General features: G+C 40.8%; 1 pseudogene; it reads right to left on the bottom strand.

Moving 5' to 3' along the window:
- Positions 1–116,601: 116,601 nt before the first annotated feature.
- On the bottom strand, positions 116,602–116,719 carry LOC126261165 (5S ribosomal RNA; annotated as a pseudogene).
- Between the last annotated feature and the right edge of the window lie 27,460 nt (positions 116,720–144,179).

The raw sequence follows: 144,179 nt of genomic DNA on the forward strand, positions 1-144,179 counted from the left end.
GGAAGGAGTAGGACACTGCATTGTTTCAGACTGTAACTGAGGCACAAAGACGAAGGGGAGAACTCTGCTCCCTCTGCACACACAGGCAGCTCAGAAGGAGCCACTTCGCGAGCGGGAGGGATGCTGGAGATAACTTTTTCACCTCACCGTACCACGGACGGGAGGTATCCTGTCGCCAAGAGGAGCAGGGTCACAATCGATGCGGAGGAGGTTGGGGCAGTCAAATACTCACCATCACCATCTTGAGTGCGACGTCGTTTGTTCGTTACTGTTACAGGTTCTATCCTCGGAGCAATAGGATTGTGAACCTGTGGCGGAGGTAAAGGCGGAAATTCATTAACACGATTATCGGAATTGACTTTTTGTCCGTTATGGTCCAAAGCAGAAGTTGGTCCGACGACGCGAGTGGAAGGAACAAGATCAGCAACCGTCAACTTACGCCGCTGCACCAATGACGGCTGTAATACAAAAACCCTCCGCAGGCAATTAGACTGAACTTGTCCACCGTCATTACATAGGAAGCAGGTTCCCTCTCGACGAGTATACATGACACGAACGTGATAACCACACATTAGTAAATGTGATGTAATATTGCGTTTGACATGCATTTCCAAGGAACGAATCCCACTGTAATACTGTATTCTGTGTTGAGTAGACCAGCATTCATGACGGATGTTTTTCACGCTACCACAAGGAGTTAGTATGTCCTTTAGAAAGTTACCATCAATCACCGATGGGAGGTTGTACACTCGAACAATGGTGTAGTCAATTTCAGCAACTGCAAATGACCGGTACTAATGGAATTACCGTGATGCTAGAACGGGACTTAAGAACCATGTCGCGACAACAATCTTTAGCGTGAAGGGGATCCCTAAATTTCACGTAAAACACATACTCATTTGCATCAAAATAGCGGTGTGGACCTGATCACACACGAATTTTATCGACAAGACAATCGTGAATTTTTAGAGACGTGGATCGTGGAATACACGTGGAAACAACGGAAGCCATAGCGGAGCAGCCGGCTCCGCTGCAAGTAGACGAACACAGACAGACACTAAGGCGGAGCAGAGGCACTACCACTCACTCGGCAGACAGAACAACACTAACGAGGAAAACTTCACACAAGCGACGCTGCGGCAAGTGAAATAAACAAGAAACTTCCCGCTCGGCGCTCGAAGCGGAACTGCTCCTCCGGGACACAAAGTTATAGCAACTACCAATCGCGTACGATACGATTGCGGAATGATGCGAGATACTGTGTGACGTCACACCTTTTCTATGACACAGAAATAGTATACAACGGGACAAAGATGGGCAGTGCGTCCTTGATGGAAATACAGACAGTTCATCTGACTTTGAATTCCAAGAACGCAGTTACGAAGAGCATAAGCTAACTGAAAGTGACAGAGTAGGTATTCTGCTAGGTTTTATTAGATCTGCTTGTTCTGTAGTTGCCGTGGCTGACAGAGTGTGGGAACGTATTAGCTGCTAACGCAAGTGTCATAAAATTTCAACACAGTGATGGCCAAGTTACTCATGTGGTAACAGGTCGTGTAGAAAATGTCTTGAGAAGCTTTGAAGCAGAAGCTCTAGCCCGTGATTGAAATGTATCATAAGATGTGCTTGAATGATACACTTATCATGTCTATTTTACGACGAAAGTTATGTAATGAAGGAAAATTGTTTCAGTCACAGTTCCGAAGTGCGTCAAGTGTAATCAGAATTTATATTTACTAGGAAAATGTATCTCTTCAAAGAAAATATGAAAAAGCGTAGAATTCTGCTAATGAATAAGTTTTGCACCTCCATATTTACCGCAGTAGGTTCATTGCTTCCTTAACATTTGCCTCGGGTGATGTATCCACAAAAGGACAAACAACCCACGAATTACTGTCATTAATGGTATCTTTTCTCAGCTTTTCTTGTGAAGCAATTCAGTATTTCCGAAACAAACTCTTCTGGTTACCCCTGCAATGTGTTGAATGGAAGTTATGAGGAGGCTTATGATGCACAGCTTATCTTATGGTTTGATCACAGATTTTGTTCTGGCTGTTTGAGGAGAGAATAAAGGAACGACAAAAAGACTTAAAAATCGCAGGTTTTCTCCGGGTAGATCCAAACTGCCTTGCATACCAACCAGTGCACAGGGTAAATCGAGCTTGCTACCGCTAAGCCAACATGACACTGCTGCAGTACACCTTTTTCCAATACGACCATATTTCCTAATGTGTATTGGAGTGCAATCATACCTTAGCCGCCAAGCGTCAAATCTGGGTTCAAACAACAAATTTTACTTACTCAGTGTCACGTCTTAAAAGGAAGTTATTCAAAATATTACATGGAGATGACAGGGACGTGTTGTATTAGACATAAAACCCGGCTGCCAGCCACGCGTCACAGAGACGAAGTCCGTAGCATTCCTTAAGGTGGCCAATGTTCCTAGCTGCCCCTCAGAATTCGAAGTCGGCAATATGCTCGATCGGCAACGCTGTGGAATGTGGAAGTGTATGGAGGAAGATTTGTTAGTGTTCTCGAGTTGTTATGGTTAAGTATCTGCTTGTGATCTACTGATAATTTTCGTTCTGTGCAAAAGTCTTGTGTTCGAGTCCACTCCAGATATCAGCTAAAATTACTAGTCTTATGGAACCTCAAACATAATTCGTTTCATTTTCACATCCAACTACAGACAGAAACATGTAAGCCACGTGCGGTCTGAGGCGTCCTGTCACTGTTCGCGCAGTTCCCCTCGTCGGAGCTTCGAGTCCTCCCTTGGGCAGGGGTGTGTATGTTGTTCTTGGCGTAAGTTAGTTTAAGTTAGAGTAAGTAGTGTGTAAGCTTAGGGATCGATGACCTCAGTAGTTTGGTCCCATAAGATCTTACCACAAATTTTACAAATTGAAGCCAAACAGCTCATGGTTGCATGAGGAACAGAACAATTTACCCATGGGAATTTACTCCCCGCACAGCAGCGACCGGCTGTTGGCCGTATGCAGCCCTCCACCAACGACAGATACCATCGACCAGGTGAACCTTTGGATCAGCGCTATGAGTGTATTTATCACGGTTATTTTCTTACTTGAAGTTCTCGTATTTATCATGTAGTTAGGATTTGGATTTTGCAAGTTGAAATTTATGAGCGTTGTTCAAGTCAGAGAAAAGTGTGAAAAGAACTGAAAATTAGCGACGTATTGTTCACTTTGAATTTAGTAGAAGGATGAAGACCGCAGAGCTAGCTCTGAGCCTTTGTATTTTGTGTGAGGCGATCGCTTTTGGGTAAAGGACGTAAGAAAAAGATTTCTTTACTTCAAGAATGATCATTCTGGCACAAATGATTTTTCATAGTCAGGAAGCCTCGATTACAGACATACGAGGTGTGGCTAGAAAAAAACCGGACTAGCACTGGTGAAACAATAAAACGAATGCAATAAGGCTGAAAGTCGCGTGGCCTGTCACGTGACTCTCGCTCCGCCTACTGCTCGAGTTTCATCTGCCTCCTGCACTCAGTCTGCCCGTGGCGTCTGTTTTAAGTAGTTGACGTTTTGTCTGTGCGTCGGAAAATGTTGAGTGTACTGAAAGAACAGCGTGTTAACATCAAATTTTGTTTCAAACTAGGAAAATCTGCAAGTGAAACATTTGTAATGTTACAACAAGTGTACGGCGATGATTGTTTATCGCGAACACAAGTGTTTGAGTGGTTTAAACGATTTAAAGATGGCCGCGAAGACACCAGTGATGACACTCGCACTGGCAGACCATTGTCAGCAAAAACTGATGCAAACATTGAAAAGATCGGTAAACTTGTTCGACAAGATCGCCGTTTAACAATCAGAGCAGTGTCTGAGTTAACAGGAGTTGACAAGGAAAGTGTTAGGCAGATTCTTCATGAAAGTTTCAACATGAACAAAGTGTGTTCAAAAATGGTTCCAAAGTGTCTCACAACTGAACAGAAGGAACGCCGAAGAATGATTTGTTCTGACATACTGGAAAACATTGAAAGTGATCCCACCTTCTTACAAAATGTTATTACTTGCGATGAATCGTGGTTTTTTACTTACGATCCCGAAACTAAACGCCAATCGATGCATTGGAAAACTCCTGGTTCTCCACGACAAAAAAAAAGCACGAATGTCAAAATCGAAATTCAAGGCAATGATGACTGTTTTTTTTTTAACATCAAAGGGATTGTGCACATTGATTGGGTACCAGAGGGACAAACAGTGAATCAGCATTACTACATTAGCGTCCTGGCTACACGTGAGCGAGTACGGAGAAAACGGAACGATTTGTGGAGAAAAAAGTCATGGATCCTTCACCAAGACAATGCCCCAGCTCACAGTGCGTTGTCAGTGAAGACGTTTTTGGCAAAACACAACATTCCCATCTTAGATCATCCACCCTACTCACCTGATTTGGCCCCCTGTGACTTTTTTCTTTTCACTTCAGCTTTTCAAGTCAGCTTTTAATGGAACTAGATTTGAGACTGTTGAAGCAGTAAAAGAAAAAGCGACGGAAGTAATGTATGGACTTACCGAAAATTATCTGCAGCATTGCTATGAGCAGTGGAAAATTCGTATGGAGCGGTGTAGAGACCGAGGAGGAGAGTACATTGAAGGAGATAACATGAAATTGTAAATAATTGTAAATAAATGTTTTTTCCAGCATCAGTCCGGTTTTTTTCTAGCCGCACCTCGTATGTGATGAAGTGCTACCATTTATACTGTATGCTCTCATATGGAAACAAAGGGGTTACTATTAACGCTTTTTTTTTATTGCATGATCTCATCAGCTGGTTTCTGGAGAATTCCAGTGCAATATTCCTACTAGTGATTAGTTACGTTATCTTTATGTTAGCTTCTTAAGAAGAAGTAATGGGTGAGGCCTTACAAAAAAACGTATATGCAAGCAAAGGGCAGTGTGAATATAATATTTTGCCCCAGGAGAGAATATACCGCAGTTGGCATTTTTTGTACAGTGTAAGGAAAACGACATACAAATCTTTTTCACCGAAAAGACTATCCAGGAATGAGAAAAGTCTTCCGTCACAGACCTATTCCTCTGATCTTATACCCACAGATGTTTGCCTTCCAAGCTACTTATCGAAAAAGACTTCAAAAAATTCCTCTCTGCACGAAATTAACTTCAAACTAGGTTTGAAAACATCTTTACTCAGATCCAGTAGATTTCCATATACGTGGAACCGGTTAACTAGCTGACCGTTGTCAGACTGCATTAGATAACGAGAGAGGATATACTGGTGATGATTAATTTCTCTTTGATGTTTAATGTTGTGTTCAATAAAATAATGGGCAACGCTTTTAAAATATGCACTCTACTAATTCGAATGAAATTCAAAATACCGAGATATACATACAGCTAAATTCTATTGTAATGAAACAAAAGGTATCTGGAACAGGGGGATGTCTATGTCAGCACGAATTAGTAAGATATAACTGAAAATGGTCCAAGGCCGAAATCGTACAATGGTACAGGAAATAAAGAGAATGGCAGCTGAAGGCTTCAAGAAATCTTTCAAAAAATTCATCTCAGTTGCGGACCCTATCGCAATGAAAATTATAGGATATTACTCATTATGGACTTCGAATCGGTCTGTGTCTGTGTTTACTTGCTGCATTGAAGTAGTATATAAATGCAGTTTTTTCAAAATTTCATGATTCATTTTGGATCTGACTGCTTGTTGCTCTTTCATAAAAAAGCTGAAACAGCTAAAACTGTATCCTTCAGCGAGAACAAATGCAGCCCCCACTTTACAGGTGACCACGTTCCGTTACAGCTAGCAGAATATTGCAGCAATGGGCTTTCTCTTATCCCTGCATCACTCGCTAGGACAGATAATCTTACGTGAAAGACGAGATTAATTGGAGTTTCCAATTCGAATGATTTTCTTGGGCACAAAACTATAAACTGATTCCTTTATTTCACGCCTTATGTGAAAATCATTCAGATTATTTAATGGAAATGATATGAATATTCCAAGTGAACTTTGTAGGCTAATTCTGTGTCATCCAGGAAGTAGCTCTTCGTTCACAGGGTTGTCAAAAGTAACCTGCGGTGTCGTCTTGATTCAGCTATAATTCTACCAAGAAGTATACAAGTGTTGGCCGGTCCAGGAAGTGACTACAGTTCGTGTGTCAAAGACATGGCGGCCGAGCGCCAAAATACCCAAAGTATATACCAGTGAGTCTTATTTGCATATCTGTAACTGGGTTTAGGAACTACAGCGTCGTCCTAATAATACTCAGATGCACCGACTGCTAACAAAACAACACATATCTTTAACTTTCACATCTATTTCTGTTTTTCTGACTTACCCATACTGAAACTAAAAAGATCATCGTCAATCACGTTTCAAATTTTTAGAACACCTCCAGTAGTTATTCTGCAAGCGTTATGAGTGGGCAACACATCTTTTTCAGTCTGACACACTTGGAAAATATTTTTCTTGGGATCGATGTCAGTGGCACTGTGCATGAAAGACGGGTACACAAATGAAGAGGCAACAACACAGCATCGACTGCAAAAGTAAAATCCGCAGAAAGACTTTGTAAGCTACGAATAACATTAAGTTCCAAATCAAGAAAAGCTAATATACAGAAAACCATAAGAAATGACAGAAAACGCAGTCTGAAAATTCTGTTGAAAATCAAACTAGCCAATGTATGCAGCCAACTTTGATTCCAGCTTCTGCTATCGCGAAAGGAGGTGCAGTTGTTGTCAAAAATAGGAATAAGCAACATAAAACGCTGACTGTAATGTCTAGAATAAGCCTTCCTTGAGTAAAACTGTCATTCAGTTCCTAAATACTAAAATAAAGAATCGTATCATCACTTCGTGATGATCAAAATATGTCGGTTCTACATCTACATCTACGTTCATACTCCGCAAGCCACCCAACGGTGTGTGGCGGAGGGCACTTTACGTGCCACTGTCATTACCTCCCTTTCCTGTTCCAGTCGCGTATGGTTCGCGGGAAGAACGACTGTCTGAAAGCCTCCGTGCGCGCTCTAATCTCTCTAATTTTACATTCGTGATCTCCTCGGGAGGTATAAGTAGGGGGAAACAATATACTCGATACCTCATCCAGAAACGCACCCTCTCGAAACCTGGCGAGCAAGCTACACCACGATGCAGAGCGCCTCTCTTGCAGAGTCTGCCACTTGAGTTTATTAAATATCTCCGTAACGCTATCACGGTTACCAAATAACCCTGCGACGAAACGCGCAGCTCTTCTTTGGATCTTCTCTATCTCCTCCGTCAACCCGATCTGGTTACTGATTCTTTGCTATTAAACGCAGAAAGCGCATATGTTGGAGATCTTATCAACGTGCAGTGTGCTGAAGAGAGAGTGATACCACGAAATAACAACAGGTTCACTAGTCTAAGCATGGTGCTAAGATTCCATACATCGCTTGCGCAGAGTTTTATTCATTTAGCCCCTATCGTTTTAATGTGAACGTCGACTATATATTGCCACGCTAGTCGTATGAGAATTATCGAGTTCTATTGTGGATGGCACAGATGGGCACAGACTATCCATATGCTGCTGAATTATAACGTGAAACTAGCACTACATCAGACTATAGGCCGTAGTTAATTTCTACCTGTCAAGGAATTGCTCAGTAGTGCTGAATGGCATGAACACCATTTACCCTTCATTCTACTCACAACACGATCCCAGAATATGCCAGTTAATGGCTGCAAAGTGCTTTACGCTCACATCTTTCTGCCAACGACTTAATTTCCATATCAACACTGTCACCAGGTTACTGTGGCGATAAATAAACATTATAGTCTACCACACTCTCTTTCACACCCACTCCCTCCCCTCACCTGCCACACCAACTGTGGATGTCTCATAAATTATGACACCAAACGCCAATTTATGCCTAAGCTGATGTGCGTCTTTCCAACTTATCCGACTGGGTATTCTAGCATTGCTCCGACGAAAAATTTTTAAGGTAAGTGTGAGTATTCTGTATGACGATTTTCCAATGTTTCAGTTTTTCATGTCGTTCTTCAATGGCGTGATGGCCCATTATCATTCTTCTCACAGTCCTTTCACTGCCAGGAAACTGAGAAATCTGTCAAAAATAGTTCAAATGGCTCTGAGCACTATGGGACTTAACATCTGAGGTCATCAGTCCCTTAGAACTTAGAATTACTTAAACCTAACTAACCTAAGGACATCACACACATCCATGCCCGAGGCAGGATTCGAACCTGCGACCGTAGCGGTCTCGCGGTTCCAGACTGAAGCGCCTAGAACCGCTCGCCCACTACGGCCGGCTAGAAATCTCTCCCACTTGACAACTGAGGAATGGACTGGCACGTATTTTGTGGACCACACATCGGTCCTCTCTCTCATTGGACATACACGGTCGTCCACTGCCTGTCTTCCGACCGATACGGCCTGTTTCAACATACTCTCACCACGAACGCCTCACCATTTACGGTACGCTGCACCTCTCATCAGCCTAGGTTGGACAAAAAGTCGCACCTTCGATGAGTGCGATAATACGAACTCTAGTCTCTTGATTCCACAGAGCTGTCATTGTGACAGAAGCATTCGTGATGTAATGAACCCTTTATATAGTGTGTGTTAGGGGCGCTCAACGGCGAGGGTATTAACGCCCTGTCTGATAGAGAAGATCTTTCATTGCTGAACGGAGGAATAAAAACGTATTGAATGAAAAACGAAAAGTTTATCGGGTACTTAATGACAGGGAAAAACAAAATTTGTTACATTATTACATAAATCAATAAAATGAAGAGGTAAAACAAATGAAACAATACAAACGACATTATACATCAGTGTGAAGTATATTAGTTTGACTGCAAGTTTTGAAATTAATTCTTTCTTATGACCTTCCTAGCACGTTATGTTAACTGACTTCTTGCGGGATGTATTACATATATAGGGTGACAATTATTTAACTATGTGAATTAAAAGCATCATAACTTCTGAACGGTTTTCTTTATGATCTTCAAACTGCACGGTTGGCCGCGGAGCACGATGGGAATTAGTACGCGCGTACACAGGCGCCTTCCTGTTGTAGTCCATTTGCACGTGAAAATTTCGTCAATAAGCAAAATTGGCGCATGTAGGGGATTGAGAATACAAATTTCGCGATCGAGAAGTCTCTTCATCCTCAACGGCTGACTGTGTGGTATGCAATGTCCAGTCAGGGAATAATCGGTGCTAAATTTCTTGATGGTATGGTGACTACAGGACGGTACGTGGAGGTTTCAGAAAATGATTTCATCCCCAGTATCCAAAGTGACCCTGATTTCGGCAAGATGTGGTTCATGTAAGACGGAAGTCGACCCCGTCGAAGCACGAGTGTTTGATGTTCTAGAAGAGCACTTTGGGGACCGCAATCTGGCTCTGGGGTAAACAGAGGCCACTGGGATGGGCCTCGATTGGCCGCCATATTCTCCGGATCTGAACTATGCGACTCCTTTTTGTCTCTAGACAAGGTGTGCAGAAATAACCCCAAAACCATTGCTGAGCTGAAACAGCCATTCAAGATCATCGACAGCATCGATGTTGTGACACTTCAAAGAGTCATGAAGAATTTCGTTATTCGTCTGCTCCACATCATCACCAATGATGGCAGCCATATCGACCACGTCATAACCTAAATTCTAATATCTGTAGTGATGTCTACATGTTGAATAAAGTGTGTTTCTTGTATATTTAACATACACTTTGCGCTCTTGAAGCCGCGACTCGCGACAACTGCACTGGTAAACAATGCCCAATGTGTTTATGTTGGCTGACTGACGTTCACAGCTGTATGATACTAAGACGTAGGCAGAAAGACATCATCATGGCTCTGAAGGTAGTGTGCTTAAATCACTAACTGCACGTTCTTCGAGCAGCCAAAGCGAAACTCTGTTCGCATACCTGACGGAGCAAGTGAAGCCAGTATCACGTTAGTAGTCATCAGAAAATTAACCATTGATTGTATTGTACTGTACTGTATTGAACTGGGGACCTAGAAACGACGGAGAGGCTTCGTCCCCACCGTAGCCTCAGTGGTACACAACCCCACCACAGGCTACAGTAGTCCACGCACCCCACCGCCGCCCCACACCGAACCCAGGGTTATTGTGCAGTTCGGCCCCCAGTGAACATCCCGGGGAACGTCTCATACCAGACAAGTGTAACCCCAAATGTCTGCGTGGTAGGGTGATGGTGTGTGTGTGTGTGTGTGTGTGTGTGTGTGTGTGTGTGTGTGTGTGTGTATGTGTCCACTCTCTTTTGACCCCAAGGAAAAGAGAACCTTCACACAAAGTAAGATGAGGGTGACACCAAAGTTTACGAAAAACAGGAAAAGAACTAAGTAGCTTTTTTGCACGCGATAGTAGTACACAAGGAAATACTTTTTCTGAGAAGCATTTAATCCGTTTCTTCCTCTCATATTAAAGCAACTGTTTTAATATGAAGTGATAAAATAAACCTTTTAGGGTTCTGAATCGTAATATGACATCAGATACTTATAAAAAGTCCTGATCGTGAGTTTCACAAAAATCAACAGTCTCTTTCCTTTCATGTACTACTGTCGCTCGCTGATTCTTATAGACGGACTTGCGCACGCTAAGTTTTTCAGCAGAATCGGCCTTGTGCTATGTTAGTAATTACGGTATGGGAAACACGTAGGAAAGGAGAGTAGCCCCTGCAGCAGTGAACATATTTGTGTATGTCTGCACTCAGCACTAACTGACAGCTGCCACAAATCTTTACAGACCTGACAGGTATCTTTCAGTAAGTCGCCAGGAGATAGACTGAAAGTCTAATTAACGGTTCTAGGCGCTTCAGTCCGGAACCGGGCGATTGCTACGGTCGCGCTTTCGAATCCTGACTCGGACATGGATGTGTGTGATGTCCTTAGGTTAGTTATATTTAAGTAGTTCTAAGTTCTCGGCGACTGATGACCTCAGATGTTAAGTCCCATAGTGCTCGGAGCCATTAATTAACGCCGCTTTTCCGAGTTATATTCAACAAATAATGGAGTATTACTTAAGGTAGTCGTATGTTCCAGCAATAATTAATTCCCCCATGAAAATTCTGATGGTCAAAAGGACCGGTTAGTGTTTAAACCACCAGGGACCAGTTAAGATCCAACTGTAAGAACTCAAGGAGTACTGAAAATGGAAATTCTCTTTAAAAAGGCGGTTATTATTGAAATGATATGGGCGCTCAAAGAATGTGTTGTTGATACGCGATCACCTGTTCTGATTTATACTAGTAGTTGTGCACGTAATCTAACGCTGCCTACTTAAGTAAATTCCTATTATTAACAGCTCTGGTTAAGCTGTACCTGCCGGCCGCGGTGGTCTCGCGGTTCTAGGCGCGCAGTCCGGAACCGTGCGACTGCTACGGTCGCAGGTTCGAATCCTGCCTCGGGCATGGATGTGTGTGATGTCCTTAGGTTAGTTAGGTTTAAGTAGTTCTAAGTTCTAGGGGACTGATGACCACCGCAGTTGAGTCCCATAGTGCTCAGAGCCATTTTTTAAGCTGTACCTATACTATCGCGCTCTGCAAGCTAGTACACACTGTGCACTGATGTGTGACTACGAACATCTGCCTTGATATGCCACCTCACGTCACCCTCAAGAACAGGCAGTTAATGAAATCAAAAACTCCTAACATTAGAAGGGAAACACCCGACAATCCACTCACTCTAATATACCGGTATGTGACAGCTACCTCATTAGCGCCAAGCAGGCACAGAGTTCACTTGTTGGTAAATACGCAAATTCTGCCGATGTTTTCTTAACAAATAACCGTCTGCTATCCAACTGAAACGACAGCCACTACACAGGTTCTATATGTTAAGTAATCAGCCTGCTGCAATGTCGCTTCTACAGCTCAGCGCAGATGGAAACGTGGGTTACGAGGTGGAGAACACTTCCTTCGCCTCAGAAGTAAAATTCATTCCCGATTGCATGCCTTGGAAAAAGTTTTCAATATCAGTTCTCTGTGAATATTGTTTAGAGTATCGTACAAATGTATTTTGTGTGCAAACATCATACGTAGCAATAATTACGACGCCCTTTTCAGAGATTAATGGTAAATTTTTTATTCGCGTGATAATGCAGGACATGTTGCTCCGGTTACCGCACTTTAGTTAACTGTGTTACCTCACATATTACACTACAAAAATCTGTTACCGTGGTTCATACAAGGGGTAGGTTGGTGTAGTAAAGTCGGCGAGTTTGTTATCACTTGTAATCGGGTTCGAAACCTGCCGTTTCTGCAAATTTTCCTTCGTTGTAAACAAAGAATTGTTAGTTTAGGAAGACAGTGTCAATTGTAACGCTCAAAGCACGCGTAGTATTGTAAGCGTTCGTGTGTATGACTTCCGATACTCGGCGGAGGAAGGCAAGGACAAAAAATCTCCTATGGTTTCTTCGTTTATAAATCCACCTCAGTTTGAGGATGAAGTCAGCCTTCGGTTGTTAATCGTTTTCTGCTTTTAGCAGTACGACACACTTAGATGTTAAACTATTTTTCAACTGATGATTTCCACAGCTGGAGGAACACAACGCGTGATAACTCTGAGGCAAACTATAATGAGTCCTATCAGGCGAAAAACGCGACCTAGCCCCTATTGTGCAGAATTGGTATTTAAACCTTTTCCTACGTGGACAATAATCTTTTCCTATTCAGATAATTTGGGAACGTTGCTGCTTATGATGTTTCTCGATTACGCTAAACTTCTTCATCTACGACAACAGCACTAAACAGCGATTTGTGAAGCTATTACTGGCCGAATTTTGCCATATTACACTGGTTAGAAGGAAAAAGCTTGCTCACCAGAAAAGTTATCTCCCAGAGGCAAAGGAAAAAGCAAAATGAAACGTCTCATGTAGGGAGGTCATGTGGCTTTTTGTTTCAGACATCTGAAATTATGCAGAGCCAGTTCAGGTCAGGAACACAAAGATCTGGAATCCACCGCATTAATAAATTTTTCAGTTATTATGCGTTGTTTGCACACGAAATTACTGTTGCAGTACAGTTGTGCAGCCAATAACTCACCTGCGTATTGTCCGGTGAGAAATATCAGTGGTAAACAGTTACCGCTACATCAGCTTACTGAAACTGGTGATCCATACAGTTATAATTTTCGCTTGGCGAATAAGTGTAAAGCCTGTGAGTCGGATACGAGTTTTTGAACTCTGAGATGTTTTTCTACAGTGTAAAAGTAGATACTTCAGCTAGAGTTGCTTGGCTAAAATGTGAACTTGCAGTACGTAGAATGGGTTTATTGCAACGGCAAACAGTTAATCTTTATCAATATTTTCTTCCGTGTACTACATGGAATAGGTTAAGTCGCCCAAGTCATCTGGAGAGAATGACCGTAAAATATAAAGAAACACATTAACAACCTTTGCCTCTGAAAGCGGCGTTTCCCACTTCTTTTAGCATTTTACAATCTTGGTTGCTAAGCACATGTAAACGAGGTAATAGAACGCAATTTCTGTTATGAAGTACTGTCTTTATTAGTTAATTTAGTTTCAATGTAATCTACGAATAATTGGAAATGTCCGATATTAACTTGAAAAGTATTGCCTTGATTTAGAAAGAATAAATTCTACTCTTAACGTTCCACTTGCCACAGAACGCCACAACCATTTGCTGCGAACAAAATATTTACCCGTTTTGGGCAGCTGCTTCTAATAATGACCAAGAAGCTTTAAATACTTCCTCCAAGCACGTGTGTAGCAGCAGCAGAATGAACAAGTTAATAGCCATGGAACCGCGCGACCGCTACGGTCGCAGGTTCGAATCCTGCCTCGGGAATGGGTGTGTGTGATGTCCTTGGTTAGTTAGGTTTCAGTAGTTCTAAGTTCTAGGGGACTGATGACCTCAGAAGTCTCATAGTGCTCAGAGCCATTTGAACCATTTTGAATAGCCATGATGGCAGTAGTAATCGAAGTATTTTGTAACTTCAAACTCTGCAATGGTATTTTTCGACCTAAAAAATTTCTTGAAAAAGTGAAAATCTCAAAATGGCCTCGGCTTCAGGCTATGACGTCTGAAAGAGTCTTTACGTCCCCTTGACACGAGACTTGCACAATTTACGCGTCAGAAGCCTGCTGATACTTAACCAATTAACAGAGAATTAAATATTTTTCACCGTGTCTAATTTGTAAGATAAACACATTATACTTTGCGACGCAGTCATGGCGGGGCCCCTCCCACCGGAGGTTTGAGTCCTCCCTCGGGCATGGGTGTCAGTGTTGTCCTTAGCGTAAGTTAGTTTAAGTAGTGCGTAAGTCTAGGGACCGATGACCTCAGCAGTTTCGTCCCTTGGGAATTAACACACAGTTGAACAGTTGACGCAGTCATGAACGTAGCAAACAAGAGCATCTGTGGTTTGGTGAACCGATCCTAGTATCTTATTTACGAGGCATGCGTTTGATTCCCTTTAACGGAATGTATCAGATCTCCTTTACCAAGCGAAGGGCGTCAGGTTGCAGTAGTTCAGAATCTGCATTATATCCCTTCGCTACCAACTGAGGCAGAGCTGGGTTAGGTTGGGCCATAGAAGAGGAGGAAATCGCGGCGAACAGAAACTCGGCCACCAGTGAGCTACGTTACAGTAGAAACTGTGTTTTATTCAATGAGGCAATGGTCATTTGGGGTCCGAGGGCTCTTATTTTATTTGAAGTTGAGGTGTCGAAAAATTTTGTTCTGAACTGGTTTTCGAATCTGGATCTCATTTTTCGTTGTATATGAACCACATGGAACAATATAGTACGATCATTACGTAGCCTTCAAACGACTGCAAACTTTTCTAGGCCTCAATGAAAGACACGTATGTGGTTTCGATTCCTGATCGGGTACAAAAATATTCATGGTTTCATTCCAAGCCCTAGCGTATGCACTCAAAATTACTAGTGACAAATAATTTTCGTTTTTTACGTCTCTTCATGTGTTGCCAACAGTAGCGGTAGGTGCCGTTATTTCTAGTCAAACATACACATATCCAACTACAGGCGAACAAACAGTTCGTGTGTAGAAAACAACGACGATAAGTACCGTGTTCGATTCGCTTTCAGACAGAAAGGCCACAAAACTGAATACTCATTTCAAATAAATTCAAACATTACGGTATGCTGACAATTTTTATTCTGGACCGTCTGACTACAATGAAAGAAACACAATTTTCGTGCCATACGCGTTTCACCTTTATTCTCTGCAAGGCATCTTCAGGGGCAGGTTGCATGGATGAATTACTACACATTACGCTTCTGTTCCTCTTCTTATAAATGCCACTTGCGGTTTTTTCCCACATTCCACAGCACTAGGAACTGAACACTTGTTTTGATGCTAACCAAAACATTGCATCAAAATAACTGCTCAGTTCCTAGTGCTGTGGAATGTAAGAAAAAACCACAAGTTGCATTTATAAGAAGAGGAACGGCACCAAAAACGAAACACACGCGTAATATGTAGAAAATCGTCCACGCAACCTGCCACTGAAGATGCGTTGCAGAGAATAAAGGCGAAACGCGAATGGCACGAAAACTGCGTTTCGTTCAGTTTTAGTCAGACACTCCAAAAAATAAAAATTATCAATGTACAATAATATTACAGGCAAGTGAGGAAGACAGGACAACAAAAGTTGAAAAAAAAACTCAAACATCTTTCTGGTGGTGAAAAAATTCGATATCTAACATCTAATTCTACTTACACTACTAGCCGTTAAAATTGCTACACCACGAAGGTGCCTTACTAGAGACGCGAAATTTAACCGACAAGAGGAAGATGCTGTGATACGCAAATGATTAGCTTTCCAGAGCATTCACACAAGGATGGAGCCGGTGGCGACAACTACAACGTGTTGGCATGAGGAAAGTTTCCAACAGATTTCTCATACACAAACAGCGGTTGACCGGCGTTGCTTGGTGAAACGTTGTTGTGATGCCTCGTGTAAGGAGGATAAATGAGTACCATCATGTTTCCGACTTTGATACAGGTTGGATTGTAGCCTATCGCCATTGCGGTTCATCGTATAGCGACATTGCTGTTCGCGTTGGTCGAGATCGAATGACTGTTAGCAGAGTATGGACTCGATGGGTTCAGGAGGGTAATACGGAGCGCCGTGTTCGATCCCAAAGGACTCGTATCGCAAGCAGTCGAGATGACAGGCATCTTATCCGCATGGCTGTAACGGATCGTGCAGCCACGTTCGACGACGTTTGCAGCAGCATGGACTATCAGCTCGGAGACCATGACTGCGGTTACCCTCGACGCTGCATCACAGACAGGAGCTCCAGCGATGGTGTTCTCAACGACGAACCTGGGTGCACGAATGGCAAAACGTCATTTTTTCAGATGAATCCTGGTTCTGTTTACAGCATCATGATGGCCGCATCCGTGTTTGATGACATCGCGGTGAACTCACATTGGAAGCGTGTATTCGTCATCGCCATACTGGCGTATCATCCGGCGTGATCGTATGGGGTGCCATTGGTTACACGTCTCGGTCACCTCTTGTTCGCATTGACGGCACTTTGAACAGTGGACGTTACATTTTAGATGTGTTACGATCCATAGCTCTACCCTTCAGCCGGCCGGAGTGGCCAAGTGGTTCTAGGCGCTACAGGTTCGTATCCTGCCTCGGGCGTGGATGTGTGTGATGTCCTTAGGTTGGTTGGGTTTAAGTAATTCTAAGTTTTAGGGGACTGATGACCTCAGTCCCATAGTGCTCAGAGCCATTTGAACCATTTTTTTTTCCCACCCTTCATACGATCCCTGCGAAACCTTACATTTCAGCAGAATAATGCACGACCGCATGTAGCAGGTCCTGTACGGTCCTTTTTGGATACAGAAAATGTTCGACTGCTGCCCTGACCAGCACATTTTCCAGATCGCTCAACAACTGAAAACGTCTGGTCAATGGTGGCCGAGCAACTGGCTCGTCACAATGATGAACTGTGGTATCGTGTTGAAGCTGCATGGGCAGCTGTACATGTACACGCCATCCAAGCTCTGTTTGACTCAATGCCCAAGCGTATCAAGGCCGTTATTACGGCCAGAGGTTGTTGTTCTGGGTACTGATTTCTCAGGATCTATGCACCCAAATTCGGTGAAAATGTAATCACATGTCAGTTCTAGTATAATATATTTGTCCAATGAATACCCGTTTATCATCCGCATTTCTTCTTGGTGTAGCAATTTTAATGGCCAGTAGTGTAGTTGCCGCGCGGGATTAGCCGAGCGGTCTTGGGCGCTGGAGTCATGGACTGTGCGTCTGGTCCCGTCGGAGGTTCAAGTCCTCCCTCGGGCATGGGTGTTTGTGTTTGTCCTTAGGATAATTTAGGTTAAGTAGTGTGTAAGCTTAGGGACTGTTGACCTTAGCAGTTAAGTCCCATAAGATTTGACGCACATTTGAATAGCAGTGTAGTTAATAATCTGATTACGTGCTGAGTTTTAGTCCCTGTCTCAAAACTTTAAATCACTGCACTTCGTTTTAAACAAATGCAAATTTAGTTATTTGGAATTATAATAAACATGGTTACTTAGTATGGAGATAAGGTTCTGAACAGGATTCCAGGCACAGCAAAAAAATTTTCAATTTCCCAATTGCTAACTGATACTCATGAAAGCTTCAGTATCTCAAGACTCTTTATGCGTACTCACCAACGGCAAAAGTGGCTGTGACTGAGTCTCGCTGAGGCACGAAAGATTTGCTTAATTACAATAGCTATAGGTACTCGGTTTAATCCAGATCAAAAACAAAAATATTTCATCTTGTCGTTTAAACCTCAAACGGGTGCACAAATAATTGCTCTGTCATGACTAAAGAGAAGTTACTGTTGATACTACGTTAACTTTGAGGATTCCATAGAGCACTTGCCGCTGTTAATTGACTTGCTTTTAACTGGTTATTTTAACATCCATTTTATAACAAGCCACTCGTATCGGAAACGATGTTTCACAATTGTCGGTGAACCTTTTAAAGAGAAGAAATACTTCGAATTGTCATAGAGCTTTAGGAGTCCTGATATTGTATCAAAATCTCGTGTTCATAAAAATATTTAATTTTGCCTAACGGTTGCTGATATGTGATGTAGGTAGTTAACTCAAATTCTAATTCTAGTGATTTTAAAATGTCACATACTGAAATAAATTTGAGTTTACAAGCGTTAAGGACTGCCTCATTTCCATTGACTCGAGTCCCTGTATTTTCAGTATCTTCGTGTTGATTTATATCTCCACTGATTACCTTAGAGAACAGTGTTGTCTAGTGACCTGTTGTGGTATCCATTTTATATAGTCAAACGACTGTACTGCAAAGAGATTAGAGGACCTGCAAAACAGATACGTTATGTGGACTGCATGTAGATCAGTCGAAACGCAGTTCAGGTCGTTCGGATACTTTTGGGTACGATAGCACATACAATGAATTTGTTATGGATGCCTCAAGACAGTGTAACACATTCTAAAATGCAACAATATCCCGTTTCATAAACGTTTCGTTAGCAAAATTTTGACAGCACCACAACTACAGTGTGTAGCTGCACATTGACCAGAGTATAACTTTCCTGTAATATCTTCATGTGATGGTGAACCTGCATCGGCTTGACAATTAATTAATGGTACAAGACATCGTGTCAAAATTCAAACATGCAAGTGGTTCCATATTATACTCGAGTGAATCTCCAATGTAATTTTAAATACTGAAACATTCTCTAGAAATAAGGGTATCTAACTGATTACTTGTCATCATCAAAACAATTACACATTACGCTCAGCTGACTCTACATGTCATGAATCTCAATTGTATATGGCTTATAAAGTCACAAGCGTTCACATTTAAAATTGGCATTACATTTATAGTTTCTTTTCCATTTTCTTGTTCATACCTGGGTCATGATGACCAATTTTCTTGTGAGGAATTTGCTATATGACATAGTTGTCTTGATTGTTAGTATCTAATTTTTTTTCTTTTTTTAGTAGATCAAAACAGGCTGCTGTCATTCGGAAGTCATTGTCTATTTCTTTGAATTATGTTTCAGTTTTAAATACAGAATATTTCATTTAAGACTACTTTTTTTTTTTGTAAGGGGATGTAGTGATACAACGTCCGCCCTTACAACGTAGTCTTAGTGGTCTCGTACCACCTCTGTGGTGAAAAGTGTGTCACGAGTTCTGTGTTGGTTCAAATGGTTCAAATGGCTCTGAGAACTATGGGACTTAACATCTGAGGTCATCAGTCCCCTGGAGCTTAGAACTACTTAAACCCCTAACCTAAGGACATCACACACATCCATGCCCGAGGCAGGATTCGAAACTGCGACCGTAGCGGTCGCGCGGTTCCAGACTGAAGCGCCTAGAACTGCTCGGCCACACCGGCCGGCTGTTCTGTGTTGTCCTGTCGCAGTTTTTTCACAGAAGAAAGAAAGCTGCTGTTTGCATATTTCGTGCTATAGTCCACGGAAGTGAAGGTATGAAGTATTTTGCGTCGCCGTGCGTCTCGTTGCAGATGCATACTGACAACTTAGACGGTACCATCAGCCAGTTTATGAATTATTCGTACGAGTTTAAAAAGACAATTATTTACTGCCTTATTATCTCTATGAGCTGATGGAATGTGGGACGGAAGTCCTACACGAACGCCCCCGATGATTTCAGTGGACAATCTTACACGCCAGACTCTTTTATAAGGATTCTGAGGTACTTGAAAGGAGACCACTGTTAACAGTCACAGTTTATTGTATTTCCCCTATGCGTTTCATAGGTTTAGAATTCCACCGTCATGTGGTTTCATATGAATTAATAAGATATGTATGTGTTCTGTACATGACTTATAAGTAACACGTGGAACCGTCTGGTAGCACAGTATAAGAAACAAAACACTAATTTAGCACACGGTTAAAAATTTTGTGGAAGTAATTATCTCATAGTCCCAGTTGACAGCAGGAACAGTCACGCTAAAGCCTAACCTATGTTACTCTCATTTAAAATTAACGCATTCTGATGGATGAATCACCACATTTAGATGGTTTATTTACTTTACAGACGGGAAAACTACCACAGTGTCCGCGACAACTGTATTAGAGATGTTTCGCGCTAGAAAATTACGCTGTTATTTCCTATAAAATCTGAGCTTTTCAGTGGTTTATAATGCGATATGTTCTCTACGTCTAAACAAATCACAAGTTCAGAAAGTTTTCGTAGCTCAGGGACAGCGAATTTCGAGAGATACTGAGGCTGTTTTAGTGTTCTAACACACATTAAATGATAAAACGTATGAAAAATCTTTCGATTAATTGTAATCAAAACTAACGCGCCGGTCAGCTCTGCCACTGAGACGCGCAGTTTCCACTCAGTGTCTCCAGGTCGTTGCTTCGAACGAAGGCTGGCTGACCTTTCAGTGTTTACCGATACTCTGCACTCATCCCGCCATCAATGGCCATTTAATTCGACCTTAATGCACTGATCTTCCGGCTTTCAGCGTGAAGCTTAAAAAGTAAATAAACATGGCAACTCCGCAGCTGTATCCGCAAATGAAAGAACCAATATTTTTCTTTCACATAGTCGCTAATAAAACACACACACACACATACACATAAATTCTTGATACTGAAATTCATGTCGTTACCTTCTACCAATAGCCATCTATTAAGTCTGTATGCTGCAGTCATAAACAGAGAACTTTGAAATTACGGCACATGAATGGTCCGACGCAGAACTTACAATAAATGTAAAATTTATTATCATTGATATTAGTACCGTGTTGCTCACTGACCGTTTGACGTATCAGAAGCCACATCATGGCAAGTGTGCTAAAATCACTGCTCATTTATTAAAGTGGCTTATCGGCTTGAAGAGACTGAGTGGAAATCGTTCCCGGCTTTTCCAGCACAGTATATCAAAGATGATTGCCTGGAGTCGGGAGCGCTTTCGACTCTGTAATCTGCCTGGGTAGCTGCTTGTGTAGGGAGGACGTTATACTAATGATTATTTTTCCACTCCTGAAGATAGAGTGAGGTGATTGCCGCTGATTCCTTTTCACTGCATCCCCTACTTATGTAACAGGTCCCCTGCACACTACACTGACGTAAAAATTATCCATTCACGTTCCATGATTTGAATAAACAAGACCGCTGCGACTGTTGGAATTCTTTATTAGAGAACACGACCTGTTTCACAAATGAAATTTGCATCTTCAGGTGCTTCAAGTCGAAAGATTAAAGGTTCTGTTTAAACCGAATAAAGCCATGCCCAACATTTATATCCAGGTATTTAAAACTTCTGAGTCACCAACGTGCGAGCGTCTATGATAAAATGTATTGCAGGCTAATGCCATACCCAGCCTCCATTGAAAACAGCCTGGGGGGAAGCGCTGCTGTAACCGGTGCCAACAAACCGCAAAAGACATTTTCGGCTGTAGTTGCTCTGCATATAAAGCAATGTGAACTCATATTCATTTCGATCCCGTGAGAGGGATTTAAAAGTAACGATTGAAAAAGCATAATATCATCTGATATCCAGAATTATAACCTGCCCGTCAATATTCTTGAAACACTGCGTTCTGCGATGTCAGCGACTGTTATGATAAAGTTCAATAAAACAGATTTTAGTATTTCAGCCATTTTAATATTATTAGAATATTGCATTTAGGATGTATTCCGCTTTCCTCAGATGACTTACTACTGCATCACATTAACGCTCCAAAACATCACACTCTTCGTCGTGTATATGTAAGGTATACTATGCGGCTGCATGAGATGTATCAAATATTGAACAATGACGTATAAGTTATAAGGGTGTCTGTATTTGCCACTTATCTTGACTACGATAATTCGCCCAGAAGTATCTGTGTAGTAGCGAGGGAAATAGTGAATTAGATAACGCTAAACACGATCACGCTACAGGTTAGTATTTTCTGTCAAATGTAGGCAACTGAAAAGAATCTTTATTCTAATGCAAAAATCATGCACAGTCCTTACTACTCGCAAACGTTACAGAACTTGATTTTCGTAAAATTGTGCGTCAAAGCTTGCGCGAAAGACATTTTTGTGTAAAAGTAAACACATAAAGTTGTTCTATTGTTTTTACATTATTGGCCATTAAAATTGCTACACCACGAAGATGACGTGTTACAGACGCGATATTTAACCGACAGAAAGAAGATGCTGTGATAGAAAAAACTGGAAAAGGAAATAAAGTTCAGGGATAATAAATAAAACCTTCGAAGTTATCCGACGATATTGTAAGTCAAAGACGGCAACGGACTTGGAAGAGCAGTTGAACGAAGTGTACAGTGTCCTTAAAGAAGAATAAAAGGTGAAAATTAACGAAGGCAAAACATGGGTAAATGAGTGTTGTGTAATTATATCAGGCGATGCTGAGGGAAGTAGAAAAGGAAACGAGGCACGAAAAGTGGCAAATGAGTTTCACTATTTGGGCAGGGAATAATTTTTGATGTATGACGTGGAGAGAATACAAAATGCGGACTGGAAATGGGAAGAAAGGAGTTTCTAAAGAAGAGACGTTTGTTAACACATAGATTTATGTGGTAGTAAGTCTTTTATCAAGGTATTTGGCTAGAATTTAGCCTTCTACGAAAGTGAAAAGTAGACGACAAACAGTACCGACAAGGAAGGAATAGAAGCTTTTGAAATGTCATGCTACAGAAAAATGCTGAGGATCAGAAGGATAAATCGAGTAACCAATAATGGGATACTGAATTTAATTAGCGAGAAAAGAAATTTATGGCAATGGATTAACAGAAGTTATCCGTTGATAGACGTATAGAGACCAAGAGGGATTACCAATTTGCTGTCGGAGGGAAGTGTAGGAGGTAAAACTGTAGAATGAGGTCAAGACATGAGTACAGAAAGCGGGTTCAAAAGAATGTAGCTTGCAGTAGTTATTCAGAGATAAAGAGGCTTACACAGGTTAGATTAGCGTGGGGTGCTTCATCACCCCAGTTTTCTGACTGAAGATTACAACAACTTGTATGCGATACGTAAACAACAGCATACAATTTTTTACTAGGATGCAAATGGAAAGACATATAATGCAATGTGATAGTCACTAAACCATGAAGCACTTATCTTAAAATTTTATTTACTTTTTATGATACATAGCATACGTCTCCCTCAAAAATCAAATGGCTCTGAGCACTATGGGACTTAACATCTGTGGTTATCAGTCCCCTAGAACTTAGAACTAGTTAAACCTAACTAACCTAAGGACGTCACACACATCCACGCCCGAGGCAGGATTCGAACCTGCGACCGTAGCAGTCGCGCGGTTCCGGACTGAGCGCCTAGAACCGCTAGACCACCGCGGCCAGCCATACGTCTCCCTCCCCTCCCCCGCCCAGGAACCATGGACTTTGCCGAGGTGAGGCGGCTTGCGTGCCTCAATGAAACAGATAGTCGAACTGCAAGTGGAATCACAACGGAGTTTTATCTGTATAGAGGGCAGACTAGTTCGTCGGTCCCTGAAGAGAGGCAGCAGCCATTTGACTTGTTGTAGCGGCCACAGATTGGATGACTGACTGATGTCGCCTTTTAAAATTACCCAAATGGCCCTGATACCATGGTATTGTGAACTTTGGAAGGTAACTGCAGCTTTAATGACTCACATATTGCACGATGTCTCTTCTCTTGTCTGTTACTGAGATACGCGCCGTATTCAGGTTGTGCCAGAAAATGACTGGCCATCTCGAAAATAATCGCAGAGTAGTAAAACAAAAACTTTTGAAAGCATGTTGTACCTATTTTACAATAAAATTAAAGAATTAGTTTTTGTATATATTCTTTGTGCACTATTTATTTTAAAATTGGGAAACCACTAACTTACCTTCAAAATTCTTAGAGATATCTTATTCTGACAAACCCTTATCTGAGGACCTGATCAACGACACACTTAAACTGAAGCATGGTTGACGACATATGTAAGTTTTGGGTGTGGCTCTGAGTTCTGCACCGATAGCCAAATGGTAAGGTGACCGCTCGCCATAAGCGGAAAATCCGGGTTTGAGTCCCTGTCCACACAAATTTTCATTGATGATCGTCTCTATTCGCAATTACGAATTCATTTCCATTTTTTATTCTGTATGACTCTTTCACAATATAATGATTAGTCAACACATTAGAGTATAAAACACATTCTCTGAAGATCGACAAGAGGTTGCCACTACAGCTCCAGGGAAAGCTTGGGAAAAGAATTAATTCACAAGCCTTTAAGAAATGACTCTCGAAAACTATTCTAATAAAGAGAACACTCTGACTTCATAATATGCGAACACAATCTCACACAGGACGCATATTTACTGATATCAAGTAAGTATCACTTATTTATTTATTTGTCATTTACATAATTTTTTTTTGAGAATACACTTTGTTAAAATCATCGCTACTGAAAAATTAATTTTGAAATCTTTCGTCGTCTATCAGTTTCAAATTTTGCACTGTGTTTGACACATAGTGTTACAACATAATATATGTTACGATTTTCTTGCCTAAGAACTAAGGAATTGTTTTCTACCAATCTGTATTTATCCCATCATAATTTGATTTCTTAGTGATCGCTTACACGAGACTACGACAGCAACAGTGTTTCACTCCACAACGTAATGGCACTGAGATGGAGGATACACTGAAAAAATGTTCTTGCAAAAAAAGATGTCCATTTATACTGCAATATAATTCTTATTTTTACAGCAGTGATTTATTACGGAACGGACTATGTTTCTTCACGCTATATTTCCATTTCAGAAACGATGTACATAGGGAAATTTTATTAGACCAATATTTGTTTATCAGTATATTTATTCCTCCTGTAAAGATTAGAACCCTGAGACCCCCTCTTACATCTAACCAGATGTCCTTAGTGAATCAAAGTAAAATCATCAACACTGCAGAATAAATACGTCGTGATATGAATAATAATAATAATAATAATAAAGATAAATTGATATGAGGATGTTAGAAATCTTTATGTTATTAACATTTTGTTAAGAGATGTCTTCGTTACGTTCTTGCCGAATGTAACTATCGGTTTCTTTGGCAGCAGTACAACAGGCGTTTTGTCTGTGGAAGTGCGAGAAACGAAGGAACAAGAGTGGACATGGATGGGAGAAGCATGGTGCTGGAGGTAATGGATTCACTGTCGGACCAAACGATAACGGCTGGGAATTGCCGAGGGGGAAACCACGTCCATGGCAATGGACAGAGCTTTAACCTCCCCGTTGGTATCATCCTTAACCGCTCTCTACCTCGACTACTCACCCATTTACCTTTCTACACCGTCGTAATCAAAAAGTGGTTCAAATGGCTCTGAGGACTATGGGACTTAACTTCAAAGGTCATCAGTACCCTAGAACTTAGAACTACTTAAACCTAACTAACCTAAGGACATCACACACATCAATGCCCGAGGCAGGATTCGAACCTATGACCGTAGCGGTCGCGCGGTTCCAGACTGTAGCGCTTAGAACCGCTCGGCCAGCCCAGCCGGCCGTCGCAATAGAATGCGCGCTTATAAATAAATATTTTCCCAGCACATATTTTATAAATTACAGACAATGATTTTTGGGACATTGTTTAAGTATACTGCACATAATCAGTCAGCGTCACTTTCTATGAAACATTAATTATAAGACAAGAACTGATGAGATGAGTTTCAGGAGCTAGATGAGTCGGGTATAATAAAGTACTTCCGCGAAGTTCAGTGCGTTTACTCAGTAATTAATCAATTGTATTGGGTGAGAAGTGTGCATTTTATTAACAGCGATAAGCGGCGTAAAACGTGCAGTTAGTGCATTCTGATTAGTGACACTGTATTCTTTAAGCAAAAGACAGCGCTGACCCTTTGGAAAGCATCAGAAACAGCAGAGCACAGTGAAGTAGCTCCTAGCGGCCCGTGGCAGTGTTAGGGACTGTTCTGAATCTCCCGGAGGCTGGAATAGGAATTCTGTGAACGGTGAGGGACCTTCCAACAGTGCCCGCCCGAACACGATTCCCCACATACTGCACCTTGTGTGGCCATTTCGCTGCTAAATTCTACCTTCATTACCAGTTATATGACAGTGCAACTTCAGTCGGCTAATTCACGCTTAATGAGAACCACAGAGCAGTTGGTAGTTTCATCGACCACCGGGAACCCCTCCGGCTTCCCACCCTGTTCTGCTGCCGTGACTACATTTCACCGAATAACTGCCATAGAGTTGGCCTCTGAACAGTAACTACTCATGAACAATTTCTATAGGTTTATTGTCCTACGAATTGTAATGTGGAATGAAAAGATTTGAAGGGTGCTACTATAGCTCACATTTATGCACAGTGACATAACACAAGTCATTGGATAGCGATGTGCACATTCACAGATGACGGAAGTACCGCGTACGCAAGATACACTACTGGCCATTAAAATTGCTACACCACAAAGATCATGTGCTACAGACGCGAAATTTAACCGACAGGAAGAAGATGCTGCGATATGCAAATGATTAGCGTTAGAGCATTCACACAAGCCTTGCGCCGGTGGTGACACGTATAACGTGTTGACATGAGGATAGTTTCCAACTGATTTCTCATACACAAACAGCAGTTGACCGGCGTTGCCTGGTGAAACGTTGTTGTGATGCCTCGTGTAAGGAGGAGAAATGCGGACCATCGCGTTTCCGACTTTGATAAAGGTCGGATTGTAGCCTATCGCGAATGCGGGTTATCGTATCGCGACATTGCTGCTCGCTTTGGTCTAGATTAAAAGACTGTTAGCAGAATATGGAATCGGTGGGTTCAGGGGGGTAATACGGAACGCCGTGCTGGATCCCAACGGCCTCGTATCACTAGCAGTCGAGATGACAGGCATCTTATCCGCATGACTGTAACGGATCGTGCAGCCACGTCTCGATCCCTGAGTCAACAGATGGGGACGTTTGCAAGACAATAACCATCTACACGAACAGTTCGACGACGTTTGCAGCAGCATGGGCTATCAGCTCGGAGACCATGGCTGCGGTTACCCTTTACGCTGCATCACAGAGCGCCTGCGATGGTGTGCTCAACGACGAACCTGGGTGAACGAATGGCAAAACGTCATTTTTTCGAATGAATCCAGGTTGTGTTTACAGCATCACGATGGTCGCATCCGTGTTTAGCGACATCGCGGTGAACGCGCATTGGAAGCGTGTGTTCGTCATCGCCATACTGGCGTAACACCCGGCGTGATGGTTTGGGACGCCATTGGTTACACGTCTCGGTCACCTCTTGTTCGCATTGACGGCACTCTGAACAGTGGACGTTACATTTCAGATGTGTTACGACCCGTGGCTCTACCCTTCATTCTATCCCTGCGAAACCCTACATTTCAGCAGGATAATGCACGACCGCATGTTGCAGGTCCTGTACTGGCCTTTCTGGATACAGAAAATGTTCGTTTGCTGCCCTGGCCAGCACATTCTTCCGATCGCTCACCAACTGAAAACGTCTGGTCAAAGGTGGCCGAGCAACTGGCTCGTCACAATACACCAGTCACTACTCTTGATGAACTGTGGTATCGTGTTGAAGCTGAATGGTCAGCTGTACCAGTACACGCCATCCAAGCTCTGTTTGACTCAATGCCCAGGCGTATCAAGGTCGTTATTAGGGCCAGAGGTGGTTGTTCTGGGTACTGATTTCTCAGGATCTATGCACCCAAATTGCGTGAAAATGTTATCACATGTCAGTCCTGGTATAATATATTTGTACAATGAATAACCTTTTATCATCTGCATTTCTTATTGGTGTAGCAATTTTAATGGCCAGTAGTGTATGTAAACGGCGAAAGGACTACATGGTATTCAGTCACCGATAATGCCGCAGATAACCCACTGTGATCGTAATTATACGTTATATGATCGGAAAGGCATGTATAAAGGATAGACCTCATTTCTCAGAAAATATCTGTTGGTGTAAAATACATGCAATAATGAAAGAAATTTCAATATTTAAGCTCCTAGGCGAACTAAACAAATCTGAAATATGTAAATAAAGATCTTACGGAGTATTTAAAATATTTAATTTTGGGAAAACATTGTAACGAAGGTGACTGAAATGACAAAGTATTGGCAGATGTGTTAGATGAAGATAGTGTAAGTTGGTAGCACCTATTCTAATCCGTGCAGAATCAATAATTTGGTAAATCGCAAAATGCTGATAAAAACCTTTGACTGTGCCCTTTCATTTATCATAGTAATGGATTAATATGGAAGCGACCTGTTAAAAACAATTGCGTATGACGGTGTTTCCGGAATTACAGAAATTATTGGAAAACATAAACATTAGTAGAGGCGAAGAGATCAGTATAAAAAGGAAAGAAGTGAAGAACAACATTAGATGGGTCAAAAGACTAGAAAGAGGAACTCATCGAAAGAAGATTAACGACGACTCTTCTCTGAATTAACATTTACATGTTGCTATATAGTAAATTTGGGTAATTTTAAGCAGATTTCATGGGCGACTGATATATTTATTGACTTTTTTCTTTTTTTTTGCTTAATTAACAAACTTTTACGGTAATGTAGAACCAACATTACTTTGATTTCTTTTCTACTTCTTGTATAAAAAAGTCTACGTTATCCACATTTCCGTTGATATTAGTATCGAAAAGTCATGTCAGTAGTCGTCTAGAAGCTGATGAAAGCGATCTGTGCATTTTACATGAATATTTATACTTCTTAATTTGCATATATCGATCACATCGAAGCTCCGTTCGCTACTAAGTGTAGCCCGAATGCCGGCATTGCGTCGAGTCAGAAATTTCAAAGAAAACTCACAGCTAGTCATCATACTCAATGGTAACCCCTGGGTATGCAGTATCCAAATGTTTACAGGACTAATGCTGTAAATGAATTCTTATTTCATATAGACTATAATCTTACTAATTACGTCAAACTCGAAGTTTATTTAGCAGGTGATAAATTCAGTACGTTCTCTTAAAATTATTTGTAGCGCGAAGGCTGCCCATGTTAATTCAATTTAAATTTTCTCTCAACTTAGTTATTATTCGTGGAAACGTAGATAAGATCTAAGAGATATCAATGAATGTGTTGTATGTACTTTTCTTCAGTACACATGTTATTCTCAGCTTCACTGTACACACAATCTACATTGTATTCTCAAACTAACAGTTCCATTGCGTAAAAAATCATGGATTAAGATATTACGCTACTTCGCTAAACAAACATACTGCCGCGAAATTTTCTCGTACCTGGCTGTTATTGTAGTTGCCAGGTCTTTGGTAGGATAGAGATTTCCTGCCCTATCTCCTGAACAGACACACTGAGAACGTGCTGTCCGAAATAGAGTTATTTACAGCCAGGTATCGAGTCATTGTAACGGTTTAGCCGGTCACTTCCCCTCTTTTAAACAAAAGTGTCAGCGATGCTGTCAGCACCATGGTGTCCCAAGTACTTCTTTTACCGTCTGTGTCGTGCAATCGATTCGAAAATTTACTAGTGCACCCGAAACAGGATTGCTGTGCAACACTACCAAGAAATTTAGACCATTAGTGAAATAAAAGTAAATTTTCTCGTTCTGTCTCTTAGTATTTAGTACATACCAACATACTTATATGTTGCTATGTCGCTCCATCTGATCATCTCTTATATATTTGCTTTCGAGTATATTTGCTCTTTCTGCATAATCCTTTATTGCATAGTTATTAGATTGAGTTGTGGTAGAACGCAAGCTGTGCTATATCGAATATGTTCTTGTTTCGAATTAAATGCTGAAAACTTTTAAATCAACAGCTCCGATGGCATTTATTTTAACATATTTCATCTCATGGGTGTTAAGTAACAATTAACACAAAGAACACCGCAATTCTGTAGCGTAACTAGTTCCAAATTAATAATTACATTCAGATGTATGCTGATGTACTAATTAAACTCAGCCTAACAAGCTGAATTACTGTGTTGCCTTATGAATAACGACTTTACAGATATATGTTTTTGCATCGGTCATGTTTCCCGTCGTTCTGTCCGGTATGTATCCAAGCACTTAATTTCGATTTGTCGTGTTTATCTTCCACAGAAATAAATGACAACGCTTTAAAATGTGAACAAACTGCATATAATTCACAGTCTTTCTACTTTCCCTTCAAAAGCAGTAATTTCAAAACAAAACAAAACAAAACCGTTTTATTTACAGTAACCGACTATTGCATTTCGTTCAGTTACTAAAAGGTGTAACACCCATTTCGATTCTTGTTTGTTAAATATTCTCAGAAATAGTTTTGCGTTATCCGCGGAGGTCGTAAATTCGTTCCTGGCTCCTGTGCTTTGCTCTGGAAGTTACTAGATTTGCAAATAGCTGCCGCAGAGTTTATCGGGTTGACACGTTATTAGCCGGTCAAACAGAACTGCAGTATCAATCAAGTCGGAAACGAATGTCGTTTGCCAACAACAAACTGGAATTATTGGTGCGGACTACACACGCCTAAATACAAACGGAATGCGTTCCAACACTAAACTGGGCGCAGTACATTCGATTCGTCAATACTGACGTCGTTAATAACCGATGTATTTGGCTATTTGACATTCCGAGAGTGAAATTCAAAGGGCAGTGCTTCTATAAACGCTCAGCCAAAACAGAATAATTTATTGTTTCCTCCGACGCAACTAACAGCGTAAATCGTTAGAAAGGTAAAATAATTTGACAAAAGTCTGTCTTCGAGGAGATAATGTTATGATACATATTTCACGATTTGCAAGTCAAATAGTTTATTTCTCAGATTGTTTGGATTTCCCTATTTACTATTGTTCGCTACATTTTTCTTTCAATTTCTGTCAAGAGACCAACTTATTCACCTTTTCATTTATAAATAGTTATTGATCACTTCTTTAACAAGTCAATCAGCTTAAGTTGTGTGGCTTTCTTTACATTTTCCTGATATCTCTCGTCGAACCGTGAGATTACTTGTTATATATACCTATCTGCACCCGGCTAACTAGAAATATTATACACTAAGTCCGTAAAGTCGTGGTACAGTTTTAAACCCATCACCGAAAAGCACTGAAAGAAGACAGAGATATGAAACAAGAAGGGCGTGAAAGAGAGACTCTCCAAGTGTGGATACCTGTTCAGCGCAGTTCGATGTGGCTTCCATTTGTTGCCCAAGACACATCTGAAAGATAAAGTGCTTCCCACACACGTGTAAGGACATCTGGTGTAACAGAGCAGAAAAGCGTGTGTTCCTCTTGTTTTAAATTATTAATGTCGTTGATACGTTCACTGTACACACACTGCTTCACATAACCCCAAAAGTAAAAGTCTAATGGCGTTAAGTCCGCGGATCGTGGTGGTCCTGAGTTAACACCACCACTACCTATTCATTGCTGGGGAAATTTCTTATCTAAAAACCTAAAAAGGCTGGAGGATGTAACAACATTGAAGACCAATGGGAAAAGATAAAAAAGACATCGCAGACGACAGCAAGCGGGATACTTGGGAACGGCGTAAGGCAAACAAGAGCCTTGTGGTTCGGTAGAGAACGTGAAACAGTAATAAATGAAAAAAATTGAAGCACGCAGAAGGACATGGTACCAGGAGCACAATGGAAGAACATAAAAAAAAGCAAGGTTGGAAAAAAGGGCCCCTCAAAGGAAAAAGAGGGAATGGGTGAAGGAAAATATTGAAGAAATGGAGCTTCTGAGAAGTGCAAACAAGGCAAGGAAATTTTATAGGGAGGTGGATAACGCACGGAATCCATTCAGGGACAGAACAAGTTCAACAAAATATCAGAACAGCAAAGTTATAAGCGAAGAGAAGGAAATATGTGAGAGGTCATCGGAAATTGTATTGAATGCTTCCTCAGAAAATTATTTTGAACAATTGGTTCATGAGCCTGCTCTAAGCGAAAATGGTTGCGAAAGCATACTTGACCTCTTAGAAACAAATAATCCTGGACAAATAGGGAGTACCATGACGAATACAGGGATTAGCGACCACAAGGCAGTTGCTGCTAGGCTGAATACCGTAACACCCACAACCATAAAAAAATAAACGAAAGGTATATCTATCTAAAAAAAAAGCTGATAAAATTGCTCTTAACGCCTTTCTAAGGGACAGTCTCCACTTCTTCTGATCTGATCACGTAAGCATAAAAAAGATGTGGAATGATTTCAAAGAGATAGTATCGACACATTGCTCTGAGCACTATGGGACTCAACTGCTGTGGTCATCAGTCCCCTAGAACTTAGAGCTACTTAAACCTAACTAACCTAAGGACATCACACACATCCATGCCCGAGGCAGGATTCGAACCTGCGACCGTAGCAGTCGCACGGTTCCGGACTGCGCGCCTAGAACCGCGAGACCAAGTATCGACACAATTGGGAGATGTATACGACATAAATTAATAAGTGATGGTACTGATCCCCCATGGTACACAAAAGGCGTCAGATCGCTGTTGCAGAAGCAACGAAAAAAGCATGCCAAATTTAAAAGAACGCAAAATCCCCAAGATTGGCAAAGCTTTGCAGAAGTTCTAAATATAGCGCGTGCTTCAATGCGAGATGCTGTTAATAATTTCCACAACGAAACTCTGTCTCGGAATCCGGCAGAAAACCCAAATACATTCTGGTCGTATATAAAGGACACCAGTGGCAAGACGCAATCAATACCTCCACTGCGCTGTAACAATGGTGCAGTCAGTGCCACCAAAGCAGAGTTATTAAACACGGTTTTCCGAAACTCCTTCACCAAAGAAAACGAAGTAAATATTCCCGAATTGCAATCAAGAAGAACTGGGATGATGAGAAACAAAGAAGTAGACATCCTCGGTGTAGCAAAGCAGCTTAAATCACTTAACAAAGGCAAGGCTCCCGGTCCAGATGGTATACTAGCGAGGTCCCTTTCAGAGTATGCATATGCAATAGCTCCATACTTAGCAATTATATACAACCATTCGCTCACAGAAAGTTTCGTACCTAAAGACTGGAAAGTTGCTCAAGTCACACCAATACTCAAAAAGGGAAATAAGAGAAATCCGCTGAATTACAGGCCCATATCACTAACGTCGATTTGCAGTAATGTTTTGGAACATATTCTGTATTCGAACATTATGAAGTATCTCGAAGAAAACGATTTACTGACATAGTCAGCACGGATTCAGAAAGTATCGTTCTTGCGGAACACAACTAGATCTTCATACCCATGAAATGATGAGCGCTATCGACAGGGGATGTCAAATTGACTCCATATTTTTAAATATTCAGAAGGCTTTCGACACCGTTCCTCACAAGCGTCTTCTAACCAAACTGTGTGCCTAAAGAATATCGCCTCAGTTTATGGAAATAGATTTATAGGCCGTCTATTGTTCCTGATCTATATTAACGACATGGGAGACAATATGAGTAGCCCTCTTAGATTATTTGCAGATGATGCTGTCATTTACCGTCTTGTATAAAGTCATCAGATGACCAAAACGAATTGCAAAATGATTTATATAAGACATTTGTGTGGTGCGAAAAGTGGCAATTGACCCAGAATAAAGAAAAGTGAGAATAACTTCACATGAGTACTAAAAGAAATCCGCCAAATTTCAATTACGCGATAAGTCACACAAATTCGAAGGCTGTAAATTCAACTAAATACCTATACATTACAATTATAAATAACCTAAATTGGAAGTATCACATAGAAAATGTTGTGGGTAGAACAAACCAAAGGCTGCGCTTCAATGACAGAACACTTGGAAGATGCAACAGGTCTACTAAAGAGATTGCTTACACTACACTTGTCCACCATATCCTGGAGTATTGCTGTGTGGTGTGGGATCCGTAGCAGGTGGGGCTGACGGGTGATATTGAGAAAGTTCAAACGAGGACTGCTCGTTTCGTATTATCGCGAAATAGGGGAGATAGTTCCACAGACATGATACGTGAATTGGAGTGGCAATCATTTCGTTGCGACGGGATCTTTTCATGAAATTTCAATCACCAGTTTTCTCCTCCGATTGCAAAAACATTCTGTGGGCACCCACCTACATAGGGAGAAATGCTCATCACGATAAAATAAGAGAAATCAGGACTCACACAGAAAAATTTAAGTGCTCATTTTTCCCGCGCGCCGTTCTAGAATGGAACGGTAGAGAGACAGCTTGAAGGTAGTTCATTGAGGTGGCGTTGCTACTTTAATAAACTGCTTAATCCAAGACCAGTTGTACAGTGAACCCAACAGAAATACGGAAGGAAGAGGACCCAGATATAAATGAGGACCCAGCTAAATTACAAGAGGTGAGAACTGCAGTGAGGAAATTAAAGAACAATAATGCGACAGGAACGGATGGCATTCCAGCAGAACATTTCAAACAAGGAAGCTCTGCATTGGAAATGAACTACCTGAAACTGGCTAATTTAATATGAGTAGAGGAGGAAATGCCTCAAACATGGAAAGAGATGGAAGGCGGTAACTACAGAGGTATCACACTGCTTAATCTGGGATATAAGATCATCTCTAACATATTGTACCACCGTCTCCTTCCAGCAATACAGAGGGAAACGGCGTCGTTTCCCGGGCAAGTCAACTATCGACCAGATATTTACACTAAGAGAAATTCTGGAAACAAAAAACAAAGGAATATGGGGTCGAAACTAAGATCTGTTTATTGATTTTAAAACAGCGTATGAAAGTATATACAACGAGCTGCTATATCAATATCTAGATGAATTTGGTGTAAAGAAATGAGGATAGTAAGAATTACAATGAGAGGAACGAGGAACGCAAGGTAGCATAAATACTGGATGTTGTCCAGTACAGTGCAAATTAAAAATGGAATATGGCAAGGCGATGCGCTGGCATGCCTCCTGTTCGATGCCACCTTGGAGAAGGTGATGAGAGAAGCATGTATCTTGAATAGGGGAAAGATTTTTCATAAACCTGTACAGACAGTGGCCTCTGCGGACAAAGTCGACATTGTAGCAAGAACTCTGACGGCAATGAAAGAGACATTCACTGCACTTGAACAGGCCGGCAGGAATATACGACTAAATATCAAAGGGCAGAAAACAAAATACGTAGCTGCTGGGAAAGTGCACAGGAAGAAATACGATGGGTAGTTATACCTTTGAAAGAGTCGGTCATTTCAAATACCTGGGTTCGATTGTAACCAGCCTAAACGATACCTCCTATTAAAAAAAGCAGAGACTAATTGCAGTCAGTAAAGCTTATTTCGCCTTAACGAAGCTTCTATCTTCAAGGCTCCTGACTAGAACCACAAAACTAACCATCTACAAAACACTGATCAGACCAGTGTTTACATACGCCCCAGCAACTTGGGCTTTAGCAACAAAGGATGCTGAATCGCAGGATGTATTCGAGAAAGGATACTCACTCAAATCATTGTTCCAACGAGATACAACCATCAGTTGTACGCCAACTACAAAGATCAGACTATGAGAAAAAGTGTGAAGTCATCTAGGTTGAGGTGACCTGGACACGTGGCACGGATGAATGATACAGAAGCTCCAGAAAATATTTGAGAAGGAAAGTCAGGTGGACAGAGAGAACGTAGTCGACCGAAAACTAGGTGGGAGGACGGAGTCATAGAAGACCTTCGGAAGATCGGCTACAGGAATTGGAAAATGCTACCAAGGGACCAGGTTAAATGGAAGGAGATAGCTAGAGGGGCCAAGTGTCGTGAGTTCTAGAGCCACAGAAGAAGAACAAGAAGAAGAAAAATAAGAAGAAACTCTGGAACGTTGGCAGCGTAATGTTGAGGAGTGCCGTCTTGATCAAAGATGACACCTTTTGAAAACTGTGGTCCTGTATACAGTTGCAGCATGCCAAGGTAATTGTCTGACGTCACAAGCTGCTCCGCAAAGAAAAATGGGCCTATAACTCTGTCATTGATCAGGGCACACCACATGCCAACCTTTACGGGAGTTACGTTTTTAATCAACGTAGGGACGAGGACTTTCAGAAGACCATTTCTGACGTTATAGTGACGAATGTAACCAGAGACAAGCAAAGTGGCCTAATCGATAAACACAGTCTTTCTCATTAATCGCTCCGTGTAGTCGATCTCATTAAGCATATCTGCAACAATCTCTTATCCTTTGGGTCTATCAGTCGGTTTAACAGTATACAAGTAAAACAAAGCCATTTCCTTAAAACCTTATGAACTGTAGTCTTGTTTAGTACAAGTGGGCACCGACTTTTTGGTGCTCCATAGGAAGCTACCCTGTATGATTTCTACTGACTCGTTACTTAACAAAAGCCTACAAGGGTGTGTACAACAACCAGGTGGTGTCTTTCAACGGCTTACCCCACTGATTAATGTTATTTCTATGTGGAGGTTCTTCGTTGTACATGCGACGATACTCGCACTGAAAACTGGTCATGGATTCGAATTTACCAACTAACGAAACACACTGAACCTTCCTCTGTGTCGTCCACGTTTCGACTGACATTGCCCAATTCGCTTCTGCTACACGATTCGTTGTGTTGTGTCATCATATAAGAACGCACACCATTGAACATCATATGACCGTGACTCATTTAGACAATGTGCAATATAGCGTTACTTTCAACCGTTCGTTTAGTTACTCTTAGCCACAAGAAGCGTTTATAACTGCACAGTGTCTTTGCGGCCGGATTGTGTATTAAAGGTTACGAAATATCAAAATCCATAAATGTAACGCAAAAACATTTTCCTTACAGTTTACTAGTGCAGCATAGACCATATTCACACAAATGATTATTTAGTAGAATGTCTCAAATGAAAATAAACTCTAGAGGTAACGAAAATAATGTTTATACGATCGTATCTTTACATGCTGACAATTTACAAGTTTGTAATCGATCAATTATTTCTATTTACGAATTCCTCTGCGGTACTGAAGCAGTTGCTTAGGCACAACAATATGTAATAGTGATAATGGGAAAATCTGTGATCTACATAGAAAGTGATTGCCAAAGATAAGCTATTTTCTGTGTGACTTATGTCTCGGGAGGGCTACGGACAGTAAAAAGCTTCTAGTGAGCATCCAAAACGTTCACTGCACCGTTTGGTGTAGAACACAGTCATCTACTAGACCACCCCTTTTTGATCGAATACATTCTGCTCCTACAAAGTCATCACCATTTGCAATATTTAACGAACTTACATCAGAATCTACGATATACCATACATGAGCGCACAAATACACGCACACGCACACGCACGCACGCACACACACACACACACACACACACACACAAACAAACAATGAGAGAACGAGAGGGAGAGAGACAAAGAGAGAGAGAGAGAGAGAGAGAGAGAGAGAGAGATAGAGATGGGGTGCATTGCAGAGAGAGATCGCTGTTGACCAGTTTGTCAGAAATTTGGTTGAACACAACTGTTTCTCACATCTCTTTTTCGCAAATTTATTCGGGCTCTACTTTTGACAGTAATGTGTTCGTTTAGAAGGTTGTTTTCCTTTGCAGTACGGCTCGGGATTAGAAATGATTTTCTTAAGGATACGCATAGTAATTTTTTAGGTCATGACCGCTTAAATTATGTAGTGTTCACATTACCGGTTCTGGTGCTAGATTGGTTTCTTCAGGTGTGACACATCCGATAAAAAGCATCGTCACGGTAGGAAACAACTGCAGTTAGGCAATGTGAACGTCACGAATTCTAAAATACTCGTATATCAGTGAATGTATATCATATCGTCACATAGACCGGTGATGCGAATATTACCTATTTTAAGCGATCGTGATGTAAATTCGGAGTGGCCACGCGGATAGAGGCGTCCTGTTACTGACTGCACGGCGCCCCCCCCAGAGGTTCGAGTGCTCCTTCGGGCATGGGTGTGTGTGGTGTTCTCAGCATAAGTTAGCGTAGGTTAGTTTAAGTAGTGTTTAAGTCTAGGGACCGACGACCTCAGCAGTTTGATCGCTTAACAGTTCGCACACATTTGAACTTTAATTTTCAGTTCGTGAAACCGAAATTTCATCGAAAACACACATGGCTGCTCATTATGAGAAAAATTAACTCTCGTCCTTTATTCATACGACGCCATTTTAAGATAGCGTTTAGACTGAAGGGCGTGTATTTTTTATATTTTCGCTTCACTTCCTTGTCTTGATAATCCAAATGATCTTGACTATGTTCTTGTGTCCCACGTCTATTTCAACTATTACACTATCAGTTTTGGCGGATTTTTGTATAATTACAAAGGAGAAACACAAAAATGTGGATGCTATACAGCATACAACATTATTGCGGAACACTAATATATTAGGACTTTACATTTATTAGCTCTATCAAGCTACTACAGATGACTCAGTTCTTACTTCTTTATAGTTACGAATTATGTTGGAGTTGGTAATTTTGTGAAAGTCTCTGCCTTCGATGAGGTGTGTGATCGACGTCGTGGCTCACTGTGTATCACCTGTCTTTACAGGAATGTCTCATTGTAACGTTTTTCATTGTACAAAAATGGTTCAAATGGCTCTGAGCACTATGGGACTTAACATCTATGGTCATCAGTCCCCTAGAACTTAGAACTACTTAAACCTAACTAACCTAAGGACATCACACAACACCCAGGCATCACGAGGCAGAGAAAATCCCTGACCCCGCCAGGAATCGAACCCGGGAACCCGGGCGCGGGAAGCGAGAACGCTACCGCACGACCACGAGCTGCGTCCCATTGTACAAAAACTCACTCTGTCATGCGGGAGGTTTTTGCAATTTTCAGGGCTTCCCACCAGGAAACTTGTGTTCATGAATAATTTTCTTTTATGCAGGAAGAGGTATTCTTTAAATTTGGTCAATGCAGTCAGCAGAGATAGCTGGTATCTTTTACTACCTACAATACTGATCATTAGTGAGTGTAATTTGTAGATATTAGCTCGAAGCCTGTTTCCAACACTCAAGATCTCCAAGTGTCTCAGAGACCACGACTTAACCATTCCGTAGGCAGCTTATGCAACAAACGCACACAGTCGCGTGTAAGTTCAAGAGTAGTGTCGATAATTAAAAAGTATAGGCAGTTGGGTTTGTTGACAAGGACTGTTTATGTTATAGGTTAGTGATGCGTCAGGTCCAGGCTTTTTCCCAACTGATACATTAAAATCTAAATTGCTACTCATTCCTTAAGAGTTGTCTCTTCGCAACAGTATGGAGCCTTCAGCGACCAATACTTGGTAACATCACTTGTGATGGATGGGAGACGAAAAAGCCACAAGTGGATTCGGCCTAGTTCATATAGTCTAGTGTGCTAGTAACAAGCATCCACCACTTGCACATTCGAAGCACATGGATGATTTTGGCTGGACCTTGTGGATGACGGAACTGTTATTGGCGTATCACCACTAGTCAGCTGTTGCTGATCACTGCCTGGTGACCGTATAACTGCCGCAGACTGTAACAAGCAGTCGCTTCAAAATTACAGCACCCCGACCAGTCCCAGTGCATAGGTATGGCCACTGTGTAGTAAAAAGCAGTGTTATCAAAATTCAGGACTCCATTTCAGCATCACAACAGAGTGGCTACGTTACACTTTGGTCGTTTGTATTACAGCAGTATGCAATTTAATTGGGACAAGCTCATATTTTACAAGGAATCGGAGTTGGTTCGTTGCAACCAATTTTATCTACCACATTGTTGGTCTCTTGGAGGAGTATGTTGCCTTCACTTTGAGCAACGATCCTACGTCGCCTCCAGTTCAGCTGACTGCGTGTATGTGTGCCAACAGCGTCTATTACTTCTGTGCTCTCGACATGAAAACTGTCACCTAAGAGGCGAGTGAAAATAGTTGCTCTTCATGAACACGAATCTATGGCTGTAAGATAAATTGCCTTTGTTGCTGGTGGCGGAAAAATCAAGTATTTCAAAATTTATTATGGCATCTAATGATAAGCCCCATTGTCTCCAAAAAGAAATGGCGTATATGGACGAAAACGAAAAACCACCCCTGGAACTGAGTTGGGTGGGGTTGTTGGGGGAGGAGACCAGACAGCGCGGGCATCGGTCCCATCCGGTTAGGGAAGGACGCGGAAGGAAGTCGGCCGTGCCCTTTCAAAGGAACCATCGCTGCATTTGCTTGGAGTGATTTAGGAAAATTACGGAAAATATAAATCAGGATGGCCAGACGCGGGATTGAACCGTCGTCCTCTTGAATGCGCCTAGAACTGAAAAAAACTTTATCTACAAACAGTAGACCTCATCCTCACAAGGCAAATAAGGACCTTCAGAGAGATTAATTGGCTACTAGGATTGAAAATGACTGTTCAACGGTAACGTGTATGCTTGTTGATTGTGTGGAGAAGGCACGAAAGGCAATAAAAAAGCAATTGTTAACACCTGCCATAAAGAGAAAACTGTTGGAATTGCCCAAAATAAATAAATCTTGAACCTCCAATGATTGGGAACTTGTAGTTTTCAGTGGAGAGTCACATTTTGTTGTTTAAGGGTAGAGAACAAGTCTTGTCAGCGGAAGCACCCACGAGGCAGTGAGAGCTGAGCGTCTTGAACAGACTGTAGCCGGCCGAGGTGGCCGAGCGGTTAAAGGCGCTACAATCTGGAACAGCACGACCGCTACGGTCGCAGGTTCGAATCCTGCCTCGGGCATGGCTGTGTGTGCTGTCCTTAGGTTAGTTAGGTTTAAGTAGTTCTAAGTTCTAGGGGACTTATGACCACAGCAGTTGAGTCCCATAGTGCTCAGAGACATTTGAACCATTTTTTTGAACAGACTGTAAAAAATCCTTAGGTGCAGGATGTCCCATTCTTACAAACAAATGGTAAAAGAAGATTTCAAGATGCTCTTGCCCCGTGTTCACTTTTAAAGCAGTCAAGACGCCCATGGACGAAAACAACATTAATGTGCTTCCGTGGCCTGGCAATTCAAAGAATTTTAATCTCATCACGAATTTGTGAAATACAGCGTGTTTATAAATGAATATCGGGATTTTAACGCTTTATAATATTTATTACATTCAGCTCACTGTTATAAATGATATGTCAAATGAAAGAGCAGCTCAAACAGTTGTGTTTGGCACCAGTGCGCCACCTCACTGGCATAGCGAAGTACGCGATTGGTTGAACTTCACTGTACCCAAGCGCTGGATAGGCCGCAAGGGGCCCAATGACAGCGTTTGCTTTGCATGGCCTCCACGTTCACCCGACCTAAGGCCATGCGATTTTTTCCTTTGGGGCTTCATCAAGGATCGTGTGTACGTGCCTCCGCTACCAGCAGACCTCCCTGAATTAAGAAACCGGATTGAAGCAGCTGTCGCTATAATCACTGACGACACACTTATCAACGTTTGGGAAGAACTCGGCTATAGACCTGATGTGTGCCGTGTGGCAAATGGTGCTCACATTGAACATTTATAAGGTTCTTGGTAAAACTGTTAGAGTTGCTCTTTCATTTGACATTCATTTATAACTGTAAGTTTAATATAATAAATAATATAAAGCGTTAAAACCCCGATATTCATTTATAAAGACCCTCTATCGTGAGAAGGCGTCTTCAGCGAAAGAATGCATGTTAGCAAATGTAGTAAAATATGATATCGTAACTTCGAGCTACGAAACATATGCTCTAATCTGGTCGAATGAATGCCACAACGTGTTCAGAAGCTCAGAGAAGGAAAAGGAGGACACATTAGTTATTGGTATTCAATAAGCTACCAAATACATTACACATACAATATTAAATGCCCACAGTTAAAGTTCAGTTGTCTTATTGCAATTAATGTGCACGCTACGGTACAATACACTGGTTCAAATGGCTCTGAGCGCTATGGGACTTAACACCTGTGGTCATCAGTCCCCTAGAACTTAGAACTACTTAAACCTAACTAACCTAATGACATCACACACATCCATGCCCGAGGCAGGATTCGAACCTGCGACCGTAGCGGTCACGCGGTTTCAGACTGAAGCACCTAGAACCGCACGGCCACACCAGCCGGCTACAATACAGACAGCATACGAACAGAGCCTGAAATGCCAACAAAGAAAATAAAGACACTGACAGCTGTAGAATGGGCTATGATCGTAAAGTCTGGAGAAGCATCGTCGCTCAGTCAGCGTCCGCTGGTGCAGCATCGTTAGTCATCATCATTCAACGGGATCGCATTTCGTATGGCCCTGCATCCAGTGCAGATGGGATAGGGGCTCCGAACTAGAACCCTACGAGCCGTTGACGCCTCCACTGCGTGGCTGCGAGATACAGCTGCGTCGGCGGCTTTGACTCAGTGTCAGCTGTTGACTCAACGTCCACAGCACGGTTAGTACGCTGTGCTGTCCACTGCTGCTGCCACGATCTTCCCTGCTGGACGTAGGCCTGGAGCATGATTGTACTCAGCACCAGACACCTGTACCAGATAACTAAATGAATCTGGCTGCAACGCAAGCATATCTGAAATTGTTCCTCCTGCCCACCAGCGAAGCCATATACTCCGGTGAGGATATTGTAACGCCCACTTTGACAAGTCTATACCTACCCTCTCCTCCACCCTCAAACTCATTCGACACCGCATAATGCTGCCGACACTACTACAGTTTGGTGGCAGAAGAGATTGTGGTGGCTACAATTATTCCTTCTGGAAGCCTACGTCATGTCACTGGAAATGAATTACTGTGCTGATAAACCCCTTACATTATTTGATTTTCAAACAGCTGAGCAGAACTGAACGTACTCAGACATTTCGCTCTTTACTTATTCTGATCAACACTAAACTGACACACAATATTTTTAGCGCAACGCAATCTGACTTTCAAAAATCCCTACAAAGATTCGCCCTGACTAACGACAACCTACACCTTTCATGAATCACTTACTACACAAAAATCTTCGTTACTCGAACTACTGCAGTATAGCGAGCTCCACTACTGCCAGCTAAATAAAAGATTCTAACTACTGAAGGCACTAACTACTGATAGGCATAGTTAGCAAATGAAATATTTTGATAGAGAACAAGCAATGTATTTACCTTAATAGTGTTCAAAAGTAATTATATATATATATATACCGACATCCAGTCTTACAAGTTTACTCTTTCTGGCGGACACACGTCCAGATCATCCGCTCTCAAAACTCCGCCATCTCACTCCCCACATCCAACACTGCTAGCGGCTCACCTCCAACTGTGCAACGCTACGCGCTGTTCACATCTAACTGCCCAACACTACAATAGCAAATATTCCAACAACGCAAACCAGCCACAAACTACACGCAGTACAGCCAGTGATTTTCATACAGAGCGCTAGGTGAAGTTACCAACATAAAAACCTATACAGCCTACTTACATAGCCCCCGTGCTCCCCACAAAAAATTTTACAAATTGTTTTGGGCAGTGGCCAACAAAGATTTGAAAAAAAATTTTCATAGTTACAATAACAAAGAAATTAAATGCACACACTTATTGATACAATGTTGGTCAAAAGCAAAAATAGTTCTCATAAAGACAGTCCTGATCATTCATCACAGTAGTAATTGCATTGCGCAAAGTCTGATCAGAAAAAGAAAATGCACATGGAAGTAGTGAATTTCCATGCAGTCTTGAATAAGTAGTGTTGTCCTTCCAACGGAAAGACAGTGCTGACTCTTGACATGCAGGCAGGTAATGGGCCAGAACAGAGCAAACCCACAGCAGAGTCAGTCGAAGGTTTGAAGAATATCGGTAGGTAGGTCACCACAGAGCAGACCCACTGTAGTCCTGGTAGAGAGTATGGTACTGGTGGGCCATCAAAGGTGCAGACCCACTGCTGTCCTTGTAGAAATAATGGTATTGGTGAGTCATCAAAGGTGTAGACCCACTGTAGTCCTTGTAGAGATGGCCAGCAGCCATCTGTTGCGACTGTGCGGGTGTACAATCACCATTAAAAAGTCTTTCAGACAATATAGTAAGTCCATAAGCCACCACTTGTGCACTCACAAACGTTTTTGGGATTGTCCTTAGAACCAGCAATGCTGTTAACCAGTCCCTTGCTGAATTATTAACACATGCGCAAACACCAGCAGTCCCAACTTCTCATCTATTGTGCATATACTATGACCAACATGAAAGAGTGCAGTGAAATGTAACTTAATTTGAAGAACTGGTGTCTATACAATTATAAATTTAAAACATAAGAATACAATTACAAAGCTACAAAATACATCATTAAAGAACATAATAGTACAGATAACATTTGTAGTAACACAGGCTTTACAAAAGAATAGAAATAAACATATACATCAGTGTTACAGGAATTATGAGATAAGTAAATAAATAAAATAATGTGAGTAGTTTTCGAAACATTAATTTCACACATGAGCATTGAAACAGAACAGAATTAATAGTGTCTACATATTTACAAAGTAAATAACACAGTATTAGGAAAAATTCTACAACATATCTCTTATCAGATAAACACATAAAGACAGGAAGAACACAAATACACAAGGGTACACAAACACATAGCGGAATAACACAAAAGGAAAGTACAGGGTTTGTTTTCAGTGTAACATTTGGTACTGCAGTCCAACCCAAAACTTCATTCCATTGACCTTTCCTCTTATTTCAACATTTGTTTCCACCAAGAAAATACTATACAAGCACGATTTCTGTATTTATATTTTCACTTATTTCTTACATCATTAATTATTTTCCATTCTCTTACCTCATCATTTATTTCCACTCTCTTAAGCTAACTCAAATATACTGATCTCCGATACATAAACTAAAGGACGAGGCAATGCAGCTGTACAAAACAATTAACACAAACAGCAATGACAAAAAGATGCAGATTGGCAAAGCAAGCAGCAGTATATCTAAATTAACAAAGCAAATGCAACATTAAAACTAATATAAGGCAATGTGCAGCAAACAATAAAAATAAATCAGTAGTAAAACTGGCTTAACAGAGTAATACAAAGTGATATTCAGTAGCACTATGCCTGGCAAACAGCAGCAGCAAATGCAATAACTTATATCTAATCATGACAAACCCACAAGTAGAAAAAATAGTACACTAAAGACAACAATGCAGATAATGGAAATGTCTATTCACATCTTAATGTCTATGTCATTAAAGTGGTGCACCACAACAACTTATTCTACCAAAAAATTACCAAGTAGTTGAAAAGAAAATTATGTATGCAGTAACTGTTATTAGTCCCTTCTTACTGTTCTTTCCTTTCCAAGTGCTCCTTTTTCGAAGAATGTGGATCATAAAATTATTATTTAATAGATGTGTTGACAGAAAGTGTTCACATTAGTAGATGCATTTAATTTTATTTTATAAAACCAATGCTGCAACACAGCTGGAAACCAGATATCAAATAATATAAGCAACTATGTACAAAGTAAAGCATAAAGATATCATTCAAGAGTCATGTGGCATTTCATAAGTTAGTAGAAATTCTCTCAACTCTCGTAGAAAGACATTTATCATAACCAGGGGTGCAGTTGGAAGAATATTTCCCATCAGTTTATAAGCCTTTCAGTAAGTAGCACAAAGTACGATATGTTTCCAAGTAATGAGCGTATCGTATTTGCGATGCTTTCTACAAAGGAATGTCACTAGCGAGGTTAATGGCCTCTTTTTTCTCTACCTAATGGCTTTTTCTCCAGGCAGCTGGCACAGCTGGGCGCCCACAATGCATTACGTCAAGGTCATTTAGCGTCCTTACCGAAATATTTACGACAGCAGTTTGCACTAGAGTGACAGTCTCATATAAAAAAAATTCACAGATCGAAAAATTACAGTAGAAATGCGTAGAAACGAAATCTCGTGAATAGCAGTGTTGTGATACATTCACGCATGCACACAAGTCATAACTCTTAAAGTACGATTCTTGGTTTCCAACAGTCTTTTTCACAAACCAGACTCCATTACTTCTATTCATTATTCATGTACATATAAACACGTAATCTCATTCCTCATACATGGTAGCATCGTCTTATTGATCATAAACATACCTCAACACCATAATACATATCGTCATCATAATAATAACATCATAAAATCTCAGCGAAATCTGAAAAACGTCGTAGCTTTCTGCAATAATTTCAAAATCTAAAAAAATTCTCTGCTCATATCAATTTTGTTATCTACCTAAACGTACTTTAAAAATCATGATCCCATACCAAATACATCATTCAAAGCTCTCATAGTATCACAATGGTTCTGAAAAAATATGAACGGTTCACAAAGTACAGACAAAATACAATTTCATAAGTGTGAAGTGGTCCAGCTGTGTAATTACGTAAACATCTGTCACTGATGTAGTAAAAAATGTTTGTTTCTCTGTTAAATAATCAGATCGCTGTGTACTTCTGTGTTAGAGAAATATGGTACCGATGTGTAATGTTGTATAAGCAAATACCGTATTAGCTAGGGATCCTAGCGCTCGCTACACACTTAGTACACAAAGTAGGCGTGTACCCCCCTGAGGATTAATGTAATAATACCCTCAGGTGTTACAGATTACAGCAATGGAATGAAATGTATCACGGAAAACCTTTGTATCATTGTAATTCAAAAATCTTTAAAAATAAATGTTTTAAGTACAAAATTAATCACTGAAATGCGTATCCTGTAGCGCTAAATGTGCATATGTTGTAAGATAATTGTGTGGAAGTGTCGTAGTTATCGTCCTCCTAAGGCAAAGTTCTGCAGAAGTCAATGTACTCACCTCATCATAAACAAAAGTGAAATTCTTTGCGTATAGATATCGTAGTTATTACGCTTATTGCCGTGTGAAAAAAGCACTGTACTGTAACGTATTGTTGTGCTACGGAAAAGGCTGTCTCATTGTAGCTATACCACAAACGTTACTACTACAACATGTTTTACTTTCCAGAATAATACAGAAAAACTGTGCAGATATAAAACAGATACACAGTAAAAGCAACAATGTACATTGTGTCACGCATTAGTAGCGTCATGATATAGTCGTGTAGCTGTCAAATTAACTAACCACTGTGTCATCTGGTATCTCTCAGAAAGTACTTTAAATCCAGAATGTATTTTCAAGTAAACCAAAATGTTGCATTAAAATAGTAGCGGTAAATGTTCTAAGTATGTGAGCCTTATAGTCGTTACGTAATCATGCAACTAACAAGCAGGAATGCCCACACACAATAACACTGTGTCGTCTGTTCACTATAACAATGCATTCGTTATTACTGTCTAAATAAGTTCCCTAGGTTCTTGACTGGATAGTTAACTTTAAAACATAGTTTTATTTTAACAGTTTCTAAGTGTGACAAAGAGTAATAGTAACGTGAAATGAAAAATTTTATAGCAAAGACTAAGTTAAAAAGCAGATTGTCTCTCAATAAACGGTTTTATATGTGAAATGTGGTACAATCCTTTACTCTTCCTAGTACGCAGAGTTTCAACTTCAACGCAATTATCATCTGGTATAAGTCGGTAAGGAATGCTAAAATTTTTCTCAAGGTTAACGTCTATGTTATTTTTCTCTCATCCAGCCGGCGCACGTGGCTGCCTGCGGTGCGAGTCATTGTCTGTCTCTTTGTTGGCGCGCGTCATTATTAGGATTAGGAGACCTAACTTCTACAAATTCACCTTGTCGAGAGGGTCTTGCCCTGTTTGAATCCCGCCGGTTCTGATGAAATTCAGGTCTGTCGTTATGTCGATAGTTTCCATAGTTTCTTATTTGTCGGTCATGTGGTGGAGAATGTCTCCCGGAATCGTAACTGTGCGCTGAACTGTTGCGCCTGAAGTTGTTCTGTCTCCCTTGATAATAATTATTTTGGTTCCCATATTGTCTGTTTCTCTGGTTATCACTGTCATATTCATCACTTAGGAAATGCGAGCTTTCTCCGTAACTATTATTCTGCAAACGGTTGTCATGCGGGTGGTGTCTGTTTTGGTCACAATTTGCGTTGTAAGAATAACCTTGCCATGTCCAGTGGTTATTTCTTTCATCGTGGAATTGTGACGGATGTGACCTGTAATTCTTGTGTTCCTGTTTTCGCGTCCTGCGATTGTCAGTGTCAATTTCCAATTGTTGTAACAGTCCCTGAAAAGCTTCGATGTCGTCGTTGCAACGTCCTGCCAATGCCGTAAATGTTCAGGCAATTTGATTAAGCAAATGCGGATGAGTTCTGAGGGGCTGTATGGGTTTGACAGGCACTGATTCTTGTGCAACATGTCTTCAAAATATTTCACAAGACTGGAAAATTCAGATTGTTCGAAATGTTTCATCATTATGATGCTATGTTTTACTCGGTCTTGTGTAGCTTGAGACCAACATGCTGAGAGGAAGGCATGATAAAATTCTCCTTCACTGTGACAATCGTGAATGACCGATCGCATTCTTACAGCTGGTTCATTCTCTAAATAGCCACACATAAATTATAACCTGCGCTCCAATGACCAGTTGGGAGGAAAACCATGAGAGAATTGATGAAGCCATGCTAGTGGATGAATGTCGTTTCCAGAATTCTTAAATGTTTTCAATTTACGTGTAGTAATGAACAGCTTATACTCAAAATCATCATGTCGGCAAGTCGCAAATCCGTCATTGTTACTTCTTTTCGGCGGTTCCATCTCAAAATTCGGTGTACCTTGCCAATTTCTTTCATAATTTCCGAAGTGGCCTGTGTTATTATTTTGTGGCTGTTCCGTATTTCTATGTCTCTCTTCCCGTATTGGAGCGCGAGTGTGCTCTGAAATATGTAATTCTTGTATTACTTGTGCCAACTGATCTTGTACTTCCCGGATCTCTTTTTTGTACTGTGTATTGATTTGATTTTGTTTGAATTTTCTAATTTTTTCATACTCTTCTGTTACTGTGAAGGCTACGGGTCTTGTGTCATTCATATCATCATCTACCTTTGTAGATAAGTTACTGAACTGGTCCGAAAGTTTGGCTACTTTCTCCGATAGTGAACTTATTTCCTCAGTGTATTTTTATGAACCAAGTTTCAGAGCGTCCATTTAGGTTGAAAACGTATCTACTATATCCTTTAAGTTTCCTTGAGTTTTTGCAAGTTGCGTAAACTAATCGGTAGATCCAATTGAGTCAATTTAAGCTTGCAAGGTGTCGTGATTTTCTTGAACAATAGTTTGCAGTTCCTTTATGGCTGCTTCGTGATTCTGTAATGCATTTTCATGACGCGGAAAAATAGGTTGGAAATGCTCACAAATTTTTTTTACGTCATTACAGACTTTTTGACATTTCGATTCGATTTTAAGTAACTCAGCAGTTATACCTTCACGTGTTTGTTCAAGCGTGGTGTCTAACTTTTGAAGCTGTTGCTGTGACTGTTTTTGATTTTCTTCCATTGCGTCTAACTGTTGCTGTGTTTGTCTCTGGTGTTGTTCCATTGTGTCTAACTGTAGCTGTGTCTCCGATTTTGTTTCATTTGTTGGATTAATTGCAATAATAATGTATTAGTGTCTGGAATCCGTTCCTCTATGCTTTTCGGCAGTGCATTTGCACCGGCAACATTCACATTTTGACAAGCAGAAAATGGGTCTTGGCTTATTTGAGAAAACGGTGATGACCCAAAACCTGAGCCTACAGTATTTGCAAGATTGTGTCCTGTCAGTTCGGATTTCTGAGACGAGCTGTTGCCGACCGATCGATCCATAATGCTTCCCTGTTCACTAATTGTTTCACTGTCTACACCGTTATTTGCCGCCCGCTCCATTTTTCTATGCACAATTACCAAATTACTACGTTGAATGTCTGTTAATTCATAACACAGTGATGCTGATAAGCTACAATCGTCGTCACTATCATTTCTCAATTTACTTTGGAGCCTAGTGTTACGTTTTTCCCACGCCATAATTATCACGTATTTCACACGATAACAAGAAAAGCACAATTTGAAGAGAAAAAACAAGAAAACACATTAGCATAGCACTGAAAATAATATCTCGTTAATTGCAAGCGTAGTTGCGAAATACTTGGTGCAAATCTACATGCATGCCACAACTGTTTTACTGTACAACAATGAAAAACTACAACTACAAAGGAAATTCTCTCTATAATTACGCGCTACCAATAAACAATAGCTACACTAATTTCACAATCTATAAGAAAAAAATCAGAAGATTCCAGTGTGTTATCCTCGGCTAAGGGTCGACATATGAAACGTCCCCTTAGAAAAATTTATGAATTACTGTGCTGATAAACCCCTTACGTTATTTGATTTTCAAACAGCTGAGCAAAACTGAACGTACTCAGACATTACTCTCTTTACTTATTCTGATCAACACTAAACTGACACACAATATTTTTAGCGCAACGCAATCTGACTTTCAAAAATCCCTACAAAGATTGGCCCTGACTAACAATAACCTATATTCATGAATCACTTACCTCACAAAAATCTTCGTTACTCGAACTACTGCAGTATAGCGAGATCCACTACTGCCAGCTAAATAAAAGATTCTAATTACTGAAGGCACTAACTACTGATAGGCATAGTTAGCAAATGAAAGATTTTGATAGAGAACAAACAATGTATTTACCTTAATAGTGTTCAAAAGTAATATATATATATATATATATATATATATATATATATATATATATATATATATATATATATATATATATAAAACAGTTCATGACATCCAGTCTTACAAATTTATTCTGGCGGATACACGTCCACAACATCCGTTCTCAAAACTCCGCCATCTCACTCCCAACATCCACCACTGCTGGCGGCTCACCTCCAACTGTGCAACGCTACGCGCTGTTCACATCTAACTGCCCAACACTACAATAGCAAATATTCCAACAACGCAAACCAGCCAGAAACTGCACACGGTAGAGCCAATGATTTTCATACAGAGCGCTAGATGTAGTTACTAACATAAAAACCTATACGGCCTACTTACAATCTGATTGCTGGAAAGATTCACAACTTACTCCTAATCTAGAGAAATGAAAAGCTGTACACTTCACTGAACGAAGAAAGAAGGTATATTTAGGAATAACAGTGTGAAAAGATATGAAATCTATCAAATAGGCTCACAAGGGAACCATCAGACCTGTTCATTAAGGATTTTTATGAATCTAAGCTACGTTGTAGAGGGACCTGTCCTGAGTATGCTTTCGATGTGACGGGCCCTAGTTTCCGAGAAAATCGGTGCTAATGTCTCATATGTACCTCCTACACCCGTAACGATGGTTATGTTTCGATCAAGCAAGAGTGCAACGGCTGACGTTCATGGTTGTCGCGCTGGCGGTAAAGGTCCAAATCTTGCCCGTGTACGTTTCTTTACATTACTTTTCTTGAGGGCGGGAGGGTGAGGGAGGACGATTTGTACTCCACCTTTCCATCTATGTAATAATTGTTTTTACGAGAAAGTTAAAAGTGTCAAGACAAAATATCGTAATACTCCCGCTGGAGTAATACAGAAATCGCTTCGAAGCAGGATTCCATAAAAGTACATTATTTAATTCCGTATCAGTTTAGTGCACTTCCTTTCACAGGAATAATCAAATACGCATGATTCGCATGAAAGTTGATCTGAGAAAGAATCTTTGTGAATCCAAACGAACTGTATTCTCCGAAATTTCTTCTAAAAACTTCGTGTGTCTGCTACGCGGTAGCTTTCATTAAATGTACGTGGAGCTCTACGAAATCCTGTTTCGGTTGCTTCTAGAACGAATGCCATGCGGAATACTGTTCTAGGAAAGAAAGCGATGCAAGTGGTAGCCAGTAAGCCGATTACGTAATTTATTTTGTAACAAACAGAACACCCATTTGGAGGAGGTTGGCTACAATCATTGATTTATAAGTAAAATTACAACGTCAAAAATTTGAACGGGTGCCACTACAGTGGTAGCCATGAACCCTACACGCTGCGCTACCCTCGTTTGGTCGAAACTTGATGATGTTCCGGGAAAAGACGGTACGCATAAAATTTCGTTTTTCATTTTCTCGGAAAATGGCCGACAAGTGAAAATCAGGTAGCCAGGCACTCAGCACAGATCCTCCTACAACATAACTAAGACTAATGGAAATCTCCGCTTAAGAGGTCAGATAGTCACCTTCTCAGTTGTACGTGAAGAAAACTGCTGCTTCGTTGATTTAATACAGGGAGGATAGAGGTAGGTACAAATGATCACAGGCTTTTGAGATTGCAGAGAGAATGCAACAGAAATATTGAAACATCTTAAGCTGCCAAAGTTTGAAAAACGAAACTGTACATCTTCCAAGAACCATCTTATAATATTCAAGGCACGTCTTTAAAGGAAAAAACTACATATGTTATTCAGACCTCTCCCTTGCGTCCTCTACACAAAGTGCAGATGAAATTAGGCAAAATCAGCTTGCACAAAAGTTTGAAGGCAGTCATTCTTCCCAACTTCTTCCCGTGAACTGGACAGGAAAACAGTATGTAGTGCAGTGGACCGTACACACCATTGCGCACTTCTCAGTACTTCTCTAGTGTAGTTCTGGATTTAGACATCCCAGAATATTTAATTTACGATTTTTTGTATGACAAGAATGTTTATCTGATGCAGTATTAGCTTCCGTTACCCGTCGGGTATAGACGCCGGCACGTAAAATTAAGTGTTTCGGAAACGCGGATGAGCGTGTGACAGGAATGTATGCAGTCGACTTTGTAGAAATCAATAAACAGAATCTTTACACGCAGTGTTGATGACAGGAGGAGGAAAGCGCTTCGACTTCACTCGTGGGGCATACACAAACATATGGAGTAACACACATTGCGTGGCACTCTGCCTTCTGAGCAAAAGCTCTGAATAGTGTAAGACAGAGGGGTAGAGATTAATGCGGTTTACACCGACGTGTCTGAGGATATGCTGACTGAAATATGCGACGGGATCGCAGAATTGATGGCTGCTCGCTCGGATGGCGTCTCGCAATTTACTCGCGTCCCTCGTGGCAGATACAGAGTGAGAACCTCTCGCTTTACTTTTCTCCCGCACCCTTTACGTCATCAACGTGGTCGACTATATTCCTATCTTTAGAGAGAAGAGCTTTGCTGCAGCAAAATATTATTAACAAGTTCCTATCCTCTTGCCCTATTCTTATTTTTCATTTTCACTGTTTATCGAATTGTTCTTCGACCCTCACTGAATAAGTACGTATTTCTTGTTATATTAGTTTGAGGAACAGTCTTTCCCACTTTTCTTATGTAAATACACTCCTGGAAATTGAAATAAGAACACCGTGAATTCATTGTCCCAGGAAGGGGAAACTTTATTGACACATTCCTGGGGTCAGATACATCACATGATCACACTGACAGAACCACAGGCACATAGACACAGGCAACAGAGCATGCACAATGTCGGCACTAGTACAGTGTATATCCACCTTTCGCAGCAATGCAGGCTGCTATTCTCCCATGGAGACGATCGTAGAGATGCTGGATGTAGTCCTGTGGAACGGCTTGCCATGCCATTTCCACCTGGCGCCTCAGTTGGACCAGCGTTCGTGCTGGACGTGCAGACCGCGTGAGACGACGCTTCATCCAGTCCCAAACATGCTCAATGGGGGACAGATCCGGAGATCTTACTGGCCAGGGTAGTTGACTTACACCTTCTAGAGCACGTTGGGTGGCACGGGATACATGCGGACGTGCATTGTCCTGTTGGAACAGCAAGTTCCCTTGCCGGTCTAGGAATGGTAGAACGATGGGTTCGATGACGGTTTGGATGTACCGTGCCCTATTCAGTGTCTCCTCGACGATCACCAGTGGTGTACGGCCAGTGTAGGAGATCGCTCCCCACACCATGATGCCGGGTGTTGGCCCTGTGTGCCTCGGTCGTATGCAGTCCTGATTGTGGCGCTCACCTGCACGGCGCCAAACACGCATACGACCATCATTGGCACCAAGGCAGAGGCGACTCTCATCGCTGAAGACGACACGTCTCCATTCGTCCCTCTATTCACGGCTGTCACGACACCACTGGAGGCGGGCTGCACGATGTTGGGGCGTGAGCGGAAGACGGCCTAACGGTGTGCGGGACCGTAGCCCAGCTTCATGGAGACGGTTGCGAATGGTCCTCGCCGATACCCCAGGAGCAACAGTGTCCCTAATTTGCTGGGAAGTGGCGGTGCGGTCCCCTACGGCACTGCGTAGGATCCTACGGTCTTGGCGTGCATCCGTGCGTCGCTGCGGTCCGGTCCCAGGTCGACGGGCACGTGCACCTTCCGCCGACCACTGGCGACAACATCGATGTACTGTGGAGACCTCCCGCCCCACGTGTTGAGCAATTCGGTGGTACGTCCACCCGGCCTCCCGCATGCCCACTATACGCCCTCGCTCAAAGTCCGTCACCTGCACATACGGTTCACGTCCACGCTGTCGCGGCATGCTACCAGTGTTAAAGACTGCGATTGAGCTCCGTATGCCACGGCAAACTGGCTGACACTGACGGTGGCGGTGCACAAATGCTGCGCAGCTAGCGCCATTCGACGGCCAACACCGCGGGTCCTGGTGTGTCCGCTGTGCCGTGCGTGTGATCATTGCTTGTACAGCCCTCTCGCAGTGTCCGGAGCAAGTATGGTGGGTCTGACACACCGGTGTCAATGTGTTCTTTTTTCCATTTCCAGGAGTGTAGATGGTTATGGAAAGCGCTACAGACAACAGAGGCACCAAAATGTCACCATAATGCCTTACTGTGAACTGCAAGCTATAATTATTCTTTTCGCTGTTAACTACTAAATGTAGATACAGTTTCTGAGTTCTCTCATTGCTGATGTGTGCTTCTGAGAACAACTCGTGTATCCACATTTGTACTTCACTCCGCAAGCCATCTTAGATGTGTGACGGTGGGTACTTCTGTCGTCAATATCATTCTCCCTTCCCTGTTCCATTTGCGAAGGCTGCGTGGAAAGAATGAATATTAATGAACCTCCGTATGAGACGTAATTTCTCTTCTCTCAATTTCCCGTCACTAATTCAAGTGACAACCTCCTCACCTTAGAGCAGCACTTGTAAAATATGTCCCCAATTATTTGCTTGGCGTATTCAAATCTCTGTCTCCCGCTACAGTTTCTTCCCTCTACAACTCGTCTAGTATCATGAAAGTTATTTTGTGATTTCTTAAAAAATGTCCTACCATCCTGTCCCTCCTTCTTGTCTGCGTATTCCATATATTCCGTTCCTCACCGATTGTCCGGAGGAAGTCCTCATTCCTTACCTTATCAATTCATCTAATTTTCAACATTCTTCTGTAGCACCACATCTCAAGTTCTTCGATTATCGTCTTTTCCTGTTCTTGCACAGTCATTGTTTCAAAAATGTTCAAATGTGTGTGAATTCCTAAGGGACCAAACTGCTGAGGTCTTCGGTCCCTAGACTTACACACTACTGAAACTAAATTGTGCTAAGAACAACACACACGCCCATGCCAGAGGGAGCACTCGAACCTCCGGGGAGGGGCCGCGCAATCCGTGACATGGCGCCGCAAACCCCGCGCCCACTCCGCGCGGCCCTATGTTTCAGTACCATACAGTGCTGTGCTCCAAACGTAAATTCTCAGGAGGTTATTCCTCAAATTAAGTTCTATGTTCGATACCAGTAGACTTCTATTGGCCAGGCATGACCTTTTTTGCCCCTGCTAGTCTGCTTTTTCTGTCCTTGCTCCGTCCGACAGAGGTTATTTTTCTGCCTAGATGATAAAATACCTTAACTTCCTCTAATTCGTGATCACAAATGGTGATTTTAAGTTTCTCGCTATTCTGATTTCTGTTGCTTTTCATTATATACGTCTTTCTTCAGTTTCCTGAGATTCGATTATAACACGTCGTAACTAAAACAACGCGTTTTCGTGAGATCCTCATTGTGCTGATGTTTTGAAATAGCACATATTCATGTCAGGAACTGTGTAACAAAAGTAAAACATGAAATGCGGATACAATGGGAATCGTACAGCTAACCAGCTGCACGTCTAAAGTTTATTGGAACCTGTCTGATGCAGTCTACCTTTGCCGAGGACGGTTTCTTGGCCCAAAATGAGGTGTGCAAGATTAGTGTCATGTGATCCCGCAGCGCGTGTGAACTCAAGAATGCTTACTAAATGACAGCGTTCGTAGCAGTACAGCAGTGTACTCGAACTATCTGGCGCACTTTTCGGTGTGTAGATACGTACCGTACACGTACACATTCCATGCGCATGACTTCAACATCATTCCTCTCCCAAATCCAATGCCACGTACGTTTCTTAGAAATGACCAGTCAGAGAGCTTTTAATCCAACAAAAATTTAGATCTCCTAATCACAACTCTGTACCTTAGCGACCACTTATTATTTTTTCGACTTCTTAATCCCCTCCCCTTTCACCAACCAGAAAGCGTCTAAAGGCATATAATGAGTTCCTGATCACAGACCATTATTCTAGAGAACAGTCGCTGCACATGGCCAATCACAGTTCTCCTAGGGGGAGACACACATCTTTTGCACTCTTTCAATCACAGCTCATTACCTGTCAGTTGCCGGCCGGAGTGACCGAGCGGTTCTAGACGCTACAGTCTGGAACCGCGAGACCGCTACGATCGCAGGTTCGAATCCTGCCTCGGGCATGGATGTGTGTGATGTCCTTAGGTTAGTTAGGTTTAAGTAGTTCTAAGTTTTAGGGGACTGTTGACCTCAGATGTTAAGTCCCATAGTGCTCAGAGCCATTTGAAACCGTCAGTTATCAGAATGAGTCAGAGAGCTTCCTACATCAAAGATGATGTGATTCTCGACGGATACTGCGTAACGTCTGCTCGTAATTGTAGAAAGCAGACTGAGGCAGGTAGAGACGAGGAGAGCAGTGGCATATTTTTTCCCACACAGATTTGTCAACTCTGGACTGGTATGGCTTCACTTAAGCTGGTCACACATACATTGCGCAACGTCTGTACGATATTATTTGCGGTTTCCTTTGAAAAAAAGAATTCTGCCTCCTCAGTAAATTTAATCACGCCTTCTTTCTCTTTCACACGCACACGTACACGCACTCGCATACGACACGCACACGCATCATGCTCAACCATGTATTTTAGCAATCGTTAAAACAGCAATATAAGTTTCCTCGCCTGAACAATATGTAACACATTGACATTACTAGCGTAACTTATGGTGTTTTAATGTGTAAAATGTCTGCCGAAATACCCGTGACACTACTCATGTAACTAACGGGTTTAGCTGTACTGGACGTCTAGCAAACTTCGGTCTCTGTACCACGCTTGCTGCAAGGCACGAAGTATCTAAAAATTAAATATTTCCACATCTGAAATGTTTGTACAGTTGTCAGTAACATAAACGTATACCAATGGCGAAGTGTCAGCTATTACTGCATTTCGTGCTTAAAGTGCAATTTTTACCCATATGTTTTTGGTACTGTTATAGAACAACAGAAAAACAAGCAGTTAGCAATGTGGCACCTAATTTGAGAGTCCAAATTCAAATTTCAACTATATATGTTTCTAACACTTTAGTTGAACAATTATTTCACCCTTCTAGTAGCTGACACATTATACTAGCTAACGTGTGTTTTGTGCACTTGTAAAAAATAGTATAAATAATTTCGATATTGAAAATTTTGATTTGAAGCCTCCCTTTTCCTTGCCCCAAGTATGGTACAAAGGCCGAAGTTTGCTCGTTATCCGGTACAGCTCAACCTGTAAGTTAGACAAGTAATATGGCAAGTATTTTGATAGACATTTTAGACTTAGAATTAATGTATGTTACATCAGTGTTGTTAACATCCTTGCATATTTTTGGGTTGGTGTTGAAATAACACTTCTGATAAGTGATGCAGACATTTTATACGTGGACATTTTGATTATACAGTCGTTTGTGGGCCGTAACGTGGATAAATTTCGCCACACTATACATGGCAAGGTGGTGTTCATAAATTTTATTATATTAATGGAAGTTATATATGTTTCAGGATGAATATGTGATACTTTAAAAAAGTGTTTTATTTCTTATGTTTCATGTCCCTCATACGTGTCTTTTGGAGGCGGAACGATCAATCTTCATGTGCAGACGTAAAGACCGTAACAGGATCCCACTGACAACCGAGTCGACAACCGTCTGCCACGGAAGACACACTGAAGGAACACTACAGCCCCTGCGTTAGCAAGTAAATAAAATGTACTAAGAACTCTAAAATTATGAAAAATGCTCAGTTCATGTTCATCCTTAGTCACGCTTGGATGAAAACCATTGAGAAACTGGAGTAATGCTTTACATGGAGCAATCTTATCAGTGTGTCGAAAAGAGTCTGTGCAGCAAATATTTTAAAAAATTGAAAAATTATTCAGGTGATTTTACTTTCTGCTTGAGGACCATTTTCCGAATAATTGTATTAAATTACCTACTCTCAAATGAAATTAAAAATACTGCACGACAGGGCCCTGTCTTCAGAATAGTATCTCTAAAATTACACGGAAACAACTATACATAATTATGTCTGATATTATTCCTTACATTTTGATCAAAACGTTTATTGAGGTGATTTTCCATACTAGATGTTGATTTTCTATTGCTTTTGCACTAAGTGATGTTTCATTAACTGTGGAAAGAGTAATGAAGTAGCAGTTACGATTTAAAAGAAAAGAGATTATCACTGTCGTGCAGAGCTGAGATCAAGTCAGCAAGGATAACAATATTGCTATATGTTGCATGTTTCAGTAAATGAGTTTTTAATGTTGAATGTTATAGAGCATACGGAAGAACGGTGATATAGCAGTTTGCACCTGACATTCTAGTTAGTTATTACAATTATCAAAAAGCGAAAGCTCGTCAACGTCAGTCTATCACATTCCAGAGCGGTGATTTACATATATACACTATTTACACTATGGTAATGGGTCATTCTTTCGACTCATCAGTCTTTTGACTGCTTTGTTGCAGCCTACCCCGCAGTCCTCTCCTACGCCATTCTCTACCTCTCAGAATACCACCTGCAACCTACGTGCTGCGTTATTTGCTGAATGTATCCAAATCTCTGTCTTCCACTACAGTTTTACCCTCTACAGCTCCCTCTAGCACCATGGAAGTTATTGCCTGATGTCTTAACAGACGTCCTATCATCCTTACACACTTTCTTGTCAGTGTTTTCCATATATTCCTGTCCTCTAAGATTCTGCGCGGAACCTCCTCATTCCTTGTTTTACCAGTCCACCTACTTTCCAACATTCTTCAGTAGCACCATTTCTCAATTGCTTCGATTCAGTTTTGTTCCGGTTCTCCCACAGTCCATGTTTCCCTACAATACAATGCTGTGCTCAAAACGTATATTCTCACAAACCTCATCCTCAAATTAAGGCCTGTGTTAGATACTAGTAGACTTCTCTTAGCCAGGATTGTCCTTTTTCCAATGGTATTCTGCTTTTGATGTCCTTTCCGCTCCGTCCGTCATTAGTTGTTTTGCTTACTAGGTACCAGAATTTCATAACTTCATCTATTTCGTGATCACCAATCTAGACGTTAAACTTCTCGCTATTCACATTTCTGCTCCTTCCCATTACTATCGTTTTTCTTCGATTTGCTCTCAATCCCTATTCTGTACTCATGAGACCGTTCATTCCAATCTGCCTCTGCGTAGAGCTTACCCAACTTTACCACAGAATTTCGAACATTTTGCACCATTTGATAATGTCGGACGCCTTTTCCAGGTCGACAGAACCTAAGAACGTGTGTTGATTTCTCATTAGTCATGTTTCCATTATCAACGGCAACGTCAGAACGGCCTCTCGGGTGCCTTTACCTTTCCGAAAGCCAAACTGACGATCATCCAACACATCTCCAACTTTCTTATCCATTCTTCTATGTATAATTCCTGCCAACAACTTGGATGCATGAGCTGTTAAGCTGATTATGCGGTAGTTCTCGCCCTTGTCGGCTATCAGTCTTCGGAATTGTGTGGATGACATTTTTCCGAAAGTCAGATGGTGTATCGGTTGCATAGAATCTATAAACTAACATGAATAATCGTTTTGTTGCCACTTCTCCCAATGATTTTAGGAATTTCCATGGAATATTACCTATCCCTTCCGCCTTATTTGATCTTAAGCTCTTTTTAATTCTGATTCTAGTACAGGATCCCGTATTTTTTCAATATCCATTCCTTTGTCTTCTTCTATCATAACAGAAAAATCTTCACTGCATGCTGGATTGCAGTGTACTTTTTTCACGTATCCGCTCTCTCCTCTGTAGTTAACAGTGGAATTCCCACTGCACTTTTAATGTAACCACCCTTGTTTTAATTTCACCGATGGTTGTTTTTACTTTTCTGTGTGTTGAGTGAGTCCTTCCGACAATCGTTTCCAATCGTTTCTTTTTGGATTTCCTTACATTTCGTCTTAGCTTTCCTTTGCTTTCTATTTATTTATCCCTCAACGACTTCTATTTCTGGGTCCCCGAATTTCCCTTTTGTTTTGTTCTTCCTTCTTTCATTTCTCCTGTTACCAATGGTTTCTTCGCACTTATTTTCTTTGTACCTATAGTTTTCTTTCCAACTTCCGTGACTGCCCTTTTTAGAGATGTCCATTTTTCTCGAACCGCACTGCCTACTGAGCTAGTCTTTATCGAAGTATCTATAGCCTCAGATAACTTCAAGTATCTCTCTTCACAACTTAGTACTTGTGATCTGAGTCTATATATGCTCCTGGGTAAGCTTTACAGTTCGGTATCTGATTTCGGAATCTCTGCCTGAGCCTGAAGTAATCCGAAACCTTGCCATTTCACCCAGCCTCTTCCAAGTGTATCTCTTCCTCTTGTGAATTAATTTTTCACTTCTCTTATTCCTAGCATCAACCCCATATTCTCCCGTAATTCTTTCTTCTATTCCTTCCCCTACAATAGCATTCAAGACCCAAATGGCCATTAGATTTTCATCTCCCTTTGCATCTGAATGTGGGATAAAATGCTGGTAGTACTTCAAGTGCCCCAACACCGACTTCAATTGAGGTATTTTTGAGGTGGTAACAATTTTTGGATCGCTCCCATGTCTTGAGGAATAGGATGAATGCCTGAAGCACTGATAAAATGTACCATACGTGAATTACCCACTTTTGTATCTTGTTATCTTCAACTTGCGACGTCAGCATGTATGCCTGGTCGTTATAGATGTGGATTTGTTGTCGATTCTGATGAGAACAACCTCATCACTGAACTGTTCACAGCAACACACTCTCTGTCCTACCTTCCAACTCATAAGAAATCCTATCTACTCCCATTATACTAGTAGCTGCTGCTGCAGTTGATATTACCCTGTACTCATCTAAATAGACATCTTTGTCTTCTTTCCTTTTCATAACACTGATCCTCACATTACCCAGATTAAGCCTTAGGATTTCCCTCCTTAGATTTTCTAGCTTCCCTACCACCATCAAACTTCTGACTTCCCACGTTCCGACTTTTTTAACGTTATTCGTTTGTTGGTTATTCACCCTTTTTTCCTATGGTCATCCCCCACTTGGCATTCCCCTCCCGGACATCCACATGGCGGACTAGTCCAGAATCTTTTGCCAATGCAAATATCGTCACAACTCTTTTCAATTACAGGACACATGTCCTATGTGTCTTTAATGCAGTGGTTTCCATTGTCTTGTATATTCTCATGCCATTGATCACTGATTTTTCCGCTTTTCTACATTAAGGGTCAGTTTCCCTCCTCAAGGGCAACAGAGTGCCCTGAACCTCTGTCTGCTGTTCCGCCATCTTTGACAAAGCAGTTGGCTGAATGAGGGTACCTTCTTATGCCGGAAGTCTTCGGGCGCCATAGCTGATGATTTTTATTGAAAATTTATGCAGTTTACTACCAACCAAAGAAGCTATCCCTAGACCACGGGTTCATACAACGTTTTATTTTCCCATGACCAACTCCCAGATCACGGAGTCATACAATATTTTGTTTTCCTATGAGATGCCATAGGAATGTCAGTGTGGTAAATCGAGTCAACTTCCCTGGAAAGGTGTTCTATGTTCAGTAACCAGCCATGTCGGAGGATTTTCCTAGACGTACAATCCAAGTGATTGGAAGCAATACGAACACGTAACCTGATAATTTGCCACGTTTGGTACACGTTCTTTGAGGCTGATATGGGAAGCAGTGGGATCACTCTCACAGGGCGCAAGAGATGCGAGGATGTACTTGAAGTTGGCATATACATCAAGTGGTAAGCAACCCTGGCGGGGAAGTTTCTAAAATTTTAAGATAACATGCACCTTGGTAGACATTTTTACATGTACCAGGTCCTGTGTAGAGAAGTACAGCAGATGCTCTGATAACAACTTGTCCATATTAAATGAGTTCAGGCATCTGGGACAATTATGCCATGCATGATCTTAATTTAATTGGAGCTAAAAAAGGTGAGATCTCTTCTTGATCCAGCAGTGGAGTTGTTGTACAATAATTTCTCTCGCAAGCCAAAAGTGACCATATTAAGCAGAAGTTGTTGCATCGGACATTAATAATACCCTTCATAGCAACTACGCTATATGATTAAAAGTATCCGGACACCGCCAAAAACGAACTTTTTCATATTAGGCGCATTGTGCTGCTACCTACTGCAGGTACCCCATAACAGCGACTTCAGTAGTCATTAGACATCGTGAGATAGCAGAATGGGGAGCTCCGTTGAACTCACGAACTTCGAACATGGTCAGGTGCTTAAGAGTCACTTGTGTCATACGTCTGTACGCGAGATTTCCACACTTCTAAACATCCCTCGAGCCACTGTTTCCGATGTGATAGTGAAGTGGAAACGTGAAGGGACACCTACAGCACGAAAGTATACAGACTGACCTCGTCTGTTGACTTATAGAGACCGCCGACAGTTGAACAAGATCGTAATGTGTTATAGGCAGACATCTATCCAGACCATCACACAGGAATTCCAAACTGCATCAGGATCCACTGTAAGTACTATGACAGTTAGGCGGGAGGTGAGAAAACTGGGATCTCATGATCGAGCGGCTGCTAATAGGCCACCCATCACGCTGGTAAATGCCAAACGACGCCTCGCTTGGTGTAAGGAGCGTTAACATTGGGCGATTGAACCGTGGAGAAACCTTGTGTGGAGTGAGAAATCACTGTACACAACGTCGCGATCCGATGGCAGGATGGGGGTATGGCGAATGCCCGGTGAACGTCATCTGCCAGCGTCTGTAGTGCCAACAGTAAAATTCGCAGGCCGTGGTGTTACGATGTGGTCGTGTTTTTCATGGACGGGGCTTGCACTCCTTGTTGTTTTGCTTGGCATTTTTGCAACACCGACGTACATTGATGTTTTAAGCACCTTCTTACTTCGCGCTCTTGAAGAGCAATTCGGGGATGGCGATTGCATCTTTCAACACGATCGAACACCTGTTCATTATGCACTGCCTGTAGCGGAATGGTTATACAATAACATCCCAGTAATGGACTGGCCTGCACAGAGTCCTGACCTGAATCCTACAGAACACTTTTGGGATGTTTTGGAATGCCGCCTTCGTGTTAGGCGTTACCGACCGACGTCAATACCTCTCCTCAGAGCAGCACTCCGTGAAGAATGGGCTGCCATTCCCGAAAAAAAAATTCCACCACTTCATTGAACATAAGCCTGCGAGAGTGAAAGCAGTCATCAAGGCTAAGGATGGGCCAACACCATATTGAATTCCAGCATTATCGACGGAGGGCGCCACGACCTTGTAAGTTACTTTCAGTTTGATGCCCGGATACTTTTGGTCACATAGTGTACGTCCCCTAGAAGAGGGGTATTACAAGGACCCATTTAATGGAGCAAACATACTTGAATTAAAGTCCAAATATAGCACTCTGATGTTTCTCCAAATTCTCTTTCTAGCATTTCAGAGGAGTGGGCCAGTATGACATTCAGACCACTTAGAAATTGTGATGTCCCTTGATATCTCGCCATATTCACCCCCTATATATCAAGAGGCATCACAATTTCTAAGTGGTCTGAGTGTCATACTGGCCCACTCCTATGAAATGCTAGAAAGAAAATTTGGGAAAACTCACATCAGAGTGCTGTATTTGGACTTTAATTCAAATGTGTTTGCTCCATTAAATGGGGGTCCTTGTATACCCCTCTTCCAGGGGACGTACACTATGTGACCAAAACTATCCGGACATCAAGCTGAAAAATAAATAAATATATATATATATATATATATATATATATATATATATATATATATATATATATATATATTTATTTCTTTTTTTCTACATCGCCATTGAATTTTGATAGGTGTGTGAGTTCAGTGTAATAATGTACTAGACTACATTTAATGGTGGTATACTGCGCATCATTTACGATTTTAGGAAGTATCCTTTCAAAACTAGTAGGCGCATGTTTAGGAAAAGAATACGATCTGTTTATCCGACTATACTACTGTCGATGTGGGTAAAGAGTATCCTACCCCCAAATGCATCTCATACCCCTGAATAAGAGGGTATTGAGGGATGACATACCTGATGCTTATAGACAATAAGAGGTCAGCCCCAGAAGCTGCTGACAGCCAACAGATGATTATTATAGAGCTACCAGATGTTTAGTGTCTGGGTGATGCTGACATTGCAAGTCTCGGCTCGAGTCATCGTGATGGTCCTCGTTTTTGTGGAGAAGATGATAATGATGATATCAACACTGCCGGCTGTGATACGCACCTGACGATTACGGATTTTCTACGTAAAAAACGTGGTAGAGAAGTATAGCCAATAACTATCATGTGCAAGCCTAAGCTATTTATACATGGTTTCTGGTGTAAGTGATCATCTGCATATGGGTGTCATTTCATCACGAAGTATTTGAAGCTATAACTGGGCCAGCTGATTAAATGCTGCCTTAAACTATTCCCAGGGTGTCCCAGGCTGAATGGTCAATATTCAGGGTATGACAGCAATGATCACTCACATGGGATTCAAAATGCATAAATTAAGAGCTGTGAGCACCTCCTCATCTTCAATACTATGACACTAAACACGCTCTTTGGTTTCCATATTTTGAGAGGTGGTAGTATGGACCAAAACCAGAACATAATTTCCAGTAAATGTGAGCTCTAAAGTGCATATCTTAAGAGTTATGAGCACTTGTTCATCTTCGTTAATTTGAAAGACATACTTCTACTGAACAGCTGTTCATAGCTCTTAAGATATGCATTTTAGAGCCCACATTTACTAGATAATCCACCCTTCAAAAACATGCAAAACAAAGAGCTTCCAGTAGAAGAAACTTGATTCACAGTGTCGACGAAATGCTGATAGCTCTTAAGGTATGTATTTAGGATCCCATGTTTACTAGAGATTTTTTTTTTGCTTCAAATGATCATTCCTGTCATACCCCTGAATACTGATATTCTTCCTGGGACTCCCTGTATTACCCTAATTTGTGTTAGCATCCAACATTCGTGGCATGCAAAGCTGTTATAATTCGATTGATACCACAGCCTTCTCCTCCTTATTACCATTATCATGGATCTGGTTATCTCTTATGCAGTGCCTCATGACACAATCTTGTGATTTAGGAGAAAATGGGCTCGGGAGTTCTAAAAACGAAAACAAAGAAAAGTACTTATAAGCATCAACTAAAATTAATAGATAGCATCGTTAGACAACCACAAACACACAAAAATGCTATTGCTCTTTACGTGAAGTTTTAGTATAGAGGCGAGTCTGCCAGTGGCCTTCCTCCCCTTGTTCGGAGTCATTGCAGTTATGTTTCATTGTACAAGTCAGATTAACACTAATGTGGATTCAAGCTATAGCTTACAGAGAGCCAGGAAGGGCCGAGTGGTTCATCACGAAGTATTTGAAGCTATACCTTGGTCAGCCGATGAAGGAGGAGGGTGCATGCATAGCATTATGAGCTGGTGGTGGGCTATCCTCTCAGGAACTCTTGTAATGCTGGCAGAAGGGAGGAGGGCCGTTCAGTGTGGAAGGCGGTGGGGCCTCTAAGCCTGTCAATCACTTCCTGTACTTGTACTGTTATCCAGTTGCCTCACAATGGTGGGGACAAGAGAGTTGTAGTTACAGGCACATCCCATTTACAGTCACATCCTGTGCATAGACCTGAATGGGCACATGATAGACACATGAGGTAGTCGGCCAGGAGCGCAGCACTGGATATTGGGTGCATTACAGAAGTTCAGGATATGTGTTTCACAGACTCGCCACCGTCAGAACGAGAGCATGCACTGTGTCTTTGTAGAGTGGAAGCTGCCTGTACTCAGCTGTCAAGATGCACTGTGCACCGCTGACGATGTATTCATAACCTGCCGAGTCTTTGTAAAGTTCCGATGATTAAATACTACTACATATGCGTCTGGGGAAAACAAAATGTTTCTAAATCTTTGCCGGCCGTCCTCGCCGAGCGGTTCTAGGCGCTACAGTCTGGAACCGCACGACCGCTACGGTCGAAGGTTAGAATCAGCCTCAGGCATGGATGTGTGTGATGTCCTTTTGTTAGTTAGGTTTCAGTAGTTCTATGTTCTAGGGGACTGATGACCTCAGAAGTTAAGTCCCATTGTACTCAGAGCCATTTGAACCTAAATGTTTAAATAAATGTACCCTGCAACATGAAGCTGTTTAAAATACGGCGAATAATATATCTGTCCATTTTAAAATTCTATTCTTTTTATTTATTTATTTATTTTTTTCATTTCCCACTTGCACTCAGCATACTGCTGCTGATGTCTTGTGCAATCTACAGCATGTTTGTAAACTTCAAATAGCTAAACATTGCTACAAACATGCCCAAAACGATTTCCTTGACCTTGAGGATAAATGTAAAAATTATACTTGACCATATTTTGAACCTTTTAATAAATTCATTGAGGGTGATTAGGACTGGGAAGAATTATCCCTGTTGTCTTGTTGTCATACCTGCATCCTATTCCCATCTTGCAAAACATCTTGCAAGCATACAGATTAAGCCAGTATCCTCGAATAATAGGATAACTACTCTTGAATTTTCCACCGATATGAAAGTGCCTTAGATGGCGGAGAAGAGAGGAAGGGAAGTGGAGGAGATCTGAAAACAATGCAAACTGCACCAAACTGACAAAACCGTCAGATTCTTACTATATTCATCTGTTTGTCTCCTTGTGTAATTTACTCCTCTATATTTCCCTCCATTATCAAATCCTTTAACCAAGTTCTGCCGTAATTTTTCAGTACCTTCTCATTAGTTGCTTGATCTTCCATATAATTTTTAGCATTCTTCTGTAACATCACATTTCAACAGCTCCTGTTTTCTTGTTCTCTGCACTGCATCTCGTTCTCTGTTAAATTTATGTTAGATGTTACTAAATTACTCTTCTTTAGAAATCCTTTTCGTGCAATAGCTCTTCTACATTTCAAACTTTCTCTACGTCAACTAACATTAGTTATTTTTCTGTCTGAATTTCATAATCAAATTCCTTCAGCATCACTTCATGTAATTCTCCTACATTTCGTTACCCTTGTTTTACTTGCGTTGGCGTTCAGCCTCTAACTTCTTTTGAAGAGAGTGTCCATTCATTAAAATGATATTCCAAGTCCTTTGCCATGTATGACAGAATAACAGTGTCATCAAAGGACCTCCGCCTTTTTTATTTCTTCTCCCTGAACCATAATTCCGTCTTCAGATATCTACTTCGTTCGTCTACTGTTTACTAAATGTGGAGACTGAATAACTTCGGGAATGGACTAGAACCCCGTCTCATTCCCTTTTGCACATCTGGTTCCCTTTCATGTCTTTCGTCTCGTAATTACAGTCTCATTTTTGTAGCTAATGCTTGGTTTCTTGTGTTTTATCCCTGCTACATTCGGAATTTCAAATAATGTATATCAATAAACACTGTCAAGAACTTTCTTTAAATCTACAAATATTGTTAACATAAGTTTAACCTGTCTTGTAAGATACCGAAGACATCACATTTCTAGGCAGGGTTTTCCGCTTTAAAAAAGATTAAATCTCCCTATCAAACGACATGATGAGCATTACCGACATTTTTTCCTTTTTTTGTTACACACTGTATTAACTGGGCATCAAGATAGTAAATTGTTTAAAACTGGTTATATACAATAAATAAATAAATATCAACGGAATCAGGATGCAGAAGGCAGTGGAAAGCATTGCATTAAAGAAACATAACGTGTATCCATAGGACACGTGGGCTTTAACTCGAAAAGAGTGTCAAGATGATCTCTCCACAAGCAAAAGATTTCGGAATAGTCGCCCATTTGGATCACCTGGAGGGAACTGCCAAAGGGGAGGTGACCATGAGAAGAAGATTCAATAACCAACGAAAGGATAACGTTCCACGAGTCGGTGCGTGGAATGTTAGAAGCTTGAACGTGGTAGGGAAGCTAGAGTATCTGAAAAGGGAAATGCAAATGCTCAATATAGATGTAATAGTGGTCAGTGAAGTGAAATGGAAAGAAGTCAATGATTTATGGTCAGATGAGTGCTGGGTAATATTAACAGCAGCATAAAATGATATAACGGGAGAAGGATTCGTTATGGAAATGAAGGTAGGGCAGAGAGTGCGTTACTGTGAACAGTTCAGTGATACGGTTGTTCTTATCAGAATCGACAGCAAACCAACACCGACAACGACAGTTTTGGTATACATGCCGAAGTCGCAAGCTGAATATGAAGAGATAGAGAAAATGTATGAGGATACTGAAAGGGTAACACAGAACGTAATGGAAGATGAAATTCTAATGGTCATGAGGGACAAGAATGCAGTTTAAGGGGAAGGAGTAGGTTACAGGAGAATACGGGCTGGAACAAGAAATGAGAGAGGAGAAAGACTGATTGAGTTCTGTAATAAATTTCAACTAGTAAAAGCGAATACTCTGTTCAAGAAGGACAAGAGGAGGATTTATACTTGGAAAAGGCTGGGTGATATGAGAAGATTTCAGTAAGATTACATCATGGACAGACAAAGATTCCGATATCAGATAACGGATTGTAAAGCGTACCCAGGAGCAAAGATAGACTCAGATCTTAATACAGTAGTAATAAGAGCAGGCTGAAGTTTAAGAAGTTAGTCAGGAACAGTCAATACGCAAAGAAACGGGATGAGAAAGTAAAAAGGAATGACGAGATACGCTTGGAGTTCTCTAAGGCTGTGGATACAGTAATATGGTATAGCTTAGTAAGAAATAACACTTGAAGAGGAATGGATATCCCTAAAAATGGCAATCACAGAAGTTGGAAAGAAAAAACAGATACAAAGAAGGTAGCTGTGAGGAAACCATGTATAACAGAAGAAATACTTCAATTGATCGATGAAAGAAAAAAGTACAAAAGTGTTCAGGGAAATTCAGAAATACCGAAATACAGGTTACTTAGGCATGAAATAAAGAGAAAATTCAGGGGAGCTGAGGCGATGGCTGCATGGAAAATGTGAAGAAATCGGAAAAGAAATGACTGTCGGAAGGACTGACTCAGCTTATAGGAAGTCAAGCAAGGGTCGTAACATCAAGAGTACAACGGGACTTCCACTGTTAAATGCAGAGGAGTGGGTGGATAGATGGAAACATTAGACTGAAGATCTCTACGAGGGGGAAGATTTTCTGATGTCATATAAGATGAAACAGGAGTCGATTTAGAAGAGATAGGAGATCCAGAATTAGAGTCACAATTTAAAAGAGCTATGGAGGATTTAAGATCAAATAAGGCAGAAGGGATAGATAACATCCCATCATTATTTCTCAGATCATTGGAGGTAGTGTCAACAAAACGACTACCACGTTGGTGTGTAGTATGGATGAGTCTGGCTACATACCATCTGACTTTCGCAAAAATATCATCCACTCAATTCGGAAGTCTACAAGAACTGACAAGCGCGAGAATTACCGCACAATCAGCTTAACACCTCGTGCATCAAAGCTGCTGACAGGAGTATTGTACAGAAAAGTATACGAAAATTGATGACGTGTTAGATGACGACCAGTTTGGCCTTAGGAAAGGTAAGGGCAGCAGATAAACAATTTTGATGTTGAGGTTGATAATGGAAGCAACTCTAAAGAAAAATCAAGACACATTCATAGTGTTTGTCGACCGAAAAAATGCGTTCGACAATGTAAAATTGTGCAAGATGTTCGAAATTCTGAGAAAAATAAGGGTACGCTTTAGAGAGAGAGGGATGATAATGCAACATATACAAGAGCTAGGAGTGGAATACAAGAGTAAACGACCAAGAAAGAAGAGCTAAGATGAAAAAGGGTGTAAGACAGCGACGTAGTCTATCGCCCCTATTGTTAAATCTGTACATCGAAGAAGCGATGACGGAAATAAAAGAAAGGTTCAGGTGTGGAATTAAAATTCAAGGTGAAAGGATATCAATGATGCGATACGCTAACCACATTGCTATCCTGAGAGAAATTGAAGAAGAATTACATGACCCGCTGAATGGAATGAACAGTCTAGAGAGTACAGAATATGGAATGAGAATAAATTGAAGAAAGACGAAAGTAATGAGAAATAACAGAAACGAGAACAGCGAGAAATTTAACACCAGGATTGTCACAAAGTAGATGAAGTTAAGGAATTCTACTACCTAGACAGCAAAATAACCAGTGACGGAAGGGCAAGGAGGACATAAAAATCAGACTAGCACTGGCAAAAAGCCTACTCGTATCAAATTCAGGCCTTCATTTGATAAATTAATTTCTGAGTATGTACGTTTGGAGCACAGTATTGTATGGTAGTGAAACACGGATTGTGAGAAACCGAAACAGGAGAGAATCGAAGAATTTGAGATGTGGTGCTACAGACGAATGTAAAAAATAAAGTGAACCAATGAGGTAAGTAATGAGGAGGTTCTACGCAGAATCTGAGAGGAAGGGAATATGTGGAAAACACTGACAAGGAGAAGGGGTATGATGATAGGACGTTTGTTAAGACATCAGCGAATGGCTTCCATGGTACTAGAGTGAAATGCAGAGTGCTACTCTGAGATGGAGAGGTTGGCGCAGGAGAGAAATTCGTGTAGGGCCGCGTCATATCAGTCGGAAGACTCATAACTCAAAAGAAATATTAATTTCCTAGATATATCTTATCGAATTGTCAATAATACATGTCTGCTGCCACACCGTTGACAACTTCGTTGTCAACGATCTTAAAAATTAAATTTGAATTACCCAAGCAGATATGGCGTCCTTATAAACAGTAAGTATAAATTGATGGGTTCACTTCTCAATATCGTATCATTATGAAAATATGATCAAATGGACGAAAACATTTCGGAAGAGGAATTGGAAGTTCTTGTCTTGTAAAGTGTGTTAGCAAAGAACAGGATTACAAAGAGGGCCAAATTGTAATGGTCGCGAAAATATCAGATTGCGTACCCTCCATATGACACATAATATATGGGAGTGTTGAATTAAGGCCGGACCGGGTGGCCGAGCGATTCTAGGTGCTACAGTCTGGAACCGCGTGACCGCTACGGTCGCAGGTTCGAATCCTGCCTCGGGCATGGATGTGTGTGATGTCCTTAGGTTAGTTAGGTTTAACTAGTTCTAAGTTCTAGGGGACTGATGACCTAAGAAGTTAAGTTCCATAGTGCTCGGAACTATTTGAACCACATTTTTTTGTTGAATTAAGAAAGCAGACTGCACAGGAATATCATTAACAGTATTTACAAGGCTAAGATTTTATAGAGAGTGAAGTTATTAGCTGTTACTGTATCTCGGGAGGCAGATAAAAGCAAAAAAATTAAAAGCCATTTCCTGCGTATTTTGTTCCAAATTAGCCTTTGTTAATCAATAACGTTTTTATGTTAGCATACTAATAATGCGAAAAAAAGAAATCTTTTAAGTTACGCTCTGCACCAGAAGGGAGTCATAGAGGAGAATATAAAGTGCTGAGAGGCTGATAAAAATTCAGATTAAGGATTAAAATAGACCGTAATCACGCTGAGGGAACGGACTGGAGATAAGGGGGTGTAAACAACAAGAAAAATGTTTCCCTCTTAAATTTAATTGCAGAGCTCGCCGGCGGAGCGGGCTAGTAACTGCTATTACCTCCGTTGGCGAGAAAATGTTGGAATTTCCTGAATAACAGCGTATAATTGCCTAAACGAGGTCTAGAGACGCTTTATCAGTGGTATATAAACTAAAGGCTAACTATTAAATTGTATATAACGACACTCAGGGATTATGCAGCAGACTAAAAAGAAAAAAAAAAAAAAAAAAGAACCAAGCATATCGCCCGAGAAGTACACTGAAGGGAGTTTTGTACCTAGGAATATCTTATTTATCAGAAAATATCAGATAGCGCTATTAAGGTGATACTAAACTAAATGGGTAATGTGTATCTGATGTCTTATATGACGTATGGTACGCTCACGTTTACAGTGCTCTCGCCATTCTTATTTTAAAAGCAGCTTTATTATACGGCCAGGGAGACCAAGAAATATGCGCCGCCATTGTAATATATGCTTTGTTAGGAGTTTTTATAACGATATATTCCTAGTAGAATGCTTTGTTGTGTTAAAAATGTAATCGGTGACAAGCTAGAGTAGCTATTACTTTTCTGAGTATGTTTAAACTGTGTCTCTTGTTGGATTTTGTGATTCAGAGGTGAAGTTACTGGATTGTTTCCTCTGTCTCCACTCCTATAGTGAACGGAATTTTGTTGTATGTGTTACATTTCTGCATCTGTAAACTGTATATATTTTCTTGTGGCGCACAAATGATGCACATGATACCATCTACACATATGTCTCAGGATATGACTATAAGTTTTTCCTATTATTCCTGCATAAATTTTGTTTTCAGTATGATTCATTTAGAAATCTGCTAGTATGTATGAGAGTGGACTCCTATTCGAAAGCTTTTCTTTGTACCTAGATGAATTACTACAATTAATGTACATTTTTTCACTGATTATGTTTTCTACTGGTTTCATTTCTTCTATAGACGGATTTGAAGTTTCTACGATTCCTGCCAGTTGTTCTTTTACAATGTTGGTTGTACCAACAAGCAGAATTACAGTGTACATATCTTGAACACCAAATGAAATAAGATATGCTGTTCGTGGGATATGTGCATCTTTATTTTCTGGATAATTCTAAGGTGTTTCATATAATTCTGTTGTTCTCTAGTTTGTAAGTCCAGATAAACATTAGTGGAACGACTCTTCAATGTGGTGTGTGAGAGAATTCTTGAAACTGATAACTGATCTGAAGAGCTTATTGTTATATATTTGTGGCTGTTTTTTTGTATTGTTCTGTTATGCTTTGTTGCTATGTTTTTGTAAGTTTTTGACGTTTTAAGCAGTGTTTCAGTTGAATTTGAACTCTAATAGTTGCATCAGACATTAGTTCTTCAACATAATATTTTTAAAAATTCTCTGTTTTATTCATATATTCCAGTATATAAGTGTGCGCTACAGTGTTACTTTTGCCTGTTTTCGCGTTTTCTTTGTTTATTGAGTTAGTGCTTCTTTGTTATCTTCTTGTATGTTTCAATGATTTCTCTTGCTTTTGATGAAGCCGTTCACTAGCCTTACTATCAGTTCCTTGATCAATTCTGTATTTACATCACTGTTTTTCCTTCTCACGCTAGAGCATGTTCTGTTTTGTATTATGATGACAATCTCTCTGTTTTTGTTTGTTTGTTCTAGTTAGTATAATATTTAAGACTTTTCTGTAAGAATTGAGTTTGTGCAGTTATCGGTTGTAAGTAAGATTCATTATTATTGGGTAAAATTTGTGTTGTAAATCTTGACTCTGTGTGTGTGTGTGTGTGTGTGTGTGTGTGTGTGGTGTCAGAACAAATTTAATTTACTTTTGTGTTTTCTGCAGATATTTTTTTAGCTATCTGTTCTCCTTTTTTATGAGCCATAAAACTGTACGACTGTTCAGGTAAATTGCTATCAGTAGGTGCTGACTTCAATCAGCAGAGAAAGGGAAAAAGCTTAATCTATTAGAAGCACTTGAGACAAATAAGGATTAAGCTCAAAACATCTTGTTCAAAATGATCAAGTACTACTGAGCAAATCTCCACTCTTCAGCCTCAAGTAATCCAATCGACCATTCACCCCATCTCAGGCCCCAGTCTCAATTATCACATTCATCTCATTGTAGAACTTTCATTATGTCTTACCTTATTTTTTCTTCAACCTTCAATACCACATTCACACAACACGTATACTTTAGTTTTGTGTCTTACCTTATTTACTTTTTGACGATATCCATCTTGTTTACTGTATTTTAACGCTGCCATTTGATATATTTAGTATACAACACGAGTAATGAGCGCTCGATTTGAAATTTATCACCAAATATCATGACCAAAAATTTCTACACTCCAGTGTCTTTTGTAGACGCTTGTCAACTTCTTCTACTAATCCGAAAACCGGTTCGAAATAAACAAATATTTGTAGAACAAAAGCGCAGTCAGTTTAGGTAACTGTGAAAACATATATAATTACAAGTCATTAATGTATGAGATTATATGGTACATTTTAGTTATTAAAATTATATGAAATAAAGTTATTCGCTCATTACATCGCTGAAGGTAAAAGAAATGTAAAGTGAGCCGGTTAAATCAGTTCATTGTGCCTTCCATTCAGATAATTTAACATAGCGCGTGTGATGTGAACTGACTTCTCCTGACCCTTTCTAGTTTCTCACACTTTATTTTTTCCTGTCTGATGTGGAGATGGTATTTCCAGCGTTAGCAAAGCCTGAAACTGCACTTGCGGTGAAAGCTGTTAACTAAAAGTGTCGTCATTCCGAAGGATGGATTAATATCGCAGAGCTTTACTAGGCTTTGTCCTTTTAGAGGTGGGGTATGCTCTTGCCTTCCTATGACTTTTTAACTGACTTATCCAGCCAGCTATAGAATGAAACACGGTTGAAAAGTGCGTTTTTCACATTAAGGTGAATAAGTGATAACAGAACAAACGAAATGCTAGTATCGATCTAACCTTGTATCTTTGGATGAACAGTTCGGAGAATTGGTCTCTATCAAAAGAAATATGTGTTATAGAATCTATTCATCAGTTTTTCGAAAAAATCCTGCGTAAGAAGCGAGGAAGTTCGGAGAACTCTCCGCGCGTCGAAAAGAAAGCTGACCACATTTAGTCCAACAAAAGTTTTCTTGAGATGAAGTGCTTGCGTTATGTTGTGGTTCGGGTCACGTACTGGCTCAAAGAATGTGGGAGCGGGACTCGAGTTTACAATTTCTCTAGAGTCGATGTACCGTCCACAGTGTCCTGTGTCTTTACAAAATTTGATTCAGGCCCATACGTGTTTCTAAACCAGTCATTAGGACTACTCTGATAAAAGTACTGCAAGAGTTACTGACATCATTTAGCCCCTCTGTAACCCTAATTATCTTAGTGAAGTTTATCTCTGTTCGATCAAGTAGTTTAGTCAGTGTTACACTGGATGGTCTCTTCCAACATATACTGTGTTTCAGAGAATTTTGTCCTTGGCTGTTCCTTTCCATAATTCATTTCTTAGCTTATATATTCGCTTAATTCTTACAATTATTTAGGAGCATCACATCTGAAATGTTTACTGTTCTCACAATTAACTATGCAGGTTCAAGTGGGGCTGAGCTCATATGTTACTGTGGATTGTGCTGGCGATCACTGTTGTCTGTTGATCTGATAATCTGCGTCAACGACCTGTCAATGAGAAGTTGAAATGTTGGTGAACCCTTTACTAGTCTCTTTGTTATTCAATACTCCCTTGTACATCGTTCGATGAGATTTCAGTTTAATTTCCTCCATATCGATGATGATGAGATGTTGAACCCGCAGCAAAGAAAGGTGTAACGCGTTGACACTTCTTTCATAACAACAGTTCTCTTATTTACGACACGTGATGTAATTTTCAAATGTGCATAAGCATATGTTTGTTGGAAACGAGTACATACCATCTTCGTCCATCTCAAACAACACAGCTATGTTAAGTCCTAATGGTCTCGAGTTTCTGGTCCGTTGTTACTGTGTTATTCACTCGGAAGACCGTTTGATGCTACTTTCTACACTAGTCTATCCAGTGCAGCCTACCTCAATTTTAACCTGGCCTCTGCAGAGAAATGCTGGTCTCGTTCTGAAACCATTTAGCCCCACACTTCCATCCTTTACAAATTTGAAGATTCCTTGATGCTTCAGGATGTGACCTATAAAACTGTCTCTTTTCGTCAACGTTTTTCAGAAACGAATTCTTTCCCATTGCAGTTCTGCATATTATGACCCCTCTACTTGATGGACCATACTTGTGGAGCAACCCTAGTAAAACAAAAACTTGCGGATACCAGAAATTTACATTCAAACCGTGTGAGATGGGAGAGAGGGCGGGGTGAACCTTTGAGGCTATATTGCCTACATGATGACCATTTAGAAAGCCGGCATCTTGGGTGAAACTTGTAAATCTCAGATGGAATGGGTTCCATTTTATATATCAGACAGATAATTAACTACACGAGAAACTATTGCAATTTCTTTTTGAGCAAAGCTTTATTCACTGTCGAATAATGACTCATGTTTCATCCTGACTGTTGACGCGAAAGCTGTGTACAGCCCGAACGCATTGAAACTGCCGTGGTATCAGGAGAGATGATCCCAACCAGTGCTACCCATCGATCAGTGAGAGTCAAAAGCGCACCACTAACATTGCCTCGCAGGAAAGTGTGGTCAACCCTACAGTAGCATTGTCTCGCAGGAAAGTGTGGTGTGCCCTACATCAGAACTACAGGGAAGCAGATTATTGATGATTGTGTTCGCATTTCACTACACGTTCTTGAAGATGGGTGAAGCGGATAGCGACAACCTTACGAACAGCTGCACAATATGTCGAGCTGAACTTGTAAGTTTGTGTGATCACCAGGATTTTCCTTGTTCTGTACAAAATGCTACATAACTCTTAACTGAATAAAGGCATTCGTAAATGAAAGACACGGTTTTTCTCGTGTATTTCAGTATCTGTTGGATATGTCACACGATCGCCTTTGCATTTGGTAATTACGAGCTTTATCCTATACGGTGGCTTCCAAGATTTGGCCTAGAAGTCTTTCAATTAAAGCTTCTCGGCTTACAAGCCGCGTCATTTCGAATAAAACTCTCGAGCTTGCGTTAACTGTCTCAGCCATCGTCATCAGGAGTTGACATCACTGACTCCCGGGACTGACACGGTGTTCTGCAGAGACGGCGGAGACAGATATTGAAAGCTCGAGTGTTTTACTCTGAATAAGGCCACTGGCTTCCACAATGGCTGCTATGTTAGTAACTTAACCTCACAGGATTTGATGGTTTCTGGCTTCTGTATTTTTCTCTGTTTATCCACCTATTTCTACAATTTCGTACCTGAGTCGGTAAATACGGAAACTTTATGGGATCATTTTGTTATCCATTTGTCTGTCCGTCTGTTCAGATCATTTTCTCAGGAAAGGGTAGAGGTATCAATGTGAATCTTGCGTCAAGTACTGAGGTTTACGGTTCCTTAGCAATGTCAAAATATTTATCTTTCTAAAGCAATGCAATCAGAAGAAAAGGCTATTGATGTCACACATTTTGATACAAACTCACTCTTTAAACCCTATAGGGTACACCCCACTGATCTAAAATCATGGCAAGAAACAAGGTTTCACATTGCAAGTAAAGGAAAAAATCCGAAAATTGTTAATTTAATAATTTTTTATTCTTGCCATTTCCTGTCCGTCTGTCTGACTCTCTGTTGAGACCCCTTTTCCTCAAGAAATTATAGAGGTATCAGTTGAAATTTATGTCAAATATAAAAATATAGCCGGCCGGAGTGGCCGAGCGGTTCTAGGCGCTTCGCATCCTGCCTCGGGCATGGATGCGTGTGGTGTACTTAGGTTGGTTAGATTTAAGTAGTTCTAAGTTCTAGTCCCATAGTGCTCAGAGCCATTTGAACCATAAAAATGTACGTTCCCTTGAAGGTGTAGAAAATTCAAGCTACTAGCAATAACTCAATGTAATCAAAATCTTCGACCGCCTGTTATGATTCCCTCAGATGCACTCAATAGATGAGGCCATTTACGTCACATAGTTTGATACTCGCATACTCACTCAACGAAACCCAGCGAGTTCTACTCACACTTACCCGGTTATTGTTCTACAAGGATAGTTCCATCGACCAACCTCTCATTTATTTTCCTGTCTAAGGAGCGAAGCTCCTTTACTTAAGTGTCTTATTTCCAAATCTAATTCCATATGCATCGCCTGATTTAATTCAAATGCATTCCGTTAGCCGTATTTTACATTTGTTGATATTCACTTTTGCAAGGCATTATCCATTCCATGCAGTTGGTCTCATAAGTTCTTTGCCATGTATGGCGTATGTATATGCTACCGATAAAATGAACAGGTAGTATTTAGAAATAATTCGAACGCTTTAACGGAAAACTGTGGTCAGTAGGTAATTCTAAAGTTCACACGCTACAAAATCTTAATGACTACCAACAGGCTTGGCTTTATCGACAGTGTTAGAAACGAAATAGGGGTTAGCTATCAAGGAGTCGTTATAGGTGCATGGTTTACTTAAGTCACTAAAATAGTTTAGTAGGAAAATTTTAAAGCATGGTATAGCAGATAAGTAATTGTCAGCAGACTAGTTACACAAACAATGGATACCATCTAGTTCGAATACGGTATAGTTGAATTGAGGACCAGGCGTAAACCAGTCTTGCGTCGTGATGTGGGCAAGTGCCAGCAGTGTGTGTCAGTCACTGATTCTGACATTTAAAAATCGCTCTTAAAAAAGGAGCGGTCGAGTGGGCGGGTGGGGAGGCTGGACTCAGCTATATCTAATGAAGAAGTTCGTTCTGATACGGCTGAGGTTGACGTTGGACATATGAAACATTGCAGTCATAACAGAAAATTTTAATACATTGTGCGGCCTTTACTAATATCCCACATTTGTTTCTACTTGCCTCAGTGTTTTACACCGCTACACATGCCAGAATTACGTCGAGTTTGGGTGACAAAGACAGCGCTGCGACTAAACACTGTATCACCAGCAAACCATCTACTCTTTAAAATGGTTCAAATGGCTCTGAGCACTATGGGACTTAACATCTGAGGTCATCAGTCCCCTAGAAATTAGAACCACTTAAACCTAACTAACCTAAGGACATCACACACATCCATGCCCGAGGCAGGATTCGAACCGGCAACCGTAGCAGTCGCTCTGTTCCGGGCTGAAGCGCCTAGAACCGCTCGGCCACAGCGGCCGGCTCTACTCTTTAAAGAATTGAACTTCTACATATAAAAAAGCTTCAACCGTCAGGTTATTATGCAGACAAGTTTGTGTTAAATATTTGCCTTCAAGCACGTAAGCGAGAAAAAGTTAAAGAATGGTTTGAAATAGTGCAAACAGATAGCTGGAAGCCGCTAAGTAGTCTCATTATGAAGTACTGGATGAATGTGAACTGGGTTAGTTTTTCATGTATCTCGATATTTATGGCTTCATATCTACAGAACTATATGTCGTACAATGATATAAATTTGCAATTACATTGAGCGATTACGTAGATACTATATGCAGCGTGTGTTGCGAATAGAGTTATTAGTAGAGACGTAATAAATTAAAACGTCATGCCTGATGAAGTTTTACTGAGCTCAGTTAAAAAAAAAAAAAAGCTAGCTTTTCATCCATCTAAACATTTATGACGTCATATCTTCTGAACTATGTGTCGTGCGCCTCGGTGGCTGTGGGGTCAGTGTGACAGATTGATAGCCGAAGGGACCCAGGTTCGATTCTCGGGCGTGTCGGAGAGTTTCTCCTCTCGGAGACTGGGTGTTTTGTGGTCCTCACGTACGTATCGTCGTAACTGACAACGTCCCCAACACTCTTTTTTATCGTCCTTGCATTACTGAGACGACTAAATGGACAAGAACGGAAAGCCAATAAACTAAAATAAAAAAATACGAAATCAAAAATAAGTATGGCTATGTGTAATACACCGAAAAACGTTATGACTAATGCTGAAATATTTGGTGCACTCCGTTTTAAGTAAAATCTAGTTTTTCACTCATCACAATGTCTCCTGATCTATGTGACATACAGTGATATAATTTTGCAAGAACATTTAGTGGTATATGTGGACACTGTCTGTAAACTACGTTGCTAATAGAGTTTGCACTTGTACAGATGTAATAAATTAAAATTTCTGCCTGATGCGGAAGTTACATGGCGTCAACAGCGAAAATATAGAAGACATAAATTATTTTTCCTTTTTGTCATTTCGGGGAGGAGGGGGGGAGGGAGAACTCTCAGCGAGAAAGGTTTCGTAAAGGTTTGAAATTATGTGTAAACTTCGTTTGCGCTCGCTAAGTGCTCTCATTCTCTCTCAAAAAAAAAAAAAAAAAAATAAGTTCGTGTATTTGCCTGCCGTTAGGTACACTACCTCAAGGCAAGCAAGGAGTTGGTAACATAAGGTTGTACCGCTTAACGAGCAGATTATGACAGCATTTTAAAAATTTTAAATTCGGCTAATAATTATGTAAAATATTGAAAATTAAAATTTTGATAACGCCGCGTCTGGTACCCGGTACCGTGTTGCGGGACAGCATTTCGAGTGATACAGCTTCCACTACCCTAGGCGGCAGGTTTCCTTTTGTCACATGGGGCGGAGGTGATAAGTAAATACAATGTCCTCGAATGTAACGACCGCGACAATAATTTCGCTGTGATACCTTCTCCACGTATGCAGCGCCATTCAGATTTAATACGGCTATTATAATTCACGTCGGCTGTATCTAGCGGACTGCGCTGCAGCATTTACGATACCACCATTAACGCCTAGACGTCACGCAACACGCAGCAGCTGTGTGCAGCACAGCCGATACGCGTCACGCGCAGCGCATGGGGGCCGCGCGGTATGCTGCGCTGCCACCTATAGCGGCACATGTGAAAACCGCCGACACGAGAAAGCACTTATCCAGGGCCGCCCTACACCGTTACTCGGAGGTACTGGCACCACTACAGAAATGACAAACGTGCAATCGAGTTTTAGAAGCTACTAATTTATTCATCAAGGAAACTAAACCTTCTAGCTGCAATAATAGAGTGTGTGTGTGTGTGTTGGGGTTTATGGGCGCTCAACATCGAGGTCATCAGCGCCCTGACACACGCAATAATAGAGAAAAGGTCGGTAATAAATTAATATACAGGGTTTTTCAAAATGAATATGAAGTCAGAGTGCGCGAAGTTTCCTTCAACTTGAATGTCAGCAAAGTAAATAACCTTCAGGAGGTTAACGTTTTCCTAATCCTGTATACTTTATTGCTTAAATAGTCATAATAGGATTTAGCGACCACGTTATGAAATTTGTTTTGTGGATAAATTTAAAGTGTTATTTGAGATCAAGTGTCCTTTCACTGAATGGCTGTACTGTACGAGTGTGTGGATAGGACGTACAAACGTGTACAACACCTAAGACATAATTACTCAACATAATTCTGTACTGGAGAGCCTTTCCGCATACAGATAGGTGATCACAAATACACGGTCATACAGTAATTGTGCAGTAGTACAACTGATACACAGATACACGATCAACAAACTCATATAACAGTAAGGAGGATACATATGTCTGTAAGCACTGGTTCCGTGCGCGAAGCTGAGAGGAGCCGTCAGCATCTGATAACATGAGACTTCCCAGAGCGCGGGATTGCAGTGTAGTTCCTGCTAGTTCACTGTCATATTTTTTTTTGTTTATACTTAATCTGAATATTATGTGTTCAGTTAGTTATCAAAGCAATGCAATAATACTTGCGAGGATGGTGGATATTTGATGAGATTTCTATTTCAGCATGTAGAGACGCGCGGAGAAGACATTTTACTGTTGCAAATTAGTGCATGAAACGTGGATTGAGGCATGTCATGGCTATTGTGAATATTAGAATTTAAGGGTAAGTTAAGATCACTCGGGTATAAAAAGTTAGGTACTTGCACAATTTTTTTTGTTTACATTCGAATGTATTTACATGTTAGAAGTAAAGGTTGATCTAAGATAGCCCCCGTATCCGAAGTTTGGTACATGCACTTTTTTTTTTTGTAACATTCGAGTGGAGTCAGTTCACGCACTCGCGGAAATGACATTATGAAACCTAGTAAATAAAAAGGAAGCCTCCCAAAGACTTGTGATGCATACATGATATTATTTATAATAACAGTAGGTTCTGAGGTAGGAAAGAGGCACTGCATATGTTGATGTCGTGTATATGTCGTTTGATGGGAACCAAATTCTCTGAGGAGAAACATAGCGTACTGTTTGTAAAACGTTAATGTGTTACCCATCCCAGCCTATCTGGCTTGGCCCATGGCAGAACAACAGTAAATGCCATCAAAAACGTATTGTTTCACGTCACTGTTTGAACTGACAGTCGTTTTCTATGCAATTTATAGAGCATTACTACAGGGTAACGTAAAGTTCTTTGTGACTTGCCCTAATTCTAAGCGTATTGTGTGTTCTCCGTGTTACCATTTGAGTCACGTAACTCTCTGATAAACATCATTGCGGTGTAAAGCTAAGTTTCGCATCGCATGTCTTAATTCTAGGTGTAGTGTGTGTTCATCATGCCGACACTTGTGACATATAATTCTTTGATGAATACAGTATTATTGCGGTGCAAGCTTCATTTTTTCGCCTGTTTTATCTCCATGTGTTTTGTTTGTGTATTTTATTTTTGTTTCTAACATATATCTCTTTGATGAACAATGTTAGTGTGTACGGTTTATTTTTGATTTTCACACGCCTTGGTTACACGTTTACTTTGCATATGACTTACGTACATCCAAGACGTTAACGCCACGTTCAATTGGATTTGTGAATCTCAGGCACTGTTCACGGGTTTTGATCTTACTTTATTTGTGCATGACTTGTATCTCTTTATCTAGGGTAACCATTTGCGTAAATAGTCGACTGAACTTGAGGCGCTAGTGCACAGCTGAAAACGTAATATCCCCACAAAACCTCACATTAGGGAATGAAGTGTTAGTATTGCTATTAGGGAGTGAAGATTTTTGTTTTCTAAGTGTGTGTGCGGTGGCCCAAGTGAAAATCGACGGGAAAATTTGACATGTCGTTCAACCTTCTGTATCAAAAGCTTAAAAGTAATGACAATAATCTGGTGGCCGATTTCGCCGACTCACAGTGCCAGCAGCTCAGGACGAGGTGAAGTTCGAACCCCGTAGCGCAAACACGGAGTTTCTCGCAGATGCCCTCGTCTCGCTTAATAGACACCGTGCGAAGGGCTTGGTACGCAATTAGAAGTGTGCAGATAACTGTGGAACCCTTCAGGCACTAAGCTAAAACAGACACAGAAGCGACAAGAATGCAGACGTAGAAGTGTGTGGCACTCATGGCTGGCAGCAGTCACTATCGCAGAGGACATGGACCATCCAGAATGGACGGTGAATCAACAGAAACATCTTACCTGGATGGATGAATCACTTGTCTTTATACACCAGATAGATCGTCGTGTCGTGATGTGCCGTTATCCTCACGAAGGCTACTGCATTCAAGCATCGAATTCCAGACACAGGCCAATAGCGTCAATATTTGCTATAGCAGATATTCACCTCCACTTCCCTAGAACATGTGGTAGTAACCGAAGGCACCGCGACAGTTGAGGACTACGTGGACATTAAAGCGGACCACCTGCTTCCTTCAGGTTTGATATCTTCCTCGATGGTGATGGCCACTTCCAGCAGAATAACTAACCGTGATACGAGGACAAAATCGTGCTGCAGTGCTTTATGGAGCATGATAGTAACCTCAGGCTGAGTTCTTGGCCACCGCCTTCGGCCTATCTGAATGCGATGGAATACATGTAGGACGCTATCGAGCGCTAGGTCCACAGGCACAAACCACCAGATTTGAGTTTAGGGGAGTAGGTAGCTTGTGCGTACACATCTGCTGATACATATCTCGGGAAACTTACGAGTTGTCAAATCAATGTCACGCAGAACTGCTGCAGTACTTCTTTTATCATGAAACCAAGAGCAGTTAAATACTGTGTGTGTGTGTGTGTGTGTGTGTGTGTGTGTGTGTGTGTGTGTGTGTGTAACCTTTCGGGTTAACATCTCACGTGTAACACGACAGTTACCACACCCACAACGCTCCCATCTAGAAGCGCATAGACCAAGAAATAATGAATGGTTCTGTGACACCTCCATCTGACGATGAGTCTACAGTGGCTCAAAAACTGGCAGATGGTACAATAAATGGTATCAAATGCAAAAAGCCACGGGTTTCATATTACTTACACAAGCCGCCGCAGTCATTCGCACATCTCTGTCAGGAAATATGCGATATGATTCCGATATCCTCACAGCCAGTTAAATCTCTACTTTCTTCCACTTTTTTCGTCTAAAGCAGGATTAAAACGAAATGTCGGTTTAAATTTTATAAGCAATTCGTCCACAGCAATGATAAGGTTGAGATTCAACGTGTGTTCGCCCTCTCGGTCGCCCCTCGCCCAGCTGCAACGCAAAGCGCCTCCACTCCAGTCCAGACGCTGAGATATCGACTCGCCGAAGTAGTGCTATGCCACCGAATGCTGATGAAGTGAATCCTAAAGAAACTCGTCGTGAAAGCGATGCTGGATCCGCCGAAGGGTGGGGAGTTGATTGATGGACGATGATGGAGGTCGGAGTGGCAGAAGGCACTTCTCAGATACGGGCCGGCCTCCGCTGATGTGCCCAAAAGCCAGCATTCTCGGCTCGAGCCTGGAGTCCAGCAGGCTGCTCCGGGTAAACTATCACAAACTACTGAAATGTCCTTCCTACACTATTTCTATAGTAATTACGCCAATTTCAAACCTCTAAATAAATGATCGTCCTTTTTATTGATGTTCCCTAAAAAAAGAAGGAAAAAAAAAACAGATTAGCTGCCATCGGAGCGCTACAATCGGTGCAAGGTGTGAACAGATATGGAAGGCCTCGTTCTTATAGTGGCGCAGAGAAATGTCATAGACCTTTTACTGCATACTCGTCCTTGGGTCTCCCTATCACGCCTGTCCCATAAATCTGGAATCTTTATTACTAGTTGGTGAAATGAGCAGGCGTAGGACTGAAATTTTGTCTCACCGACAGTGTAGCGTTGAAGAAATTTATTGGTCTTTGAGTTCTTGCATCCAAATAATTCTATGGACAACGCTGGCGTAATTCTTCATCCGCCTTTTAGAACTCCTTGCACACATTAACGTACAACTTAGTACTGAACTCACTACCTCTCCGACAGAACTCAACTCACTCGTCGTCCACAGCAAGATCAATCTGATACTCATGTACCAAGATTTAACCATAAACTAACGGCGTAATACAAACATGGCGTGGAGAGTCTATAACAGTACAGTTCCGACGTTGTTTGTACTCTGCTCGGCAAGTAGTAATTATTTAATATGAATGTTCGTTTTATATGAATGTGTACAGTAGTAGACGGCCTGAGAGGCCGAGCTGTTCTAGGCGCTACAGTCTCGAACCGCGCGACCGCTACGGTCAGAGGTTTGAATCCTGCCTCGGGCATGGATGTAAGTGATGTCCTTAGGTTAGTTAGGTTTAATTAGTTCTAAGTTCTAGGGGACTGATGACCTCAGTAGTTAAGTCCCATTGTGCTCAGAGCCATTTCTACGGTAGTACAGTATGGTCACAAAAGGGGATAATGTACTGTAATAATTAAAAGCAGAGCGGAAAAACAATATATTTATGTATCTTAGTAGCTACTGCTGTTTTCAGTGCCTTTTATTAAACTAAAATATTCCGCAGCCTTATTATGGACTCGAGCGCAGTGGTACTATACCATCGGTGCTAAGTTCATATAGACAGGACATTAATCGAATGGAAAACCAGAGACTTGTGATCGGTTGAGTATAGAGTAATACCAGCAGAATCATTGACTGGTGTAACAAGGTTTGGCGTCGTTGTCAATAAACATGTAGATAGAAGGGTGTGTTACTATGAGCAACGCAGTGACAGATCTGCTTGTTTATGTATCCTCGCAAGATTCGGATTCTCACGCTCCCTCTTACATGTAACCAGGTATTCGATTTGTTTTACATTCGCATAACGACACAGATGTTATAAAAAGACTTACATTCAATATGAGACACAAGTGGAAAACAAAGCGGAATAAAACCAGAGAAAACAGTGTTTATATTACTTCTTGAAAATTAAAACAAACAAAGTATGTGAAAGCCAGTTAGCTTTAAACTGACTGCATTGCCGGCATTGGGCGTGGGGGAAGGGATTGGAAATGAAGAGAAAGAGAAGCATAGCAGAAACACAGGTAATGAAGAGATGGGAATAGAAAACATCATGACTGATTGAGAATCCAATAGAGAAGGAAGCGTAGCTGCGAGAAAAAAAAAAATTGCTTGAGGGCGAATGTTTTGGGAAAAGGTACGTTGTTGGAAAAAGGCAGTGGTTCAGATTTTTCCCAAATGCAACATGGCATTGAATTTTGCTTGTGAGAGAGTCAGATAGCACCAACAAGAAGGAGGTTGCGAATATTTTGTTTTATGAGTAAGAAGAGCTAGAATACTTGATATGTCATCCCTTGTGGCGGGATTATGAGATGTCGGTTACTTTATCTTTGAGGTGAAGAATTGGGGTATTGAATCTAAGCCAACATCAACTACCACAGTGAAACTTTACCTACCGCCATCACATCTTTTATTCGTTGCTGATCGCATTAACTACCACAGTGAAACTTTACCTACCGACATCACAACTTTTATTCGTTGCTGATCGCAACACGACTGTAAGAGACGGAATGAAAGGTAGTGTTGCCACAGTATAAGGAAGTGCATTCGACTAGTAGTCAGTGCTTTATGGGTCGCGAGATCGATCCCAGTCCCTGTTTCAGTTTTGAACTACGTCATCAGCATTGGCTGCCGGTCTCGCTGTATTACGAATTACCCACGACTTTGGCGTAGAGGGTGGAGGAGTGAACAGATTTTGGAAAGGATACCGTTGACGTTGGGTAGGAACGTCCCACGATTGGTTTCCGTGGAAGGTGATCATTAGAAAAACATTTAATAATCAACAAAACATCTTAGGTGGAGGAGTGTGCAGTGTAAGGATTCTTAACGTGATGGGGAAGCTAGAAAAGTCTAATAAGGGAAATGAAAAGTTCTGAGTAGATATTGTGACGTCAGTAAAATAAAGAATATCGATTCATGGTCAGACGAATATAGTGTAATGCCCAAAGCAGCGGAGAAAGATGTAACTGCCCAAGATTGAATTACTATGAACAGTTCAATGACAGGATTATTTTCATCAGAACTGACTACAGTGAAACGTCAATGACAACAATTAAGGCATACATGAAGAAGTCAAAAGCAGAAGATTGAATGCCGTCTGCGTCTTTCATACTATATATTCAGTTGTCTACCGACAAGCACTTGCATGTCTCAAAGAACACGTAGTCAGTCTTCCGTCTCCTGGGGTAGATTTATCTTAGGTTGAGAACCGAAAGTGCCATGTCTTAAGCAGGTTACTTAACCTCCGAATGTAGCCAGTCAGCAGTACTGTTTGCTGCAGGGATCAGTTACTGTGGTCTCATTTGGGTTGTGGGAGAATTGGCACTCCTAGTTTCTGCCTGCTGCCGTTCTGCTCTCCTGTTGGATGGCTGTACCGAACTTCCTAGTATAGACATTTGTCTTGTGCTATTGAGATGAGTACCAATAAGCGCATTGACCAGGATTGTGGCGAGAAGCTTGCTAGCGCTACCTTTGTACAGTTATCCGCTACATTGTTTACAGATTTATTCAGGTGAAATACTTTTGAATTGCACTTCTTTGAGCTATCTCAGTTCGTTTGTTCGGTTTCATAACTTGATTGGAAAACGTGGGAGTCGAAATCCGTTTTCTGTTCAATCATCCGAGTTTGCAAGTAGTTTATAGCTAGAGACCGGTTTATATGCATCGTAAGAACCTTAAAATAAGCATGCAAATATGCGGGAAAAATGCTTAAAAATTGCATTAAAAGTGTCGAAATATGCAAGACCAAACAATAAAATAACCTGGTAGTTATTGCGTGCGTTATATCTCAAAGTCAAACCTGTGCATACCAGTTACGAGGAAGAGCGCCGGCCACGCGAAAATTCGGCACATTTACAACGCTGATATCATTTTCTGAAGACAGTCTGGTAGAGGTTAGGAAGGGGCCTTTCTGGGATTATTTTCTAAAAATTTGCAATATGGGGACGCATACCGTGTTTCAAGAATTCTTTCTTCTTTGCTATTGTTTTCGGTAACAAGATGATGCGATGCGAGTGAGTCGCAGCGAAGCAATCGATATGTACAGGAGCTACTTCGAGATATATCGCACGTAGAGGGTCACACTAAAAAACTCCGCAACATTTTATTTAAAAAAACGACATAAAATCATGAATTTTTTGAACAGCATTAACTTTCAATTAATACTATTGAACTAAAGCATCACTTACAATTTATTTTACATTTTCCTATTATTTTAAACATAAACGACCAAGTACTCTTCCAAATGTTCGGTAGTAACGTTGTGTTTTCGGTCACTTAAAACATTTTTATAAGCAGAAAAGGAACGTTCTACATCAACTGAGGTAACTGGGCAATATTTGAATTTGGGTGCTATGTTGGTACTTATTGTTTCTGGTTTGTCATTAATAAAACTATCAATTTGGCACAAGGACTTAAAGCTTGGATTATTGTTTAAAATGATTCCAAACTTTTCTTTAAGTTTTCTTGGGAATACCTCCGGCATTCACTAGAATAATTTTATTCATTAACTGAATAGATTTATTCAACACCAAACCTTGAGTTTCAAGGTTTGTAGTACTTGCAGCTACATGGGAAAAATGAATGCTACTCACAACAATGTCTTTTTTAATATAAAAATCATTACAAGCTTCCTTACACTGGCAAAGTGCCAAAGCCTCTGCACTGTTGACGTCGTTTACTACCCCTCTGATGGCCTCAAAATATTCATTGTAAAACAACACAGCTTCGACCCACATACCCTAAAGAGTTACCACTGGTTGGGAAAGAAAAGGCACATTTGGTAGTTTTTCTTTGTAGGTCTTGATACGTGCAGGACCTTTAGAAACACTTTCTTTGTGGATTAACTCAGTTTATTTCCATTCACAAAAGTGTATCTTCAGCCACGCGATGTACTCCATGAACAAAGTACATCACATAGTGAAATTAGGATAAAATACTCGGAGGACTTTTCCTGCTTTCATCATGTAGGGAGCACCGACTGAAATCAACACAAACACCCTTTCATCTGTAGGAGATTCAGAAAATACGTAGGTTGGAATTTGAACTTGAATAGTGGCAACACTGCTGTGGAGACACTATGCAATGGAATCTGCTACTGTCGCTGATAGCACACGTTGTGACATACCTACCTTACCTCCGAGCAAATAGACTCGCCCGTCCCACGTCACTGGCGTGCGCGCAATCGAGGGAAACACCGTCACTTGTGAGCGAGCGGTCTAACGTAACGGTGTCACAATGTTTTCGAAACATTAACAAAGGGAGTTGGATCAAGACTGAATGTGCCAGAGGTCAAACAGCACGACAGTGTCATGAAGGTCTTAAAGTGGTGTGTGGGGGGAAATACCATTGCATAGTGTCTCCACACACCTCTTTATGACCTTGATGACACTGTCGTGCTGTTTGACCTCTGGCACATTCAGTCTTGATCCAACTCCCTTTGTTAATGTTTCGAAAACATTGTGACACCGTTACTTTAGACCGCTCGCTCACAAGTGACGGTGTTTCCCTCGATTGCGCGCACGCCAGTGACGTGGGACGGGCGAGTCTATTTGCTCGGAGGTAAGGTAGGTATGTCACAACGTGTGCTATCAGCGACAGTAGCAGATCCCATTGCATAGCGTCTCCACAGCAGTGTTGCCACTATTCAAGTTCAAATTCCAATCTACGTACAGAACAGTGGCACGTTGGGTAAAAGCCTTCAACGAAGGTCAGCAGACTGTGGCAGACATGCATCGGGCAGGTTGTCCTAGCGTTTCTGAAGAAGTAGTGTGTGCTGTTGCTGCATTTGTGAACAGTGATCGACGCCATACGATTCGTGCGCTCGCCCACGAAACCGGATTAGCGCATACGACTGTGCTTCGCATCCTGAAGGAACACCTGGGCATGCGAAAAATTGTATCACGATGGGTTCCGCATGAATTGACGGAAATGCAGAAATGGATGCGTTACGACGCTGCTCAGACGGACTTCGAGCGCTATGAGCGCGAAGGAGAGACTTTCAAATGGTTCAAATGGCTCTCAGCACAATGAGACTTAATTTCTGAGGTCATCAGTCCCCTAGAACTTAGAACTACTTAAACCTAACTAACCTATGGACATCACACACAACCTTGCCCGAGGCAGGATTCGAACCTGCGGCCGTAGCGGTCGCGCGTTTCCAGACTGAAGCACCTAATACCGCTTGGTCACAACGGCCGGCGGAGAGACTCTCTTACGCTGTATCATAACACTGGATGAGACATGTGCCACATCGCATGAACAAAAACTGAAACGCCAATCAAACGAATGGCATCATCATGTGTCGCAGCGAAAGTCAAAACTGCGTCAGAGTCCCAGTACCGTGAAAGTTATGGTGATTCTCGTGTACGACTGTGATGGTGTTATCCTAACGCATTACGCACACGCTAACGAAGAGAGCGTATAGGATAAGCGACGAAGAACATCTGAAGACAGAACTTGAACGCCTCAGGTCCATCTTCGGAACTAATGGCTATGGGAAGCAGATGATAGACAGCACCATGTCGACAAGGGAGAAGACTAATAGGGAAGAGGAGAAGGAGGCACAGAGCATTGCTGTGTTACCATATGTACAAGGGGTCACCGAACGTATTGGCAAAATTCTACGAAAAGCCGACATCAAACCAATTTTCGGAAGCAGAAACAAAATATCAGACATGCTCGGTTCTACCAAGGATGCAGTTGACAAACTACACACAGCTGGCGTGTATGAAATTGGTTGTGCGTGTGGATTAGTCTACATAGGTGAGACGGGACGTCCGATTAGCACAAGGCTCTCGGAACATGAAAGATATATCCGCCTGAAACAACACACTAAGTCAGCAGTGGCGGAACACCGAGACGAGTGCGGGAAACCAATGTTTTTTCAAGAAGCCCGCGTCCTGGCGAAACAGCCTCTCACTTTCAAAAGAAAGATTAGAGAGGCGATAGAAATAGCCAAAAGACCCGCCAACATGAATAGAGAGGACGGGTACAAGCTTCCGAGGTCTTGGCTGCCTGCAATAGCAGGGCTACGGAGCGGCGGCAGAGCCGTGGCGGTCCATGCGGACGCGCGGAGGGCCGCAGTGGTGGTCGCGAGCACACAAAGCAATGGCACGCCGCAGCCGGCTTCTGGACAGCATGGAAACAGTGTGACATCACAGCCATCACCTGTTCGATATTCGTCCGACTCCTCCAATGGGGTGGATTAATATAAAGGCCAATAGAAAACAGCTATTTCAGCCAATGACAGATAATAAAGGAAACACCAATAAAACATACCTTTCACCCCTCCTCCTCCTCCTTTTACAGCCAATCAAGTAACGACACGGTTTTCTCGTGCAGCTATTTAAGGAACCAAGTGTGTTCATTTAGCAGTTAACGTAAGGCCCTGATGAAGGCTAGCTGCAACGCTGGCCGAAACGTTGGCGCATTTTAAATTATGACGATGCGGTCTGATACCCTGAAGAATTTTATTGAAGAAGACAACGGCCGCGGAAGCCTACGCTTCCATGTAATTCTTTTGTATCGGTTGTACAATACTGGCCATTAAAATTGCTACGCCGCGAAAATGACGTGCTACAGACGCGAAATTTAACCGACACGAAGAAGATGCTGTGATATGCAAATGATTAGCTTTTCAGAGCATTCACACAAGGTTGGCGCCGGTGGCGACACCTACAACGTGCTGACATAAAGGGAAGTTTACAATGGATTTCTCATAGACAAACAGCAGTTGACCGGCGTTGCCTAGTGAAACGTTGTTGTGATGCCTTGTGTAAGGAGGACAAATGCGTATAATCACGTTTCCAACTTAAATAAAGGTCGGATTGTAGCCTATCGCGATTACGGTTTACCGTATCGCGACACTGCTGCTCGCGTTGGTCGAGATCCAATGACTGTTAGCAGAATAAGGAATCGATGAGTTCAGGAGGGTAATACGGAACGCCGTGCTGGATCCCAAGGGCCTCGTATCACTAGCAGTCGAGATGACAGGCATCTTATCCGCATGGCTGTAACGGATCGTGCAGCCACGTCTCGATCCCTGAGTCAACAGATGGGAACGTTTGCAAGACAACAACCATCTGCACGGACAGTTCGAGGACGTTTACAGCAGCATGGACTATCACCTCGGAAACCATGGCTGTGGTTACGCTTGACCCTGCATCGCAGTCAGGAGCCCCTGCGATGGTCTACTGAATAACTAACCTGGATGCACGAATAGCAAAACGTCATTTTTTCGGATGAATCCAGGTACTGTTTACAGCATCATGATGGTCACATCCGTATTTGGAGACATCGCGGTGAACGCACATTGGAAGCGTGTAATCGTCATCGCCGTACTGGCGTATCAACCGACGTGATGGTATGGGGTGCCATTGGTTACACGTCTCGGTCACCTCTTGTTCGCATTGATGGCACTTTGAACAATGGACGTTACATTTCAGATATGTTACGACCCGTGGCTCTACCCTTCATTCGATCGCTGCCAAACTCTACATTTCAGCAGGATAATACACGACCGCATGTTGCAGGTCCTGTTCGGGCCTTTCTGGATACAGAAAATGTTCGACTGCTGCCCTGGCAAGCACATTCTCCAGATCTCTCACCATCTGGAAACGTCTGGCCAATGGTGGCCAAGCAACTGGCTCGTCATAATACGCCAGTCACTACTCCTGATGAACTGTGGTATCGTGTTGAAGCTGCATGGGCAGCTGTACCTGTACACGCCATCGAAGTTCTGTTTGACTCAATGCCCAGGCGTATCAAGGCCGTTATTACGGCCAGAGGTGGTTGTTCTGGGTACTAATTTCTCAGGATCTATGCACCCAAATTGCGTGAAAATGTAATCACATGTCAGTTCTAGTATAATATATTTGTCCAATGAATACCCATTTATCATTCCGCCCCTCGTATTTTTCTAATACCCTCATTCACATGTCTGGCGGTCGTAGAATGATTTACTTTTTCAAGTTATTTGCAGGCAACTGAATTGGAAGAAGAAGGCTTTTCTTTTAAAGCACCAGTAATTAAATTTTCAAAGTAACGACCATAAGTTTCTGTAGTTTCGTCAGCTGGAATCCAGATAATGCTGTCCTTGAGTTCATTGCGTATTTCTTCCACAACATTTATGTCGGTATGTAATTTTTACACAATGTTGATTCATGTGGTATAATTTGATTAAAGGAATATTTGAATAGGAATCCTTCAAGGATCGGTTTTAAACCGACGTTTTTGGTTTTTTTTTGGTCATCAGTCTACTGACTGGTTTGATGCGGTCCGCCACCAATTCCTTTCCTGTACTAACCTCTTCATCTCAGAGTAGCACTTGCAACCTACGTCCTCAATTATTTGCTTGACGTATTCCAATCTCTGTCTTCCTCTACAGTTTTTGCCCTCTACAGCTCCCTCTAGTGCCATGGAAGTCATTCCCTCATGTCTTAGCAGATGTCCTATCATCCTGTCCCTTCTCCTTATCAGTGTTTTCCACATATTCCTTTCCTCTCCGGTTATTGGTTATCTTTGAACAAATCCCTGCTACTGCAACTTGTTATTGTCAGAAATTGTTGTCATGGTCCTTTCTTCTGCATTCCTGCCATCTGAAGACCTGCCTTGACATGCTGGTCTGTTTGAAACTTTTTTTTTGCACGAAACGTTTTTCTCGCAAACTGGACAATGTAAAACAATTCTGTCGTATGTAAATGTTCCAGGATGGTCAGCTATCCACGAAATGACATTTCTTTTTTCGGACGGCATCGCGCACAACACGTTACACGCTACATGTCATGAACAAGTTCAACTTTGTACAAGTGAACAGAAAGCTAAACTGAAACAATGGACATGCGACTAAAGGCTTGCGTAGTTTAATTTAATTGTTGCCGACGGTTACGGTATGACAACGAAGGGGATTATTGGGGAACGCGGTTGCAGGAATATTGACTCCGTCTGCCTGTTCCTGTTCCTCTTCTGTAATGATTTCGCTAGGCAGTGGCCTCTCGGTTAGCCACTGAACGCAGTCCTAGGTCACGGTCAATCTGTGAGACATCAAAACTAGATCGAGCAAGAGTTCGCCCGTCAAATTTTTTTAAATATTGTAAACATAGAGCGAAAATATACATCGTCAGTAGTTTTTAGTTAAAATGTGCAGTAACCTGTGAAAAGGAGCCAAATTTGCAAATACATATGCAACATTCATAAGATCCCATCAATGTTAATAGCGTTACATTTCCACACATTAAGTAATATTACGACTGCTATTATGATTGTAGGGTTGTTTTTTGGTTTCGCAAGTATAGTGATAAGCCACGTGGGCTGCTGAAGAACATTTATAAATCCTAAGAAATTTTGGTCTTATGTCAATGCGGTAGGTCGCTCAAAACAAAATGTCTAGACACTCTGTGACCAAAATGGCACTGAAGCAAACGATGACAGACTAAAGGCCGAAATACTAAATGTCTTTTTCCAAAGCTGTTTCACAGAGGAAGACTGCACTGTAGTTCCTTCTCTAGATTGTCGCACAGATGACAAAATGGTAGATATCGAACTAGACGACAGAGGGTTAGAGAAACAATTGAAGTCACTCAAAAGAGGAAAGGCCGCTGGACCTGATCGGATACCAGTTCGATTTTACACAGAGTACGCGAAGGAACTTGCCCCCCGTCTTTCAGCGGCGTACCGTAGGTCTCTAGAAGAGCGTAGCGTTCCAAAGGATTGGAAAAAGGCACCAGGTCATCCTCGTTTTCAAGAAGGGACGTCGAACGGATGTGCAGAACTATAGACCTCTATCTCTAACGTCGATCAGTTGTAGAATTTTGGAACACGTATTATGTTCGAGTATAATGACTTTTCTGGAGACTAGAAATCTACTCTGTAGGAATCAGCATGGGTTTCGAAAAAGACGATCGTGTTAAACCCGGCTCGCGTTATTCGTCCACGAGATTCAGAGAGCCATAGACACGGGTTCCCAGGTAGATGCCGTGTTTCTTGACTTGCGCAAGGCGTTCGATACAGTTCCCCACAGTCGTTTAATGAACAAAGTAAGAGCGTATGGACTATCAGACTAATTGTGTGATTAAATTGAAGAGTTCCTAGATAACAGAACGCAGCATGTCATTCTCAATGGAGAGAAGTCTTCCGAAGTAAGAGTGATTTCAGGTGTGCCGCAGTGGAGTGTCGTAGGAACGTTGCTATTCATAATATACATAAATGACCTTGTGGATATCATCGGAAATTCACTGAGGCTTTTTGCGGATGATGCTGTGGTGTATCGAGAGGTTGTAACAACGGAAAATTGTACTGAAATGCAGGAGGATCTGCAACGAATTGACGCATGGTGCAGGGAATGGCAATTGAATCTCAATGTAGACAAGTGTAATGTGCTGCGAATACATAGAAAGAAAGATCCTTTATCATTTATCTACCATGTAGCAGGTCAGCAACTGGAAGCAGTTAATTCCGTGAATTATCTGGGAGTAGGCATTATGAGTGATTTAAAATGGAATGATCATATAAAGTTCGTCGGTAAAGCGGATGCCACACTGAGATTCATTGGAAGAATCCTAAGGAAGTGCAATCCGAAAACAAAGGAAGTAGGTTACAGTACACTTGTTGGCCCACTGCATGAATATTGCTCACCAGTGTGGGATCCGTACCAGATAGGGTTGATAGAAGAAATAGAGAAGATCCAACGGAGAGCAGCGCGCTTCGGTACAGGATCATTTAGTAATCGCGAAAGCGTTACGGAGGTGATGGATAAACTCCAGCGGAAGACTCTGCAGGAGAGACACTCAGTAGCTCGGTACGGGCTTTTCTTGAAGTTTCGAGAACATACCTTCACCGAGGAGTCAAGCAGTATATAGCTCCCTCTTACATATACCTCGCGAAGAGACCATGAGGATAAAATCAGAGAGATTAGAGCCCACACAGAGACATACCGACAATATTTCTGTCGACGAACAATACGAGACTGGAATAGAGGGGAGAACCGATAGAGGTACTCTACCCTCCGCCGCTTGCGGAGTATGGATGTAGATCTAGAATATGTGAAATTTTGTATTCTTTTTCACCATTATTTATGAATTTTATTCTGAGTTCATCTATCTCGCGACCGTTACGAAGTTATTTTCCAATCCAGTTGTCTTTGCAACCATTTGAGTCTGAGCAACATAAAAAAACTAATTTTAAAATTTTTGACAAAATTGATTTCTCTCATCACAGGAAGCAAAGAATACAAGAAGAAACTGACAAAATGTAAATGATCAACGTTTTTCACTTCACGTGGTTTCACTTTGGACCACTGGGACATATAGTTTTCAATCGCCCATCATTTCGTAAGATATATCTCGTTTATTTCGAACTTCTCGTATCACAGTCCCACATCCAGACTCTTATTTTAACTCACAAATTACAGAACTAAATAACAAGCAACACTAGGTCTAAAATTTAATAAATTTGTACCAAAAGCAATTACTGCTCCGGTGTTTTCGAAATCATTCATAACGGCAATAGTACAAGCTCAGATGTACGTTACAATAACTTTGGCTGTACATACTTTCTCTGTCGATGATCTCAATATGATCCATATGAAAAAAAAAAAAAAAAAAACATCTCATAGTGGCCTACAACCACGTAACACAATCTCCGCACTGACTGTTGCTTTGAACGCTGTAAGTTACTCCTACAGTTCACAAAATTCGTAGAAGTACGTCAGTGTACGACTAGGTGTCTCTGCCTTGCAATATCATTGGTAGTTTCAAGCGGAAAGAGAAAAAGAATGGTAGTTTCAGGCGAAACTACTGCTACTTTACGGGTTACGTCCTTATTTGTGCTCCACGAAAAAAAGTGAATGATCTACCTCCAGCCGAGCGACTAGTTTACTTTTCAATAGAATTTTGAGCTAACATAGAAAGTGTGTATTTCAGTCGAACTTCAATGTACGTGTTTGCGGTGACGATGACTTCCATCTGTAGCTACCACACAAACCCATTTCAGTTTATTAGATATTGTAGAACACAGAGTGCACATACAGGTGAATTGTAAGAATTATACTTAAGGTATGATTCACGTACACTGGCAGCGAGTGACTAAATGAATTTTGTTGAGAAGTTTGTGCTTTCAAGTTAATTTGGTTCAACTTATGTTAAATTCGCCTTTCATTATTCCGTGGCGCATTGCAAAAGTTTCTGATCACTGCAGCATATAAGGTAAAAGCAATCAGATTGTGTTGTTCACTTTTTGGCCAGATTTAATTTAAAATGAAATCCAGGGTCATAGTATCTTATAAGCTCACTTGTTGACGTTTAAATTTAGTGACCGGTTTTCTTGATAAAGAGATAAAGGTAGGCAATGTGGATACACAAATTTCAGAACATAAAGGTAGATGAAAATCGAATAATCTTGAGGAATGCTGTAGAACAGGAAGGAGAAGTAGTCATAGTTAAGGGACGAAAAGAAAGTATTCGATGATAATGAACGGGTGATACAGTATGTAAAGGGGAATTATTAATTATGAGGGATTGAATGTGCTTTTAAGGAACTGAGTAGAAGAAAAGATTATGAGAGAATATGGGCTTCATAGTATAAATTAGCTAGAAGAAAGAGTAGCAGAGTTCTGCGATAAATTTCCTTAATAGTACATAAACTGTAAAAGAGTAACAAACGGAGGAGATATGCTTGGGAAAGACCTGCAGACACGAGAAGATTTCAGATGAATTGCTTCTTAGAGGTTATTCTGAAAGCAGGCAATGTATTGTAGAGCGTATTCAGGAACTGATACAGACTCATGTAACGATGTAGTAATGAAAAAGAGTATATCGTCTGGGTGAAGGAATGCGTAATAAGTTGGATACTGAAGTTCTGAGAAGTGGTGAGATTTGTTAGAAATTCTCTAAGGCTGCAGATTATGCGATAATGAATACCACAACAGGCTGTTCAGTTGAAAAGAAATGGAAATCTCTAAAAATGCCAATCACAGAAGACAGACAGACAAATATTTTTACAAGGATGGAAATCGCGAAGAAACCTTATGCAGCAACAGAAAACAATTTATCGACAAAAGAAGGAAGTACTAAAATTTCGAGGAAAATTTAGGAATACAGCTATATAAGTCAATTAGGAATGAAATAAATAGATACTGTAGGGAAGCCAAGGTTAAATGGCAGCCAGAAAAGTGCGAATAAATCGAAAAACGAGCAGGCATCTTTAGTTTATAGAGATGTTAAGACAACGTTTAGAGAAATTAAAGTAAAAAGTGATATTAAGAGGACAAAAGGAATTCCACCGTTAAATGCGGAAACGAGAGCGAATACATGAGTGCTCGAAGTTGAAAGTCTGTACAGTGAGTCAGGAATGTTTCACGGCGAGACTGAAGATAAAATGAGCGTAGTGATGGAGGACATGGGAATTTCAGTATAAGGTGTCACAGACTTCTTACGAAATACGTTCAGTGCAAGAGGAATGGAGTAATATAACGGAAGAACTAATCAGGGTGTGTTGCAGGGAAGACGAACGAGAAAATTTTTGTGCCGTTTAGAAGTTTAGTTCGTTGTGTCATTTGTATCTACTGAGAGGGGTGAGCACAAACTCATACTGAAATTTTGCAAAATAACGGTAATATATCGATTGACCAATTCAGATACTGTTGACCCTTGCTAAACATAATAACTGCAGTTGCCTGTTGCGGTTTGTGCGGGCTACGAAGCTTCACCCTGAATGCTCTTTTCTGATGAAGCCGGGCTGGATTTATCACGTTAAGTGAACTTGTCTGACCGAAGTTATGAAAATCTTCACGATTTACCTGAATAAAAGCCTATCCATTACAGGAGAACAAGAAAATAGTGGGCAATATGGTACGCTATTTTGTGGATTAATATTTTTCCGCCAAACCATAACTTCTCCTAGGTATGTGACAAACTACTGGAGCTCTCTGTGAGAGAATTGACTACTGACAGTAATTATTTAAATGAAAATAAATTTTTGCTATAACATGTTTCTGAATCGGACTAAAATAATAATATAATTTCATCTAGACCCATATAAATTCCTAATCCCATAGAGATAGTTCTGGAAAACAGTGAAACTACTTGTAAGATTTATAACGGAAAACGTGGGGTGCATACAAAGGTAATACGAGGTGAACTATTCATACATCAATTACTTACTGCACGCTCCCAAAGTTTAGCAATTAAAATTGCACAATCAGAAAATTTCAGATGTTATTCATTTAGTCTCATTTATAAACGTTCATTTTATTTAAAAAGTTATTTTCTCTTCTTTAGTCTTGTGTATGTGAAATTTGTCAATTGGTTTCAAACACCTTGATGAGATTACAATAGATGCATGCGGTCAAGTTCCGGTTTGTTGTAGTATTTCTTCATCTGGGTCAACCAATATATTGCTTCCTCCCATATAAATACCGCTAAAAATCGACGAAGGTAAAAATTAGAAAGATTCGAGCTCATACCGAAGCTCAGGAGCAACTGTTCTTCCCGCAAACCATTCGCGACTGTAACATGAAAAGGGGGAAATGGCTATGGTGCACAAAGCACCCTCCACCACACTCTAGATAAGAAAGCGAGTCAGTATTGCATTGTCATAAAGTTCTGAGCTTTGTTTCAAGTCTTTAACTCATCGTGAAGTTAGTTTAAAATCAATTACAAAATTTGTACTGAAAGGACAAAAAGACATAGGAGAAAATTACAAAAACGTAATAACATGAGGCATGTGCATATCAGATTTGGTTGAAATTTCTCCACGCGTCCCTGAATTATGCTTTTACAACCTTTTGCAGGTGTACTGTGGGAGGTGTTACTAATACGTTAATTTTTTTCGAGATTGCAAGGTATACGAGTGACCAGTTTGCTAGAAATTGGTTCAGTCGTTACAGACGGGCGCCCATAAATCGAATGGGATATGACAGCGTCTTTCTGCAGCAGCTAATTTAAGCATAATGCACCTACAGGTCCGCAGCTCGTGGTCGTGCGGTAGCGTTCTCGTTTCCCACGCCCGGGTTCCCGGATTCGATTCCCGGCGGGGTCAGGGATTTTCTCTGCCTCGTGATGACTGGGTGTTGTGTGATGTCCTTAGGTTAGTTAGGTTTAAGTAGTTCTAAGTTCTAGGGGACTGATGACCATGGAAGTTAAGTCCCATAGTGCTCAGAGCCATTTGAACCATTTTTTGCGCCTACAGGGGCTGTGACACGATCTGCTAAGCACAGCCATCATGCAATAACTCCAATTGGACAGGCGGTGCTCTGCTTTATGCTCTTTTTTCCAACCGTTTCCATCGGCACCTGCTTCCCTATTGCAGGTAGGTGGTTTTTACTCCCTCACAACTTCATTGTCATCCATGTCTGAGGTATGTTTAAAATTCTAAGTCTCTAGATCATCGGATAGTTAGTTTGAAATTTGTTGCAAAATTTATACCGCACGTACAGGGACAGAAAAGTGACCTAGAAGTAGAATAATGAAAGAGAGCCAAACGCCGAAAGACCCATTTCTGTATTAGAAGTTGCTTTTGTTGATACGAACTATGGTTCAAATGGCTCTGAGCACTATGGGACTTAACATCTGAGGTCATCAGTCCGGTAGAACTTAGAACTACTTAAACCTAACTAACCTAAGGACATCACACACATCCATGCCCGAGTGATACGAACTAACAGTCTACATAGGTGTACAGGTTTGTGAGCACGTGCTGCTGACACATGCAACTGAACCAAAGTTTTTCTGGAACTTATTCCGAAGATCGTTTCTAACAGGTTCGGTTGGACTAAAATCGAAACGCCATCTGTAAAGGACGTGGTATAGACCTGAGCACATGCTACTGACATATACAACTGAACCAAAGATTTTCTTGAACTTTTTCCAAGGATAGCTTCTAACAGGTCCAATTGGACTAAAATCGAAACGCCATCTGTAAAGGACGTGGTACAGACCTGAGCACATGCTACTGACATACACAACTGAGCCAAACATTTTCTTGAACTTTTTCCAAGGATAGCTTCTATCAAGTCCAGTTGGGCTAAAATGGAAACACCAGCTGTAAAGGGCGTGGCAAGGAGTGGAGCGCAAGTGGCGGTCGGACCCTGCCTCGTCGCTACTGCCTGCCAGGCAACACCGTACACAGCGCTTGCATCACACGATTAAGACCCTGGCATTAAACGCCGCAACATGATTACGTCACTGGTCAACATCATTACACCACGGCTCAATGCCGATTCAACCAATATTTGTCGTTATCACTTTTAAATGGTGCAGATATCAAGTGAGGCTCATCTATCTGTGATCACTACTAAAGCATACCTGATAACAGACTCAGATGGTCAACAGTTTACAGGTTTATGTTTACAAGATGCTTCATAATTTTTTAAGCAGTTTTGGAGCCTGTATAGCGGGTCGAGATATCAGAATTTGGATTATTTACTCTTTTCTTTGTGTGGCTACATGAGGAGTTTATTAGATCCGTACTCACTGGAAATTTGGAAGTTTGTGGTAACTACTATGGGACCAAGCTGCTGACGTCATCGGTCCCTACGCTTACACACTGCTTAAACTCACTTACACTAAGGACAACAGACACACGCATGCCCAAGGGAGGACTCGAACCTCCGACGGGGAAGAGCCACGCGAACCGTGGCAAGGCGCCATAGACCGCATGGCTACCCCGCGCGGCAGTACTCACTGGCATAAAGACATGGTTCCACGCAGTTTTTGACCAAGTGAATTCTAGTAGCACGTACTGTCAACACAGGTTTTGCTTCAATTGGTAAATTTGAGCAAAAAGAGATTCATAGTTAAAGATGTGAGTCAATTATTTGTTTCTCGTCACACGGAAATGATTCGTTCGTTGACGTGTTCATAGGTAAAACTTTACGTTACAAGTCCAACCGCCAAATGTACAAGTGTATAATAAAAATGGTGGAACTGTATTTATATACCTAATGGTGCTTGTATTTTTGTATTGACTCTAGGTAGGTGAGTAATTAACACCAGAAAAAATAGATGCGCATCTAGATGTATTTAGAAGTATATTAGCTCATGTGGTGAAATCTGATAAAGCGGAATGAAAAGTAATACATCCCCCAACTAGCAGAAATCCGATGTATAATACAGTGAGAGATACGAAGAATAGTAATTAACAAAGGGGGAGGCTAATTGATACAAATGAAACTTCTAAAAATATTACAGAATTTATGCGAGAGCAGAAGAGTCCCAATAACTGAAGAAATGTTGCAATCGTTTCACACCATAAGAAAAGAGACAGTCATGTGAAATAAACTACAGACTTATTGGCCTCCTCTCCGTAATGTGGAAGATATTAACTAAAATTGTCAGCTGCAAAAAGAAATATTGAATTTTCTCTGACAATCTAACAACCAGCATTTAGGACAATAACCTGTGGTTTACAACCCCTAATTCCTTATAGAATCCAACACGTATTTATAAAATAGTCTCTAAATGGTTTATATTAAGTGTAAAATTTGTCTGTAATTACTAAGTGCTCTCATTTTAAAATAGTCGATGAACATACTCTGCGCAATTTGGGTACCGCGAACTTCACTGTCTCAAATCATATGTTCAGTTCCTGATGTTAATATATAATATCTAAATATCTTGTCTTAAGCCTTCAGCATTAGATTCTCTCTCTCGATGAGCATTTTAAATTTCTTAATCTTTTTCTTTTACTAGATTCCATGGACTTGACAATGTTGGCTATTCTGTCTTCAAAACAAATCTCCACAGATATCTTCTTCCCTTAGGTCTATAGTAAAAACTCTTGTTGAGATCCTTTCCGTCGACGTTTTCTCAATACTTTAAATCATTAATCACAGTTTACCATTATCACTTCCACTGAATTTGTTCCTATTTCTAACCTTTTTTATCTGGAATTTCACATGTAAGGGCATGTTCTTTTATCATTCTTTCTCTAGAATCTCATTTCGGCAGCCTATATCTTCCTTTTCTCTGCTTTCTCAACGACCATATTTCTGAGCACCAGAGATAAGCAGGCCAAGCCATTACTTTGCAGAGCCTCACTCGTGTTTCTTTTGTGGTTCAAATTTTCAAGCTTTTGTTTGTCATACTGAATTTTTGCTGGAAAATGGGTTATATATTTTTATAATCCTTTTCATATTTACATCTGTCAGATGTTCGTAAGTAATTAAAACCAGTGACTTGTTCTGATATACACAATACAGTCACATTAATGTGACCCCCAGCTACGTTCAGCATCAACGTTAAACAGCAACTCACAGGCGGCAGGTGTAGGCACCAGCATTGTGGCGGTATTGGGGGCGGGGGAAATACACTATGCATGGAAAAAAGGTGCTATTCAAAACTAGCGCCAAGGCAACAGTGGTGTACCACGGCAATAGATGACGGGACTGAACGACGCTGCTGTGTATGGAACTTCGCAGCAGTCACCTGGTTCTTGCAGCCATGCGGACTGCTGTTCGTCGACGACGAAGGCTGGTATTTCCACGTCAGTAACGTAGCTGGATTTCCACTGACTGGCGACGTTGGCCTTTTAAGAGGAATCACGTTTTATACTCCATATGACTGAAATCAAACACGCTGCAACAAACTCCGGAACGGTTCTGGCCGGAGGAGGCAGCGTTATGGTCTGGAGAATGTTTTCGTGGCATTCCCTGAGTGATCTCATTCTTCTGGTAGACACAGTGGATCCACAAAAAAATGCTTCTATCCCACGTGATGCTTTTTTTTCCTCAGCACGATGGTGTCTACCACCAGGTCAATGCAACGTGTCACTCAGATCACAGTGTATGTAATTGTTTCATAGCGTACGAGAACGACTTTACCGTGCTGTCCTGATCATCAAACTCCCAAGATTTAAACCCAATCGAGAACCTGTGGGACCACATCTATCGGGCTGTTCGCGCAATGGATCCTCAACCGGGAAATCTACTGCAGCTGGCCACGACACTGGAGTCACAGTGGCTCCACTCCTCTATCAGTACTTGCCAGAGCCTCACTGACCATCTTCCTGCTTGCCTCGCAGAGGTCCGTGGTGCAGAAGGTGGTTATTGAGGCTTACGGCAGGTGGTCACATTAATGTTACTGGACAGTGTAGTATAATTGATTACAATTTTGGTTTCCAAAGTGTATTTACTTTTCAAGGACATTGTTTTTGGTTTATTTGTGGAACTTAAAGTTATAATTCTCGCATAAATTCTGCGACATATACGTATACTGCTCTTTGCAGCTCATCTTCAGTTTTACTTACAATAATTCGATCAGAAAATAGCATCATCATTTGCTTAAAATTTGGTGCAATACAGATTACTCCGTTAATTTTAGAAACCTATTCTCTAATCAAATCATTTATATATTTTAAACAAAACAAAAATAGAAGATAAGCTACATAACTAAGTTACACATTGGTGTATAGGTATTTTTTTACTGTACCATCCATTTCCGACATTTACACTCATTGTTGTACCACATATTTTAACACTTTAATTAGGTGACTTGGATATCCTCCTCGAGTAGCTGTTTCGCAAAATTTTTCCCTACTTAGTCATCCGAATGGTTTTTCAAAAATGGTTCAAATGGCTCTGAGCACTATGGGACTTAACTTCTAAGGTCATCAGTCCCCTAGAACTTAGAACTACTTAAACCTAACTAACCTAAGGACATCACACACATCCATGCCCGAGGCAGGATTCGATCCTGCGACCGTAGCGGCCGCGCGGTTCCAGACTGCAGCGTCTTTAACCGCTTGGCCACCCTTGCCGGCGAATGGTTTTTCATAATCAATAAATGCCATATGAGTTTTAAGGTTATATGCCCTTCTTTTTTCTATCATATGCATAAGTGCGTTAAGTTGCATCTGTACAAATAATCCATTTCTAAAGGGGTTTCGTTCTTGTAATAAAACGTATGTGATGTCTCATACTTTTTACTTAATATTCTAGCATGTATTTTATGACCTCTATCCAAACCACATATTACCCAATAAATTTCCCACCTGTTCCTAGCATCTTTTTTAAATGTAGGCACAACTTGGGCATGCGACCATGATTTTGGATCTGATTTCCCTTCCAACACATTTTAATTCGATTCAGAAATCTGCGTAAGTATCCTGCCCAATATCTCCATGATTCTGCATTTATTTTTGTCTCCTCCTGTAGCATTCCTATTCTTAATTTTTTTTACTACTATTTATGACTCCTAAATGTGAACCAAATTTACGTAAATAGGCTCATCGTTTTATTCTCCCTTTTCTAGAGGATTATTAGACCATAGATCTCTATAATGTTCTATGAAATACACTTCTTTCATTGCATTTATATTTGCTACGTCTGTTTCTTCACTGTTTAGATGCTTAAGCACTTGATAGGCCATCATTTGTCTGCTATGTATATAATCTAGAACGGCGCTCAGAAATTTGTCCCAAGACTGTTGGTGAGCTTTCCTTACAATACTTTTCGCTTCATTTCAGTTTTCCCTATATATCTGTCTTTCTTCGTCCGTTTGCTGTTGTAAAGCTTGTAGATACTTCCCTTTTTTTTAGCTAACACTCGTTAGTTACACTTCTTGTAGTTTGTATAACATTATTTCATTCCTCATTAGTATCGTGGCTAATTTCGTGTTTTTGTACGTAAGCAGATAAGCTTCTTCATATGTTATTCTTGTAATAGATACATTTCGTTAGTTCAAAGCTTTTCATTTCCTACCACCTCATTAGAAAATGTGTTTTTGACAATAGCAACTAATGATTCGTCGATACATCACTTCTCCATAGACTCTTAAATATTTTACTTACGATGACAGTTAATTAGCGGTCTACGTTCCCTTGCACACCAAGTATACTTATGGATATCTTTTTTTCCTAAAGAAAGTATCTATTATCCTAATTTGTTACATTCTGTAAACTGTCTTAGCTTCTCTGTTCGTTATCGCAGAAAGTAGCTTCGCCAAATGTACCTGTAAAATCTTTAATGGCTATTTTACCCACTCAGGTATTCACATCTTCTGATGGTGTAGGGTAATCTCTTTTCACTTTCTTTATTTAGTTACTCGGGAATCCTTCGCTGTCTTCCTTTTTATCGTCTAGAAGGGCATATAATCCAGTAACAGTCACGTGACTCTGTGGGGCGACGACTTGGTTTCACGTAATATCTAGTATGTTTATTCGCCATCTTTTACGCAAACCTGAAAAATATTTTTGTGGTCAGCCAGAAAGCGATAGAGAACATGCTGAACCCCTTCTTCTTGAACTCATTGAAAGAAATGTTTCTACTCTATTTACGCAACGGGATCAGGAACTACGATAATAAACTACAATTTTGAGTTCTAACAGGTTCACATATTTGATAAAATATTACACGCACAACATAGTAGCTTTCCTGATGATAATAATAATAATAATAATAATAATAATGTCTCTATCATAAATAGCACTATGAGCAGTTCAGAGGCGACCTCTGTGATAAGTTACAATTAAACAGTCTTTCGCCCTGACTTCTAATAATCAAAGTTAATTGTTCGATATGAAAGTGGAAAATAATCTCACCACTGGGCACGTGGTTCTGTTAACGTTACGGGCGGCACACAAACAGTTACTTCCACGGAATATAAGCGATCCTGGACGGTGTGCAGTCTTCGCGAGTTCGCTTAGTATTTGTACCGAAAACATTCATTTACCAACGCAACCGAGACAGCGCGCAAGCCGGCGTTTGACTGACGCAGACCAATTGATAGCTGAGTGCTAAATGTGTTTCACTGCCTCTCAGTTCGTATTTATGCATATGGGCGCAGCGGACGGTCGAAAGGAACATCTGCCGTCACCTGCTCTATACCCAAGCAGCAGCATCTAAATGGCCGCTTTCTCGGACATATGTTAATTAATAATTCTGTTGTGCATCACCTTACGATCTTAGTAATTTTTACATGAATGGAGTTAAACTGGCTTTAATTGCAGAAAAAAAAGTTTTAACTCGACTGCATTTAAACTTCGCAGGCTAAAATTTTTAGAGCGGAACCGACAATAGAACATGACTTTGAACTACATCTTTAAGAGACCTTATGTTGATCGTTATTTACAGCAAAGACTTGAAACTTGTTATATCTTCATTATTTAATCGATGAAATCAAGTGCTGTAATCAGAACCTTCCGTAATTAATATAAATGATACTTAATCTATTAGAAATAAGCACGTTTTTGTTCCAAATTAATTTTTTAGTAATTTACTCGAGAACTATTAGAGGTGCTTAGTGGAGTCACATAGTTAATGTTTTTATATCAGACTGAAGCTGCGTACGAATTTTCATCTTTCTAAATCTAATATTTGGCGCCTTCCGTTTTTCGCAAAAAAGCCGGTTTTGGAGTAAATATTGCTCCGATCAGCGGTTCTGGGCGCTACAGTCTGGAACCGAGTGACCGCTACGGTCGCAGGTTCGAATCCTGCTTCGGGCTTGGATGTGTGTGGTCTGCGTCAGTCAAACGCCGGCTTGCGCGCTGTCTCGGTTGCGTCCTTAGGGTAGGTAGGTTTAAGTAGTTCTAAGTTCTAGGGGACTGATGACCATAGATGTTAAGTCCCATAGTGCTCAGAGCCATTTTGCACCGATCAAATTGAAACTTCTAACAATTAGCTGCGACATACATTCGCACACTCTGAACAATTTTTGACTTTATAGCTTTGTTATTTAGCGCCGCTTGTTTTTTACTTAAAACAATGTACTTAGGGTAACATATTCATCTGATCACTGCGATTTAACAGTTTAAACACTGATATACGAATGGAAAAACTAGTAGAAGCCGACCTCGGGGAAGATAAGTTTGGATTCCGTAGAAATACTGGAACACGTGAGGCAATACTGACCTTACGACTTATCTTGGAAGAAAGATTAAGGAAAGGCAAACCTACGTTTCTAGCATTTGTAGACTTAGAGAAAGCTTTTGACAATGTTGACTGGAATACTCTCTTTCAAATTCTAAAGGTGGCAGGGGTAAAATACAGGGAGCGAAAGGCTATTTACAATTTGTACAGAAACCAGATGGCAGTTATAAGAGTCGAGGGACATGAAAGGGAAGCAGTGGTTGGGAAGGGAGTAAGACAGGGTTGTAGCCTCTCCCCGATGTTATTCAATCTGTATATTGAGCAAGCAGTAAAGGAAACAAAAGAAAAATTCGGAGCAGGTATTAAAATCCATGGAGAAGAAATAAAAACTTTGAGGTTCGCCGATGACATTGTAATTCTGTGAGAGACAGCAAAGGACTTGGAAGAGCAGTTGAACGGAATGGATGGTGTCGTGAGGGGAGGATATAAGATGAACATCAACAAAAGCAAAACGAGAATAATGGAATGTAGTCGAATTAAGTCGGGTGATGTTGAGGGTATTAGATTAGAAAATGAGACACTTAAAGTAGTAAAGGAGTTTTGCTATTTGGGGAGCAAAATAACTGATGATGGTCGAAGTAGAGAGGATATAAAATGTAGACTGGCAATGGCAAGGAAAGCGTTTCTGAAGAAGAGAAATTTGTTAACATCCAGTATAGATTTAAGTGTCAGGAAGTCATTTCTGAAAGTATTTGTATGGAGTGTAGCCATGTATGGAAGTGAAACATGGACGGTAAATAGTTTGGACAAGAAGAGAATAGAAGCTTTCGAAATGTGGTGCTACAGAAGAATGCTGAAGATTAGATCGGTAGATCACATAACTAATGAGGAGGTACTGAATAGGATTGGGGAGAAGAGGAGTTTGTGGCACAACTTGACCAGAATAAGGGATCGGTTGGTAGGACATGTTCTGAGGCATCAAGGGATCACCAATTTAGTTTTGGAGGGCAGCGTGGAGGGTAAAAATCGTAGAGGGAGACCAAGAGATGAATACAGTAAGCAGATTCAGAAGGATGTAGGTTGCAGTAGGTACTGGGAGATGAAGAAGCTTGCACAGGACAGAGTAGCATGGAGAGCTGCATCAAACCAGTCTCAGGACTGAAGACCACAACAACAACAACAACATACTGAAGCATATGATGAGAAAGTTTAGGAAAACTACTTTGATTTTTAATTTCATCCTTAGATTATGGTGCAATACTTGTATGCTACACAGAGGCGCGTTATGATGACGTGGCACTAGTAGCAGTGAACTGGTTTAAGTCCCGCCACACTCGCTCGCCTTTGTATCTCCAAAAGATACAGCGCTTATTTCACCACAACTTCTCGGTATTTTAAATCTAACAGTTAGATTTCCGTCATTTACCAAAGTGAAAATTGTATTACTGCAAATTTACTAGTTGCTCTTTGTTGTTTACTGACTCAACTGCTAATCAAGGTGCAGTCCCCTATACATGAGTCCCTTTGAATTTCGCTTCCGTTTCTGTTCTTTAATAATTTCCATTTCTGTTATTGGCTAAATCACGAATATTCCACGTTCTCGAGAATACTTTCTCCTACGTTCCAAAGTCTGTATCCTACGCTTAGTTGTCATCCATTCGGCTTATTTTTATTGAACTTCTTAGTAACAAAACCTTACTTGATAGTGTTACGGATTATATGCTAGCACACTCTGATGATGGGGCTGCCACCTTCCTGTCTTCCAGACATGTAGGATTTTTAACAGAGGTTTCCTTCCCTACTCAAGTTGCCTTCAGTGAGCTAGCGAACTTTCTCTGTACGTTTGAATAAGAAAGAAAAGGAAGAAAGACACCCTCGGGACTTCTAATACAGTCGGTGTCGAAAAAGTAAGAGATAGCGAAGGGAGACTAAGAGAAAAGTATACAGTAGAAACCTGACGCAAGTAAGTGGAAATAATGTCTAAAGGCACATGCATTTGCCATCCACATACTCCCAAGATGGGAGCCTCGTAGGAGGATGTTGCCATGTCAAGATACGAAAACTCAGGATCGGATAAATGAAATGATGGCATGTCATGAGACGTTCTCTGTCTGTCTCCTCTGTGAAAAGCCTGCCCTGCCAGTACTTCACTACTACCGGTATAGCCCTCTTCTTCACTCAAACATTCACACCCTCTTGCCCTCTACGTTAAGGCGGTGTCTCCTCGTGAGGCAAATTTTTACATCTTGTCAATAACTATATGAAATACAGAAAATCTCATTCTCGTTCCCATGGAAGCAGTTAGATAGGCAACCCGCTACGGACAACCCGATCTTGTAGGTCATTTAATATAAGTAATATAGATAACGCAATGAATGACTTGTGAATCATGAGCAAAATCATAGTACGGAAGAATAAGTAAGGACTAGAAATTTTCCTGGCATTCATACATTTTGAAATTTATTTTGATGATAAATTAAATAAATTTTCGCTGTTAGCCCTTGAGATATAAGGTGGTGATGCAGCCTGTTGTTGTATAAGGAGAAACGTATAAATACATTAATGTTACAGTAGCTATTAAACTTCATCCAGGCAGTATGAAATTCAGAAGTGTAAGAAAAGTTGGGCAAGGAGAGGTATGGTATCATCAATCATATCACATCTCCGCAGCTATGGAGGAGGTCCCATAAACTAGAAAAAAGAAAAATTGGGTGTTATTAGGAAATACAGACACAACGCCCGATTTTCTAGACATTGCGCTTTTTCCTCTACTGCAGTTAAACATCAATAAAGAAGTGAAGTACGTAATTAACGAAGCTTAGTAGAAATTGTGTTTAATACACGGAAAGAGGAAACGGTACAAATGGTTCGAATGGCTCTAAGCACTATGGGACTTAAAATCTGACGTCATCAGTCCCCTAGACATAGAACTACTTAAACCTAACTAACCTAAGGACATCACACACATCCCTGCCCGAGGTAGGATTCGAACCTGCGACTGTAGCGCCTAGAACCACTCGACCACAGCGGCCGTCGGAAACGGTACAATTCAATAATGAAGTAATAGGATTAGTTTAGGATTCCTTGTATTTCGACTAGTCGAGGAAAACTTCTTAATCTGAAATGCAAAGTTTACATTCGCTACGTTATCGACAGTAATGCAATCAATCGATGTTGGCATGATTTCCACTTCAGTCAAATTTTATCTGTTTTATGTTTGATTTTTTTTAACATAAAGAGTTTTGAATAATTATTAACAATAATGTGGCTACGTGGGCAATTACTACATGCTATATCTAAACAATTACGAAGAACTATTGTAGACAAGGTATTACAACAGACTTCTCTGTTTTGGCTTCCCTGTTAGTTAAGTATTGCTTCATTACTCACTGGTGATATTTTATTACACCAGTGGGCATACAGTGTGCAATTTATATACCTATATATACATATTTTAATATAAAAATTTTAACAGCAGTAACATATTTAAGCCAAAAATGAAACAAAATACTGCTTCTATCGACTAGTGCGTTGTTTAGATAAAGCGTTCATGAAGTAATAAAAGTTTAAATTCATTTCCAACGGGTAAAACGCTTCTAGGAAATAAATGGTGTACTAATAATAATAATAAAAATTTCGTGCGACCAGTGACTGGGTGCAAGCCTTTCACTTGGACGCCACTTGGGCTACTTGCGTGTCCCTAACATAGATGAGTTTACCTATAATTTGGAGTGGAATCCCAACCATGTGTGTTTTCTGGTGATTCCTCAAATCGTTGAGAAGTGGAGCCCACAGTAAAGTTTGAAAGAAAATTTCCATATTTCGACCGGGATTCGAGTCCGCGATTTTTTCGGTCACGCGTTTACCGCTACACAATCAAGTCCTACAATAAATGATATTATAAAGATGTAAGATGTAAACAGTTGGGCCGGCCGAAGTGGCCGTGCGGTTCTGGGCGCTGCAGTCTGGAACCGCGAGACCGCTGCGGTCGCAGGTTCGAATCCTGCCCCGGGCATGGATGTGTGTGATGTCCTTAGGTTAGTTAGGTTTAACTAGTTCTAAGTTCTAGGGGACTAATGACCTCAGAAGTTGAGTCCCATAGTGCTCAGAGCCATTTGAACCATTTTTTTGTAAACAGTTGTACAACAAGGAACTCCGTTTCATGTTTACGTAATTGGCTTTGAGATAGAACAAACTCCGGCCCCTGCAGCCGCGTAACACAACTACCGAAATTCGAGTACATAACGGTGTTTTTAAAATTTCGTGTTGTCGAAGTATGATTAATCTCACTTTCGAGCCTCCATGAGTAACCAATAAAACATATTTTACTGTCTGCACATTATGAGCATGGGATGTAAGAATATAACGTGTAAATTTTATGTTTGTTAATCGAATTACAGTAATTAACGAGCATAACACTGATTGTGAGGATACGAGGTGTGGCTAGAAAAAACCGGACTAGTACTGGTGAAACAATAAAACGAATGCAATAAGGCTGAAAGTCGCGTGGCCTGTCACGTGACTCTCGCTCCGCGTACTGCTCGAGTTTCATCTGCCTCCTGCACTCAGTCTGCCCGTGGCGTCTGTTTTAAGTAGTTGACGTTTTGTCTGTGTGTCGGAAAATGTTGAGTGTACAGAAAGAACAGCGTGTTAACATCAAATTTTGTTTCAAACTAGGAAAATCTGCAAGTGAAACGTTTGTGATGTTACAACAAGTGTACGGCGATGATTGTTTATCGCGAACACAAGTGTTTGAGTGGTTTAAACGATTTAAAGATGGCCGCGAAGACACCAGTGATGACACTCGCACTGGCAGACCATTGTCAGCAAAAACTGATGCAAACATTGAAAAAATCGGTAAACTTGTTCGACAAGATCGCCGTTTAACAATCAGAGCAGTGTCTGAGTTAACAGGAGTTGACAAGGAAAGTGTCGAACAAGTTTACCGATTTTTTCAATGTTTGCATCAGTTTTTGCTGACAATGGTCTGCCAGTGCGAGTGTCATCACTGGTGTCTTCGCGGCCATCTTTAAATCGTTTAAACCACTCAAACACTTGTGTTCGCGATAAACAATCATCGCCGTACACTTGTTGTAACATTACAAACGTTTCACTTGCAGATTTTCCTAGTTTGAAACAAAATTTGATGTTAACACGCTGTTCTTTCTGTACACTCAACATTTTCCGACGCACAGACAAAACGTCAACTACTTAAAACAGACGCCACGGGCAGACTGAGCGCAGGAGGCAGATGAAACTCGAGCAGTAGGCGGAGCGAGAGTCACGTGACAGGCCACGCGACTTTCAGCCTTATTGCATTCGTTTTATTGTTTCACCAGTACTAGTCCGGATTTTTTCTAGCCACACCTCGTATATTACTCCGTATCTCCTTTCCGTAGACATAAAGTAAAACAGAAGTGTAGGCTCAGTGGAAGCAGGAAGCACCAACAGAGGTGCCTTCCAACGTAAACACGCACCAGTGCCAGCAGGGCTTCATTAGTCATAGCCTTTATGGAATGGTGCCAGTAGGGCACGTGAACACGAATGACTCTTAAAAATGAAGAAAGGTGAGTGATCTGTTCTACAGCTGCGTAACTGTAGAAAATTTGAAACTAAATAACGTTTTGCTGGAGTTCGTTTTATAACAAAAGAAAAAAACCGTCTACCAACCGGATCAGATTTAATGATATCTAATACGACACCGTGCACAATGCAATTTCTAACCTAAAACTTCGGAAGACTGCTCGAAATATTGTGACGACTTATTAATCACATACGGTACAAGACTTTGCAGACAAAGGGTTGAGCACTGATACAAATTAGTCTCTACATCTAATAAAAAGCAGAGGAAAGTCTTTATAACAATGTTTATCATCATGACTTCCTTGTACTAATGACTCTCTGTATTTTTACCACATCATATTAGAATAAAAATTCGACATTTCGTCGGTGACTTTCATCGTCTTCGCTAGGAGCAAGTGATGAAAACAATTTGTTGCATCAGAAATACTGGCAGTATTTCAGCCACAGAAAGCCTTGTATTTGGTAGTTAGTACCACAGTATTGCCAGTATTTTTGATGGAACTAATCAACTTTCCGATGAAATCTTCCATCGTTTTGCATCACAGATACAGACTGCTGCGTGTCCAGTCATAAAGCTTCAAGTGCTGTTCCGTCCTATTATGTGTTCAGACAAGTATTACGCTCAATCTTTTACTTAAAATAATCTCGGTGGATGGGGTTAAGTTAACTGTGAACAGGGGGACTTTGTTAGTATGTGCAAGTCTGTGGTACTACAAGGAACAAAATTAGAGTACTGACGCAGTAAGTCTAGGAAAAAGTGCTCATAGGATCCGTTAGTTCCTTCGGTCTGTAGGAAAGGAAGATCAGCTTCGCGTTGAACTGTAAGCCACTCAGACTCCAGATTGAGAGCGACCCAACTCTGGTGGGACGAAAGGCATCCTAAACGCATAGCATTCACTGCTATTAAAGTATCTATGGGTAATACTAGAGTTCCGCTGCCTGGAAGTTAGCACTGTTCACTCACTCTGTAGCTGTGTAACTTACTATACTAGTTTTCACAAATAAATTCTTCGTTTGATTGAACAGACTAAGTAGTATGCATAGCTACCGTGTCAGTACCGAATATTTATTAAGAATAATCAATATTCCAGCTCTTTTCGATACTCACCCGCCAGAGAGTAAAAAAAACCGTTTATAAACGCTAATCTCGCAAAATTACAACGGATAAACAGCGGAACATTGTGTTAGACGATTATCGTAAAGTACCATAGAGTATAAGAATACAGACTGGGAAAAGGAATGAAAGAAGGAGCCACACGGTAGAATTCTGCACAGAGCATAATTTAAACTGGAAGGTTTCAGACTGATTATATAATGGCAAGACAGAGATTTTGGATACAGATTTTAAACTGGAAAACTTTTCTAGAGGCGCATTTGGACATCGATCACAATTTATTTATTATGAACTGTAAATTAAAACTGAAGAAATTTCGGAAAGACTGGAACTTAAGGGGATGGGATCCGGATAAGTCGAAAGACTCACAGGTTGAGAATTTCACAGGGAGCAATAGGCAACGATAGACTGAAACAAGGGAAAGGATTAGAGTAGAAGATGAACGGGTAGCCTTGAGAGATGAAAGAGTGAATGTAGCTGAGGATCAAGTATAAATCTTTAGAGATACTGAATTCAGTTGATTAAAGGATAAAATACAAAATGTAGCAAATGAACCAACATAAAGAAAATACAAACGTCTAAAACATGAAATATACAGAAAATGCAAAGTGGCTAAGCAGGAATGACATAGATGCAAGTCTGTAGAAATATAACTAGTGGAAAAGTGGGTACCGTCTAAAGGAAAATTAAAGAGGGTATTGGAAAAATGAGAAGTGGTTCTATGAATATCAAGAGCTCAGGTGCAAAATCAGTAGTAGGCAGAAAAGAAAAAGATGAAATTCGGAAGGCTACACAAGGAAAATGAACTGGAAGGAAGTGTTATAGAAAGGTAAATTGAAGCTGATGAATATGAAATCTTGAAGAACTTCACAGAGCCGTGAGAAACCTAAGTCGAAACGAGGCCCCTGGGGTAGACGACATATCCTCAGAACTGCTGATGTCCGTGGGAGAGCCAGCAATGACAAAACTGTTCCACCTGGTGGGCAAGAAATATGAGACAGGGGAAGCTACCTCTGACCTCATGAAGAAAGCATGTGCAGATAGGTGTGAAAGTTACAAAACTACCAGTTTAGTAAGTCATAGTGAAAGTTGTTTATCATGGAATTAGTTCGTTTTTACGTTTTCCATTATAAGCAACTTTGCATGCCTGAACACATAAGTGAAACGTATTATTTGGCTACCAGAACTTACAATTTTGAATAGAGCTCAGACGAGCGACGGATCAGTTGCAGAGAGAGGGAGAGAGAGAGAGAGAGAGGGAGATGAAGCGCCACAGAATGAGGAGTTTGGGTGGTGAATGTGTCGCATAGGGAATGAATTTTACGTGAGAATGCTTCCTGTATAGTAACTGAGGATTAATGATAAAGGATGACTTTTAGGAGGCTTATGTAGAGAGACTGCTCAATTGGAAAAACCAAATATGTCTTAAACTTTACTTGCTGTAAGCGCTAGGCGAGTTAAGTACTGTAGTGTAAGAATTTCAGTGCGTTTAAAAATATCTACGTGTTGGTATCCAGAGTAAATCATCAGTCACGTGGTCAGTATTCTAATGATCTTTCTTCTGCCACCGTTGGTTAAAAGTATTTCATTAGGAAAGCGGACAGCAAATCTTAGGTAATTTAAATATTGTGTGTAAATTTAATTTTTGTGGTGTACAACAATGCAGAGAAAAATCTATAGTCCATGTTAATTTGAATCACCTTTGCTTTATTAAGAGCACTCAGCACTCCGTCTTCAGGCCACAAGTGGCCCATCGGGACCATCCCACAGCCGTGTTATCCTCACTTGAGGATGCAGATAGGAGGGGCATGTGGTTAGCACACCGCTCTCCCGGCCGTTATGATGGTTTTCACTGACCGGAGCCGCTACTTTTCCGTCGAGTAGCTCCTTAATTGGCATCATGAGGCTGAGTGCACCCGAAAAATGGCAACAGCGCATGGCGACCTGGATGGTCACCCATCCAAGTGCTGGCCACGCCCGACAGCGCTTAACTTCGATGATCTCACGGGAACCGGTGTATCCACTGCGGCAAGGCCGTTACCACACTTTATTAAAGGGATTTAATGTAATTTAAAAACACCTTTTCGTTCATTTACAAATATTCTTTTGAAGCTAATCCCCATTGTTAAATGAAAAATTAATTTGGTTTAAATTGCGCTGTCATGTCTTGCACTACTTCGTGGATAGTGAGCTGCATTTTGAAAGAGAGTTAAAAAAGTCTAATTTATTTAAAAAAGTCTAATTTATGGAAGCAGCCTCAAATAAGAAAAAGATAAGGCAGTTTGCCGCGCAGTGATTTATTTCATGTAGATGTAGTTCAGGAATTCATATATTTGCAATAAACAGACAGAGAAGGGCCGAGTTATCAGTTGTAGGGCCAAAATAACTTCCTGAGATAAAATCAAGAATTGCAAATTTTATATAAATTCAGTAGATGCTTCTTTTTAGTAGGGCATATTTTTGATATACAACAGTTAGGCACTGGGTGCGATTGTTTCGTGACAAAGCCATTATGAATTATTGATAGCCATTACTTATATTCAGTCTTATTTACGTATAGTAAGGTTCAGTTTAGATTAACTGATGTCACTTACTTTAAAAGTAATTTACATATTTAATGTTCATATTCAAAAGTAGAATAGCGAAGCTTGTTCTAGATCACAAAATGTAATCAGAATTTCAAAGTCAGACAATCTGCAAGTAAAACGTAACAGTTGCATGATTTTCACTCAGTTACTGTAATATAATTATAATTAGAAGTTTTAATCGTTGAAAAATACTGACAATCATTTACACAACAATGGAAAAAGTGATAGAAACAGACCTCTAGGACTATCAACTTGGTTTCCAAAGAATTGTTAGAACACTAGAGGCAATACTGATCTTATGACCTAGAAAAGTTAAAAAAACGCAAATATAGATTTATACACTACTGGCCATTAAAATTGCTACACCAAGAAGATGACGTGCTACAGACGCGAAATTTAACCGACAGGAAAATGATGCTGTGAGACGCAAATGATTAGCTTTTCAGAGCATTCACACAAGGTTGGCGCCGGCGGCAACACCTACAACATGCTGACATGAGGAAAGTTTCCAGCCGATTTCCCATACACAAACAGCAGTTGACCGGCGTTGCCTGGTGAAACGTTGTTGTGATGCCTCATGTAAGGAGGAGAATTGCGTACCATCACGTTTTCGACTTTGATAAAGGGCGGATTGTAGCCTATTGCCATTGCGGTTTATCGTATCGCGACAATGCTGCTCGCTTTGGTCGAGATCCAATGACTGTTAGCAAAATATGGAATCGGTAGGTTAACATTATGTGTGTGTTGATAGCTTCTTTCTTTCGTTTGTTTGTTGGCCTATATTAATAGAAATATAACTCAGTTCGATTTTTTCTCAACAATAAGTATGTGGTAGTTGATAGGTCCTGTTCCGTCAACATACAATTTATATCGTTTTTAAAAATCGGCTACAGAAACAGTCTCAAATTTATATTTACTTGCAGAGCTGTTCTATTTATCTGATCACGAAATAAGACATAAGCGAGCAGAAATAACAACAGCTTGTAGAAAGTAAGCTGCTTTCGTAATCACATCCATGTTGTTTGGATATGTTGAAGTTAAGGAGACAGTTCTTTCCTAAACATGGTATCAATTGGCTGCATACGTGGAGCAGAGTGTAACGTTTCAAATATTTCCTTTCTTCTGTGAAAGGCGGCATTTTCTTTCTACGAATTCGCTACAATTCCTGTAACCAACGATATATCACTCTAACGTATGGTAGCTGACCCTAGATGACACGTGACTTTTATTTTTTAATTTTTTTAAGTTCCACAGTATGTGGGACGGACGATATAATTTGGCATACGAGTTGATCTTCTGGTACTCTAAGAAACAACCTCTGCCATGCACATCACTTTGTTTTCCTGAAGACAGATGTAAATAATTGGAAACTCGTAAATTCAAGGTTAGTAATGAAATAGTTATCGTGTTGATTAGGATACCAGTATCTGGAAGGAGTATGGCTCGAATCCCCCATAGGCCAGTTTGACCTAGGTTGTCTACTGTTTTCTTAAATCAGTGCAGGAGGCCATCTTTACACATGTTACCCATGCATTTCACTTCGTATCAGTGCACCGCTTCCAGTGACCCCTACGAGGACGAGGTCTTAAACAGTAAACATATTTTCTCCGATGGCAAGAATAATCATATAGTAGTTTTGGATTTCCGATAAAGAAGGTCACCAGTTGGCGCCAATATAACTTGTTCTTATATTTAAAGACAGTATTTACTGTTACTATAATATTTACAGTATGTAAGCAGCATTTGTAATTGTGATAAGACAATTCCATATGCACTGATGACGCCAGACATTATGACCACCTGCTTAATAGCATGTTCGTCCGTCTTTCGAACGTAATACGACGGAGGATTTGTGTGACACAAATTCGGCATGTCTTTACTACAGGGTGTTTCAAAAATGACCGGTATATTTGAAACGGAAATAAAAACTAAACGAGCAGCGATAGAAATACACCGTTTGTTGCAATATGCTTGGGACAACAGTACATTTTCAGGCGGACAAACTTTCGAAATTACAGTAGTTACAATTTTCAACAACAGATGGCGCTGCAAGTGATGTGAAAGATATAGAAGACAACGCAGTCTGTGGGTGCGCCATTCTGTACGTCGTCTTTCTGCTGTAAGCGTGTGCTGTTCACAACGTGCAAGTGTGCTGTAGACAACATGGTTTATTCCTTAGAACAGAGGATTTTTCTGGTGTTGGAATTCCACCGCCTGGAACACAGTGTTGTTGCAACAAGACGAAGTTTTCAACGGAGGTTTAATGTAACCGAAGGACCGAAAAGCGATACAATAAAGGATCTGTTTGAAAAATTTCAACGGACTGGGAACGTGACAGATGAACGTGCTGGAAAGGTAGGGCGACTGCGTGCGGCAACCACAGAGGGCAACGCGCAGCTTGGCCGGCCGCGGTGGTCTCGCGGTTCTAGGCGCGCAGTCCGGAACCGTGCGACTGCTACGGTCGCAGGTTCGAATTCTGCCTCGGGCATGGATGTGTGTGATGTCCTTAGGTTAGTTAGGTTTAAGTAGTTCTAAGTTCTAGGGGACTAATGACCACAGCAGTTGAGTCCCATAGTGCTCAGAGCCATTTGAACCATTTGAACGCGCAGCTAGTGCAGCAGGTGATCCAACAGCGGCCTCGGTTTTCCGTTCGCCGTGTTGCAGCTGCGGTCCAAATGACGCCAACGTCCACGTATCGTCTCATGCGCCAGAGTTTACACCTCTATCCATACAAAATTCAAACGCGGCAACCCCTCAGCGCCGCTACCATTGCTGCACGAGAGACATTCGCTAACGATATAGTGCACAGGATTGATGACGGCGATATGCATGTGGGCAGCATTTGGTTTACTGACGAAGCTTATTTTTACCTGGACGGCTTCGTCAATAAACAGAACTGGCGCATATGGGGAACCGAAAAGCCTCATGTTGGAGTCCCATCGTCCCTGCATCCTCAAAAAGTACTGGTCTGGGCCGCCATGTCTTCCAAAGGAATCATTGGCCCATTTTTCAGATCCGAAACGATTACTGCATCACGCTATCTGGACATTCTTCGTGAATTTGTGGCGGTACAAACTGCCTTAGACGGCACTGCGAACACCTCGTGGTTTATGCAAGATGGTGCCCGGCCACATCGCACGGCCGACGTCTTTAATTTCCTGAATGAATATTTCGATGGTCGTGTGATTGCTTTGGGCTATCCGAAACATACAGGAGGCGGCGTGGATTGGCCTCCCTATTCGCCAGACATGAACCCCTGTGACTTCTTGCTGTGGGGACACTTGAAAAACCAGGTGTACCGCCAGAATCCAGAAACAATTGAACAGCTGAAGCAGTACATCTCATCTGCATGTGAAGCCATTCCGCCAGACACGTTGTCAAAAGTTTCGGGTAATTTCATTCAGAGACTACGCCATATTATTGCTACGCATGGTGGATATGTGGAAAATATCGTACTATAGAGTTTCCCAGACCGCAGCGCCATCTGTTGTTGAAAATTTTAACTACTGTAATTTCGAAAGTTTGTCTGCCTGAAAATGTACTGTTGTCCCAAGCATATTGCAACAAACGGTGTATTTCTATCGCTGCTCGTTTAGTTTTTATTACCGTTTCAAATATACCGGTCATTTATGAAACACCCTGTATGTTTCCGTTGGTATTTGGCACCTGACATCTAACCACATGTCACTTAGTTCCAGTAAACTGAGAGCGCGGAGTTGGCACACGATAGCATCCCATATGTGTTTCACTGAATTATTGATCCGGCATACCTGAAGGCCAAGACGTCTACGAGAGTTCACTATTATGTCCCTCAAATAGTCGTATTATAATTCCAACCTTGTGACACGAACAGAATATGACATCACCTTCGTTGGAAGACTTCAAGGATCAAGGGAGTCAAGTGCTCAGCACTAATCTTCACGTGGTCAACAACGATTATTGTGCTTCGATTACTACCCAGGTCCGATAGAGGAGCAGGCGAACGTCCCCTGTGGCATAATACTGGTCCCATCGGCTTCCAACCGTGGCATCATGTACGTCTCAGCAGCAGTTCATCTCGATGCCACGGCCATCGACCTGGTGTAACAATAAATGTGAACCATCCTATTATGTGACACCTCTCCATTGATCGATGAAGTAATCTTTATGATCCAGTCGCTGATGCAATCTTAATTGATAACGTAGTTGGGTCAATATGGGAAAATGTAGATGTCGTCTGCGGCGAAATCCCATGCGAACAATTCGCGCTGAACTGTGTTCCCTGAGACACTTGTGCATGCACTAGCATTGTACTCTGTTGTCAGATCGACAGATTGCTTCGCGTCCTGCTTTACGTAACGAGAAAGTCTCTGACCCCATGTTACGTGATGCGGCGTGGATCAGGTAAATTCTAGTGTCCGATTCCATCCGTCGGCTTTGACCACTGACGTTACACCTACACAGAGGCGATCTTTGAAAACAACGAAGTTTCATCGCAAATAAACCAATGTATTTGAGAAAAGAAGGTAATACAAATATATAAGATAAATTACAATCACAGTTCATACGGTAGCCACGAACTATATCGCAAAAAATGGAAGTAACACAAAAGAAAAGAACAACAGAAGAAAGGAAAATGCGTGGATGACATTATTATCGTAATTTACGCGAGTAAGTGAAATAAAACACTGACGACCTTTGAAGTCCAGTACAATGTCATGCATCGTAAACTCGTAATATTGTGCAATAGCGGCAAATCTTAATAATTAATATTGAATCTAATGCGACAACTGTGGAAAGGTGGTGTTTTGGATGCATACAAACTACGATCTCACGCAACAACAGCTAAATGAAATAAATACTAACATACAGAAAAGTAAAAGCACATTAACGTGGAATAAGGAGAAAGCAACACAGAAATCCTAAAGGGAAAGACACTACGCAAGTAATGAAAATTGCGAAAAAATTAAAAATCTTGGAATCGTTGACTAGAATTGAGCCAGTTCTTGTGCCGGATCCAAGATTCATTATTTTCAGCGTTTATTCAGTAGGTGTAGGTGATTCTTTGTTATAGGATATCTGCTTTATGTGTTCCTTTCTCTAATACTATGAAAAATAACAAATCTTCAATTCATTAACCACAACTGATAGGTCAGTTGTTCATGTCGATTCCAAGATTTGTTATTTATCCCTTTTTTGCAGTTGTACAGGGAGCGATATCATACAGATTAATCCTTAACGAGGTAACAGTCCATCCCTTAACGAAAATGAGATAATGACGGAACGTGGAATTCACAGTTAGATTAATACCACATACAATGTTGTAGGCGTGTACTGTGCATTCTTTGAGATTTTTCAGTAGGTGTCGATTGCTAATTCATTAAAGGTTTAACTGTATGATTTCGCTACAGAAGCACAATAAATAACAAACCTGGGAATCGACAACTAGAACTGACCTATATAGGTCAATTGTAGTTATTGATTCCTAGATTCGCTATTTTTCGCAGTACTCACATTGTGAATGTAAGAGACTTTAGAATCAGCAAGCAGAATTCACTTATACAGGTCAAATATACAGTGCTTGTCGAATGCAAGATTTCTCATTGTTTTCAACAGTAGAGGCAATTGGCTCAAAAATTAAATTCCTTTAAACGCCAACTACAAAAATGCGTAGCCTATCTTGGAATCGGTAACTAGTGTTGACCTATAAAGGTCAGCTCTGGTTGTCGATTTCAAGGTTACTTACTTGCAGCAACAGAAGAAGAGTTACACCATAAGTAGTTATCCTAAAAGAAAGGGCAGCACACATACCTCAACCCCCCCCCCCCAAAAAAAGAAAATAGGACAGATTATAAATAAACCTATCAAACATGCAATTGAACAGGAATGAAAGGTCGATACTGGCAAAAGAACCACATAAAAAACAGAAAAAGGTAAATACTGTGATAATTAAAACACTTCAAACAATAACCGAATGTTGTTATTGTGGTCTTCAGTCCGAAGACTGCTTTGATGCAGTTCTCCATCACAATCTATCCTGTGCGAGCCTCTTCTTCTCCGAGTAACTAGTGCTACCTAAATTCTTCTGAATCTGCTTAGTGTATTCATCTTCTCTTGGTCTCCCTCTAAAATTTTTACCCCCCCCCCCCCCCTCCCACGTTTCCCTCCAATACTAAATTGCTGATACCTTGATGCCTCAGAATGTCAAGTTGAGCCACAAATTCCTCTTCTCCCCAATTCTATTCAGTACTTCCTCATTAGTTACGTGATCTACCCATCTAATCTTCAGCATTCTTCTGTAGCACCACATTTCAACAGTTTCTATTCTCTTCTTGTTGCACAATAAACGAAATGATGACCTAACATGCTAATGGAAAAACGAAATGCTCTGCACAAAACACGCCCCACCCCAACCTATCCTCCCTTTTGTTCCATAATAACCATAAACAACACCACGATCCAAGCACTGCGGCTACCCTCCACCTATCCCCCCCCCCCCCTACACAGAAGCCACCACAGCCAACATAAACCCCTCCTCTCCATGCTAATCAAAGCAAAAACATATCCCCTTCAAGTAACGAAATACTGTGAAACCCCCACCATACCAGTTGAATGAAATCAAACATTAAAAACTGGAAAACAGTAAACCCTACCACACTTAACTAACAACCCGCTGGCTGTAGTGTTCGCTAATTATTTTCGTTAAAAGTTGAAATGCACATAACCCTTTGGAATTGCTTTCGCGCCAAAAATACTCATCCAAAGACCCCGACAGTAGAAAATACACCGTCTTAACCCTCCCATCAACAGATTTTATAGCCCCCTTTCCACTCCTCAGTTGTATTAGCACATTCTTTGATTTACTACCAAGTAGTTTTACCCTTACGACCGAGCTCCTTGTGTAAAGATAACGCAGTAGACATTATCGTGAAACCCTTGTTCTAAGCATTATTGAGTCAAAGATGCGAGAAACTGTTTAGTACGATTCGGTACCATTCTGAAAATAACATAGATCGATATAATTCCCCACCATGCCGCGTAACCTGCTGCTCCTAAACTCATAGCTCAACGACTTCATTCCCTTTTCATTCTTTCTGATGCCTAAATGAGATTTGTCGGCTTCAGTTTTGACGCCTGGCCCCGGTCGTGAACCGCTACATTTCATGAACTCGCAAAAATCTCCCTAAAAAATGAAAACCAATCCACGACAGTGGCAGATGCATCTCCTGTCTCATGAATGGCAGAACGAACAGAACATTCATAACAAACATAAAACGTGAGCTTAACTATTATTCTAAAGTTCAGCACCGACCTTTCGAATTACGTGCCTCTCCTGAGAGATATCCATAATTTTTCCCGTCTGCATCTCCACATACACCCCATGTCCATGACAAAAAAAAGAAAAAAAAAGAACACGTTGAACGACTAGGGATAGGACATTCATATTCACAAGACATGTACATAAGTATGTTCCGCAGAAATGATTAGCATTTTAGACACCTCGGTTAAGCATGTGTCCTGCTGCCTAGTGAGCACAGGGGTCACCCTGGTCACTGATAACGTGTCTCTGCTTGATGGCATCGACGGGTATAAGGCGCGAATGGCATCCTGTGGTGTAACCATCCATGCGGCATTCACCTGGTTCCTAAGTTCATTTCTGGTGGTTGGCACTGGATCACAGCGCTGAACCTATGGTTTCATCACATCCCTCTCATTTTCTATTGGCGACAAGTCTGGTGATCTGGTCGGGCAGGGAAAAAGGCTGACATCCTGTGACGCTGAGAAGTTACGTGTTCGTGCAGCAACATGTGGTTGTATATTGTCTGGCTGAAATATGGTGTCTGGAGTGTTGTGCAGAAAGGGTGTGGCTACGGGTCGCAGGATGTCATTCACGTAGGTCGCACTGGCCGCGGCGTCCTGGACAAACAACAGCTGTGATTTATGGGTGCACCCAAAAGCACCCCACTCCATAAAGCCTTGAGCTGGCGTTGTATGTCTTGTGCGATTGCAGGCATTGTGATGCCGTTCCCTCTGTCAGTGGCGAACCGAAATGCAGCCACCTTTTTCAAACAAACAGAACCTAGATTTTTCCGAAAACACTACCTGATGCCGTTCCTGTCCCCAGTAACGTCGTTCCATGCACCATCGCCGTCTAGCATGTTTATGCACATTCTGCAAGGTAGGCGCAAAGTGGACGACGCGCACATAACTCATGACGTAATAAAAGGCGACGGACTGTCACCTCTGATAGTGCACGACGTGTTCCACCGTTGTGCCAGAGCTGAGGTGGACACAGATCGGCCCTACAGCACCAATCGGATGAGATGTCGATCTTCCCGGGGGTTGGTCGGAGTGGTGCAACCTGACCCATCTTGCCGTGATCTACTGGCCTTGGTGAACCATTCTGCACCCGCCTGTGGCATTGCCGAAACACTTGGTCCCACTCGAATACACACGAGCAACATTTCTCTGGATGGATGCATCACTTTCTCGCGTGCCAATAATGCGCCCCCTTTCAAACTCATTGATTTAACAACACGGTTCGTGCGTACGTCTACGAGGCATCATGCGCTCTGCTCAAGTCACCCTAATCTGTTACCTGTCTAACATTCTGCGTGGTTTCTGTTTGTTCTAAGTCGTGTCTCCCTACCACTTTCGCGCAGCGACGGTCTCAGCGTGTTTTTTAGGGAATTGACAAGTTTGAACCTGGGACCTGTTGCTGGTAAGGAGACGCCAGACCACACATGACATGTAGAGTTCAGAAGAGTTCAGTGAGACTAGCGATGATATAACCAAATACTTAATGATTTCAGCGTCAGCTCCACTGCACTCCCTGTAAAAGAATCTTAATACTAACTAAATTTAGTGGAAGGGGTTCAAGGCTTTCCTATTTTTAGTTAGCTGGTAAGATAACGTCGAAAAAGCAGTTAAGTTTGTAAGAGGTCCGAGCAGATGTAATTTCGATGTATTGCTCATGCGCTGCCTGCGATATGCAAGGTCTCTGACCAGAGAGCAGTGTTGACTTCAGTAGGAACTGTGTAGCTGTAGCAGTAAGTTGTTGCTAGTCTGGAGTCTGCTCTGGTCTGGTCGTGGTGCAGCGATGCCGGAGCCTGAGTATTATTGTATAAGGCAAAAAGCAGCCTCGCGCATATGTAGTAATGTTATCTCAAGTCCCATGTAAATGTTTTAAAAAACTCGTAATAATAATCTTCCTCATAAAAAGTAACTTTTAACAACCATTCATTTCAATTTGAAGAATCTACTAACATCTCCCATCCATGATCATCCAGATTGTTGCAAAAGAAAAAAAAATCAGTTGCTTCCTTTCATAAATGAAAGATCTATCGGCCAGCATTGCACAGGGCTCTGCCAGAAAAATTTATTGTAAGAGCAGATATATATGCGTTATCCGGCGACTTCATTGAGGTAAGAATTTTTCCTTTTTTTTATTCAGAATGATCTTGCAGGGCCATGACGCAGCACTGCTGTCGTCCCAAATTTACCAGGTTAAATTCATAGTCAATTATTGAAAAGTCATAACTGAGCGACAATTTAATTGAGAGGTTAGTTACATTGTATTATTACCAGGTTAGTGAATTAATTTTTTTGTTGGGACGTAACACTGAATGTGAACGACATAATTATAATTTTTACTGTTCAGATGTTTAGGAATTTTTCTGAGGTTACTCTAAATGAGAAAGAACTTTGTGGGGAGGTTAAACTTGGCGACAACCGGCCAGGATCGTATTTTCTTTGTGAATTTCTGAGAAGTAGTCATATATCTGCTCTTATTTACTTAAATGTAGTTTGCATCTGGCGCAACGCATTTACTAATTTGTCACTCTTTCTTTCACAGATCATCGGCAATTTATTGCTCCTTGTTGTAATTGTGTTTGTTCCATTTTTGCTTTGTCTTTGTTTCATTTTGTGCTTAATTTTGATTTGTAAAAAATGCCGCGAAAAACTGTTAACAGTACATCGCGATGTGTAATGACTGAAATAGCCGACTCGAATAATTTGACCGATAATACTTGCGACACTCTGTGTAATAATGATAATCCTCCATTTACAGACAATCAGTGCGTACCGACCACTAGTAATGACTTTAATGCTAATGATGAGCAAACAAATTCAATTATGTCCACTGTAGCCGGCCGCGGTGGTCTCGCGGTTCTAGGCGCGCAGTCCGGAACCGTGCGACTGCTAGGTTCGAATCCTGCCTCGGGCATGGATGTGTGTGATGTCCTTAGGTTAGTTAGGTTTAAGTAGTTCTACGTTCTAGGGGACTAATGACCACAGCAGTTGAGTCCCATAGTGCTCAGAGCCATGTGAACCATTTGTCCACTGTAAATTTAACAATTGATGACGCGGCACGTTCCGATACAATGAACGCTGCCCAGTTTGACACACCCGGTTTGCAAAATTTGAATTGTGAACAGTTAAATTTTTCTCACGAATATGAACAATGTAGTCAGAATACGTCAGATTTATTTGATTTCTATGTAGTGACTAACAGTGCACATCCGATTGGCAAACCTTTTCAAGAATCACAGAATGACCAAATGGTTATACAAAACGCGACACATACAGATACATCATCACACAGCACAGAGAATAGAGCCGCTAATTTTGGCTGGGATCAAGTTATGGTATTATTACTACAAATCAATGAAAAACTAGACAATCAGCACAAACAACTTAACGAAAATCTCAAACGACTTAATGAATCGTACAAACAACGTAATGAAAAATTCGACAACCATTTCAAACAACTTAATGAAAAACAAGACAACAATTATAAACAACTTAATGAATCGAACAAACAACTTAATGAAAGTTTCAAACAGTCGAATGAAAAATACGACAACCTTAACGAACAGAACAAACAACTTAGTGAACGGATTACAGCCGTTACCGTGCAACGTCATGATACTAAAGAACAATTACGTGAGGAAATTAAGGCTTGTGCTAGGAACAGTAGTGAAGAAATTAGATCTGTTGCACAAGAATTAAGTAATACACATGTAGCCACAACGAAATTACTTAGAGATGAAAGTAGTGCAGTCGCTAAACAATGTTCCGAAAACGCAACACAGATACGCGACGAGTTGAGATTAATGTCAGCAGAACTTTCACGCACACTTGATGCGAAAGTAGACACGAAATTTGACCAAAAGAATAGACAAATTGACGAACGTTTTAATCACCACCTACACAACAGTGAAACGCGTTACAGTAAATTTATACAGTAACAGAATAAAGTAAAGCAACAAGTCATGGAAACAATTACTGTACAAAGACAGGAAGATAAGCGTAAATTGTTTACGAAAGCAACAACATACATAGACAACAATATTGCTACAGTATCAGACGAAATCAAACAGTTGAACACCGAATTGCATGATGAAATCTCCGATCTTAAAACAAAAACAGACATACAATGACACACAATGACCAACAGATTTGAAAAGTTAGAATTAATACAGGATCCCGATGATATCAAAGCAGACGTTAAGAAATTGAACAAAACCACACGTAAAATACAAAAACAAATCAATGCTTGTGATACTAAAAACGATTATCAGGTAAAAGCACTGACTTAAATATGACGAATTGGCCAGTCGTATTGATGTTATCGAAAATAACAATGACACCAAATCAGACGATACGTCACCAGTTTCGCTTAATCAAACACCTGAATTCCAAAATTTACAGCAGACGATTAGTGAGATAGGTTCGTCCAATAATACACTACGTAGAAAATTGCCAACTTTACAGCAAGAAGTGACAGAGATGAATAATGTTTCAGCCTCTAACACGGCACAGCATACGCCACATTCCGAACATTTGTCACACTCACTCAGCCAGTGTAACTTTTGTAATTTAGAGAGCGTACGTGTCTTAGATTCAGAACAGTCACAGACAAACAGATTGTTACACAAACCTGAACCTGCTCAGTCATGTAGAGACGATAATTTTGATAATAAGCACTTTCTATTGATGAGAAAATTTAAGGTATTTAAGAATGACAGAACACAGATTCACTCATTCGACTGGATACGACAATTTTCTTTTGAATTTTCACCGGCATTTCCTGTAATGCAGAAACTAGCAATGGACTGGATACAACAATTTGTTTTTGAATTTTCACCGGCATTGCTTGTAACGTGGAAGCTAAAATTTATTTGCAGCGCGTAATTGACCACAGGGGATTCATTACACTTCGATGAATATGTGCCGTAGCGTGCACAGGGACCCGAGCCGTAGTAGTGCTATTTCATCTTTAGTTTTCTGCACTGCTGCCTTCTCTTTTACTATCCTTTATATCTATCAAAACAGCTCTTCAACTATCGATCTATCTAGAATTAGGAATGAGTAAAGAAAACCTGATATGACAAATTTTACCGAAAGTGACAGTTTTCATTAGACACTCCTGAAATGACAAGAATATATCAGACAAAATTTTAATTATCAGTATCGTCAAAATTATCAGTAACAGGATCCACATTTTGGTAACAATAGAGGTTTTCCCCACAACAACAACAAAACCAGCCGGTTAGCATACCTAACCAACAATGTAATGTGCAAGGTCAACCAAGCTTTAATGTTTCGCCGCCTACACGTATAGCGTCGGCTCCGCCAAATAGTAACGCACAGCAACAAGGAAATCGCTACGTACAGAAAACACGTCATCTCAATTCCTATCGCAATGCGCCGTATAGCAGTGATTAACATGACAGACGTAAAAGTAATGAGCACAATTTTCAGCGTACGTTTAATAACAGTAGGTCTTACCAGCAGCAAAATCATCCGCAACAACAGCTTATCATGAATGAACCAGACAGTCGGTATCATCCCGAACACAATACGTCAGTAAGAAATAACAGAACAGTACAAATAGTTGAAATACCACACCATCCTCCCGCGAATAACCGCACGTCAGAAAGAATTTGACTAGATACAGTACAGATTGCATCTTGCAGCAACGCAAGCAATACTTTTGACACACAGAATCTTGTTCACGAAAATGTTATTACTTTTGACGACATCCGGGACACTCTTTTTCAGGAAAAACCAGTTATTCAAAAAACAATTTCCCACCCTGTCATCGAAGTAAAGATTGGATCATCCAAATTTTCAGCAGTAATCGATTCTGGATCCCCTATGTCAGTTATAAATGAGGAAACTTTCAACGAATGTAATAAAGAGAATACCTATCCTACGTTATCATTAGGCAAAACTAAAGTAAAAGGAGCAGTATCTGGTAAAGGAGTAGACGTAAAATTACAGACACACTTATCATTTTGTATTGCAGGTCATACTTTTCACTCAAATTTTTGGATTGTTCCCTTATTGACAACAGACTTTATTTTAGGTACGAATTTTCTGGTACAGCACGGCGCAATTATTGACTTTCAAAATTCCTATTTAATGTTAAAGGACGAAAATATACAACTGGCATTAGAATTTCAGCACTCTTTATCTGCAGAAGAACAATTAATCGGACAGAGGTCATTTCTGCATCACGTAACATAGACTGTCATTCCACATTGTTCACAGATACGTACGTACTCAACTATAATACTCCAGACGAAGCCGACTATGACGTTATACAGACGATTTCTGATAAAGTTAAACAGAGCAATGCAAATACAGACGACGAACGTACTCAACTACACAAAATTCTGTTACAGCAAGCTCCAGTTTCTGACAAGGTCCCTGGTACTATGTCCGGATTTATGTATGAATTTCAAGTTAAACAGCACGACACGTTCAAAGCCAAACATTATCCCATTCCATATATTCACAGAGAACAAGTTAAGAAAGAATAGCAAGCTATGCTTGACCAAGGAATTATTGAACCGGCAGTTAGTCCGTACATAAACCCGCTCCATATTGTTAAGAAAAAGGATGCTTCACTTCGCCTCGTACTTGATTCGCGTCACATCATCGACATTATTATTAATGAAACAGATCGTCCTCAAACACTAGAAGAACTTCTACAGAAATTTCATGGTACTGCTATTTATTCCACATTAGATATGAAATCGGGATTTTGGCAAATTCAGCTCTATCCGAACTGCAGAAAGTACACAGCTTATCTCTGTTTTGGTGACTGATATCAATTTTGTAAATTACCGTTCGGTTTAACTATTTCTTCAGCAGCATTTATTCGCGATTTGAATAGTATACTTCCGACAGAACTTAAAGACAGAATCATAACGTATGTAGACGACATTCTTATTGCAGAAGCTAACTGGTCTGAACATAATCTGATTCTTGAACAACTGTTGCAAACTTTTCGTGCACAAGGACTCACAATTAATCTCAGCAAATCGCACTTTGGTCAAACTTCCATAAAATTTCTTGGCCATGTAGTTTCAGCAGAAGGCATTACGCCTGATCCGGAAAAACTTCAAGCTTTACGTGACATTACTGTTCCTACGACGAAGAAACAACTACGCAGCTTTTTGGGATTAATTAATTTTTTCCGCAAATTTGTTCATTACTCTGCTTTAGACACCCCTAGATTATACCAATTGACGGGTAAAAACGCTATTTGGTCCTGGGATAGCCAAGCACAGTCGGAATTTGCTAATCTGAAACATGCTTTGTTGAATGCACCACGTTTATCACACCCAGATCTAACTAGAAATTTTTCCATTGCCACCGACAGTGCTAATACCGCTTTAGGAGTACACATTTTTCAGGAAGTTGAAGAAGACGGTACTACAGTAATGAAAAACATCGCCTTTGCAAGTCGCATTCTGTCACCTGCTGAACGCAATTATTCTGTCACAGAACTTGAAACATTATGTGTTGTATGGGCATTTACCAGATTTAGACATTTTCTTTATGGAAGACATACCACCGTTTACACAGATCATAGAGCTATACAGTTTTTACTTTCCGCTGAATTTACACATGACAGGTTAAGCAGATGGAAACTTTATGTACAGGAATTTTATTTTACAAGTGTTCACATTCCCGGGACACAAAATGTTGTAGCAGACGCACTATCTCGTCCTCTCAGCAACAATCAGCAAGACAACGCAACCAACTTCTGTCAAGCAAATTCTAGCGTCATGTATATTCAACAAGTCGCATTTCAAAACTTCATTACGAGACATAGCACAAGAGCAGATCAAAGGCAACGTGTGGAAAGAAATTAAACGACTTTGGCAAGATAAGAAAAATGTTACCATTAGAAACCATTATACAGTACGCAATAATATTCTGTTTCGCCGCTCTCTCCCTGACAGCAACAATTGGTTAGTATGTATTCCTGACGAGCTTGTTAACAAATTAATTTGGCATACTCATTTAAGTTACGCACATTATGGAGCCAGAAAATATTTTCTTATACTGAGACAGAACTGTTATTTTGCGAACATGGAGAAACGTATTCGACGAGTTTTGGCGTCATGTAAAATCTGCCAGACACGACTTGACATATTCCTTCGTTACATCCCATCGTACCCGTTAAATTGAGACACATGGCCGCTGTAGACATTTTTGGACCGATTCCCAGAACTAATAGAGGTTTTTGTTACATCTTTGTCGCTGTTGAACTCACTTCGAAATTTGTAACCCTCACTCCGTTACGCAAAGCTACTGCTAAAACTATTTCGAATGCATTTGTAACACCAAACGTGCCGCAGAGCGCCGGAGAAGAGAGCAAAAACAGGTTTGAACACGCCGTGACTTTCACATTGAACAGAAGATATTAGTACGCACACATTATTTATCCAACAGAGGAAAGAGTAGATGCAGTAAATTTGAGCTTTTATACGCAGGTGCATATCGAATTCGCAGCATTCCTCACCCCAATGTAGTACACGTCGAAACTTTGAGAACCAGAAAAAGCAGGGGCAATCACCATGTCTCCAATATTAAACCCTTTATTGAATGAACATACTTTATGATTTATCATACTGTAATGCCATTTCCTGATTTTTATATGACCACTTATGCAATTATATTTATATGACTACTTACTGATGATTATCATATTTTTTCCTAGCAACTGCCTGGCAAGGTAAGGTTAGCAGGTCGCTTTTCTTGTCGTTACACATCAGACCGTGCACATTTTTCCAGATAAACTTACATATTTTGTGACCACTTATGCAATTCTATGTATGTGAGTACTTACTGATTATTATCATATTTTTTCTTGGCAAATGCCCGGCAAGGTTAGGTTAGCAGGTCCCTTTTCTTGTCGTTATATATCAGACCGTGCACATTTTCCATTTTTCGTGTATGTATGATTGTTTTCCTGTTATCCTGTTATCTTTAAGATATAACAAACACCAGTTGACTTTGACGTTTTTCCTTATGATATCTCAATATCTTGACTATTCTACACTTTTGGCTTCTGCATTATGAGACTGTGCGTAAATTTTTGCAGCTGAACACTCTATGTTTTTGACATAATACGTTTTCTGTCATGCTATGCTGTATGCTTAATTATATCACTAGAAACAAGTTTTTATTTAATGGGTATATGATTTAAATGCAAGATATTAATCCATTTTCATCATTTTCAGAAAGCAATAACGTGTAAAAGAAATAAATTAAACAAACCACAGTGGATTACTATGAAATGTGAATTTCACCTTCGGAATGAACGAAAGAAAATGCAATACCTCGTCATGAAGAGTAAATGGATCAGAATTAACAAGCATTAACAAGAATATACTATACACATCGTATGATAGCAGTCTTAACTAATTATTTTTCTTTCAGAATACGAGGCGATTGATGCACGCTGTCAGACAGAACTACACATCTTAGTTTTAGTGATGAAACATGCTAGAAATAAGAATCTCTATACTATGAATAGTTGTATGAAGTAAATGGTAATATGAATAATGAATAATGAAGTGTCTTTTTTGCAGATGATAATGAATGATGATGAATAGTTATATGAAGAATATGCTAATATGAATAATGAAGTTTTTCTTTGCAGCTGATGATAGTGATGAAGTTATGGTAATATGAATAATGAGGTTTACCTTTGCAGATGAGGATAATGATGAAGTTTATATATTTACTGTTAGTTAAGAAATGCTATGTAGTTATTTAAGTATTTGTTGCAGTTCGTTTTGACAGGATGTCTTATATCGCATGGTATAATGACTGAATGTTTTGGAAAGGATAGCTAGAGTACATACATATTGAGTACACGTTTCATTACCTGTTAATTCGAAGTTCACTACTTTTCAGCATGATATGCGTTTCATCTTTCAGCTGAATAATCCATTTTGGAATTTTTCCAGGAGAAGCTATTCATGAAATTAATGTGCTATAAGCAGTTAGTCATTAAACCTGTTCTAGTTCTAGCATTTTTTTTTACCCATTTGTGTGTGTCATTCATGAATGTGATCACATATACTCTACTTGTTCATAACCTTGCTACAGCTGACTCATGACGAATGACGTTATTAATCGTTATTTGCAGCAATAAGTCAAAAGAAAATATTTTCATGCCCCAGCAATTAATTATCGATCCCAACGCAATGCATTGCTAGCACAAAAAATGTATTACCAGTCCCAAATAATGCGACTAGTTTAAGAGATATTTCTAGTACTAAATATAATGCAGATTTCTCAGATGTATTGAATCCATTATATCTATGTATTATTAAACCACAGACCTTGAGTAATAGTTACAGTGTGTTACATTTTAAATATGTCTTATGTCACTTGAATGATGAGTTCTGAGTAATACTGAATGATGTTTTCTAACCACAGACCTTGAGTAATAGTTACAGTGTGTTACATTTTAAATATGTCCTATGTCACTTGAATGATGACTTCTGAGTAATACTGAATAATGTTTTGTAATAATGCATAAATGCTATGCCAATAATTTCTGTAAATAATATTTGTTATACTCTATAAATGCTATGCCAATAATTAACTCTCATTTTGAATGATCACTTTTGAATAATGCATAAAAATGCTATGTAACTGTCCAATGAGTGCCAATATTTACTGTAATTAGATGACTTATGAATAATGTTCTGTAATACTCCATACATAGTACAGAAATGTTTAGTAACTAGGCAATGAGTGCCAACAATTACTCAGATCAGTTGATAGACTAGTGTAATTCTCAATGATGACTAGCGTAAGACTTAAAGTCCTTCATCTTCTGACCTAATTACCAGAAATTACTGCAATATCCGTTTGTCCTGTCCATCCTATATTTGGTTTTTGCACTAATTCTACGTTGGTGAAAGAGTATGGATTCTACAAGAATGTGGTGTTGACACATCATGCTGTCCACCACCTTGAACGATGGAGATGTTATTATGGTCCCAGTGTTTGGTGTACCTAATATACTACCAAAATGATAACATTGAATATTAATACTACATTTCAGTGTCTTGGCTACTCTGATTAATACTTCAGGGAAGAGAACTTCAGACTGTCTCACTTGGTGTTGTGCTTCTGTAGAAAGATATGGACTTTCAGTGCAGCTACGTGCAACCTACTGTGCTACAACCATGATGCAATCCTTCCCTTTCCTTTCCTAGTTCTTGTAAAATGGTAAAAATATATACAGTGCGTGTGCACTTTATGTCATTTGTTAATATGTTTTGTGCTCATTGCGTATACATTTTGACATTTCTTGATATGTTCTGTACTCAGTACATGTGCACTCTATTTCATTTCATGTTCTGCACTTATATATATGTATATACTCTGTGACTGTAAACTTAGTTAATTAAGTAGATTTTAGAAAAAATTGTTGCTCATGGCAAGTCCAATTGACTCACCATCGCTGCCTAATTTTTACCCCCCCCCCCTCCCCAGTGGAGGGTTATGTAACAGGTCCGAGCAGATGTAATTTCGCTGTACTGCTCATGCGCTGCCTGCGATATGCAAGGTCTCTGACCAGAGAGCAGTGTTGACTGCAGAGTAGGAACTGTGTAGTTGTAGCAGTAAGTTGTTGCTAGTCTGGAGTCTGCTCTGGTTTGGTCTGGTGTATCGTGTTGGCTGGCCTGGTCGTGGTGCAGCGATTACATAAGGTAAAAAGCAGCCTCGCACATATGTAGTAATGTTATCTCAAGTCCCATATAAATGTTTTAAAAATCTCGTAATAATAATCTTCCTCATAAAAAGTAGCTTTTAACAACCATTCATTTCAATTTAAAGACTCTACTAATTTCTCCCATCCATGATCATCCCGATTGTTGCAAAAGAAAAAAAATCAGTTGCTTCCTTTCATAAATTACAGATCTATCGGCCAGCATTGCACAGGGCTGTGCCAGAAAAATTTATTGTAATAGCAGATATATATGCGTTATCCGGCGACTTCATTGACGTAAGAATTTTTCCTTTTTTTTTATTCAGAATGATCTTGCAGGGCCATGACATAGCACTGCTGTCGTCCAAAATTTACCAGGTTAAATTCATAGTCAACTATTGAAAAGTCATAAGTGAGCGACAATTTAATTGAGAGGTTAGTTACATTGTATTATTACCACGTTAGTGAATTTATTTTTTTTTTTGTTGGGACGTTACACTGAATGTGAACGACATAATTATAATTTTTACTGTAACTCTTCAGGCTTTCCCGGCGATCTAATGACATCTTGGGTTGTCGGGTGATCTGCCGGATATCAGCGTCGTACTTGCACGATATTTCGGTCACGTAGCTCGTAACCTTCATCAGGTGCGACCTGAGACTGCTCCTCGAGTGGACCTGGTCCAGTATATATGCCTGTAGCCTACCCCCTCCACCAACGGCTGCAGGAGCTTCCTCTGTGGTCCGCGCCCATTCCCTGCGACCTGCTGGAGCGTTGCTGCTCCGGAAAACGGAGATCGTAAGATCTATACTGTTCTTCTGGAGGGCTCTAGCTTTTAACATGGGCTGGGGGTGGTTCTGGCGATTAGCTGGCGACGTAGGTGTCCGTTCCTTATCGTAGGGCCTTCTAGCTTAACACATTTCTGCTCTCGGCTTCTGTTCTCGTTTCTCCCCTCGGAACTGCGTCTGTCTCATGGTGGGAAGGTATGACATGCATTTAGGCATTCTTGTGTTAGTCTGTGGTATTTCATTTGCTCATTCATTACTCGTATTACTTTGGTTAATTTAATGTCACGATTTATTCGGAGCTATGTGACATACTACTGGATTTGCTTATCATGTCAGGGTTTTCATGGAAGGTGTTGGATTTGCCTGACACCTTACACCTTCGGTTTATATCGACGAGAACCTAAGCACTTTGTACCAGTAGGTGGTCTTGCACCGCGATATCTATGCTGACGTTGAAAACGTGGACTGACATGGTTCAAATGCTAATAATTTCTGTAGAACATACTAATGTAAATGTCCTATCAATATGAACGTCCTATCTTCAATCATTCAAGGTGTTACGTCTTTTTCTGAATGTAAGCGTATATTTATCTGACATTTTTGAAGACAGAATCTTTGTCAAATCCATATTCATGCCACATATGTGACATTTACAAAATCCTACTAGCTGCACACACTGAATGTTTGTAAAAATTTTATCTATGACTCACACTCTAATTTTTCGCATAACGTTTTCGCGTTACACATAATTCACAGATACATGCAAAAAAGAAAAAGAAATTCCAAGTCTAAACCCGTGGAATCTCAATACGTAACTATCTTACACACGAATTACGTTGCAAACAACATACACCTAGGTCACTTCGAACAGCGTAACGCTAGGTGGAGCTCCACGCATGGGGATTTCCATATCGTAAATCGTTAGGGAAATCAATATTCCGAGATCCACAGTGTGAGGATCATGCTGAGAATACCAAATTTCAGGCATTACCTCTCACCACGAACGTTGCAGTGGCCGACAGCCTTCACGTAACGACCGAGAGCAACAACGTTTGTGTGGGGTTGTCATTGCCAATAGTCAAACAATACTACGTGAAATAATGGCATAAGTCAATATGGAACAGATGACGAGCGTATCCGTTACGACAGTGTGGTGAAATTTGGGGTTAACAGGCAGTGGCAGCAGACTTCCGACGTACACTCATAACTTCGCTAAGAGTGTGCACTGGAGAACTGATGTTAGTGGTTTGGAAACATAGATACAAAATCACAAATCCCGTACTGGATTTTCAGACTTAAACGAATAAAGAGAAACGTTTTTGTGGAAAATTAAACTGTATGTACGATTTGCAGAGGAAATTTAACTGTATGTTATCTCTCAACCGTGATATGCAATCAAAATACTTTCAGAGAAGCGACTACAGTAAATAGAATTTCTTTTGGAAACGTTAACATGATGTAGCCGTAGAACTTCTGCTTACAAATTAATGATGTTACTAGCTACGGACTAACAAATAAAATGGCGAAGGTTGCGGACTACACAGAGTTGTTTATACAGTTAAAAAAATTAATTATTTAAGTGAAAACTTTTTAATTTACAGACTAGAATGTTATCAATGCGTTATCTCTTTCTCCTTTTTTTCATAAAACATGTGTAGACAAAGATGATCAGTACACACATACAGCAGTTATTATAGCATCACATTTAGCCGTAACCCCAGTTATAGGAGTCTTTGCTAGAATATAACTCGATACATATCCCCTGTTGCCGCATTCACGTCGTCTTCAGCTCCTTATCCGGAGGGCCCCTTACATGTCAAGGTAAAGGGAAGGGCTGCACCGACCCCTAATCAATTTCTCGTAAGCCGCTTGCCTCGAGGAAGGCAAAAGATCTATACGCCAACCAAGCAATTCCTCGTTCCATCTGCAAGAAAGAGGATCCTTCGACTTTATTAGGAGCGCTTCTCATTTCCTGTCCATCTGTGCGGGCCTGACCGAGACGCTAAAAAGTGCAAAGGACGTTTCTGCAACTCCACACTTCAAAGCACCCTTTCAAGTATACGACTACCCTGAAATATCAGTTAATTTGATTAAGGAACTGATATATGACGCGAGCCGTTTAATCAACGTGTAACGAGCTCACTTGTACCCTTCGTAGCAGCTACACACGATAACTAATATGTACAGGATATCTCAAAAACGACCTTCGACTTTAAAAATTCGTATAAATTTATCGAAAGAAGATATAGAGCTCAGTTTAGTGTTATTTTGCAGGGAAACACACCAAGTTCTTTTACCTTAAACTAAAGATGATGTATGTGGCTTCCAGTGGTTATCCTGCACACATCCCACCGAGAGTCAGTTTCTTCCCAAACTCGCTGTAGCATTGCGGTGTAACTTCCTGAGTCACGGCGTAAATTCTTGCTCTATGTTCAGTTAGAGAAGCCCGCACAGGAGGTACGAACATGATATCCTTGATGAACCCCTTAAAAAATCGAGTGGTGTCAGATCTGTGGAAGGTGGGGGCCTTGCAATTGGCGCATCGCGGCCAATCCATCGGCCTGGAAAGCGGTCACTGAGAAAATCTCAGACGTCAGCCAGGTAGTGCGGTGGTGCACCATCTTCCATGAAGTAAACGTTTCGTTCATAGTTCTCTTCAATGAACCGTGGTACCAAAAATAGTTGTAACATACCCAAGTACACTATCCCGTAGATGGTTCTCTCACGGTAAAAAAAAGGGACTGTACACTTTGTTCTTGCTCAATTCGCAAAAAAAAAAGAACGTTTAGTTTAGGGGTATCATGAACATGTCGCAATGTTTGTTGTGGATTTTCACTGCCCCAAATCCTACAATTTTGTGTGTTAACCTTGCCACTTAAGTGAAAGCTCGACTCATCATAAAATATGATTTTGCCCAAGAAATGTTTGTCCTTATGTAATCGATTTAACATATAAGCACAGACGTTCCTGCGAGCAATTTTATCACTTTTATTGCTTGTACGATCGTCAATCTGTACGGTTTCAAATGCAAAGGACTCCTCAACACGCCGACAGTCGTATGTGGGATCTGCAATTCGCAAGACGCACGCGCCGGTCCGATTTCGTAGGGATGTTGACAAAACGTTGTCTCACTCGCTCAACGACGTCGTTAGATGTGCATGGACGACCTGATGATTTCCCATGTCTTACGGAGCACCCTGTTTCTACAAAACATTCATGCCACTCATAAATTGTAGACCTACTAGGAGGATCTTCAGCGTACTTGGTACTGAAATGACGCTGAACTGTTGTCGCCAACATCGATTCGTCAAACCAAAAGACACAGCTTACACGCTCGGGTCCAGTGAAGGCAGCAATCCTTAATCCATCTGCCGCTAGCGCTTCTTCCAGGGCGATTCGGCACTAGCGAGCTACGCGAGACCAAACTTGATGTATTTCCATACAAATAGGCACTACAATCATCTCTGTAGTTACTATGACTTAATTTATATGAATTTGCAAATTTGTAAAGTCCTTTTTTTGCAATATCCTGTATTTACTAAGACAGGCATATTCTATACATCAGGCATGTGGCAAACGCGAGCCATACTTACTTTTTTCCTTACTTATTTACTACTCTTGTTTCACACACACATTCTGTCAGAATGGTTAGACTGAAAGTGAGATTAGTGCTCGTTTGCATGGAGTAGGTTCAGTCAAGTAATTTAAGAAGTGATTAATAGTTAAATCTACTTGGTTGTACTTAATCACAGGGATATTATCTCCCTGACTGGTATTAGATTAGATTCAACGTAAAACTTTCGTATGAACATCAAATGAAAATCAAGAAACAACTTAATTAAATCAGATGACTGTGTAGTATCCAAACTAAAAGTGGGATGTGTTCCACATGTGACGTTGCGAACCCAATATAACAACGAGTTAACATTTAATTCACGAACTAATACATATAAGAACATCAGTTACACACAATAAAGATCACTATTGGAATGCTTGATACTAATGTATGTTACAGTAGCTGTTTCAATAACTATTTCTTAACACGTGGGAAGGCCTCGGTTCATTATAAGGATGGATTCGTCTCATCTACATGCCCACCCCAGTCATCCCCCGACACACACACAAAGAAAAGAATATGAAGATATATTTGAACCCCACATAGAAACACGATGAGCCAGATGAACGTTAACCTTACTGGTCTAGTCAGTTGTTGGTAGCCTGCACAGAAATTCTCCACCTCAGAGAGAGATGACTAGCAGAAATATATAGAATTAAAGTAAGTTCTCATTCGGCTCGAATTCAGCTGAAACAGTACACTAAAATGAATAATAACGTTGAGCTGAAGGCTCTCCATGTGGCAGATGGGCATGTGTTCCGATTTAGGTAGCCAACACAACTTGAGATTGGAATTCTAACACGACCAACGGGTAACACTCACGCAACGATTTCACACTTACTCATACTAATTGAAGAAAGACATCTGTTGAACGAAGGGCTTTCTCATCACTTAGTATCGGTAGGAGAAGGAACCGCGTTTATCAACTGAAGAATTAATAATCATCGTCGGACTCTCTAACTGAAACGGATACTCTGGTGTGATTTACCGTGATTATAACTGTAAGAAACGTATTAGCATCTCAAACTTTTTGCAACAAAATTCTTACACATTCTAACTACCTAGACTTACATTACAAGAGATGACCGAAGCAGACAGCCTCACCTTCCGACTACCCAGCGAATAAAGCTGTTCGACGTTATTGGACTGAGGTTCCCAGATAGTAGAGAAAATGGACGTGTACCAACTTGTACAACAGCTGCTGACAAGTTTCCCCTAATGTCTTTTCGGCTCAACGTAATCTACTTTTCCTCTACACAGAAGTTGGCTAAACTGCTACTATCACTAAGAATACTTGCCCAAGAAGCGAAGTACATGGAAGCATTACATACAGACTTTCACGCCCTCTCCCTAGTAGATGAGACGAGGAATGAAAAATGGAAACACAGAAATGTAACATGCAAACCTAATAAACAAATGGGAAAAGTAAACAGGATTATAAATACACTTAGCATACCTGTAAATATATTACACGTTAAGTATAAATTGATAAATGCAGTATTTTCCATTGAAAGGGCCTCATGGCTGTCTAAGGAATCACTCTGCTGCTCATTCTTCCACTCAGACCCGGAAGCACGGATATCACGACCAATAAGGGTGATAATAAGTATAAGGAGGATGAAAGCAGCTCATTAGAGCCCATGGAAGGACTCACATTGAGACGTTTTATCAATTTATGCTTCCAGTGAAAACGTGAGCAGGTATCAAAGAAACGTTAAAAAGTTAAAGCATGTAAACAGAAAATGAAAACTTGTATCCAGCACTCCACAACTGAATTATACGATAACTTAATACGCTATAATCTACATTCTATCTTCAACTGTGCACTTGTATGAAATTATTTAGTGTAGGCATATTACGGATGTAAGTAGTTTACATTTCGTTACTGTGTTGTAAATTATTCGTAATTTAATTTATGCTCCCCTGATGGGTTTCATCAGATGCAGAATGTAAACAGTGAAGGTACTGACGAAAAAGAGTGCCACTGATGATCAGTTTATCATAAATCGAGATAAGAACACTCATCAAAAAATCACAAGACAAAAACACCATAGAAGAAACATTAATGTGTAAAACAATGATTATCTAGAACACATTTTACCCACAGAAGTTAAGCAGCCTTATGACCCCGGGAAGCAAGATTGTGAAAGTTCTTTCCTTTGGATTGCTCCACGGCATCAAACTCAAAAGAATTATTATGCAAAGCCACTGATCTGACGGTCCATGAGCATGAAAATCAATTTAATATTAGTCAGGAGCCATTAAAGTAAATAAACAGACTATTAAAACTTCAGTTGGTGGAAACATCAATGAAATCAAGCACGGAAAATATATCACGAATTAAATTGTACCAGAAACCCGCACAGGCTTTCTTTCACATTCGTTGCACTTTTCTCCTTACTTGTCACACAAATACAAAACGTCAGGTTGCTATAGTTTGCCTGGACTGGCAGGGGGCATGTCGTCTCACTTCGCTAACATGTCAATGTTTGGTGCTATCAGATGGTGTGGTACTAACAGACACCATGGATGACAAACCTCCTGGGCGTGCTACTACTCCAACCCTAACAGAAGCTTAGTACATGACTCAGTGGTAGCAAGCCATGCTTGCCTCTTTGACAGTGCTGCTGTGAGCTAGCCTTGTCTATTGTTGTGCCGTGGTGTCATCGTCGTGTGGGACTGTGGCAACCACTGTGAATGGCACACACTATACGCATACCAAATCCCATCTTCCTCCATCAGTTCCTTGTTTGGTTGCACAGCAATGTACAACTCATTGGTAGAGAGCCGTCTTCGCCTTTTGCTAGTACTAAAGTGGGGTGGTAATGCATACTCACTGCCCCCAATATTCATTAGCTGCTCTTACGCGGTGGGATGTGCGTGCCCCTTATCCGCAGTGATTGACAGATGCTGGCGATAGGCGGGTCGTGCTTTGCACTGCCTGTGACATCTGGCAGCCACTTCCAGTGCTTTCTGTCAACCAGTGGGCGGGTTTCTGCCTGCCTTTTATGGACAACGGGATGTGCAGAGCTGCAGCCAGGCATCGGGAATTGAACGTTCCCAGGAACGCCCCATGTTCCTCCGTCACTAATCTGTCACTACCCACGTTTCCTATGTGTGCGAAGGGGAGACACGGTGGTGTGCTGTTCTCGCCAACACATGGACTCACAGACAATATACAAGATATTGTAAGATTCAAGTAAGAGACCACAAGGATCCACTTCCCCAAGAAAAGCTTTACAAGGTGATATTTTCAATCCAACCTCAGACTAGGAAATAAGGAACATAGACATAAATGCCCTGAAGATTTCACTTCACACATATGGGCAGGAGAGTGAGTTTTCTTAAAATAATCATTATTTGCACTTCACAGGATAAATAAGGTGGTTACAGAATAAAATGTTTGTAAATGAAGCAGCAAAAGCTCATTTTTGCGTACTCACATACATTCACATAGCATCATGGACTTCATCTTGGCAGAAATATGGTGGTAA

The sequence above is a fragment of the Schistocerca nitens genome, chromosome 5 (genome assembly GCF_023898315.1).
Source record: "Schistocerca nitens isolate TAMUIC-IGC-003100 chromosome 5, iqSchNite1.1, whole genome shotgun sequence".
In the NCBI taxonomy this organism is placed as follows: Eukaryota; Metazoa; Arthropoda; class Insecta; order Orthoptera; family Acrididae; genus Schistocerca; species Schistocerca nitens.